Source organism: Hyla sarda, chromosome 4, assembly GCF_029499605.1.
Source record: "Hyla sarda isolate aHylSar1 chromosome 4, aHylSar1.hap1, whole genome shotgun sequence".
Taxonomy (NCBI): Eukaryota; Metazoa; Chordata; class Amphibia; order Anura; family Hylidae; genus Hyla; species Hyla sarda.
The window spans coordinates 254,211,652-254,355,830 of record NC_079192.1 but is presented as its reverse complement, the minus strand read 5'-3'; the positions used below and the strand labels follow the sequence as shown (position 1 = coordinate 254,355,830).

Below are 144,179 nucleotides of genomic sequence, written 5' to 3'. Positions count from 1 at the left end.
TTTGAAAAGTCTAAGCTTGGAAATTTGCCAGGAAAAGCCACTTCCAGAGGAAAAACCTGTTCACATGTCTGCCCTGAGAAGGTCAAAATCACAGACAAAACCACAAGTCAAATTTTCAGATGACGTAATTGATAATGGAGATTATGGCAGCATTGAAATCAGACAACCGCCAATGAGTGAGAGAAGTCGGAGAAGAGTTTATAATTTTGAGGAACGTAGTGAGAGACCACGACATCATCATCGGCGTAGGAAAAGCAGGAAATCTCGCTCTGAAAATGCACTTAATCTTGCAGCAGACCAAAAAGTATCTGGACGGGAGAAACCTAGATGTTACACGTCAGAGGATTATGACCGAGTCTTTCAGAACAAATCCCCTCAAGAGCTGCAGGCTTACATCCAAAACAGTGAACTTTTTGGACAGTATGCAAATGCTGCCTCAGACTATGGATTGCAAAGCCAAATTATGGATAAGTTTTTTGGTCTTTATGGTGAAGATGATGACTCTTGGTGTTCAACGTGCTCCTCATCGTCCTCTGACTCAGAAGAGGAGGGATATTTTCTTGGACAACCTATTCCTCAGCCACGGCCACAAAGATATCAGTATTTTGCAAATGACTTGCCTAGTCCCACATCTGCACTATCCAGTAGTCACTTTGGCCAAAGGACCACTAAATCCAAAAAGAAAGGCCAAAAAGGCAAAAATTGTATTATTTCCTAAGACTTTTAGGCATATTTAGTTTAATTCCTGTGAAGACAATGTACTGACATTCTTAATCCACAGAGACTGTTTCCTTTTTATAGCTCTGCTATTTCTAAAATGTCTTCTTTTTAATGCTTTGCCATTTGTACCAAAACAGGCCGGCTGGTGTTTGCAATGTGTAATTGCTATTGAAGATTTTGTGTGTAGCAGATTATTTACTTAGATGATCACAGGTTTACAGTTCAGGTTTGCTTTGTTTTATTGCTTTGCACACAATACTAAAGTTAGAATTTAGACAGTGCACCATATGCTTAGCATCCATTAGTATAGATGCATCAGACTTGCTAACACTATGCTCTGGAACCCACTTATAAAGGATTGCTTCCATCTGTAGTTTACAAGGGTCATTTACTTTTGAATATGATATATTTTCATATGAATAAGGCTTGTTTGCTCCTAACAGTTTGCATTTCGCACTCCTAAATCGTAGATGTGTGTATGTATAATTATGCAATGAGCTCTTTTGTTCCAGGGGATTCACACTGATCCATACAGGCAGAACCAGATTTTCTCATTTGCAAGCATTGTCTGAAACATTGTAAACCACGCTAAGTGTAGAATATTTAGCTGCAAGTTATTTATAATGATGTTTTTTTTAAACAAATTTAGCCCTAATTTAACTGTGCATATAATAAGTGTATATATTGTATATGTCAAATGTAGTACATGTTATTTTTTATATTAATTTTCTGCAAGGTTTTATTGAATTGAGGTCCAACAGAAGAGTTTTGGTTTGCGTTTGCTTTCTCTATATGTTCTTTCAATTACAAAAGGTTTAGAAAACAAACCCATCAGTATTTAGTAACAATGTTTCTTTATATTACCACCCCCAATCCTGAGGTATTTGGAATTATACATGGCACTGCAGTGGTGTACATTCTTTTACACCTACGTATCCGAAGTTTTATTTATATCAGACTAGCAGAGAAAAAAAAATTGTTGAAACAGCAATAGTTTGTCTCGGATGTGTGTTTTAGATACTATGAATCACTTGTTTGATATTTCTAAAAGACTGACACATTTTGTGAATAAAAAATAGAACATCCAGTATTGTTTCCTTTTTTTTTGTTTTTTATTTATTATATTGGCGCTCAGAAAATTCAAATTTCACTACAAATGATTCCTATCCCCAAACCCTGTTCCACACCAGCTTTTAGGAAATGCACATTTACCTTATATACTCGAGTATAAGCCGACCCGAATATAAGCCGAGGCCCCTAATTTTACCCCAAAAACCCAGGAAAAGTTATTAACTCAACTATAAGCCTAGGGTGGGAAATACATCATCCCCCCATGTCATCATCCAGACCCCCGTCATCATCCCCCCCCCCCCCTTCATCATCACCGCCTGTCAATCCCTTCATCAGTGGTCTTCAACCTGTGGACCTCCAGATGTTGCAAAACTACAACTCCCAGGATGCCCGGACAGCCTTCGGCTGTCCAGGCATGCTGGGGGTTTTAGTTTTGAAACCTCTGGAGGTCCGCAGTTTGAAGACCACTGCGGCCTTCGTCATCATCCGGCCCCCCTCTTTTGTACTCTCCTCCCCTCGGCGGGAAGTTAGAGTGAGCTGGTCCGGGCCATCTATGCTGCAGGGGCCGTCCAGTGGGGATGGTTAGTCATTGCGGGCTGTCCATTTTCACCGGGGTGCCCTCTTCTCTGCGCTTCGGGCTCGCACTAGTGACGTTGCCTTGACGACGACACACAGGGATGTTGCGCATGAACGTCCCTGTGCGTCGTCGTCAAGGCAACCCGTCACTACTCCGGGACCGGGCCCGAAGCGCGGAGAAGAGGCCCCCCCCCCCCCCGGTGAAAATGGACAGCCCGCAACGACTAACCATCCCCACCGGACGGTCCCTGCAGCATAGATGGCCCGGACCAGCTCACCCTAACTTCCCGCCGAGGGGAGATGAGAACAAACCAAAAGGGGGGGGGGCTGGATGATGACGAAGGCCGCAGTGGTCTTCAACCTGTGGACTTCCAGAGGTTTCAAAACTACAACACCCAGCATGCCCGGACAGCCAATTGCCAATAGAGCTTTATATAGCGGAGCCCAATATATTATGGCACACATTAAGACACATTTATTATGCATAGTATGCCAAAAAAAGTGTGGCCTATCAAAAAAAGGAGTGTGGCATGGGTAGGAAAGGGCATGGTGCAAATGTGATGCCATGCACTAAGATTTTGCCACACCACTTATAGTAATCCATCTAGTTGATGTAAACTTTTAAACTAGATAGAGCAAACTTTAATAAGTGGGCTACCAGTGTGCCAGATTTATCACAGTGGCTCAGGCTGTGAAATCTGGCACATCTGTAGACCGTATCGTCTAAAGTTGCATTGTCTGAGAATAAGAAAGTTTTGGTAACCCCCACCCCACCCTTCTCCCATAACCTGTATCATCCATTGCATGACAGCAGCCTGACAGGGTATCTGAGATGATCCAAATGTCAACAGAAATGTATACTGCACTACACTCGGGCCGATCAGCATTCCCAGATACTACTGTTGGAGAATCATCTATCTATGGCCTCTCCTGACATTTCTGTTCTAGTAAATGCTTGTATTCCCAATGTTATAACAACTCTAGAACATATTTTCTTCTAGCTCTGTTATGCCATTCCTCTGATATTTCTACTAGTGGCCAACTGGTTGTTACTATTTTGTGTTGTATCCCTACACTCTGACACTGTCATTAAGATGTTTCAGAACTGTTATTTTATAAGAAATACATTTATTAGAACAGATCAAACCGGCTAAGGATCCTCTTTAATAGGGAGACTTGGGAAATTATTTAAAAACAAAAAGCAGAAACATGGCACATCACTTCTCTAAGTCTCCCTATTAAAGAGGATCCTTAGCCGGTTTGATCTGTTCTAATAAATACTTGAATAGGGGATGAGATGTCTTAGGGCCGGAGTACCCCTTTAATGCTTGCCGCTATGCCAATAGCTATACAGGACTGTCTGCAAGCATATATAGTATCACAACTCAAATATATATTGAAACCCCTTTGAGAAGATAACCCATAATAACATTGAAAAGTGGTTTTAAATGGGGGGTGTCTTCTCAAAGAAAATGGCCACCATGCTGTATAGTGTACTGAAATTGTCACACAAAATCTGGGCTAGATAAGAGTGGTCTTATCCAAGAGGTGGTCTTTTGGAGAGGTTTCACTTATACATTCTGGGAGGGAATTTAAGACTAGCCTCACGCCAGTCTAAAACTCCGGCATCTGTAGGATTTGGCTAAATCAGACACTGCAGCGGCTGCCCCATGTTTTGTGCTTTTGGATTTACTAGGTCAGAACTAGAGTTGAGCGAACTTACAGTAAATTGGCTCGTAGCGAAACTCTCAGCTCTGCTGTTGATTACTTTAGTCTGTGTAAATTAGTTCAGCTTTCCAAGGGCTCTGGTTGCCTGGAAAAGTCTGGGATGACAGTCTTGGATGCAGACCTAGGAGACCTACTTTTTCCAGGCAACTGGAGCCCTTGGAAAGTTGAACTAATTTATGCAGACTAAAGTAATCAACAGCCGAGCTGCGAGGTTAGCTATGAGCCAATTTACTGTAAGTTTGCTCAACTCTAGTCGGAAATAGCATAGATTTCAGTGTGTGATTAGGCAATACCCGGTTAAGCTTAGCCATGTCTACTTAGTTCAGTGTGGTGCAGGTAGCATACAAATGGGGAAAAAGTTGTAACTTTTGTGCAAACCGGGGCCATGCACAGAAATAATTCTGTGCCAAATAATAGGCGTATGATTATGGCACACGGCAGCTGTATAGCTTTTTGCAATTTGAAAACATATACAACCATATTGCTTGCCGTATCCATTGACCACCCGTAAAAAAGTGTATCCAGTTGTGTAAGCTTTTGTATGCTTCCATTTTTCGACATGTTTTTTATGAAATTTTTTTTATTTTTATCTTTTTAGCAGTGTACAAAACCATTGTCTACACTTTTTTTAATTTCCTTTTTAAAAACCATATATCCACTGTATACATTTTTAAATTAAGAAGTCAATAAAAAGTGTTTATTGTATGCGTTTATTTATTTATTTTTTACTTGCACATGCGCAGTGAACTCTGAGGAACTTTCTCCAATTTTCTATAAATTGCAACAGGCATTTTTTTTTTTATATATTGAAAGGTATACTTTTTCTTTTTACAAAATAAGATTCAACCGGACATCAAAGCGCCCACCGCATAGGGTTTAAAACCGTATGCAGTGTAATTTAAGAAAACAGGATTTCATAAATTTTTCTCAGTTTTTGAGGCATGTGTTTTCAAAAGAAAAACTGATTAAAAATGCGAGGGAGGGTGATTCCAGCCAGAGGAGACAGAACTAGGTAAATATAGCTCCCTGTCAGGGGGCCGCCTAGGAAGACTTACTAACTTCATATCTTCACCATCCCAACGTCCTTGGGGATGGTAAGGAAGAAGATTTTGTACATAAAATGCCAATATGGTAAAATCTGACCGGCTTCCTTTATACAAATTTCTAGTCAAACCTTTTAACAAGTTGTTTAAAATAACAAAAAAAAAATAAAAATAGGCAGCATGTTTTCTCAGTTTGTTTTATTTATTTATTTATTTATTTTTTTTGCAAACCATGCCCCTACTGTGTGCTATGCAAGTTTATGAGATGAAGCCAGGAGTGGATTCAAGAGGCATATGAAATATATAGAGCAAGGATTAAAACTTTTTTTTTTCCCTGCTAGATCTACTTCTGCTTCTTGGCGCAAGAAATTGCATTAAAAATTCCGGAGAGTTTCCCCCCCAAAAATAGTGTTCTAATCGTAGCAAACAGAAGAACTTTTGTATTGAAATTCCAGAAGTGAGTTTAGCATTTATAGGAGATCTGTTTCCTGGTAAGAGTTCCAAGACAAAAGAGTAATAAACTGATGAAAGCCTGGACATACTCTACTGTCACTTTCCTACATTTCAGACATCCATGTTGGTTTCCTATTTGCTACATGTTTTCTAATTTGATTTCCTTTTTAAAGAAAATTGTAAGGGGAAAAATACGCAAGTTGAACTTTTTCCATTGCTTGGTGAAATGTGTCTAAATATAAAACTTTTGAAAGAACAGAACTGAAATTAAAGGAGTAGTCTACTGAAAAGTATCTTCAGTCCAAAAGAGAAAACCAACTTTAACTCACCTTCCTCCGTTCTCCCTTAGTGCCGCTACAGCTGTTCGGTCCTCCAGTCCGGTCGTCTTCCGTGTGCACGGATCGTCACTCTGCACTCAGCCTATCATCAGCCGAGGCGGGACCTGCTGTATTGCTTGCAAGCGTTGATTTCTTATGTAAATCTGTTTTCCCTTCAGACCTAAAAGCCCTGATGGGCTAAATGAAAGTTTCACCTTCACTGCGGTTTTTTTTTTTTTGTTTGTTTGTTTGACAGTCATATATCGTGGTATGGAATATCTAGTATGAAGATTATAAAATCATGGAACAATACACACAGCCGAAATATTATTGTGATACTAGGGAGTAGAACTCTCTAATGTAGACATGACAGGTGTGATTCAAGCAGTGCTTGTAATGTAAAGAAATACAACTAATGTACGATATGAGAGAATTGGTAGGGACATCATTAGGGTTATGAATTGAGTGGAGAATATCGACAATAAAAATGGCGCCATATTGAGGAATCACATTATTTTTAACTAGCTACGGAAAAAGAAATAAAAGCAGCCGAACTGAGGAAAAACATGATCTTTATTTAACTATATTCACAAATATACATTAATTGATCATAAACACGGGAATGTGTCTTGTATAATCAAGTGTTATAGATGTAAGGAGATGAAGCAGTCTTGTGAAGTAGACTTTATGATATTATATACGCACGGGACTGGGTGCATAATATTTTTAGCATGCTAGGAGGACAGCATGCAGGAATAGGGGCAGCATTAGCATGAATATAGATAATATCTATAGGAGTACATACTCAAAACCATGTTACGATGCTCATACATGCACCTTAACATCCTATGTATATAAATATAGGAAAATATGCTGACAACCTGGCAAGGCGTACCTCTATATAAGTATTCCCAATACTGATATATCTCAGTTCCTCATTCTGTCTATTCCTATATATCTCCCACTTCATATACATATATGTACATCTTGTAACGATTGAGATTAGAGAAGTTATAGTGATTTAATTTGTCACGAACCTAATGGTTTGGCAGTTGCTGACTTTAGACTGCATAAATTAGTTCAGCTTTCAGGTGCTCCGGTGGGCTGGAAAAGGTGGATACAGTCCTAGGAGAGAGTCTCCAGCCCACCGGAGTGCCTGAAAGCTGAACTAATTTATGCAGGCTAAAGTCAGCAACTGCTAAGCTGAGAAGTTCGTGAGGAATCGAATCACTGTAAGTTCACTCATCTCTAATTGAGATGTACCGTCCAGATCTATTGCCTGTTAAATCGTATATCTACCTGAATAGCACTTAGACTCTTCAGTAAATAACATCAGTGGTTCAAAGAGCTGGTGCAGATTTTTCTGCACAGGTGGACAGAACTGGATCAGTTATAGTAAGCTCTGGTGGCACTATGGAGTCTAAGTTCTAGCGCAGGTCTCTCTGCGCAGCTAAAGAAAGCCGGCACATGTGCATTAGCAGCTGAAGCAAATATGGAGAGAGACAAAGTTTTGGCGCATCTCTTAATGTGCAGCTTATCATCGGCACGCACATCCAATAAGTGGAGTGGCTTAGAATAATCGCTATTGGCTGATAAGGCTAAATCAGGGAATGGACTAGATGCTTGTCTGTAAAGTGAAGAATTAGGGTTATATAGGAACATTCTCATTGGCTAAATGAGTGACACCTCTATATGAAGTCATTATGGGAGGAATTAAAGCACCTGGTTCCGTGTTGTCGTGCTTAGTGCCCATCTGCCTCTTGACAAAGCCACTGATGTGCTTAAACATGTTCAGGGGGGCCGTGTTAAATTGATTTTAGACAGAAGGTGCATCTATCTTAACCAAAAATACCTGTGTACTGCAGGCACAGGTATTAAAGGGGTTCTCCGGTGCTTAAACATCTTATCCCCTATCCAAAGGATAGGGGATGAGATGCCTGATCGCGGGAGTCCCGCCGCTGGGGACCCCCGGGATCATGCACGCGGCACCCCGTTTGTAATCAGTCCCCGGAGCGTGTTCCTTTGGATAGGGGATAAGATGTTTAAGCACCGGAGAACCCCTTTAAAGGGGTATTCTGCTAGAAAACATCTTATCCCCTATCCAAAGGATCTCTGCTGCAGCACTCCAGTCATCTGGTGTGCGGAGCGAACTCCGCTCGAGTCGGATGACTGGTGACCACAGCCACCCTACCCTCCCTCTATTCATGTCTATGGGAGGAAGCATGACAGCTTCGCATTAGCCATAACGCCCCCTCTTATAGACCTGAATGGAGGGAGCATGGCGTGAAGCTCCAAGCTTCAGTGTTTTGGACGCCGCGGGGATCCCCAGCAGCGGGACCCCCGTGATCAGACATCTTATCCCCTATCCTATAGATAGGGCATAAGATGTTTTCCAGCAAAGTACACCTTTAATACTATACTGTGAGATATTAAGGCCAGAATGCTAAGTGCAACATATTACCATGTAGGACTATTTAGATAGAGCACTTGGGTTTAATTAATTTATGTGTGTGATTACTAATAAAGGAAATTTTTGTATATGGGAAATAAAGTTTTTTTTGGGTTGCTCCATGGTGACCAATTAGTTTTAAATATTGAATTTAAGGGGCCCAGCAGCATGACTTAGGACGCCGCAACTCCTCTCCGCTCCGGGCTCTCTCTCTACCCCCCCCCCACCCCCCCAGCGGGTCCTCTTCCAGAATAAATCGCCCCCTGGTTGGGGGGGGGGGGGATTAAAATAGTGGGTCTCAATGGCCTAAAGAGTTTTCCCCTGTCCCCTGCATGGGGGAGGAAGGCTGGATGAATGATTGGTGGGGTGCGCCCGGATTTTCCTCTGCTGCCCTCTTTGCCGTGTCTGAGACTACGCTCCTTACTTGGCTGACTCCCCCCTCAATGGCTAAACATATGGTACATTCCAGGTTTGCATGCGGACAGGTGACTGCAGCACTGCAGAAAGCGCTTGCGCGCTGAGGAGTTTGGAAAGGCGGCTGAGTGCGTCGGGAGCCTACACAACGTGGCGGAGAGCACACTAGAGAACGGGACTGAGTCGGCCGGCAAGGAGTGGTGAGACTTACTCTATTATATCTGTAGGAAAGTCCGTCCCCCCTGGCATCCGTCTGGGACTGTCTCTGCGGATATGTGGTTTTTTTCTGCTCCGGACGGCCGGGGTTTGCCCCAGGGGTTACCCTGGCCCAGCAAGCAGCTACAGGAAGCAAGACCAATACTAACTGACATTCCTTCCATTACATCTACGCAACCCAGGAGTTTTGGGTAACACCATATGATATGTCTGGGAAATATGCACTCGTATGTTGGCCCTCTGCTAGAGAGGACACTGTGGTAGAGAGCTATAAAGATGGGGTGTTGTGGGTCTGCGTCCCGCTGACTATGGGGCAAGGGACATGGGTCATTGAGTAATTCATGGGGAATGTACTTGCTGTCTTCCGCTTTGATATCCCTCTGGGTCACTTGGGCTTACTTTGACAACCCAGCTGAAAACAGTATGTTGCATTTCAGGTGTGGGTGACCAAAGCAACCCATCCCCCTCTGCAGTTGAGACCCTCTGGCCAAATGACCAAGAGGAGAATACAGACTTAAGCAAAAGGGAAGTACTTCTTCAACTTAAATATGCCCCCTAAAGCACAGAGGAAATCAGGTGGAACAACCAACTTAAGTGCTTCACCGAATACTTTATGCCTTGATACATTTCTTAAATCCCCTACTACTGCTAGTTAGACATGTGCAAATAAGACCCAAGGGGTCACAAACTGTGAAACCATTACAACTAGCTCAAGATTTGTTGTATTTGAGAGCTGCACCACAGCTATTAAAAGAAATACTGGCAGAGGTGCATAAATGCAATGTAGGGGTGCAGGACTTAGAGCTGCAAATAGGATCTATAACCACTGATCTGACATTTTTGAGAGATATGACCAGGGTGAGAGAGAGTTACTGGTTTGGAAGTTAACACATCTGAAATGCCAGAGAGGCGGTATCCCATACCCAGAAAATCCATCTCGAGACTATGCAGAAGATCACAGACTTGGAAGATCGCTCTCGCAGATCAAATATACAAATGATTAGGGTACCAGAAGGTGGAGAAAAGAACAACCCGGGGGCATTCTGCCATAAATGGATGATGGAGTACATAGGGGAAGCAAAACTATCACGGCTTTTCTGTATAGAGAGGGCACATAGGGTTCCAACAAAAACCCCACTACCTGGAGCCGCACCAAGAACCATTCTTATGAAGATCCTGTGCTCCAGAGACCTTCAAGGGAGAAAGGAGACCTTTCCTATAATGGCAGTACAATTGCATTATACCCAGACTACGCCAGGGAAACCCAGATGGCCCGGGCGACTTTTAAAAGTGTCAAGCAGAGACTGGCACAGGCAAAAATACCTTTCTCCTTATTGTTCCCTTAATAGGAATAGCCACTCTGGAAATACTTTTTTCTTTCATAACCTTCAGGAAGCCATGGCCTGGTTGGACTCAGAGGCACTCTGAATCCTGTGGGGGGTGGGAGGGAGAGGAGGATAAGAGTCACGGACAAGAGTTCTAATGGTGCCACGCTGGATCAAGAGGGGTTAGGAGGGAGGAATGAGGGGAGGGTGGGCTACCCAGGGTGGGCTACCCAGGGTACCCAGCGTACCCTTTTTTTTCTTTTAGGAACTAAATGCAGCTCAATCTATTAACATGGAATATTAGAGGTATGGGTGAGAGGTTGAAAAAGGTGTCTGTAATCGATTAGGTTAATAGACACCTACCAGCCATTGTTGGCCTGCTTGAGACACATTTTACACCAGACACAACAAAATTCGTAAACAAATCTTGGGCCAGTCAGATTTATCACTCCACCCACAGTTCCTATTCATCCGGTGTTTCTGTTTTTGTCCACCATAATGTGCCATTCACAGTCTTGAAATCTAGAGTGGACAAGAGGGGAAGATATGTTTTCTTTTTTTATATGGGAATTACAGATATAAAGAAGTAATTATTGCTTTTGTTTATGTACCACCCCCATTTGATCTAACTGTCCTCTCTGCGCGAACGGAATTCACAACACAAGACACTGATGCAATGTTGATTATCAAGGGTGATTTTAATGCTGTATTTGACCAAGTCAGTGACAGGCAACCCCCCCCCCCCACCCCATCAGTTTCCAATTTCAACAAGGGGCTGATGGGAGGAGGGGTATGCCCAGGATTAACCACTTCCGGCTTCCGATAATATACTAGGACAAATTCATTTCGGCGGAGATAAATTTCACTAAAATGCTGCTTTTTTCCCAAATTCATAATTTTTACAAGAGGTAATAGGAGAAAACGCCCCTCAAAATTTGTAACCCCATTTCTGGACGTAAAGTCCTCTGCGGGTGCACTACAATGCTCAGAAGAGAAGGAGCCACATTTGGCTTTTTGAAAGCAAATTTTGCAGAAATCGTTTTTAGGGGGCATGTCACATTTAGAAAGCCCCCATGGTGACAGAAAAGCAAAAAAGGCCCCACATGGCACACTATTTGGGAAACTACACCCCTCAAGGAACGTGACAAGGGGTACAGTGAGCCTTTACACGCCACAGGTGTTTGACAAATTTCTGCTAAAGTTGGACGTGGAAATGAAAAATTTTAATTTTTTCACTAAAATGCTGGTTTTACCCCACATTTTTTATTTTCGCAAGGGGTAATAGGAGAAAAAGGCTCCCAAAATGTTTAAGCCCCATTTCTTCTGAGTATGGAAATACCCCATATGTGGATGTAAAGTGCTCTGCGGGCCAGAACAGTAGAGCCCCCCCACATTTGACCCCATTTCGGAAACCTCACAGAATGTAATAAGGGGTGCAGTGAGCATTTACACCCCACTGGTGTTTGAAAGATCTTTGGAACAGTGGGCTGTGCAAATGAAAACTAAAATTTTTCATTTTCATGGACCACTGTTCAAAAAAACAGTGGGGTGTAAATGTTCACTGTACTACTTGTTACATTCCGTGGGGGGTGTAGTTTACAGAATGGGGTCACATGTGGGGGGTCCACCGTTCTGGCACCATGGGGGCTTTGTGCACATGACCTTCAATTCCAGCCTAATTCTCTCTCCAAAAGCCCAATGGCACTCCTTCTCTTCTGAGCCCTGTAGTGCGCCAGTAGAGCACTTTACATCCACATATGGGGTTACAAATGATGGGGGGCTTTTTTCCTATTACCCCTTGAGAAAATGAAAAATTTTTAATGAAAATTCTTCAAACACCTGTGGGGTGTTAAGGCTCACTATACCCCTTGTTAGTGTAGAGGGGTGTAGTTTCCAAAATGGGGTCACATGTGGTTGTTTTTTTTTTTTTTTGCGTTTATGTCAGAACCGCTGTAATGATCAGCCACCCCTGTGCAAATCACCTCAAATGTACATGGTGCCTTGTTCTGCGCCCGCAGAACAATTTACGTTCAAATATGGGGTATTTCTGTACTCAGTAGAAATTGCGTTACAAATTTTGGGGGTCTTTTTTTTTTTTTTTTTTTTACCTCTTGTGAAAATGAAAAGTATGGGGCAACACCAGCATGTTAGTGTACAAAAATAAAAAGAAATTACACTCACATGCTGGAGTAGACCCCAACTTTACCTTTTCATAAGGGGTGAAAGGAGAAAAAGCCCCCCAAAATTTGTTAGGCAACTTCTCCCGAGTATGGCGATACCCCATATGTGGCACTAAACTGTTGGCTTGAAATACGACAGGGCTCCGAAGAGAGAGAGCGCCATGCGCATTTGAGGCCTAAATTAGGGATTTGCATAGGGACGGACCGGGATGCAAGAATTATACTTGCCTCCGATACCAAAATTACCCTATGGCAGTGTTTTCCAAACAGGGTGCCTCCGTTTTTGAAACAATACTGTACCAGATGTTTTTCATTTTTATTGGGGAGGGGGGAGGAGGTGACTGTGTAGGGATATGTGTATATTGGGTACCTCCAGCTGTTGCAAAACTGCAACTCCCAGCATGCCCCTTGGCTGACCGTGCATGCTGGGGGTTGTAGTTATGCAACAGCTGGAGGCACAATGGTTGCAACTTAGCTCAGTGTTTTGCAACCAGTGTGCCTCCAGCTGTTGCAAAACTACAACTCCCAGCGTGCAGTGACAGCCGAAGGGCATGCTAGGACTTGTAGTTATACAACAGCTCCCAGCATGCCCTTTGGCTGTCCGTGCATGGTGGGAGTATTAGTTATGCAACAGCTGGAGGCACACTTTTTCATAACTACATAACTTCAACTCCCAGCATGCCTAGACAGCCAAAGGGCATGCTGGGAGTTGCAGTTGTGCCTCCAGCTGTTGCAAAACTACAACTCCCAGCATGCCCTTTGGCTGTGCATGCCGGGAGTTGTTGCTAAGCAACAGCAGGAGGCAAACAGCGCTTATCTGTTTGCCTCCTGCTGGAAGTGATTTGTACAGTGGTAGATATAATTCTACCCCTGTACAAATCACTAGTCAGACCACACATAGAATACTGTGTACAGTACTGGGCACCAGTGTACAAGAAAGATATAGTGGAGCTGGAGAGGTTTCAAAGACAGGCAACCAGAGTAATATGGGGAATGGGAGGACTACAGTACCCAGAAAGATTATCAGAATTAGGGTTATTTAGTTTAGAAAAATGAAGACTTAGGGGAGACCTAATAACTATGTATAAATATATCAGGGGCCAGTACAGAGATCTCTCCCATGATCTATTTATACCCAGGACTGTATCTATAACAAGGGGGCATCCTCTACGTTTAGAGAAAAGAAGGTTTCTACACCAGCACAGACGGGGGTTCTTTACTGTAAGAGCAGTGAGACTGTGGAACTCTGTAAAAAAGTTCAAAAGGGGTCTGGATGCATTTTTGGAGAATAAGGCTGGGTTCACACCACGTTTTTTTCAAACTGTTTTCAATCTGTTTTTCGAAAGAAAACCGTATGGCAAAAAAAACTGATGGAACAGTATGGGAAAAAGTAAACCATATGCGTTTTTAAACCGTATACCGTTTTTAAAATTGCATACGGTTCCGTCCGTTTTTAATTTTTAAAAAAACATACGTTTTTTAAAATTTTATTTAAAATAAATGAATTTTAAAAAATGTTAACTTTAGGATGAAAATGCGCATGTGTAAAAAGTATATGGTTTTCACATATGGAACCGTATACTTGTGCGTTTGCCATTGACGTCCATGTTAAAAAAAACGTATGCGGTTGCAGTACGGTTTTTAAACTGGGGACAAAACCGTGGTCAACCACGGTTTTGAGTACGGGAAAAAAACATATTGCAAGCAAACCGTCGGGGTTTACCCCCCAGGGGTTTACGAAGGGGTCCTGCTGAATGATTTCAGCAGGCATCCCGGTCCGGTCCGCGAGCGTTGGGGACCGGAATTCCCACGGGTGTACAGGTACGCCCTTGGTCCTGAAGTAACAGGATGTCAGGGCGTACCCGTGGTCCTTAAGGGGTTAAACTATCCTATAATCCCAACACTTTTTTTCTCTGATAATGTAAACTTAAAGAAAATGATAGCAGTCTGGAAAAATCTGCCTCTCTCAACGGGAGACAGGATTTCCATTATAAAAATGATTATCCTCCCTCAATTATTGTACCTTAATTCATTGCCTACCTGGATCACTTATTCTTGATTGAATAAACTTGATCGAATTTTGGGAAAATTTGTGTGGGATAGGAAAAGGGTCAGACTCAAATATACATTGCTATGTCTCTAAGAGAGAGACGGCAGGCTGAATCTATCCAATTTTAAGTTGTATTTTATGGCCAGAATTTTCGCACTAATCAGAAATCAGCAAGAGTCACTGATAATAGCAAACTGTTTAAAACGCACACAAAATAAATACTTCTTTACTAGATTCAGGCCACCCTAACATGATTAGGGGGCAGGGTTTCACATATATGGAGGTTTTCAGTAGAGCCTGGTTATGGCTAAAGCACTTAATTAGAATCGAAGGTTCATTTAGTTTTTCACCTATATGGCACAACTATAACTTTAAAGAATTTGATAAGATTGGGCAACAAGGATTTTGGGAAAAAAGGGGGTTGACTTGCATAAGTAATTTATATAACCACACGAGAATGAGGGAAAACGGGGAACTTACAGAGGGAATGAAAACTGGGGCAAGAGCACAATTTGTGATTAATGCAATTAGCACAAGCACATAGCGACACTCAATCGCATGCTCACTAAAAATACTTTTTTTTGACTGGTTGATTAGCGGGGGAGTTCAGAAAAAATGTTTGGTGTATATCTACAAACATCTCAAAGGAATAAAGGGAATGGCTGAGCGTAGCAAAGATAAAAGGAAATTGATTTAAGCCAATGTATTTAAAAATATCAACTCTGCTATAATTAATACTAATTTTATTTTATATGTGTGTTCATGATCTCTACCTTACGACTAGAAAATTATTTAAGTTCAATTGTAGGGCAGTTTCTAACTGTCCGCACTACAGTTTGGAAGATGCAAATTTTTATCATATGATTTGGGCATGTCAAGTAATTCAGAGATACTGGGAGAAAATATTTCGCCATTTAGAGGAGAAAGACATTGTCGTGTAGATGGGTTCGCTCACATTCCAAGAGGTTATTCTGGGTTCAGCAGAGACTAATTGAATGGTGGGAATTTTGCAGAATAAGCTTTTTCTATGTGCTAAAGTTACAGTCATGGCCGTAAATGTTGGCACCCCTGAAATTTTTCTAGAAAATGTATTTCTCTCAGAAAAGGATTGCAGTAACACATGTTTTGCTATACACACGTTTATTCCCTTTGTGTGTATTGGAACTAAACCAAAAAAGGGAGGAAAAAAAGCTAATTGGACATAATGTCACCCCAAACTCCAAATATGGGGTGGACAAAATTGACACCCTTTGGGAAAAATAACTGAAATCAGTCACTTCCCATAAGCATTAATAAGCTTCTTACACCTCTCAGCCGTAATGTTGGACCACTCTTCCTTTGCAAACTAGGTCTCTCTTATTGGAAGGGCGCCTTTTCCCAACAGCAATTTTAATATCTCTCCACAGGTTTTCAATGAGATTTAGATCTGGACTTGTTGCTGACCACTTCAGAACTCTCCAGTGCTTTATTGCCATCCATTTCTGGGTGCTTTTTGACGTATGTTTGGGGTTCAGAAGACCCAAGATCTAAGACGCAGAACCCAGCTTTCTGACACTGGGCTGTACAGTGCCAAAAATTGTTTGGTAATTCTCAGATTTATGATGCCTTGCACACATTCAAGGCACCCAGTGCCAGAGGCAGCAAAACTACCCCAAAACATCATTGAACCTTCACCATATTTCACTGTAGGTACTGTGTTCTTTTCTTTGTAGGCCTCATTCCATTTTTGGTAAACAGTAGAATGATGTGCTTTACCAAAAAGCTCTATCTTGGTCTCATCTGTCCACAAGACGTTTTCCCTAAAAGGATTTTGGCTTCCTCAAGTTCATTTTGGCAAAATGTAGTCTTGCTTTTTTATATCTCTGTGTCAGCAGTGGGGTCCTCCTGGGTCTCCTGCTATAGCATTTAATTTCATTTAAATGTCAATGGATAGTTTGCGCTGACAATGATGCTCCCTGAGCCTGCAAGACAGCTTGAATATCTTTGGAACTTGTTTGGGGCTGCTTATCCACCATCCGGACTATCCTGCATTTACACTTTTCATACATTTTTCTCTTCCATCTATGCCCAGGGAGATTAGCTACAGTGCCATTGGTTGCAAACCTCTTGATAATGTTGCGCACTATGGACAAAGGCAAATCTATATCTCTGGAGATGGACTTGTAACCTTGAGATTGTTGATATTTTTCCACAATTTTGGTTCTCAGACTGTTCTCTTCTCCTCTTTCTGTTGTCCATGCTTAAAGTGGCACACACAGACACACAATGCAAAGACTAAGCAAACTTCTCTCCTTTTTATCTGCTTTCTGGTGTGAGGTTTATATTGCCCAAACCTGTTACTTGCCCCAGGTGAGTTTAACCACTTAAGGACTCAGGGCATACCTCTAACAACGGCAGGGACCCGTGGCTAATAGCGCGCGGCACTGATCACGGTGCCGCACATTATGAACCCTTTAGATGCGGCGTTCAAAGTTGATCGCCGCTTCTAAAGTGAAAATGGGTCCGGTCAGAAAACCAAATACGGGTCAAAAATGAGCCGACTGGAGTAAAACGGGGACTCCGGTCTGCTCATTAAAGTAAATGGATTTCAGCGCCGGTCCGGCACCCGTACCGTGAAAACGTAGTGTGCATGCACCCTAACTTTCTGGAACCAGTGTTTTCCAGTGGAGTACCCCTTTAACTGACTCCACCACCTTAGGGAGTGATGAGTTTTCCATAACAGAGGACACTTTTTGTCTAGAGAGACCGATCCTATTTGGCCAGAATCTCCATTTGGAGGGGACAAAAGGTGCAAGAAATGGCATTGACGATTGCGGACATGAGGTCTACAAACTTCATGAGGGTTCGCTGAGGGACCCAGAGGAACCTGGTGGCAGCCAACACGTTGCCTCTTCTCTCATGTGGATTAGAAATGTGCAAAATTACCATCCCTAAGAAAAAAATATGACTAAGGCTGTGAAATAGCAGCCGAAACACATCACCTTGTCTGTACCTGTATTTTGATCTGTTTAATAAATCCTCAAATGCTACCGTTAAAAGCGCTGGACCATCGTGCTTTGTTCGAATTTACCTGGAAGTGGTCTGTTCCGGTCCGAGACACTTGGGGCTATAAGGGAGAGCTGGACATTGCTGCACATTGGAATCTGAAAAAAAATGTATGCAAGCGACAGGTTTGATCTGTGATTTATGCCAATTTACACTCCAAGCCAGCCAAGAGGAAATTTAGAGCCTAAGGTAGATGCACAGAAGAGTTTTGTTTGTGTCTGCCTTTATTAACCAGTTGTTTAGTTAAGGGACAATGGTCAGCTCCTGGAGTCTTAGAGCGGCTGTTGCTGCCAAAAACCACCTTTGTAAAAGTGCGGGGAGCCCAAAAATTGCGATATACTGGCTTGTACTGCTATTTTTAAATATCTTCTGCGCTGCTGGGCTATGGGTACATGGATGTAGGCATCTTTCAGATCCAGGGTAATCATGCAGGAGGATGTTGACTACAGAACAAATTGTCTCCATACAAAATGTATTTGATTTGATAAAATGGTAGAGGTAACACAAATTATCCCCCTTCAGAACCACATTTAAAAGGATAGCATATTTTCCAGCAGCAATACCTTTTAACTTGTAGAGTAGACTTCTGAGCAAGGTCGCTACCACAGTCGAGTAGAAAGCATGGTGGGGACATCAAAAGAGCCAAGCCTGCCGGACTGAGAGCAGTGCCGCACCACAGCTCCCAGCAGATAGAACCTGTCCTGTTTTAGCAAGGACAGATAAAAATTCAATGTGTGGACAAGATTTAAAGCGTACCTGTCATAGTGCAAAAAAAAAAAAAAAAAAAAAAAAAAAGTTATGTAGTTATGTTACTCAGTACCTAATCCTGAACATATTTTTATGTGTCTAGGACCTATATATCCCTTACAAATAGCCTTTATATGTTGCTCACTTGCTTTGTGGAGGGGGTGTGTCCATCTCTCTCCCTCACTGTGTTGACTCATCTGCTCTGAGTCTGGGAGCAGCCTGGCAGACTGCAAATCACTGCACAGTAGTTTGCATGCATACATTTTCTATCTGTCCCTAGTAAAGCAGGGTGCTAATCAACATCGCTGTCACTAGGTGTGTCATTCAGCTTTCATAGATTCCTGAATGTCTGATCAGCTTCTTTGTCATTCAGGAATCAGAAAGCTTTGGCTGTTCAAGCATGCTGGGAGTTGTAGGTTTGCATTGCAACAGCTGGAGCTGCAGTGTTAAAGCACTGTGTTAGAGCAATGTTGCCTTTAGCAGTTGCAAATCTACAACTCCCAGCATGCCCACACATCCTGTCTGTAGTTTTGCTTTGATAGGACTTATTGATGTAAAAAGTGACCAAAAATGCACTATTTTGAACGTTGGAATTTTTTTGCGCGTACGCCATTGACCGTGCGGTTTAATTAACAATATATTTTTATAATTCGGACATTTCTGCACGCGGCGATACCATATATGTTTATTTTTATTTACACTTTTTTTTATGGGAAAAGGGGGGTGATTCAAACTTTTATTAGGGAATGATCTTTATTCACTTATTTTTTTTCACTTTTTTTGCAGTGTTATAGCTCCCATAGGGGCTATAACACTGCACACACTGATCTTTTACATTGTTCAATGGTTTCTCATAGGAAACCATTGATCAATGATTCTGCCACTTGACTGCTCATGCCTGGATCTCAGGCACTGAGCAGTCATTTGACGATCGGACAGCATGGAGGCAGGTAGGAACCCTCTGGCTGTCCTGTAAGCTATTCGGGATGCCGCGATTTCATCTCAGCGATCCAGAACAGCTCCCTGAACTAACCGACATTAGTTTACTTTCACTTTAGACGCGGCGTGCAACTTTGAATTGCACTAACACATGTTTTGCTATACACATGTTTATTCCCTTTGTGTGTATTGGAACTAAACCAAAAAAGGGAGGAAAGAAAAAGCTAATTGGACATAAATGTCACACCAAACTCCACAAATGGGCTGGACAAAATGATTGGCACCCTTTCAAAATTGTGTAAAAATAATATTGTTTCAAGCATGTGATGCTCCTTTAAACTCACCTAGGGCAAACAACAGGTGTGGGCAATATAAAAATCACACCTGAAAGCAGATTTTTTTAAAAGAGAGAAGTTCACTTAGACTTTGCATTGTGTGTCTGTGTGCCACACTAAGCATGGACAACACAAAGAGGAGAAGAGAACTGTCTGAGGACTTAAGAACCAAAATTGTGGAAAAATATCAACAATCTCAAGGTTACAAGTCCATCTCCAGAGATATAGATTTGCCTTTGTCTACAGTGCGCAACATTATCAAGAAGTATATCTAGAAAAGAGTACCTGGCACTGCTAAGTGGTATATTATACGTGTGGATAACCTGGTATGACACTCTCTGGCAGTGAGTCTGTCCTGTGGATTGGTGGTGGTGCGGACTTGTATAAGCAGAGAATATTCCAGCAATTGCAGATAAGTAGAGGTATAAACAAGTGCATTCACCATGTTAGCAGCTTCAAACACGTCAGCTTTATTGAAGACATCCTGGTACAGACAGTATAGGTGCAGGGAGAGGACAGGAAAGGGAGGTATTCACGGGCTACGAGGCGGTTCCGTAGTCCGAGAATACCTCCCTTTCCTGTCATCTCCCTGCACCTATACTGTCTGTACCTGGATGTCTTCAATAAAGCTCACGTGTTTGAAGCTGCTAACATGGTGAGTGCACTTGTTCATACTAGTCACAAGAAAAAGTAAGTCGGCACCGCTACCCATCTCACCCCGTAGCGCTTAGCACAGTGCATGCGTATCGTATACTCAGGCAGTATCTTAGTAGCCGTTAACACATATGCCCCTCGGGTTCCAAGTCCTTAAGAAATAAAGTCTTTGGCATAGCAGTAAACGAGAATGAATGGGACGTCACTCACCGCGGTAAAGTGCCGTGTTTCTTTATTTTCTAAGGTGCATAAGCCGGGGGTGCAAGCGGACAACTTCAGGGACGCAGCTTGATAGGCATGGATGAGGTAACAGCCGTTGCACGTGCCTTGAGCACGCTTCATCAGACCCTACCTATTCCGCTCGTGCACCGGCAGATAAAGGTAACACCTATCAGTGACGCGAGCGCAACAGGTGTACAATAATTATCAGAAATATATAAAAAATGATTAAAAACATGAAAAACAAGTATGCAGCTTTTTCATGCAATACTTCCTGATGATCCTTATAGAAAAATGCTATAATCTTCTCTCTCGTTTAAACAGAGGTTACCTGCGGCATTTAATTTAATGATCCATTTAGCTTCTATTTGTAATAGCTTTTTCCTTCTTTCTTCACCTTCTTTTGCTGTCACTACTTCTAAACCTTGAAACGATAGGTCTTGGCAGAACCAGTTATGAACTGCATTCATGTGCTCTATGAAGCGCGGAGCTCCTTTTTTATATCTGACAGAGTACACATGTTCCCTGAATCTGGTGTTCAGGGCTCGCTTAGTGCTTCCGATATAGAAGCGGCCACAGGTACAGTACATGACGTACACCACCTATTGTGTCCTGCAGGTAGTTACATTTTTAACCAGAATTTCTTCTCCTCCTATGAAAACTCTTTTTCCTTGTTTCATATGAGGGCACCAAATACAGGAACCACATTTGTGATTCCCTATAGGGCCAGTTTGTGCCAGCCAATCGATTTGTTTTGTTTTGAACTAAAGTTACTACTAGTGATTACATCTTTTAAATTCTTACAGCATCTGAAGGCTATAAAAAGTTTTTTCGTTTACTAATTTTCCCAGCTCTGGGTCATTTTTTATTAAAGGACAGTTTCTATTAATGGCTGATCTGATGATTTTGTCTAAAGGGCCAAATTTAAAGGAGAAGGAAAACCGTGGTAATTCCCGCACTGTGTGTTCTATCTTCTTTCTTTTTTTGAACAGTAGATTCCTTCTGTCTTGAAGGAATGCTCTGTTCTGCGCTTTGTCCATGATTTTCTCTGGGTAACCCCGTGCCATCAAACGCTACTTCAGTTCTCCTGCTTGTTTTAAAAATATTTCATCAGAATTGTTAATCCGCCGTAGGCGTGAAAATTGTCCATACGGTAGGGACGTCTTCACATGTTCTGGATGGTAGCTGGAGAACTGAAGGAGAGAGTTCAAGGCCATTGGTTTTGTGAATCCTTTGTTGCAAGTTCACCGTTTATTATTACAACCTGTACATCTAGGAATTCTAAGGTTTTTGGGTCTGCTTTAGAGGTGAATTTTAAGTTCATATCGTTGTTTAGATTAAGATATTTTACAAAGTCATTGAAGTCTGTCAGTGTGCCATCCCAGGCAATGAACACCTCATCAACGAATCTTAGATAACATCTGACAGACTTTAAGAATGGGTTGCTATTAGTGAATACAAATTTGTTCTCGAATGCTGCCACATAAAGATTGGCGAAGGGGTGTCTTATGGACCTTTGGCAGGAAGTACCATCGCGGGCAAGACGGGGTTGAAGGTTCATTTCTCCGCTCTTTTTTTTTTAGACAACACACCGTTCTCTACACTTGCCCTTAAAAAGGTTTGTAATTTAGATTTTGTCTTTTGAATAGGGTTTTCCTGCAATCTCAAATAGGTACTATTGTCATTTAGTTGGCGTAAAGCCTCTTTTTTTTTTTTATAGAAGTCACTGGACATTAACACTACGTTTCCACCTTTATCTGATCTTTTAATTACTACATCATCCATCTTTTTTAGGCGTTCCAGTGCTGACTTTTCGCTTATACTGAGATTGCAGGGATCCTTTCGATACACGAGTGATTTTACCTTTTGTAATATTTTGTTATGGAAAATATCCAGGTTGCTACCTTTGAATTCCTCTACCATTATATATTCGCTTTCACTTTGTGTTTTTACCTCTTTTGTCTCTTGTAAATCTATAAGATTATCTAAACATTCTAGATCTATCTGATCTGCATCCTTAAGCATACTAAAACCTAGAGGGCCTATGGTTGCCGGAGATTCTCCTTCTGACTGACCACTGATTCTTTATTGGAAAATATTTTTTTCAAATTTAACTTTCTAATTGATTTAAATAGAGCACTTGTTTATACCTCTACTTATCTGCAACATTATCAAGAAGTTTGCAACCCATGGAACTGTAGCTAATCTCCCTGGCCGTGGACAGAAGAGAAAAATTGATGAAAGGTGTCAACGCAGGATAGTCCGGATGGGGGATAAGCAGCCCCAAACAACTTTGAAAGATATTCAAGCTGTCCTGCAGGCTCAGGGAGCATCAGTGTCAGCGCAAACTATCTGTCGACATTTCAATGAAATGAAACGCTATGGCAGGACCCAGGAGAACCCCAATGCTGACACAGAGACATAAGAGCAAGACTACATTTTGCCAAAATTAACTTGAGTAAGCCAAAATCCTTCTGGGAAAACATTTTGTGGACAGATGAGACAAAGATAAAGCTTTTTGGTTAAGCACATCAGTCTACTATTTACCGAAAACAGAATGAGGCCCACAAAGAAAAGAACACAGTACCTAGAGTGAAATATGTTGGAGGTTCAATGATGTTTTGGGGGTTGTTTTGCTGCCTCTGGCACTGGGTGTCTTGAATGTGCTCTAGGAATCATGAAATCTGAGGATTACCAACGAATTTTGGGTCATAATAAACACCCAGAAATGGATGGCAACAAAGTGCTGGAGAGTTCTGAAGTGGCCAGCAATGAGTCCAGATCTAAATCCCATTGCACACCTGTGGAGAGATCTTAAAATTGCTGTTGGGAAAAGGCGCCCTTCCAACAAGAGAGACCTGGAGCAGTTTACAAAGGAAGAGTGGTCCAACATTCCGGCTGAGAGGTGTAAGAAGCTTATTGATGGTTATAGGAAGCCACTGATTTCAGTAATTTTTTCCAAAGGGTGTGCAACCAAATATTAAGTTAACGGTGCCAATAATTTTGTCCAGGCCATTTTTTGGAGTTTGGTGCGACATTAGGTCCAATTTCCTTTTTTACTCCCTTTTTGGTTTAGTTCCAATACACACAAAGGGAATAAACATGTGTATAGCAAAACATGTGTTACTGCAATCCTTTTCTGTGAGAAATACTTCATTTTTTTGAACAATTTCAGGGGTGCCAACATTTATGGCCATGATTGTATAGGCATTAGGGCAATTGTTTAATGTATTATTTCAAATTATTTAAAATTCCCCGTGTCCTTACAGGACATAGGGGTAGAATTAACCCCATATCAGGCTGCTGGTAGGACAATAAGTAAAGGGTGATTAGAAGGATGGTCCCATATATTTTTTGCTTCAAAAGCAATCTGTACTCCTCAACATGCTATGGGTACAGACAAACACAACTTTTGTTTTGAAAAAAAAAAAAAAGTTCATAAATAAATAAAGGCAAAAAACTGCCTGCCTATCATTCTCCTCTAAGATGCCGCACTATCAAACATAGTGTATATTTGTATAGGATTTTTTCTTTTATTTATTTTTATTTTTTTTTCTTATTTCAAGTCATGTGATTATTTTATCAGGTGACTGAGATTTCTGTTAAAGAACTGGAGGAAAAAATGCATAGCATTTTTTTGCACCTAAAAAAGCCTATAGGAGGTAAAATGTCCTTAAAAAAAAAAAAAAAAAAAAACACTGCCATGCCCACAGCATATTGCGAGCCTAAAAATGCCACATGGTTATGACAATTTTATATCTTCCTATAGACTCTGAGCTAACATCTGGCTGCAGCGTTTTGGACCATAAAAAAGTCATGTGTTGAAAATCTAGTGTTGTTACGTCAGGTCTAAAAAATGCATAGTGCAATGTGTTCGATCCAGTACAGTGCAACTATGCCAGCTTATGGAACATATGTGAACCATCCCCTTTTTGGCATTCTAGTTAAAAAGATAGATAGACTTTTCTTTGTATACTCTGGACACTAGATATATACACACACACGGCGTTGGCATTTTGCCATTTATTAATAAGGCATGTACCCGTGCACTACTTTCTATAAATAAATGCCAAAACACGGTTATAATGTATTTGTACCACAGCCATTCAACACTGCTTTTCATTAAATACTTTATGTATTACTATAACATAGAACAATGACCAGGAACAGACCAAACTAACATGAGGTCCATATGATATTTATTTCTCCGATATTCTGGATGTACTTTTTAAATATACAATATCAAATTGATTTGAAAATCACAAAAATCAGCTTTTGCATGTAAAGTAACAAAATAGGTTAGGTATATATATTCAGAAATAGGAGATCTCAGATTGATTTATTAAATAGAAGTCTTGAAATATTCTACAGCTTTTAGTTGGTTTAAAAATGGACCAGACTCTCGAACTACAAAGTCACTTTACTGGAAACATAACAAATTAACATAAACCGATGCAGTAGAACAAGTTTAAAAAAAGTAAAATAAAAAATATAACCTTGATTAAAATAAAGGTGACCTAATAATTATTTACATTAAAGTGTTAAGATTATGTAACGTGATGGAAAAACATATCTGCTCTAGTAAACTCATTACCAATACCCATAACATTAGACATAAATCCTAAAGAGACAGTCTGAAAAATATGGCATATTGTTTGCTTCTACTTCCGAAGTTATGCCAGGTCTTGTTGTGCAGCGTCATATTCTGCAATATACAGTTTTAACTCGTCAATACATCTCTCTCCAATCTCACTTAAATTTTGCCGTAAAGCAAACTGGATCTGCTTTTCAAGTGTAGGGTCCTTTTCTATGAGCATCTTCACAACCATGCCAAAAGTCTCACAGTCCTGCCTGTAGACCTGTGCAAAATAGAAGCAAAGGGAAAGAGTAAGTAAGAGCATGAAGGTTCAGAATATTTAAACGATATATAAGAAACCTATTGGCTTCAACATACAGCAGCTACAGTCATGGCCAAAAGTTTTGTGTTTTTTATTTTATTTTCTACAAAGTTTGCTGCTTCAGTGTTAGCTCTATTAGTCAAATGTTTTTAGGCATATTGAAATATATTATAAGCATTTCGTAAGTTTTCAAACTTTTTATTGACAAATTCATAAAGTTTATGCAAAGACTCAATATTTAGTATTGACCCTTGTTTTTTTTTTAAGACTTCTGCAGTTCTCCTTGGCATGCTGGATGTCATATTCTGCGCTAAATTCTAACTGATGGTAACCATTCCCTTGTTTTTGTTTGTCCGGCGCTTTTTGAGGATTTGCCACATGTTCTCAACAGGCTTAAAGGGGTATTCCAGGAAAAAAGTTTTTTTTTTTTTATATATATCAACTGGCTCCATAAAGTTAAATTACTTCTATTAAAAAAATCTTAATCCTTTTAATAATTATCAGCTTCTAAAGTTGAGTTGTTGTTTTCTGTCTGGCAACAGTGCTCTCTGCTGACATCTCTGCTTGTCGCGGGAACTGCACAGAGTAGAAGAGGTTTTCTATGGGGATTTGCTTCTAAACTGGGCGGTTCCCAAGACACGTGTCATCAGAGAGCACTTAAACAGAAAAGAACAATTCAACTCCAGCAGCTCATAAGTACTGAAAGGATTAAGATTTTTTAATAGAAGTAATTTACAAATCTGTTTAACTTTCTGGAGCCAGTTGATATATATAAAAAAGTTTTTTCCTGGATAACCCCTTTAACCTGTTAAGGACCCATGACGTAACGTTACATCATGAGTCCGCTCCCGATCTATAATGTGGGCCCGGCCTCTAACAACGGCCAGGACCCGTGGCTGATTGATCGCGGTGCCGCGCTATTAACCCTTTAGACGCAGCGTTCAAAGTTGAACGCTGTGTCTAAAGTGAAAGTGAAAGCATGCCGGTTAGCTCAGGGAGCTGTTTGGGATAGCCGCAGCGAAATCGCGGCATCCCAAACAGCTTACAAGACAGCTGGAGGGTCCCTACCTGCCTCCATGCTGTCCGATCGCCGAATGACTGCTCAGTGCCTGAGATCCAGGCATGAGCAGTCAACCGGCAGAATCATTGATCACTGACTTCCTATGAGAACCAGTGATCAATGTAAAAGATCAGTGTGTGCAGTGTTATAGGTCCCTATGGGAGCTATAACACTGCAAAAAAAAGTGAATGAAGATCATTTAACAACTCCCCTATTAAAAGTTTGAATCACCCCCCTTTTCCCATAAAAAAAAAAACACACTGTAAAAAAAAATAAACATATGTGGTATCGCCACGTGCGAAAATGTCTGAATTATAAAAATATATCGTTAATTAAACCGCACGGTCAATGGGGTATGCGCAAAAAAATTCCAAAGTCCAAAATAGTGCATTTTTGGTCACTTTTTATATCATGAAAAAATCTCACAATGTCTCACAATGATTTTTTTTTCTGTTTTGCCGTAGATTTTTGGGCAAAATAACTGACGTCATCACAAAGTAGAATTGGTGGCACAAAAAATAAGCCATCATATGGATTTTTAGGTGCAAAATTTAAAGAGTTATGATTTTTTAAAGGCAAGGAGCAAAAAACGAAAATGGAAAAACTGAAAAACCCCCGGTCCTTAAGGGGTTAAGATCTAAGGCCATCTGGCCAAAGGACAGAAAATTTTAATGTTTTGTTTACCAATATACTTCGTTATCATTTTTGTCTTGTGACATGGTACCCCATCATGGTGGAAAAAAGCATTGTTCATCACCAAATTGCTCCTGAATCATTGGGACAATAAAAGAAAGAGGTAAAGAGTGGAGGTCTTTTGAACCAACGTGACAAGTAGGCCAAATTCACACTTTGCATTGTGACTTTTGTGATACCACGGTGTCAATTTAAAAAGATTAAGGCTAGGTTTCCACTTGTTTTTTTATCTGGCAGTTTTTGGAATGCTGCCACTGCAGTTTTTGAGCCAAAGCCAGAAGTGTATTCAAAAGGAATAGGACATATAAAGGAAGGACTTATACTTCTCCTCCCTTATGGATCCACTTCTGACTTTGGCTCAAAAACTGCCAGAAAAAAAGTGGAAACCTAGCCTTATGGTCCGATATCTGCGATTTATGACAGGCCTCGACTGCCCGGTAGAATTTTCATGTCTGTCTTGAACCGTAAGAAGCACACCGATCAGTCATAACAATTAAGGGGTTATCCCAAAGTAAATGGCCCATCTTTAGAATAGGCTACAATACCACATTAGTGGGGGTCCAATTTAAGAAATCAACACTGATCAGCAAATTTCTTTAAAAAAAACTGCACCATGTCTGTCCCCAGGTCGTGTGTGGTATTGCAGCTCAGTTCCATTGAAGTGAATAGAGCTAAGTTGTAATACCACACACAACCCGGGGATAGTGCTATTTTTTAAAGAAATTAGCTCTGTTTTTCTATTCCTGGATAACCCCTTTAAAGCGTGAGCTCCATGCTTAAGAAAAAGGCAGAGCCCCCTTCATTTAGTTTACCAGGCACAGATATGCACCATATATAGTACAGCCTACTCCAATTCCCTTGAAAGTGACAAAGCTGTAGTACCATACACAGTAACTACTGAAAGTAAAAAGCTGAGTGTCAGGTGATAAATAACACGGACTTGTTACATTGGGTGGGATATGTTAGGCACTAAGTGAACAGTTCGTTCCCAAAGTTAACATGTGGGAAGCAGGAAAATGGGAATCCATAAGGATCTAAGCAACTCTCACAAGGGCAAAATTTGATAGTTGGGTCAAAGGATCTACAAAACTGCAGATTTAATGGGATGTTCCTGGTATGCATTGGTTAGTGCCTAACTATAGTGGTTCAAGGAAAGCAAACTGGTGAAGTGGCAACAGAGTCATAGACGCCGAAGAGTTATTGGCCTATGTAGTGCAAACTGCTTAAAAAATGAATACGAGCTATGATAACTCAGTACATTGCACTATTCTGTGCATGAAGTCATGTAGCTTTAGACTGGCCAGTACCCCCATTCTGACCCCTGTTCAGCCATATACAGTGTGTTACAGGTTATCATTGATCTCTAAGAGTATACATTATACATCATGTTATAGATTAGTACTGATCTCTAAAAGTATATATTATACAGCTTGTTACCAGAGTAACAGTGTGTTAATGGTTACTGCAAATCTCTAGGAGTATACAGTATATTACTGGTCTCTAGGAATATTCAGCATGTTCCTGGTTATCCCTCATCTCTAGGAGTATACAGTGTATTACTGGTTATCCCTCATCTCTAGGAGTATACAGCGTATTACTGGTTATCCCTCATCTCTAGGAGTATACAGCGTATTACTGGTTATCCCTCATCTCTAGGAGTATACAGTCTATTACTGGTTATCCCTCATCTCTAGGAGTATACAGCGTATTACTGGTTATCCCTCATCTCTAGGAGTATACAGCGTATTACTGGTTATCCCTCATCTCTAGGAGTATACAGTGTATTACTGGTTATCCCTCATCTCTAGGAGTATACAGCGTATTACTGGTTATCCCTCATCTCTAGGAGTATACAGCGTATTACTGGTTATCCCTCATCTCTAGGAGTATACAGTGTATTACTGGTTATCCCTCATCTCTAGGAGTATACAGCGTATTACTGGTCATCCCTCATCTCTAGGAGTATACAGCGTATTACTGGTTATCCCTCATCTCTAGGAGTATACAGCGTATTACTGGTTATCCCTCATCTCTAGGAGTATACAGCGTATTACTGGTTATCCCTCATCTCTAGGAGTATACAGCGTATTACGGGTTATCACTCATCTCTAGGAGTATACAGTGTATTACTGGTTACCTCTTAACCATTAATACACTGTATACTCCTAGAGATAAGTGGTAACCAGTAATACACTGTATACTCCTAGAGATACCACTTATCTCTAGGAGTATACGATATACAGCATGTCCTCAGTTAATACTGATTTGTAGCATCTTTATTATACACTACCCATGTCAGATGCATTGAGTTTGACCGGTCAAATGTAGTGTAATGTTATGTCTGTAATGTGAAGTGTATGTATGTATGTTTTTGAGTGGGACTCCAAAGTGCAGCCCCCATTGGAAATGAACCACAAACAGTCCCTATTACACTACATTTGGTCCATTAATGCAGTGCTGGTACCATGGTAAAGGTCGACATAATGTTCTGCCAGTATACCATCATGGAAAGTATGTACAGGAGCAGCAACTCCCGTGAAAGGCTCTAGTCCCTGTTCCTGTACAGTCACTCTGTACCTATCCCAGCAAATGTGTATGGGTGCTCAGTGTATAGGATCAGGGACACCATATGCATCACAGCTCACACACTGCCTACTGTACATTGTGTATGGCGGCTCAGATTTTTGCATTTCATACCTATTTTTGCTACTGAGACTGGAATTAGAGAGGAGAAGGGAGGACAGGTCCCTGTAACTCATACAGATAGAGGGGAGTAGTGAAATCAGGGTATGAATGTGCTGAGGACAGTGACAGTGTGTTACAGTGGGAGAAAAATATGGGCACACTGTGAAACACATAAAAGATTGGAAAGAGGGTCATTTTATCATGTTTGGCTGTTTTATGAGGCAATGTGGATCAGGAGAACAGGAGCTGAAAGCAGAGGTAAGGGAAGGGCAGAGCCTGCACACACAAAGGTTCTGTTCACACACAGAAATTCTGCCCAGAATGTTATTTCAATGGGATAATGCTGCTTCGTTCATACATCGGAAGTTCCATATTGGAAATTCCACGAGGTATTTAGTCTCACAGGGAGGCTGAACATGTTCTGGTGGAATCCTCCAGAGAAGACCCTGGGCTGCGCTTATTGTCCGCTCCGATTCTGGAGGAGGCAGCAGCAAAGGGAATTTTCGTAGTGTGAACCTGGCCCTGCAGGGAGCTGCAGACTTAGCAAATACACATAGTTAGATGTAAGCAATACACATAGGGTTGGTACAGGGGCCTAGATGCCAAAAAAAAAATCAGATTTTTTTCACATAAATAAAAAGACTGTGCTATCCATATGGGTAGGTGTTTTGACGATATTTTTATTTGGGGTGGGGGAGGTTAACTTGGACTACCCCTTCAAGAAATATGATACGTATGGAATCAAATATAAATACCTCATCTCCAGATAGCTCCAAACGTGCTTATATAAGCACACAGACACGCATAAAGAACATTTCCAGCTGAAATCATTGCAAAGTGAAAGCTTTTTGAGGTCACATAACTCTGCATGAACCAATAGCCTCATAATTCTCTGTGTAATATCAAAGCTATGAAAGTTAATGATAAATTATAGTATGAACTGAATTCAATTCCCAAAGCTTCTTACACGGCGATGACATATATTAATAATATTCACAATCTATACAATGGTACAATATAATTTGCATTTTTTTTACTGTCTAGTACAAGAAATTAGCTGAAAACCAGACACCAAAGGGAACGCACTGCAACTCTATGGGAGAGATTTATTAAAACCTGTCCAGAGGAAAAGTTGCTGAGTTGCCCATAGCAACCAATCAGATCGCTTCTTTCATTTTTCAGAGGCCTTTTCAAAAATGAAAGAAGCGATCAGATTGGTTGCTATGGGCAAGTGAACAACTTTTCCTATGGACAGGTTTTGATAGATCTCCCCCTATGTCTATACACAAACGTGATAAGCTTGAAATGATAATACAATGGCAGTAGATTTCATTTCCACAACCCCACAAACATTATCCAACAGGCAACCAAAAGTCAATTGTCTCTGTAGTTTCCTTGGAGCAAGTGGAAAGTTTTTGTGTAATTATTGTTTACATCTACACATTCTGGAACAGAAGTGGCTTCTTTCACCTGTACTATAGTATTAGGAAGAAAGAACTGGTTGGGCACCGAAACGTGTAGTACTTACTGCACAAGACTCCAATTGCACCTCTTCATGATGATTCACTACTACTAGGAGAAGCACCAGCTAAATCTAATTTTCACTTTCCTCAAACCCTGATGACAATGTAGATTATTGTTACGCCGAGCGCTCCGGGTCCCTGCTCCTCCCCGGATCGCTCGCAGCGTTCTCCTCTCTGCAGCGCCCCGGTCAGACCCGCTGACCGGGAGCGCTGCACTGACACTGCCGACGGGGATGCGATACGCATAGCAGGACGCGCCCGCTCGCGAATCGCATCCCAAGCTACTTGCCTGTCCCGGTCCCCGGCTGTCACGTTCTGGCACGCGCGGCTACGCTCTCTAGGGCGCGCGCGCCAGCTCTCTAAGATTTAAAGGGCCAGTGCACCAATGATCGGTGCCTGGCCCAATCAATCTGTAATTAACTCCCACCTGCTCCACGCCTATATAACCTCACTTCCCCTTCCCAGTATTGCCGGATCTTGTTGCCTTGTGCCAGAGAAAGTGTTTTGTGTATGTCCCAAGCCTGTGTTCTAGACCTTCTGCTGTTGCCCCCGACTACGACCCTTGCTGCCTGCCCTGACCTTCTGCTACGTCCGACCTTGCTCTTGCCTTGTCCTTCTGTACCGCGCCTGTCTCAGCAGTCAGAGAGGTTGAGCCGTTACCGGTGGATACGACCTGGTTGCTACCGCCGCTGCAAGACCATCCCGCTTTGCGGCGGGCTCTGGTGAATACCAGTAGCAACTTAGAACTGGTCCACGCCAATCCCTCTCTGACACAGAGGATCCACCTCCAGCCTGCCGAATCATAACAATTCTATGTAGAGGATACTTAATTTATTGGCAAACAAACAAGAATGTGATATTTCAAGCAAAACAATCCAAGGCTATCCTAACCACGACTTTTTATGGTAGCCAATGGAATGCCTTATTACATTTTGTTATAGCCTGCTGTATGACGCAGCCACTGGTCCAAGCAGCAGTGACAATATCCCAAAAGTACTCTGGATGAAACTAGATATTTCTGTTTCATTGGTCTCATTTTAGGTGTAAAAGCAATTTTCTAATGGTTTACATGGGTCTTTAGCTTATTCCCCCCCCCCCCCCCAAAAAAATAAATAAAAAAAAATTATATATATATATATATATATATATATATATATATATATATATATATTGTCCTGTGCATCGTTCCAGGAAGCAGGAGCCCTCTATCTATTGCAAAGTATGTGACACTCACATGGTATGTGTTGAAACTCTGTAACATACACAAAGCTGATTGTGTTTAATATAACACCGAGTCAACAAAACTCTGTGGGACACCAAGGTTCACAGGTCTGTTTCTAAACAATGAAACCACAATTCCATGAGGTCAACAGGTTTCTTCTCTAACTGCTACAGGCTACGTAACATTAGAAAAAGCAAAAAATAAAACAAAACACAAGCAATAAAAAAACTCTTACTGTTAGCAGTATGTTTGTATTCATACTTGATAAATGTGTGTGCTACAAAAGGAAAGTATCTAGAAGTCTGTAAAAGCTTCCGTCATTACAGCTGTAGCCACAGTAGACGTCACACAGTTGGGACAAAGCCTATGTGGCTCTCATCTGCTGAATACAGCTGAAGGCAAAGGAAATGAACCAGTGAGAAAGTATCACTTTATGAGTCCAGAGGCATTTTCCTCTTATCAGCTCCATCTCCAACCACTTAAAAAGAGTGTCTGTAGGCAACTTGTCTGGAGCAGGTGAAACCACCTGACCATTAACATTTCAACACTCTATTACATTTCTGTGGGGTTGACACTAAATTTAGAGCACTTGTTACCCTCATTAACTACAAAGGGACAAGTGACATGTGTGTGCATAAAGGAAATTGTCCCGGGCACACTTAATTTAATCTCCATGACACCGACCTTCAATGGGAACCTCCCAGATTGTAGTTGGGTGCAGCTGGGGGCCCATGTCATGATGAAATGGTTGTTCTGCCCCATTTCACTGCAATTAAATGTCTAATATTTGTGAAGGAATATGAGTAATGTTATGTTCATGCTTGCTTGAGTCAAGGGACACAAATTTTTCATTTCAGTAAAATCTGCTCTTTACCAGCAAATAACAGATTGCGTCTCTCGCCCACAAACTCCTTTCATATTTTAAACCTTTCAAACTGAAACATTTTTGTCCTCAGAAGGAACCCACAAAGATCAACATCAGCGCCAAAGGAATGTTTAATAATTATTAACAGATGGCAGTAAGGCAAACACACTAAGCAGAACGATGTGGATGAAATGGTGTAAATGTGTCTTCATTTTTCTAAAGGATTAGAACACTGTGGCATTCAAAGCGAAGTAAATAAAACCATAGAGGTGTTTTATCCTGTATCTGTAGCCAGAAGATCCTGGGTGTACATTAAGTTAAAAAATGTTTTTTCCATTGAGCCAAAGTTAATGAAAGTTAATGTGGAACAGTAACCCCTATACCTTAAAAGCGGTCTCATGTTTCTGCACCACATCCATGAGAAGAAAACTTTTTTCTGTCCATTACCCATACACATTAGAATGTAAGAAAAGGATGATATCAAAACGATTGTTTGTTCAGTGAACCTTAAAGTACGATTATTTTAGCCAACCAATGGCAGACTGTCATCAGCTGAAATTTTTGGCCAATAGAACATCTGCCCATGATGGATCTTACAGGAAAGAATGTCCCCAGAAACATTGTTCATTGTCATTGATCACGTATGGCCAGTATGAACAACTGCAACAGACAATATGGACTAAAACATGTAGCTGTCTGCAACAAAAAAAACAACGCCGGACGTAAACATACGTCCTGGTGAGCTGGTACTTAATAGCAACCAGGGACCCGCCAGTAATGGCTGACATCCGCGATCGCGAGGATGTCTGCCATTAACCCCTCAGATGCCGTGATCAATACAGATCATGGCATCTGCAGCATCGCGGTCACTAAAATGGATGATCAGATCGCCCGCAGCGCTACCGCGGCGATCCGATCATCCAGAATGGCAGACGGAGGTCCCCTCACCTGCCTTCCACGGGTCTTCTGCTCTGGTCTGCGATCGAGCAGAAGATGACCGATAATACTGATCAGTGCTAAGTCCTATGCATAGCACTGAACAGTATAAGCAATCGAATAATTGCTGTCAATAGTCCCCTATGGGGACTATTAAAGTGTAAAAATAAAAGTAAAAAAAAAGTAATAAAAGAAAAATAAATTTAAAAAATATGAAAAAAAACCCTCCCCCAATAAAAATGTAAATTGTCCCATTTTCCCTATTTCACCCCTCAAAAAGTGTAAAAAAAATATTTTATATACATATTTGGTATCGCCGCATGCGTAAATATCCGCACTATTAAAATAAAATGTTAATGATACCACACGGTGAACGGCGTGAACGGGAAAAAAAAAAAAGTCCAAAATAGCTGCTTTTTTATAACATTTTATTCCAAAAATTTTTTATAAAAAATGTATTAAATGTTTTATATAAGCAAATATAGTATCAATAAAAAGTACAGGTCACGGCGCAAAAGATGAGCCCTCATACCGCCGCTTATGCGGAAAAATGAAAAAGTTATAGGTCTTCAAAATAGGGGGATTTTAAACTTACTAATTTGGTTAAAAAGTTTGTGATTTTTTTTTAAGCGCAACGGTAATAGAAAAGTATGTTATCATTAGACCTCATTTTTACGGTAAATTGTACGGCGTGAAAACAAAACCTTCCAAAAATTGCGGTTTTCTTTTTAAATTTCCCCATACATTTTGCGCCATACATTTTATGGTAAAGTGAGTGATGGCATTACAACGGACAACTGGTCACGCAAAAAAACAAGCCCTCATACTAGTTCGAGTCCTTAAGGTGTTGAAGTCCATTGAAAATGTGAGGAGAAAAAAAAAAAAGTGTAATTAATATCTCTGGAATAGGAATTACAGTAGTTTTTGAATATCTCCCCCAATGCCCCCGTGTCACGAGACAAATGCAAACAGCCATAAAGAGGTAATAGGTGCTTCCACAAAGCGGAGGTACATATGGCCTCTATTTTACCACTATATGGATCCACATCAGCAACAATATCGAGAACCTCATGAAACACTCCATTAAACCAATATTGGCCCTCATTTACTATTCTAAATCCGACTTCTTTTGTCGGGTTTTTTTGGCGCATCTTTGTCTGTGACATGTCGCAGATATGGTGCGCCAGTCTGCGACACGATGCGACATTTTTTCCCGACGGACCCAATGTGGATTCTCCCAAACCCGAAAAAGGGGCGTAACCCGACATTTCTGAGCTTTCCCATGTATTTATAAAGGTTTCCAACCCGAATTCGTTGAATTGTTGTGGATTTTTTCCCGACAGCTCAGAGGAGTTGGAAACCAAAACCAACAAAACCCATGTGCGACAAACAAGATGTGACATAATAATAAATACCAGGGGAAAAAAGCAGTCGGGTTAGAAAGCAAGATAGACTTACAACCCGATTTTCTAAGTAAATCAGGGCCATTGTGTATAGAGTTTAATCGCACTAACAAATGATGTAATGATATATTCCGTCTATGCTTAGACTGTTCAGTCTAACAGTAAAGATAATATGAAATATAATTTATATGAGAGATACGATAATTTATATATTCACACTGTATGTATCAAATTTGATCCACCAATCAGCTCGTTTCTCTCATTTTTAAAAGTCCTGAAAGATAAAAAGAAGTGATCCGATTGGTTGCTATAGGCAATTGGTCCATGTTTCCTCTACACAGGTTTTGATAAATCTCCCCCTAATGTTTGAGGAAATGTTACCAAGAGGCAGCAGATGGAGGATGTACTGCGCCATTCTAAGGAGCCACAGAACCTTTGTGTAATGCTGTACAGGTGTCATGACCATATTTCCCTCATCAATAAATCCTTAACATAGTACCAATACTTTAATACCAATACCAATACTTAGTCATATTTTTAAGCTACAGGTAAATGTTTTACAGGTGAGAGCAGCTGTAGAGAAGTCAGGTTCTCACTTTATAAAGAAGAAGGTTTGTGTTCTCTACTAAATGAAAACTACACAATAAAAAGCCACTATATCAACTAACAGAACCAAGAAGTATTATGTATTAACACTTAAACATCACAAGATGGAAACAAAGAAACAGCCACACCACCCAATAAAAAGCTATCTGACATGAGTCAATTTTGCCTAGTCTTCCGTTTCCCCAAAAAGTTTATAAACTGACAGGCTCACAAGAAGAAAGTTGTGTAAAATAAATGTACCGTATTTGCAAATTATCTCTTGCCACAAGCCATGCCAACTCTTGTTATAGTCAATTCCTAAGGTCTGATTCTTGCAATTGTTGGTTGTCATTTAAGAAGGACATCCACAAAGTCTCAGATAATGGTGCCTTAGTCTTAATGGCTCAACTCCAAACATCTCAAAGGCCTTCCTATAAACATCAGGAATGAAGTATTACAAATACTGGGATTAGTGAAAATAGATAGTACTGTGGATGAAGTAACTCTACCCTCATCCGTTACATCTGCTGGAGAGAAGCTTTGGGCCACACACAAACTGGCATCTAAGATACTATGGATTTCATTAGAATGTGTTGTTCATCATGTGGTCAGATTAGGCATGTTGAGGAGCATTCTCTGCAATAAGTAACTGGAACCTATTATGCTCTCTCTGTTTTTAACAGAAATAAGATGGTATCATTTGGACAATTTATGGTATCTGCTGGACAGTTGAAATGGGTCAGATATGCTCCTACTTGTGGGCAGAACAACTCCACATGCATCTACATACTGATTTGTACATAGATGCCAAAACTCCCATTGCATGCAGAAATTGGCAATGATCCCGCATCCAAATTAGCACAGATTTTAGCCTTGTGAACATGCTCTTTAGCACTACAAAAACTACACTACAAAAAAGTTACATAAAACTGATTGGGTTGTAAACACAACAAAATTATATGTTTGTTTTCCCAGTTCAATTTTGAAGAGCTGCGATTCTCTAATATGGTATACAGAATACCAGAAACTAGAGTTACATTGAACACTTCCCCCAATTTACAACATATCAGCCCTTTATCTGATAACCCAGGATGACCCATAAACTTTCAACTAAGCAAGTGCAGGAAATGGACCAATTTCACCATTACCTTTTTACTCCCTACTGAAAACCATTTCCTCCTATTCCCTTAGGTCACAAAAAAATACTACTAAGAATTCTCCTCTTTTATGCACTATTTAATACATAAAATAATGGCAACTTCAAATATCCTGTAGTGGTAGAATACACTTTTAAAAACTTTAGGAACTCTGTGGCCTGCTGCTAAAGCGAAAAGTATACAGATATGCCGAAAGTAGCATGCAAATCTATGGGACTGTTGACAATTCTCATAATCCCATAGATTTAAGCTTCTTTCACACTAGAATTCTCAGTTTATAGATCTGTTATAATGACCCCATAGCAAAACGATAAAAAAATGCCGCTACAAAATACCATTATAATCTATGGGATTTTTACATTACCCGTTTTAACCCGTCATAGCCCGTTCTTAATAACGGATGTTATTTTGTGACGGGAGAAATAGGGCAGGCACTATTTCTCCCGTTCCTTTTCCCGTCACAAAATAACATCCGTTATTAATAATGGGCTATGATGGGTTAAAACGTGTAATGTAAAAATCCCATTGACTATAATATGATTTTGTAATGGCCGTTTAACAGCCGTTTTTAATGGTTTTGTTAACGGGTCATTATAACCGATCTTTAAAAAGAAGAATTCTATATTGTGAATTCCAGCAAATCCGTAGAGCGCTCTCTGTAGCAGCAGGCTACGGAGCTGGAGTTATGTTTTAATATACAATATCTAAAAATATAAAAAAAATATATATAAATCATTAGATTACACTTCAATAGAGATAAAAGGTTTCCCACTCAACATAGTGCAAAACATTGTTTAGAACAGTTGTTTCCAAACTGTGGACCTCCAGATGTTGCAAAGCTACAATTCCAAGCATGCACGAAAAGCCACTGGTTTAGAAATGAAAGAGGTACTCCGGCCCTAAGACATCTTATGTCTGATCGCTGGGGTCCTGCCGCTGGGGACCCCAGCTATTTTTTATGTAGCACCCACCTGTGTGAGCTGCACGCAGAACTGCAGGCCATCACGCCACCTCCCGTCATGCCCCCTCCCATAGACTTGCATAGCATTGAGGGAGCGCGGCGTAATGTCACGATACTCCGACCCCGTGGTCATGAGGCTTCAAACTCTGAGCCTCCAACGCTGCGTGCAGCTTACACAGGTGGGTGCAGCATTAGAGATTGTGTGGGTCCCCAGCTGCGGGACCCCCGTGATCAGACATCTTATCCCCTATCCTTTGGATAGGGGATAAGATGTCTTAGGGCCGGAGTACTCCTTTAAAAGAGAACTCTGCTACTTTAAATTTTATCCCCTTGATCATTACAGATCTTCTGTACGGCGCCCTGAGTACATTGCTCATGTACGGATAGGGGATAAAATTTTAAGGTAATCGGACACCAGAATTTACCATATATAAAGTGCGGCACAGCCAGTGTCATCGTTCTGCTACATTGCCATAGGCAGTGATGCAGGCTGTCAATGACGCTGAGGGGGACAGATTACAGCCAGAGAAAACAGGACAAGAAAAGGATGGCTCTCCACTCAAGGGAATACTTACAGGCCATAGGGGACACTTTTTTTTTTTTAAATAAATATCCTTACTGTCGTTGCTAGAAGGAATGTCTCCCGAGCATGGTAAGGAAGACGATTTTGCCACGCATTATATATGGCAAAATCTGATGTCTGGTTCCTTTTAATAAGCTTTTTTATTACATTTTTTTAAATTGTTGCATGGCTATTCCTACAATTTTTCATGGCACATGCACTAAGCTGTATATAAGGTGAAAGGACAAGGAACAACCAGGGAAATTTACACACCTTCAATGAAATACAAAGCTGTCGGCGGGGCAGAAGTAAAGGAAGGAAAGAGATGACGACATAATGAAATTTCACACAGGTGAAAGTAGGGGAAAAAAACTGAAAATAGGGTTGGAGGTCTGTCAAATTTTTGGGATGTCGCAAGTACGATTTATTGTTTGAATATGTGAGTCTTTTAGAGACAGTGCGCGTGTATGTGCAGCAAGGTGTAGGCATTCACACATAAAATACATTTGGTTATGTACTCAGTACAAGGGAATGCATGAGTTAAAAAGGAGACCACTACATTTGAGATGGATTATCGTAAATACAGCTTATCTGTTTAGCACTAATTATTTCTATTCAAGCATGACCCTTGTCATTAATAAAACCACTGGCAATATTGCCCCAGGAAACAGCCAACAAAAAACATGGAAGAGACAGTAAGACTGCTGGAGGGTTATAAAAGGAATCAATCATCTGCATCACATTGTAAATAGACATAGCGGGGGAGATTTATCATTGCCTTCCTGACATTTTTCTGGCTGAAATTTGGCGTAAAATGTTTACGCAGTTAGTTTTTGCACAAAAATTTTGCGCAATTTCAAAATGGACAACTTTGGCAAAAGGGACTGAAATACAGCGGACGAGATTTATTAACTGCATTTTTTTTTTTTTTAAGGCGCAAAGATAATGTGCAAATGTTAAAAAAAAAAATAAAAAAAAAATACCCTAAACTGCCCTACCTCCCACCCGAAAAATATGGCTGTTATGAAATACAACTCTCCCTGGGAGGCCGCTCAGGCAAAGAAAAGTCTGTGTGAAGGTGTCCAGGTTCTGTATGGCTGTCCTTTTACTGTAGACTGACTTCAGCAGTCCATGAAACAGAAGCTGCATGCTGGCACCCTGCCAAAACCCAATTGGTACTTTCCTCAAGTATGTCAGTGTGACATTGTCAAGGAAGAGAAACTTGCACCCAATGCCATCCAGTATCTTCACTTGTTCTGAGAAAAAGTGAAAAAGCATCATCTCTACGCCGCTTAGTGCGGTGGTCAACACGCCCCCTTCCCGCGGGTTGCTGGGGCCCCGTACAGGAGATCGGGGGGCCCCAGCGGTCGATCCCCCTGCAATCTGAAACTTATCCCCTATCCTTAGGATAGGGGATACGTTTTTCACCACTGGATATCTCCTTGAAGGATCTTCAGCATAAAAGCCGGGGCCAGCCTGTGATTTTTCCTGCAACAAATTTAGAAGAAAAAATCTGTCTAAACAGATTGATAAATTCTCCTCAGAGTGTTTACAAATAGAGGGAACTGAAGATCATTATTACCCTCCTAGGAGTGGTAGACCAACAAAGATTATGTCAAGAGCAAGGTATAAAATAGTCCGGGAGGTCACAAAAGAAACCCAATGTAGCCCTCTATGCAACTAAAGGTCTTTCTCACATTAGATAATATTTCTGCTTATAAGTCCAATGAACAACAATATGACATGGCAGGATTGAAAAGAGAAAGTTGCGGCTCTCCAAAAAGAATATTGCTGCCCGTCTGTCAGAAGATATAGAACTTTTTGGTTTTAAGTTTGGAGGAATGAAAAACAACTGTATTTCAGCTGGAATATGGTGGAGGTAGTATCATGGTTTGGGCCTGTTATGATGCATCCTGGCCAGGACGGCTTGCAGCATTGATAGAACAATGAGAATTCTAAAGGAAAATATTAGGACATCTGAGAGCTGAATCTCAAGAGAATGCAGGTGATGCAGCAAGACAACCATCCTTAGTACACAAGTTGTTCTACCATAGAATTGTTAAAGAAGAATTGAGTTAAAGGGGTACTCCGGTGAAAAGCTTTTTTCTTTTAAATCAACTGGTGGCAGAAAGTTAAACATATTTGTAAATTACTTCTATAAAAAATTTTTTAATCCTTCCTGTACTTATTAGCTGCTGAATACTACAGAGGAAATTATTTTCTTTTTGGAATGCTCTCTGATGACATCACGAGCACAGTTCTCTCTGCTGACATTATAATAATAACGCTTTATTTATTGTTGTCCTTAGTGGGATTTGAACCCAAGTCCCCAGCACTGCAAGGCAGCAGTGCTAACCACTGAGCCACCATGCTGCCCTTAGCATACATCTGCTATGCATGGTTGCTAAAATGGACAGAGATGTCAGCAGAGGCACTGTGCTTGTGAGGTCATCAGTGTTCCAAAAAGAAAGGAATTTCCTCTGTAGCATTCAGCAGCTAATAAGTACTGGAAGGATTAAGATTTTTTAATAGAAGTAATTTACAAATATGTTTAACTTTCTGCCACCAGTTGATTTAAAAGAAAAAAAGGTTTTCACCGGAGTACCCCTTTAAAGTTCTGGAATGGCCAAGTCAAAATCCAGACCTATGTCCAATAGACATGCTGTGAAAAGACCTGAAACAAGCAGTTCATGGTGGGAAAGCACCAACATAAAGCTTATTATACGAAAGAATGGGTAAAAATTCCTCCATGCTGATGTGCAGGACTAGACAACAATTACCAAAAACATTTAGATGCAGTTATTGCTTTACAATACCACATACTGAAAGCAAAGGTTCACATACTTTTTTTTGTCACACACAGATATGTGATAGTGGATTATTTTACTTAATAAATAAACGGACAAGTCAATATTGTTTTGTGCATATGTTTGAACTGGTTCTATTTAACTAGTTGTAGAGCTTGTGTGAAAAATATAGAAAATAAATCTACATAAAATACAGCCCTTTGCTGCAAAATAGATGGAGGGGCAGATTTACTATTCAAATTTGAGAATTTATTTACCGTATATACTCGAGTATAAGCCGACCCGAATATAAGCCGAGGCCCCTAATTTCACCCAAAAAACCCAGGAAAACTTATTGACTCGACTATAAGCCTAGGGTGGGAAATACATCATCCCCCCCCGTCATCATCCCCCCCCTTCATCATCACTGCCTGTCATCATCCCCCCCTCTTCATCATCCCCCCTGTCATCATCCAGACCACTGTCATCATTCCCCCCCCCCCCCCCTATATCATCACCGCCGGTCAATCCCTTCATCAGTGGTCTTCAACCTGCGGACCTCCAGATGTTGCAAAACTACAACTCCCAGCATGCCCATGCCATCGGCTGTCTGGGCATGCTGGGAGTTGTAGTTTTGAAACACCTGGAGGTCCGCAGGTTTAAGACCACTGCGGCCTTCGTCATCATCCAGACCCCCCCCCCCCCTTTAGTTTTCTACTCACCTCCCCTCGGTGGGAAGGAAGGGTGAGCTGTTCTGGGCCATCTATGCTGCAGGGACCGTCCGGTGGGGAGGGTTAGTCGTTCCGGGCTGTCCATCTTCACCGGGAGGCCCTCTTCTCCGCTCCGGGGCCCGGACTAGTGACGTTGCCTTGACGACAACGCACAGGGACGTTCATGCGCAGGGATGGACGTCCCTGTGCGTCGTCGTCAAGGCAACGTCACTACATCGGGGCTGGGCCTGGAGCGGAGAAGAGGGCCTCCCGGTGAAGATGGACAGTCCGGAACGACTAACCCTCCCCACCAGATGGTCCCTGCAGCATAGATGGCTCGGAACAACTCACCCTTCCTTCCCACCGAGGGGAGGTGAGTAGAAAACTAAAGGGGGGGGGGGGGTCTGGATGATGACGAAGGCCGCAGTGGTCTTCAACCTGCAGACCTCCAGGTGTTTCAAAACTATAACTCCCAGCATGCCCGGACAGCCAATGGCTGTCCGGGCATGCTGGGAGTTGTAGTTTTGCAACATCTGGAGGTCCGCAGGTTGAAGACCACTGAAAAGGGATTGACAGGCGGAGAGTTCACTCAAGTATAAGCCGAGATGGGCGTTTTCAGTACGAAAAATCGCGCTGAAAAACTCTGCTTATACTCTATTATATACAGTATTATGTGTTTGACACTTTTTCTGACACGCCTGGCAAAGGGACTGTCAAGCCAGAAAAAAAAAATGCATGGCTTAACCCCTTATGGTCCAAGCCCATTTTAACCTTAACCCCTTAAGGACCCGGGCTTTTTCCGTTTTTTCATTTTCAATTTTTCCTCCTTAACTTTAAAAAATCATAACTCTTAAAAATTTTCACCTAAAATTATATATAATGGCTTAATTTTTGCGTCACTAATTCTACTTTGTAATGGCATTAGTCATTTTACCCAAAAAAATCTACGGTGAAACGGGAAAAAAATCAATGTGCGACAAAATTGATGAAAAAACACTATTTTGTAAGTTTTGGGGGCTTCTATTTTTACGCAGTACATTTTTTGTCAAAAATGATACCTTATCTTTATTCTGTAGGTCCATACGGTTAAAATGATACCCTACTTGTATAGGTTTGAATTTGTATCACTTCCGAAAAAAATCATGAATACATGCAGGAAAATTTATACGTTTAAAATGGTAATCTTTTGACCCCTATAACTTTTTAATTTTTCTGTGTTCAGGGCGCTTTGAGGACTCATTTTTTGCGCCGTCATCTGAAGTTTTTAGCGGTACCATTTTTGTTCTGATCAGACTTTTTGATCACTTTTTATTCACTTTTTTGTGGTATAAAAAGTGATCAAAAATGCGCTATTTTGGACTTTGGAATTTTTTTGCGCGTACGCCATTGAACGAGCGGTTTAAAAAGCGGTATATTTTTATAATTCGGACATTTCCGCAGGCGGCGATACCACATATGTTTATTTTTATTATTATTTACATAATGTTTTTTTTATTCTTGGAAATGCCGGGTGATTCAAACTTTTATTAGGGGAAGGGATAATTGAAAGGGTTAATGATTTTTTTTACACTTTTCTTATGCAATATTATAGCTCCTATAGGGGGCTATAACATTGCATGTACTGATCTTTTACACTGATTGATCCATCTCCATAGGAATGGATCAATCAGTGTTTTCGGCGATTGAATGCTCAAGCCTGGATCTCAGGCTTGAAGCATTCATTCGGCGATTGGACAGCGCAGGAGAAGGTAATAAGACCTCCTCCTATGCTACAGCTCCCTGAGCTAGCCGGGCACTTTTACTTTCGTTTTTAGCTGCGCGGCTCAGCTTTGAGCGCGCGGCTAAAGGGTTAATAGCGCGCGGCACAGCGATCAGTGCCGCGCGCTATTAGAGGCGGGTCCCGGCTTCACTATGACGCCGGGCCCGCCGCGATATAATGCGGGGTCACCGTGTGACCCCGCGTTATATCGCAGGACCGGGACTCATGATGTACGCATACGTCATGGGTCCTTAAGAGGTTAAGGACCAGGCCAATTTTTATTTTTGCATTTTTGTTTTTTCCTCCTTGCCTTCTAAAATCCTTAACTCTTTTATATTTCCATCTACAGACCAAAATAAGGGCTTGTTTTTTGCGTGACCAATTGTACTTTGTAATGAAACCTCTCATTTTACTATAAAATGTACGGCGAGCCAAAAATTTTTTTTTTTAGGGAGGACATTTAAATGAAAACCACAATTATGCACATTTTGGAGGTTTTCATTTTCACACTGTACACTTTATGGTAAAAAATACGTGTTCTTTATTCTGTGGGTCAACACGATTAAAATGATATCCATGGCTAGATATTTTTTTTACATTTTTGTACTGCTTTAAAAAAAATCTAAAATGTTTTGTACAAAATCAGTAATCTAAAATCGCCCTATTTTGACCACCTATAACTTTTTCATTTTTCCATATATAGGGCGGTATGAGGGCTAATTATTTTGCGCCGTCATCTGTACTTTTTATCAATACCACATTTGCATATATAAAACTTTTAGATTATTTTTTATACATTTTTTGGGGAATAAAATGTGACAAAAAAAGCAGCATTTTTGGACTTTTTATTTTATTTTTTACGCCGTTCATCGTACGGGATCATCAACATTATATTTTGATAGCTCGGACATTTACGCAAGCGGCGATACCAAATATGTTTAAAAAATATATTTTTTTATGCTATTTGGGGGTAAAATGGGAAAAACTGAATTTTCATTTGGTGAGGGGATTTTTCACTTTTTTGTTTACAACTTTTTTTCACACATTATTTATCAATTTTGCCTGTTGACAGTTTCTTTTTACCCTTTTTTTTTTTACTTTGGTATTCATGGACATGCACCAAATTTATCATTTGGTGCAAGTTGTTAGTAATTTTGGCTCAAATGTTGAAATCAGCTGTTCACAGCGCCTTTTACACAGAACTTACCACCACAGAGGATGCGTATTTTACCCTGTAGAGCAGCCATTTCGGAGTCCCTCCTGCAGTATATCAGCAAGCGACATGAGTTATTTTCTTTTGTGGGGTTTATAGCCACCATGTGAAATGGATATTATTTTCAACTTGGGTAGTTTTTTTTATTACTTTAGTGCAGTGGTCTTCAACCCCCGGACCTCCCGATGTTGCAAAACTACAATTCCCAGCATGCCCGGACAGCCGTTGGCTGTCCGGGCATGCTGGGAGTTGTAGTTTTGCAACATCAGGAGGTCCGCAGGTTGGAGACCACTGCTTTAGTGCTTACCTTTCCTGAACCTGTGTGGCCATGTCCAATGCTGGCTCAACGGAGGGTGAAGGTCCCTCAGAGACAACTATGTCGCAGGATAGTATTGAGCAGCCCTGAAGGAGTCGAAGTGTGTTTTCCATGTGCAAAATTTCTTGGCAGGGATTTCTTGGCAAATGATGAATTACTGACTAAAGTTAAAATCACACACAGGACCGTGTGATTTTGAGAAAGTTGTAAAAATGACAGCGAAGAAGATGCGCCAAACTTTGGCGCAAAAAGACACTGCGCCAAAGTATTGCGCCAAAGTTACGTGAAAAAAAACCACATCAATCCTTTGATAAATACCCCCCATAGGGAGATTATCAATAGCAATCATTTGATTGCTAATACTGTTCAGTGCTATGCATAGGGCATAGCACTGATTAGTATTATTGGTGATCTTCTGCTCTCGTCTGCTCAACCTCAGAGCAGGGGACGCCGGTAGACGGACGGAGGCAGGTGAGGGAACCTCCGGCCGCCATTACAGATGACCGGATCCCCGCGGCAGCGCTGCGGGCGATCCGATCATCTATTTTAACATGCACACTGCCGCACTGTACTGATCACGGCATCTGAGGGGTTAATGGCGGACATCTGCGCGATCGCGGATGTCTGTCATTACCGGTGGGTCACCCCCCCCCCCGGCTGCTGCTAGCAGCCAGGACCTGCCGCGCAAGACCCGAGCATCACTCTGATGCTCGCGGTCATACACAGGATGTAAATGTACGTCCTGGTGCGCCAAGTACCGCCTCACCAGGACGTACATTTACATCCGTGGTCGTTAAGGGGTACTCTGGCCCACTATCCAAAGGAAATGATTATGCGCTTTTCACAAACATCTTTACAGCTCAGGAATGTATGAAGAAAAAAAAGTGTGGCTAAGAAGGGTCATAAATTTTACACCAAATTTACATAAAAATTGCACAATTTTTTAGACCAAATTATTGGCATGAATGTATGTATGCATGTCAGCCATGAATTTCCATAAGAAGAACAAAGGCTTCAATAAACAGCACTTTTATTCGGAAAATGGATTCTCAGGGCAGGACATGTGAATTCCACTAGCTCTCGTAAAATGAGACATTATGACAACAAATATATTTTAGGGAATTGCTGCTAATGCAATCCCCTAACATTTAAAGAGTACCTATCATGAATTTATCTGTCCCTAATTGCCCCCCTCACCCCATCTGTCCCTGTCTCTACCTGACTCTAATCCTACTTTTTTTATTTAAAAAAATCCCTTATCAGTAAAAGTTTCTTGCTCAGACCCCTGCCGTCTGTGAGAGAGGGAGGTGGGAGTGGCCCGGCAGGCGTGACATGAGCTTAAGCCTGCCTGGGCTCACTTCTGCCCTTCTGTGGGTCAGCTTGTTATTCAGAAGGGGGGGTGGGGGGTCTGGGTCAGTGCGCTGCGGCAGCTTGTAATCACGGGGGAGATTTGTGGCGTCGGGAGCTGCGGGTCATCACGGGAAGGCAGAGTTCCATGTAGCAGGCACAGCTGCTGTCCGGCCTGCCATGCACAGTGCTCGCTCCCGCCTGTCTGACAGGCAGGGAGCTGCGCTGTGCTTTTCATTGTCCCAGCTGCCAGCATGAGTCCGAACTCAATGAGCCGGGACATGTAGGGAGACCCCTAGTGGTCAGTTTTTAAAAGTAAAAAAAACAAACATATAAAGATACATTTTTGTTATTCACATGTCATTTGATAGTTGTTGCTAATACATTGATTAACAAAATAAAAAAAGTTTTTATGGTGACAGCGATGAGGTATTACATTTATTACAGGTATTACAGGGGTTCAATGGCCCTGTAGACACTATGCTGGAACAACATCTTATAATATTCACATGCAGCTTCAAGGAGCAGCAACGATTTGTGTTTGTGGTGTTGTGTATGTCAACAATCCAGATACTCTCTCAGGGACCCATTTTAACCTTTTCTATATCACAAAGAGACTAAAACCCTATTAAATTAATGGTCCTTACAAATCACCAGGTTCTGTGTGAAACATTCACTGGTCATTGAGACTTCACAAGAGAAATAACAGGATTAGGCCAACATAACTGTCGACATAAAATAGTAATGTATCTCCTTAATGTAAGCTTTCAGACACAACACTGTAAGAGGCAGCTCTTATTATGACCAGCATGCAGTGCCCGCATTTACTGACTTATGTTCCAAACTGTTTACTTAAAGCAATAAGCAGAGGAACTGGAGCTGAGCACAGTGTATCTGGTGCTGACAGACACCTTCCAAATATTTACTGACTAATCATTACCTATTAAGGAGATCCCATTTTTGCCATGAACGCATTTTACAGTACATATGTGAAGGGCAGAGTTTTCCAACCCAGGTTCTTCCAGGCGTGGCAAAACTCCCAGCATGCCCAGAAAGCCTTTGTCTGTCCGGGCATGCTAGGAGTTGTAGTTTTGCAACAGCTGGAGGCACCTGGTTGGGAAGCACTGGTGTAACATTGTTCACAAAGCACTAGAACAATATTATCGGTCCCACTTACAGATAGTACACAATTTAACAGTGTTAACATTTTACACAATTTAAGTGCTACAAAATTTTACTTGGTGACGTTGGCCCATTCACACGCTCTGCAGATTGCACACAATTGTTGTATTTTTTATGTCATGTCAATAAAGTGACTGTCTTGTAAAATCTGCAACTGTGAATTCTACAACTGCGGATCTGCAGCATCAAAGTCAAAGTGGATCCAGTGTGTGTGAATGCACCCTCACACAGGTTTCCCAGTGGTTTAAAAAAAAAATGCTCTATAGGCTGAAAAGAAAACCCCAAACAAACAAACTTTACTCCTCCCTAAAATCAGTGCGGCTCCAATGTCTGCCACCAGAAGAGCAAAGGCTTTATGTTATCCTGGCTCCAAACTTTAGGATTTTGTTTTAAAACTACTGGAAAAACCCTTCATGTAGCAAGGTACTACAAGCTAAAAAGGATTCTTCTATTGAGGTTCACCGTAAATAAAATGAACACATAGCATATACTTTTTGACATACGGAATAGCAATGTAGTCTAAACAGACAATAAAATAACATCTATAGATGCGTACATTGTTGTGGAAAACATTACAGGATATGTTGAAATACTTTGTCTCATTTCCACTTCTGACAGACCATGAAAGGGACCTTCCTTGCTACAGAAAAATGACATTATGTGCATCCTGGTAATACATACACAGGGATAGTTTCCCAATTGAAGCATGTCTGTAGCCCAAAACAATAGAATATGTCGCACAATATGTATTGGCTTTTTCCATTCTTACTTTGTGCTTTGCCAGTTATTTTAATCTCTATGCCAAATTCTAATCCTATGGTCTGTACTATACTTTTTTTTATATATTTAGGGTGAGTGTGATGTGAAGTTGTGGTGTCATGATCTGTACAGTAACCTTAGTCCAAGTGTGCAATCTGACTGCAACCAGGAGGGCAATGTAAAGACTATTTATACAATGTGAATTGTGGTAAGACAATGAAAACGACGCAACAAAATCATTGTTTTACATGAATAGGGCAACCAATAAAAATATCGGTTCAAAACTAACTGTGCATATACAAAAATACCATTCTAGTTTGTATATTTGAACGATCGCACTGAAATGTAGCCTCTAGAAACAATGTCCAAACTAAAAACTGGATTACTATTATAGTGGAATGTGCAATGGAAATTGTAGCAAAGCTGTAAACGTCCATCGTGTAGTTGTAACAATTTCTGAAGGCCACTGCTAACTGCTTGTATAAAAAACTGCTATGTGTAAATAGCTTCGGGACAATGACTGAAGGATTTAGGCAATAGTAACATATACCTGACATCTCCTCCTCCAGGCAATTTACATATCAATATACGGTGCCATGTGCAGCCAGGTAGACAGTAAACAAAATTCTGTATTATAAAGCATGCCTTAAGATTTATTTATTTTTTTGCACTAATAAGAATCTAAAAGACCCAAAAAAGAGAGTCAATTATGAATAGCTTTGATCAGTGAATTATGACTTCTATGGACATAGGCCCAGATTTATCAAACTGTGTGAGAGGAAAATTGGAGAGATTTTCTCACAGCAACCAATCACAACTCAGCTTTCACTTTACCTCAGCTCGTTGGCTGAACTGTGATTGGTCGCTGTGTGAAAATCTCTTCACTTTTTCTCTCACACAGTTTGATAAATCTGGGCCTTCAGTACACAATAAATATAATAAAAGCTTATCAGTAGCTGGAGAACCACTTGAGAATAATGTGAAGACTGCTTTTCCAACTGTACTAAGTGGGCCATACCTACTAGGTCAGTGGTCTCCAAAGTGTGGACCTCCAGATGTGGCAAAACTACAAGTCCCAGCATGTCCAGACAGCCAACGCCTGTCTGGGCAAGCTGGGAATTGCAGTTTTGCCACATCTGGAGGTCCACACTTTGGAGACCAATGTACTAGGTGTTCATTTGGTACTCCTATTCGCTATAATGACGGGCATCTATCATTAGCAATTTTGGCACCATCGTCAAAGCTGTGCTGGTACCTTAGGTTTTACACTAGATTATTTGGGTAGAACAGATAACATTTCCAACAATACAGAGTAGGCCATATTTAGTAGGTCTCCAAACTGTGGATCCTCCATATGTTGCTAAACTACAACTGCCCAAACAGCCGTCATACCCATGCTGATACGTTGGCACAACCATCATACCCGTGCTGATACCTTAGGTTATGTGTTATTTTAATTTGGGTGAAAGAGATAACATTTCCAACAATATAAAGTGGGCCATACCTACTAGGCCAGTGGTCTCCAAACTGTCGATCCTTCAGATGTTACAAGACTAAAACTCCCAGCATTCCCTTGCTGACCCCTTAGCACCATCATAATACCCGTGCTGATAACTTATATACGGTATTATTTGGGTGAAACAAATACGATTTACAACAATATTGAGTAGGCCATACCTACTAGGTTAGTGGTCTCCAAAGTATGGACCCTCCAGATATTGCAAAACTACAACTCCCAGCATGCCCAGACAGCCGTTGGCTGTCTGGGCATGCTGGGAATTGTAGTTTTGCAACATCTGGAGGTCAATAGTATGTGGACCAATGTAGTAGGTGATCACTTGGTACTCCTACTCTCTATACAGAAGGTCATCTTTAATTACTAATTTTAGCACCACCATCATACCCGTGCTGGTAACTTAGGTTATACGCTGTATTATTGGGGTGAATCAGATAATAACTAATAAACTGAAACTATCTAAACTGTCCTATGTCCTTTTACATTCCTGCTCTTATACAGAGCCGTACTATTATCAGGCTGGTCTAGAAATGTGGATTTGGCATCAATCTTGTCGAAATCTTGTTTTAATTATGGCACAGAGACAGCCAGGGGAAGCTTTCTGTAACGGTAACTGAAAGACATTTGAAGCGGCCTCAATAAGGATGTCTGTGCATGAAAATGGGCCATGCTGTATGTGTAGATGGAGGTGTAAGTAAAAGAAATTCTTCACTGGAGCCCTTTCTTTAAGTATATTTTTCAAAAAAGCTGCAGAAACACGAAGGGAACAAATGACCCGCTCACATTTCCCAAAAGTAGGGAAACAAGAGAGTCCGTGCAAATGAGACTGAATGAATTACTGGGGGAAATAAGATCATGAAAAAAAAAAATAAAAATAAATAAAAAAAAGATACAATGTAAGAGCAGGAAGGCTAAATAAACAGACAGACGTCGCAACGGATTCCTGGCAGCTTAGTCGATGGACTTCGTGTTGGTATGAAATGTTTATCGCTGTCCGTGTCACAAGAAGAAGAATCTAGGTGTCACAGTGATAACTCCCGGCAGAGAAGCTGTTACTTAGTAAAAAATTGTCAGGAATATTATGTGCGTTTTCATTTAACTAATCCCACAGAGCTTTATTTCTAGGAAAATGTCACTAAGAGCAACACTACATAAAACGCTGAGAAAACTTTTCTACGATTTTATCTATAGAAATTAAAGAGGACCTGTCAACACTACTGACGTGTCTGGTTTAGTACTTACATTTCTCATCAAATAAAGATAGAACATCTTTTCTCAGGACTCCTTGGAACTGTATGAGTAAATGGCTTTAGCATTCGCCCTATCAAGAGGGTGTATCCTTACACAGTCTGACATGTACTGTAAAATATTACACTACACTTTCATTTAGGAATTTTTGCGCAGATCCCACATGGAAAATATGCAGCTGATCTGCTGAATGTGCACATGGCGTGCGCTAAGTGATTGGTTAAATATGTACGCAGTACAGCCCTTGTCCATATACCCTATTAGGACATGTCTCATGATCCCCCTCTATGTACCAGGACAGAGAACTGCTATGTTAGGCAAAGGTTGATAGTGAGATCTTTTGCGGCAATAAAGATTGATTTAGAACTATTGAGGTACAGCTGCGGTGCAAATCGAATAAACAAAGGACTCCCTAGCACAGGCTCTGACCATAAATGTCAAACATGATAAAACAACCTGGACTGCACCCCTTCTACCGGAGGGCCCCAACAGTCAGTGCATGGTACATGTGCCCCTGTATGCAGTACAACCTATTTTAAATGCATAACTACAAGGATATTATATCAAGTAGAAGGTAAATTGGTATTATCTTATGAATTAAGTACACATGCAAACAGTATGGCCACTGAGTCTATAAAACAGCCCAGCTCATAAATCTAATTAGTAGAGTATTTCCCCTGCAAGACTTTACCGAAATATGGTCACCGAAATACAAACAATACGTCGTAGAGATTCCACATTCTAGTTGTGAGCTAGCACAAGGATTATTCTGTTGAATGACTATCATTTATTCACAAAATGACAAAGATATGCTTTTAGCTGGACGGTGGAATCAGTGGAGGAGAAATGTGCAGTGTGGAGTTCAACCAAAATAAACAGTTCACAAGTCCCTGGGCCAAGAGGTTGAAAGCTTACCTTCCACACATTTATTTAATGCCTGTGTTTATGTAGACATTTATATCACACTCGCAACAGGAAAGAGAACCAAATATTTCAATACGCTGCTTCAACATACAGATGCTACCATGTAAATAACATACTGTATATGGGCACGTCAAGAAAACATACAAGAGGGTAGCATTTCTGTGTATAGAAAGGAGAACACTCTGAAGCTTCGATAAAAGGTTTATTTCCTTTAGACATAGCTACATTTCATCCAAAATACAGTTTAAAGAGCCATGCCTTTCATCTGCAGTTAGTGGAAATACAAACTTATGCAAACCTTAAAACGTCACCACACTTTCCACAAACTCTGCATAAATCAACAGTACAAGCAAATATAAGAAGCTTTGCAATATATCCTATTGAAGAAAATGCCCCTCTCCATTTATCGGGCTCCTTTAACTGCCCTTCCCTCTAAAGTTATCTGAAAACCGCTAAAAGTCCCTCGAGAAACAGATCACTGAAGGATCAGTTTACATGCTACCTAATTAACTTCTATGAAGGGGAGGGGTGGAGTTAGTTGAGGCAGAGAGAGAGACAGACAGAGAGAAAGGGTGCAGCAGCTTGTGGCAAGTGTAACATTTTACCCCTGGGCTTGATTCACATAAGTTCCCGGACTCTGTTATCATTATACATTGGTATATCATCAAAAGGAAATCCTAACATATACCACTGGGACGTAGACTTTCTTCAAGCAAATATAGTCTACTAGAGACTATGTTTCGTCTGATTCATAACATCAAAAAACTGTCAAAAAGGTATACTAAAGCATATAAACAGCAACACTTAAAGGGGTTATTCAGAAATAGAAATACACAGCTAATTTCTTTCAAAAACAGCTCCATGTGTCTCCAGGTTGAAATGGAACTGAGCAGCAGAACCACGCCCAACCTGGAGACAGACTGGGAGCGGTTTATGAAAGAAATTAGCTGTGTTTTTCTATTCCTGGATAACCCCTTTAAGTGTTGCTGTTTATATGCTTCAGTATACCATTTTGACAGTACACTGGCATATATTGACAAAATAGCACCAAAACGTTATGTGAACATGACCATTCACTGCTTTGGACTACTTTTTATGTCTGCTATGGTGCAGATATAAAAAAGTATGATCCTCTCATCGTAAAGCCTAGTCTCCACCCATTAGATCGGGGACAACTGAAAATTACATATGGCGCCAGCAGAAGGGAAAACTGCTTAAAAATGCTACATTTATATTAAGAAACGGCTGGAAATAGTGTACACACAGGACAGCCTATTCTGAACCAGTTGTTAAAAGCAGACCCTAAAATGTAGCTTCACATTGGGGTGTCTGTAACATGTTAGAAATTTTTTTACAATGGCCATTTTTTTAAAGGAGTATTTTGGTTTAAAGGAGATATACAGTGCTGAAAAACGACTGCTGGGGCCCTCTACGATCTCTTGTACGGGGCCCCGGCAGCCCGCGAGAAGGGGCGTGTTGACCACCACACGAAGTTGCGGCTGACATGCCCCCTCAATACAACTCTATGGCAGAGCCGGCACGCTGCCTTCGGCAATCTCTGGCTCTGCCATAGCAGTGTATTGAGGGGGCGTGTCAGCCGCCGCTTCGTGCGGTGGTCAACACCAGCTATCTGGCCAGTGAGCCAGGGCCCGGTACAGGAGCTCACGGTGGGGCCCCAGAGGTCGGACCCCCCGCTATCTGAAACTTATCCCCTATTCTTAGGATAGGGGATAAGTATTTCAGCACTGGACTACCCCTTTAAAGGAGAACTTTGTGATAGCAAAACCTCAGGCTCTTCTCCTGAATGCAGTATTTTAGGCCACCACACAAAGTGGAGTGCAGCTCTCCGGCTCTCTCATAGAGATGCATTGAGGGGGCGTGTCGGCCACCACTTCGTGCAGTGGCCGAAATGCCCCATTCTGGAGGAGAGCTGGGGCCTGGTAAAAAGAGATGCCGGGGGGGAGGGGGGATTGGGGTCCCAGCTGTCGGACCCCCATGTTTAAAACTCTCAAAAACTGTAATGGCTTTATCCACATTTCTGGCAGAACAAGTCATACCATTGCATTTCTTATGAAAATATTCATTTTATGTCATGGATATCACCATTATTTTTGTCAATGGTGATCATTTGCTTCCAGGTTACTCAAGATAGAACCTGTGCACACTTCAAGTGATTTGTTTTTAATTTTCTACCACATGTTTTTCAAATCCAGGTCAGGAGAAACTGTGCTCTGTAAACTACGGTGCAGATTACTATTGAAAATCCATTTGGATTTTATTGTGACATGTGAATATGGAAAAAAAAATAATAATTTAACGAGGCCCAGTTAATCCTACACCTAGGTGTCCATCACTTAACCAGGACTTATTTTTGTCCCCTTTAATTAACAAAGGTTAAAAAAAAAAAAGAAAGACTTATGGCACATTATATGGAATTGAAATATATTGTTTAAAGCTGGTTTTGTAAATGGTAGGTGAAAGGATCTCAAAATGGGAAGGAATCAGATATAAATGCCATATCGAGCAATATATTACATGGGAATACCCCTTTAGTTAACTGTCCCTACCTTATTTTAAAATCTAAGTTATATTAAAACAAGTAAAGTAGAAAACTGATCTGAGTGTTAAGTGTAAACTTGTGGTAAAAACAACAAAAATGATATTGTACAAGTGAAAATAAGAAAAAGTGCACCGTCCTTGTCCCAAAATGTAATTCAAGCAATATTTGCTCTGCTAATGCAGTGTAAGGAAGTGTATAAAGTAAGCTGAAGAGAAAGCTTACAGTGTTTATTTTACATCTAAACTAGATTCAACATTTGCTGGCTCTTAACCTGTAACTTGATTCATAAGGCCATTCCATGGAAAATGTTAGGCAGGGAACATTTCATCCAAAAAGCTGTGAAGTCACCACCAACCTAAATGCTGTAAAGTCCATTTGTGCTTACAGCCATTATCAAACCTTAACACCCAAAATTCTCTGTACAGCAGCATGTCCATGCTAAGCCTTGTTTTTAAAGCAAAAGTTTAAAAAGTGTACCCTCCAGAGTTTAGCTTCTGATTGATCTTCAAGCGAAGTGTAGAAAGACACAATAAACGTTTGGCGATAGAGTTGCCAAGGCAGCCGTACAACGCCCAGCAATTTCTGTGCACGGAACTTGCTTGGAACAGTATGAGCATGCATTGTAACTTCACTTTTTTCCCCCCCAGTGGAGCCCCTGGTAGTGCGCACACAGTTAATAAATGCAGCTTTCAATGTCGCACAAACCTGCCCCATTTTAAAGCTGCTGAAATTCATCTGGAAGCAACACTGAACTGCCTGTCAGGATCCTTGAACTGCTGCATCATATGATTGATAAAAACAGCTGTCTAGTCATACAAAATGCCACTACACTTCAGAAAAACACAAAACCATATTACCACGTTGGGCTGGAATTACACCAGGAAAGGGGTATACTCTGCCCATATAAGTTGTAAAAACAGCAATGTGCTCAGACATATACTGCTGCATGCCCTCAAAGATGAATAGACCAAACGCTGCCTATTTGTGACTACATTCAGTCTGCTTTACTGCAGTTTACGTTTTATTTGTGAGGTAGCTTGGTAGATTATGCTATTCAACCCACAAATAAAACATACTATTAATGGTTGTAAGTGTTAAGCCTGCAAGGCTGTGTTTGTGGGAGTGGTGTGGGGTATATAAACACCCCTCTCACATAGGTCGGGTGCGTATGGTGCGTTGGCAGGGTTTCCTGTTTTCAGAGCACTGTGTTAGCACATATGTCCCCCAGAGGTGAGGAGCGGCGTTTACTGTACCCTCCCAGGATTAAGCTTCAGCAGCGGTAAGCACCAGTTTCCGGCTCATTTCTCTCTCATGCACCAGGTGATATCATGTCACTTTATCTTCGTTATCTGTACTGATGGCCGGTGCTGGCTAGACAGCTGTATCGGCTCAGGGCCGATGCTCGGCACCTCTTCGCAGCGGGTGACGTCATTTGCCTGCGCCGCCTCGTGTCCCAGTGGCGTTCTTTCCTTGCAGCATTTGTTGCGGCAATGTTGTCTCTTGCGTCCATGGCCTGTCCGGGCCGCAGCGTTCCCCAGTCCAGGGTAGTGACTCGGGGATGTCGGCGTTTAGCCTGCCACTGCTCACGGCTCTGAGGTGGTCACGTGATCCAGGGTCACGTGATGCAGCAGCCGGGGTGTTATTGCATTGCTACACTCTGCTTAGGATAGACTGTCAGAGCTCACTGTAGGGCATCACTGTACTGCAGGGCATCCTCCTACTATACTATCACTATTGCAGAGTGTGACATGCAGTTGTACCTGCCTGCAGTTGTAGGTGCTTTCAAGGTATCAGGAGGCAGTTAAGCCACTTACCAGCGAATTATACAGTTGTTCCTTTAGCTGTTACTAAAGTTACTTATGCTTCCACAGTTGGTTGGGTCTAGAGGTTCCTGCAGACTGCGGATTTTTCAGTTACTGGGCTATTAGGTAACAGTTGACTGCTAATTTGGTCACTCTTTTAATAAACACTCCCTCTGTCACATAGGTTGTGTGCAGCATTGCAGACAGTCACGTTCAAACCTAACCTATTCTACTGCACACAATTTCTGCCCCAAGTGGCAGCATTTCTGCATTAGGTGCATTAGACCACCGCTATCTGACATGTTCTTCAGTTGGGGTCTCTTGCCAGTCATTGTTACTGACACGCCTTCAGAGCATTGACGATTATATAGTCAGTGGGTCACCAAGATACCTGACTTGTACTTCAGGCTGGGGCCCACTAAAATTGTTTTTACTGACTTCTTCAAAGCAATAAAGTCCTTACACATAGACAGTAGGTTACCGCTTATCTGACACATCCTTCAGATGGGACCCTCTGCATGTGCTTTTCTGACTCTACTTTAGCACAACAGCATACATATTGTAAGTCTGCCTTGTTACATCACATTCTCATGCCTTGTTCTTCGTCACCTGGTTATGGCTGGTACGGTTGCGGGTCAAATTCTTTTCTCTGATACGGTTTTCCATCCCACATACTTTGCACCACTCGGTAGCTCTGCTCCAATTTCAGTCACGTTTCCAGTTTCTCGGCCTGTTGTTTCTAGTTTCTCATTCGCCTCTTGGTCTTGTCTCTTGTCACTTGGTCATTGGTCTCGGAGCATCGTGTTCTGTTCTACCTAGGTGTCAGGTTGTGCAGCAGGTCAGAAGAGTTATTGAGAGTGAGGGCTATTTTCATTGTTAATGTGCTCATTATTGGCACCCTTCATTGGCCCGGACAGGTCCAGAAGCAGCATGTCTCAATCCTCTGATATTTAGGAGGCGCTCTCCATCCCAGAGACTCCCGCAAGGGCCTCTGATCGGGGCAGTATACCTTCTTACCGCTCTTGGACCATACCCAAGCTAATTGTGTAGTTGAGGAAGAGGGGTATCCCTTTCCCAGCATGTGCCAGGAAGGCGGAACTCTATAACCTTCTGACCTCTGAACCCGCTCCAGGCGGCAGCCAGGAGGTCATGTCTGCTCAAACTATGAGCACGTCTCTATCTCATTTACATGCGATGATGAACACAATGATGACTTCTATGTCTGGATTTCAGTCCAGATTGGAGCAACTGGAGCGAACCCGTGCTAGGGAGTGTGCTACAATCGCTTCCCCCGTGGCCTCCAGGTCTCAAGCCACCCCCTCCCAGGTACGCCGCAGCTTCCTCCAAATGTGACACCAGCTCACTTCATCCAGGCTGCCATTAAAAAAGACATTCTTGAGGGCAAGGACGTCAACCTGGCCTCATTGTTGATTGCAACCAATGATCTCAAGGAGACCAAGACTGTGGCATGCGGTGAATTAGCAGTCGTATTCAAAAGCAAAGATGCGAGGCTAAACAGGAAATTGAGTATATCAGTTTGTTATTGCCTTTGGTCTGTTCAGGGACGTGGTCTGCTCTGCAAAGCCCAAACACAGAGAAAAACTGGACCTGTACTTACACAAGGTTACTGAAATCTATACAGTGGTCCCTCAACATACGATGGTAATCCGTTCCAAATGGACCATCGTTTGTTGAAACCATGTTGAGGGATCCGTGCAATGTAAAGTATAGGACATTGGGCTACAACCTGCGGACCTCCAGATGTTGCCAACGGCTGTTCGGGCATGCTGGGAGTTGTAGTTTTGCAACATCTGGAGGTCCGCAGGTTGAAGACCACTGGTATAGGAAGTTGTACTCACCTGTCCCTGCCGCTCCGGACCGTCACCACTGACCTGGATGTCGCCTTCCATCGCTGTCGCCGCGTTCGAGGGTGTCCCCGACGCTCCCGCAATGCCTCTGCTTCCCCGACATCCTCGCTCTCTGTCGCCGCTCTCCGTCGCCACCATCACGTCGCTACGCACGCCGCTCCTATTGGATGACGGGACAGCGTGCGCAGCGACGTGATGACGATGATGGAGAGCGCCGACCATGCCGGGGATCCCGAAGAGGATGCGCCGGAGCCCCGAGGACAGGTAAGTGATCGTCAGCGGACCACACGGGGCACCGTAAACGGCTATCCAGTGGCAGCTGAAGCAGTCTGCGCTGCCGGATTGCTGTTTATGCGATGGCCCCGACATACAAAAGCATCGTACGTTGATGCTGCCTTCAACATGCGATGGCGTCTGAGAGGCCATAGTAAGTTGAAATGATCGTATGTCGGGGGTCACTGTATATTTAAAACTCAATGTGTGTGTATGTGTGTGTGTGTATGTTCCAGCATCACATCCAAAAGGCTAAAGATATTAACATGAAACTTGGCACACATGTTACTTATATGTCAACAACAAACATAGGATAGGTAAATTTAACCCTTACTCACCCCCGTTTGCCAGGTGTGGGGTTTTTGTTTAAAGTCCCATACAAGTCTATGGGAAGTATATGTTACTGTAGAACTTCCAAATGGCTGGATATATTTTGATAATATTTATTCACATGTTACTTATATGTCCACTTAAAATATAGGATAGCTAATTTAACCCTTAACTACCCCCATTTGTGAGGATCAGGGCTTTTGTTTTAAAGTCCCATGCAAATCAATGGGAAATGTATGTTCCCACATAACTTCCGTACGGCTGGCCATATTTCAATACCTGGTACACATATTACGGGTCGGGATAGGAGGTCGAGATAGGAGGTCGAGATAGGAGGTCGAGATAGGAGGTCGAGATAGGGGGTCGAGATAGGGGGTCGAGATAGGGGGTCGAGATAGGGGGTCGAGATAGGGGGTCGAGATAGGGGGTCGAGATAGGGGGTCGAGATAGGGGGTCGAGATAGGGGGTCGAGATAGGAGGTCGAGATAGGAGGTCGAGATAGGACAACAATATATGAGGACGGGATATGAAGTCAAAAGCTTCCTCCTTTGTTTATTTTCCTCCCCAACAAGGATTAGGAAGGAAAAACCACTGGGTACTCAGCTAGTTGCAATGCTGGGTACTCAGCTAGTGGCGTATAAATATGGCGGTACAGCTATAGACACTGAATTGTTTTGTAAGCATGGGTTTGAAAGCCCCATCCTGCAGCTCCATTTCTCATACCTCTGCATGGTGCTCCCAAGTGAATGACCAGTGCGAACCTAGCACCAGCAAAACCCCTGCTACTCCCGTCACTTCTGGTCAAAAAGGCACTGCCACAGTAGACCGGCTCGGCCGTCTGGTCAGATATCTCTTTAAGACTCAGATATGCAACAATTTCAATCTCGCCACCTGTAAATATAGCAATCGTCGCCTCCTTCATGTTTGCTTTAACTGTTTTAGAGTGCACCCCACCCCAGCACCATCTGTACCCAGAAGGGACCCCAGGCATGACTAGGCAAGGTACAGGCGCAGGTTTTGGCGCAAGTACTCGCCGGTCACCCTGATCCCGACTGGGTCGGATGGTTAGTATCAGGATTATGCAACGTTTTTCACACTGGCCTCGTCGCATTACCGTAGTTCAGTTACAAATGTCATAATCTGATGTCCGCCCTTAGGGAACCGGACATTGTATCTCGCCTGTTGATTGTTGGAGGGTTAGCCCACTGGGGCTAGCCACGGGAAAATTCAATAATAAAAAGAGATTAATATACGACCTGTCAGCTCCTTATTCCTCCTGGTCCCTAGCATCAATACATTGACACCATCCCATGAGTTCTCGATGAAATATGCCTCCATCGATCAGGCAATATAGGTAATTTTGCAGCTGGGTTGCGACACTTGGCTCTCAAAAGCAGACATAACAGACGCATTAAAATTGCTTCCCATCAGACAAGATCTTTGCCAATGGCATGGTGTAAAATGGTTGGGGAAATATTATTTTGCTGTCAGGTTAACCTTTGGGGCAAAGAGCAGCCATGGTTATTCGATCAGCAGGCCACTGCTCTTCATTGGTCCCTCCAGAATATGTCTGATTGTCAATTTACCATTCACTACTTAGATGACTTCCTCCTGTTAGAACATCCGGGTTCTGTTCCAAACTCTACTTTAGTTCTCTATTTGCATTATTTAACAAGTTTGGGGTTCTAGTGTCCCCTCACAAAACTGAGGGCCCTACCAAGTAACTCACGTTCTTGGGGATCATACTAGACACCGTTAATATGCAAGTCAGGCTCCCACATGAGAAACTTCTTAGGATCCGCAAAACTATTCACAAATTTGCTAGGTGTCATACAGAGTTGCAAAGTCTACTTGGCATGATGGCATTCGCCATGCGCTTCATCCCACAAGGAAGGTCGTTCATATCCAGACACCTTTCTAGGTTACCTTCCGTGTCAGGAGAGAGGGACACGTTGCACATGGATGAGGAAGCCGTGGCTGACCTGGTTATGTGGGATCATTTCCTCACGAACTGGAATGGCATATCCTTTTTTTGTGCCATCCGTATTCAATATGTCCCCCACAGTGGTGACGGATTCCTCTCCTCCATGGGCTTCGCAGCCATCTATGAATCCCACTGGTTGGCTATCTCCTGGCCTACAGACATTTTGCGCACACCCTGCTCGACACCAACCCTTTCGGCTACCAACACAGCCTCATGGTCAAAGCAGCCATCTATCTAGCTTTCTATGGGTTTCTTAGGCCAGGTGAGTTAACACGTTTTAAAAGCAGAGCACGGAGTCTTTCCTTGGGTCAACTATCACAGGACAATGTGCCAGCTCACGTTATTAAAAAGCTTGGCCGATGGAATTCTGCTTGATTTGACAGTTATATCCCTGATCCATCTTTCCAGATGGCTAATGTATTCCGTATTATGGTTTTGTGATTCTCAAATAAAATAGAGTTGTATCCTACACCTTGTCTCTTTGCCCTCTATAGGCGTGCCCACGTCCGCGGTTTTGGGCACACTTCAACCGCTTGCTATATTTTATAACGTGATTTTGTTCTAGGTCTTCCATGATGGACCTCAAGTCATCGGGTCGGTGAGTACGTTTTCCCTTACTTTCTTATCAGTGTAAGGTAGGTTAGCTATATTGCTTGTTCGAGCCATGACCACAAAGGAAAATAAGGATAGTCACAAAAATACAACTTTAAGTCCTGTCATTTCTTTAGGCACTCTACCTGTGGGACATTGTATATGTGTGAACATGTTTTGCTGCTTCTCTATATATATAAGTGATGTGTAGCATTTGGGTAAACCCAGGCTTTCACCTGGCCTCCTGTTGCCAGATAGCAAAAACTAGATGCACAGGGAATTGGTGGAGAATCGTAGATAGTTTATTATACTGTAATACTGAGGTGTCACATGACACAGGGCCACCCATTTCAGGTTTGCCATGGAAAAGACATATGGCAACTGCAGGGGTGAGAAAAGAGGAAGCAAGTTGTGGGATACACAGGCCAAACATTAAAACGACTGTGAGAATGTAGGAATTTCTTTCCTTGCTGAGAAAACAAACAATAAATGGGTGGTTTATTATGGTTTTAATAGAGATATATATATATATATATATATATATATATATATATATATATATTATATATATGTATTATTATTATTATTTTTTTTTGTAAGAAGGGTTCATGTTTTAATAGCAAATTTTCACAGTCTTTGATTCCATACTCAACAGTGTTTTTTTTTTTTAAATCGGTTAAATAAAAATTTTATAGTTTGTGTTACAATTGTGGCGATAACTATTACATATACTTTTTATTTTAGATTTCTCTGCATATTAATTGGCTGCTGCAGCTCAGGACCACAACGCTTATCAATATGACCTATTTGTAGAACAGGTACATTCATAAATTACAATGCAACACATTGATATAAATGGCTGCCATGTGATGCTACAATTCAGTAATAACTGCCGATTGTGAGGGGTCGGAGAAGCCAGAACCAGTGTCATTTTAAAAAGGGCTGGTTAATCCAAAACAAACCATGAGGTCATAAGAAAATACAATAGATACTTATGAAGACACAATGAAATACAATACAGATCAATTTTATATTAGATGCCGACATTGGCATAAACATTTTATTCTTTTCTTACCTCTTCTATTTCCTTTGTTTTAGCTGCTATTGCTTTTGAACGGTTGCCAAGTGGTGAAGGTTCATAGAGTTCTGGATTCACAGAAATGCTTGCTTCATTGTCTGCTGTATGATCAGCATATAATGCAGATGATGAGCCAGCCTTGGAAACAAAGGTACTTCTATCACTTACGGGCCTCTACACACAGTACTACAAACAATGTAATAAAGTGGGTGCTACTATAAAAGCTTTTAACCTACCATACATTACACAAGATATTTTTACAATATGGAAACTCTGCAGATATGGAAACTATTTTCAGAGCTTGCCTTATGGGGATAAAGATGCTGCCGCCACTATAGGCATGCCTAGGTAAAAGGGGGTTATTTAAACTTTTATAAGGGGAAGAGCTCATTCACAACTTTTTTTTTTTTACTATTTTTCTTTTTTTTTTTTAGAGAAACAGAGCGCCACCGGGACAGCACAGAGGCAGGTAGGGACACTTCGGCCGTCATGAAGGCTGATCAAGACCCAACAAACATGACATGGAGGTCCTGATCAGCCTCACCAAAAGGAATCCACTGAATTTTAACAATTTTAAACTTTGATAGCTGAAAGGTTAAAGGGGTACTCCGCTGGAATTTTATTTTATTTTTTTAAATCAACTGGTGCCAGAAAGTTAAAAAGATTTGTAAATTACTTCTATTAAAAAAATCTTAATCTTTCTAGTACTTAAAGGCTTCTGTATGCCACACAAAAAGTTCACAAAAAGTGAGAGGTGTGCTCTCTGCTGACACCACTGTCCATTTTAGGAACTGTCCAGAGTAGGAGCAAATCCCCATAGCAAACCTATCCTGCTCTGTACAGTTCCTGACATGGACAGAGGTGTCAGCAGAGCACTTTGGTCAGGCAGAAAGGAAATTCAAAAAGAAAAGAACTTCCTGCGGAGCATACAGAAGCTTATAAGTACTAGAAGGATTAAGATTTTTTAACAGAAGTAATTTACAAATCTGTTTAACTTTCTGTCATCAGTTGATTTAAAAAAAATAGAAATAAATTTTTTTCCAGTGTAGTACCCCTTTACTGCTGGACGTCGGTGATAGCAGCTGTGACTTACCGGAAATGAAGTGCACAAAGCTTGTGAGCGCACTTTATGCACTGTGACCAGAGCATAGCTGTACGCCCTGTGTTGTGTAAGGGTTAAAGCTCAAAACATTTAAAAATAAAATAACATTCTTAGCCTTACTCTTATTTTAGCCCTAAGCAACAATTGGACCATGTATAGCCAGCTACTGAGTGTCTATGATGATTACAACTCAGTGTTGTTAAGAAGACCTTACCTTCTTTAAAAGAAAAAAGGAAAGAAATATTTCCCAATATGCCAGGTATGGCACTGGCAGAGCAGGGGTCTTTAAATCAGGTGACATCTTACCAATCACAGGTGCTGATGTAACATTTTAGAGTCTAAATCCAATCAAGTTTTTTTTCCCCGAACATCTGTGTTGCATCGAAACTAGATATGTCATAGAAATGTAACTTGTTGGTGTTCAACCTCTGGGACCCAACAATCCCAAGCATAGAAGATACCAGTCCTTGATGCTGGAGAAGTGTTTATACATGTGTATTCACTTCACTTCAGTAAATGGGATACTTGGGATAATGGGAAAGAGGCTTTTTTTTGTCCCATCTCATAAAGTGATGGTATGTCACAAGTACATGTCAAAATTTTATGATGTGTGTGTGAGAGGGGTTCTTACATTTCTCAGAGTCCCACCAAGAGAGAATAAAGGTAATTTTAAGGAGATCTGTAGTGCAATAAAATCTTTCGGAGAGGGGATAAGTTATAGATCGCGGGGGTCCGACTGCTGGGGCCCCCCGGGATCTCCTGGACGGGGCCGCAGCAGTATGCTGGAAAGGGGGCGTTCCGTCCCCGCATGACGCGGCGGCTGACACGCCCCCTCCATGCACCCCATAGAGATACATGGAGGGGGCGTGTCTGCCGCAGCTTTCTGCTGGGGACTAAACTTCACTTCCTGCAGACTGCCGTGGCCCCGTCCAGGAGATCCCGGGGACCCCCCGCGATCTATAACTTATCCCCTATCCTTTGGATAGGGGATAAATTATTTTGCGCTAGAATACTCCTTTAACACTGTACTGAAGTTACTTAAATTATTAACTTAATAAACTTGTATAGAGACCCAATTATTATAATTCCCAAAAATGGCTCATGCCTGTAAATGTTCAAAACTTCAGTGAGAAAATAATTTAATGAAAGTGCATCTGCCACTTCATCTAAAGTTGTTAAACTGTGACACAGTTAAGTAGGGATTAACAAGCATATGCAATATCACGTGTGCTGTAATACCCATTGACAACACATGCACGGACAAAATGCACAGGCAAGAGTGTGATTTCAGTGGATAGAGCAGTGTTTCCCAACCAGGGGGCCTCCATCTGTTGCAAAACTACAACTTTCAGCATGCTTTGGGTGTCTGGGCATGCTGGAAGTTATAGCTTTGCAACAGATGGAGGCACCCCGGTTGGGAAACACTGGGATAGAGGCATTGGGGCCCAGGATCATAGTGGACTCTGGGCCAAGTCTCTGACACTCTGGGATGCTGTAAAAACTGTTTATTGGGAGGGGGGGGGGGGGGGGGAAGCTATTTCATTTACAAACATTGTTATCCCTTGCATATGCCCCTTCTAGACTGTGTCGCTGGTAACAACTATAGAGGGAGAGACAGATGCACTTTAAAATAAGAAATAATCTTACAAGTTCTTCTGTTGCATCTGGTAAGTTGATGTCAGACGCTTTCTCAGAAATCCATTTAGAAGCGGCTTCCATTAAAGCACTGTCCGCCAGACGACTCCCTTTATCTATTTCTATACTCTGTAAAAAAACAAATACTTTATGATGTGACTAAGAAAGGAGTTTTTTATTTGTAAGCAATCAACTGCTAACATCTGTCCAACAGATGCTGAAAGATGGAATGTTTGCATGCTTTTTACCTAGGTCCTGGAGAGGTAAAGGTGACATATCACAACTTACATAGTATAGGCAGCACAGTGTTACACATTACTGCCCATACAAATAGCCTGGAATCGCATCTGAATTCACTCATATTCCAAAGTCATTCAGCATGGCCTGAATCCCGACATTAACATCTAGAAGAGGTTTGAGAAACCTGGGGGGAATTGATCATTTTAAGTGTAAATCAAGTCATTTTTCACGCCTTTTACACGGGGGTAGGTCATGTGTTCTTGCACCATATTTTTTATATATATATATATATATATATATATATATATATATATATATATATATAAATAAAAAAAATAAATAAAAAGACACATTCTTCATAAATAGCTGGTCCAGATCTATGAAAGTTTGGCTGGAGTGAGATTGTGCTGGAGAAAGTTTGGCTGGAGTGAAATTGTGCAACTATCTTAAAGGGGTATTCCGGCCAAATACATCTCGTCCCCTATGCGAAGGATAGGGGATAAGATGTCTGATTGCTGGGGGCCCACTGCTGGGACCCCCGTGATCTCCGTGTAGCACCCGCCTTGTATGCGGGGCTGCGTCTCCAGTCTCGGAAACCTCTTTGTGATGTCAGGCCATGCCCCTCGTGACATCACGTCACACCCCCTCCATTCATGTCTATCTCACCCCCAATTAATGTCAGTCATGCCCCCCCTCCCATAGACATGAATGGATGGTGGCATGGTGTGACGTCCAGATTGCCCCTTTAAATCAGCTACCACAGCAGACGTCTTCAAATTTGACTCATCCTAAGAAGTTTTGATAAAATAAATTAAGCAGAGTGGAAGTGAAAAAGTAGCAAAATATTTCCACACTGACATTTGTGGAACAATTTGCAAAAAATGTATGCAAAAAAATAAAAAAAGTTTTAAATTCCTGATAAATCCCCTTTCCCCAATATCCTTATACTGTATATAACCAGTCAATATACAAATAAGCTAAATGTTATAAGTAGATGCCTTTTCTCTAGAGAATTTTCCCTAGAAGACTAAACTGTAAACTAACTGTAAACTGTAAAAACAACTCTACTAGCAAAACTATGCAGAAAACTGTACCTTTGCTGGAGGAATGCCTACTGAGCTTGATGGAGATGCATCTTTAGATGATCTTAGAGTATGTGTGCCAGGTCTTTCTTTACCTAGATATAACATGGAGAAAACAGAACTTTATAACAGCTGTGCTATATAACACCACAATTTTATTCACGGTAACATCTTCTGTTTTACCAACATACTGAAAAGTCTAGAGCGAAAGTATGTTATTTTATTAATTTTTTTAAACTAAATTACAAAAAGAAGTTACGACAAATCATCAATGACAGTTTTATTAAAGAGTACCTCTCATGATCTTGTTAAATTTTAAGTTCACTGCCCCCATCATGATAACACCTCCCCCCTGCCTTTATATTATTTTTTTTATTTTTAGTTTTCTACCTTGATATTGCCCTTTATTTTCTGCTCAGTCAGATACACAGACTGGGAAGGGGCGTTCCCCAGAAGGATTGACATAATCTGAAGCTGTACAGGGGGAGAACTTCCTCCCGCACTCTGCTACACACAGCCCAGAGGAGTTCAGTGTGAGATGAGCTATGATTGGCTAAGGCTGCACACACACCCCTCAGCATTTCCTGCTTTTGGACTTCTGCCAGGCCAGCAGGAGTCCAAAGTCTGTGCAAAATATGGGGGAAATATGTTCTGGACAAGTAGGGAGACACCTAGTGGCAGCTTTTTTAAACACAAAACAGAGAAAACATAATTTTTTTTTTTAAAACAAAGTACTTTAGAAATATTTTTTTATTTACCATAAAAGGAGCGCAATAGCAAAATTTTTTTTAATGAGAGTGCCCATTTAAGAATAAAATCAGAGACTGGATTATCAGTTATTCGTTAAAGTGGGAGTTACTAAACAAACATATGGGGATGATGAAATGATTGGCTGCAATGCACAGCACTATCACTAGGTGTCAGTACACTTTTCACGCACATACACGGTAATTGGCCAGTTATATGCACATAAATTTAACATATAATAAAAAGGAATCTTTCTAATTATATTTTCTGAATGTCAGATTCTTATAATATAAAACAGCTTTGCTTACTGCCAGTTAATGGAAACATTCTTGTTTGTACCAAAGGTTGAAAACTCATACAGGCCTAAGGGTTACTTAGGGAAAGATGGACCGCCTACTGGACTCCAAAGCAAAAGCAGGGATGTAGATTGAATATTATGGAATATTTTCCCACAAAACTATATAACTTTTTAGTTCATCCTGCTCTATACCATGATGTCTACAGATTGGCACATTGAAAATGCAGTCCTTAGTCCCTTTAGGAACAAGTCCCAGTGCTGCAAAATAAATAAATAAATGCATAAATGAATTCTAAAAACCTCCACTGTGAGTGTTTGCTCGATTCTAATTCTATACGGATATGATACATTGTTTTGTAATGTTCTTTTGGCCGCGTTTTGTTTTCTTTGGCCAACATTTGTTGTAAAAATTTTCTCAAAAACCAATAAAAATCATTTAAACCACTGTGTGAATAATTCTCTTTTTTGGTAACTAATAAATTCATGGATGCTTCATGATAGGTTGTTTAACCCGTTAGTGCATATGGACGTTTATGAACGTCCATATGCACATCCTCATATATAATGCACGCTCACGAGGTGAGCACGCATCATACCGGGTGGGTCCCGGTTGCTATAAGCAACCGGGACCCACGCTAATGCCGGACATCGCCGATCGGGCTGATGTCCGGCATTAACTCTTTAGACGCGGCGATCAAAGTTGATCGCCGCGTCTAAAAGTGAAAGCAAAAGCATTCCGGCTGCTCAGTCGGGCTGATCAGGACCATCGTGATAAAATCGGGATGTCCCGATCAGCTAGGACACAGCAGGAGGTCCCCTCACCTGTCTCCTGCGTGTCCTATTGTCGATTGATTGCTCCAAGCCTGATATCCAGGCTTGAGCAATCAACTGCCGATAACATTGATCCCTTGAATGCAAAGGCAGGGATCAGTGTATTGAATCAAAGTACTGCATGTTATAGCCCCCCATGGGAGCTATAACACTGCAAAAAAAGTAAAAAATTAATAAAAATTAATAAAGACCATTTAACCCTTTCCCTAATAAAAGTTTGAATCACCCCCTTTTCCCATAAAAAAAAACTGTGTAAATAAAAATATGTGGTATCGCCGCGTGCGTAAATATCCGAACTATAAAAATATATTGTTAATTAAACCGCACAGTCAATGGTGTACGCACAAGAAATTCTAAAGTCCAAAATAGAGTATTTTTAGTCACTTTTTATACAATAAAAAAAATGAATAAAAAGCGATCAAAAAGTCTGATCAAAACAAAAATGGTACTGCTAAAAACTTCAGATCATGGCACAAAAAATGAGCCCTCATACCACCCCGTACGTGGAAAAATAAAAAAGGTATAGGGTTCAGAAGAGGACAATTTTAAACGCATATATTTTCCAGCATGTAGTTATGATTTTTTTCAGAATTACGACAAAATCAAACCTATATAAGTAGGATATAATTTTAACCGTATGGACCTACAGAACAATGATAAGGTGTAATTTTTACCAAAAATTTACTGCGTAGAAACGGAATCCCCCAAAAGTTACAAAATGGCATTTTCTTCCATTTTGTTGCAAAATGTTTTTTTTTCCGTTTCGCTGTAGATTTTTAGGTAAAATGACTGATGTCATTACAAAGTAGAATTGGTGGCGCAAAAAATAAGCCAAATGGATTTTTAGGTGCAAAATTGAAAGGGTTATGATTTTTAAAAAGGAAGAAAAAACTAAAGTGCAAAAACAGAAAAACAATAATCCGTCCTTAAGGGGTTAAAGAAGCCTTTTATTATTTTTTTTTAAGTACAAGAATATTCTATTTGGTATCTACTGACCTAAGAGATCTGGAAATTTGCTCTTATCAGTGGTGTGCAAGCATGCAGCTTAAACAGATTACAAGGGTGATACTGTAGCACAGCCAAGGTCTTCCATTGTAATGAGAGAATAAATGTAAATTTTCTTTATATTCTCTACATATCTGAAGTTGTGAAAAATATGAGGTTTGAGCTTATTTTTTATTAAATAGGCACTGTCAGATACAACAACTTTTGATATGTTTTAAAGCATGCAAAACCAATAGGTTTTGCAATTGCTTTCATTAGAAATTTTTTTGTATTTCATACTGAAAAAGCCAGTCAAACAACTGCCCCCCTGCCTGCTTGGACACATACTAGTCCTGCTGTGTCCATGCGTCATCACCTATGTCATGGACACACTTCCTTGATTGACAGCTGTGAATGCAGGGCTCACAGCTGGAGGAAAAATCCTCCCACTGTCAGCTTGTGTCCCGCTACTGTCAGTGAGGACAAGCTGGGAGTTGTAGTATTGTTAATGCTAGGGGAGATGTGAGCAGACAGCATACTGAGGGAGGGGGCGGAGACCTGCACCGTGAGGCCACACCTCCTCCCTTTGAGAGGAATTCAGACTAGTGAGCTAAATTAAAAGTGTAAAAAAAATAAAGGGGCTAGACACATACCGTATATACTCGAGTATAAGGCGACCCGAGTATAAGCTGAGACCCCTAATTTCAACCCAAAATCCCAGGAAAAGTTATTGACTCGAGTATAAGCCTAGGGTGGGAAATACATCATCCCCCCCTGTCATCATCCAGACCCGTCATTAACATCCTCATCATCATCACCGCCTGTCATCATCCAGACCCTCATCATCATCACCTGTCATCATCCCCCACATCCCCCCCTTCATCATCCCCTTGTCATCATCCCCACCCCCCTTCATCATCCCCTTGTCATCATCCCCACCCCCCTTCATCATCCCCTTGTCATCATCCCACCACCCCCTTCATCATCCCCTTGTCATCATCCCCACCCCCCTTCATCATCCCACACCCCCCCTTCATCATCCTCTTGTCATCATTCCCCCCTCCCCCCTTCATCATCCTCTTATCATCCGCCCTCAGTGGTCTTCAACCTGCGGACCTCCAGAGGTTTCAAAACTACAACTCCCAGCAAGCCCGGGCAGCCATCGGCTGTCCGGGCTTGCTGGGAGTTGTAGTTTTGAAACCTCCGGAGGTCCGCAGGTTGAAGACCACTGCGGCCTTCGACATCAAGGCCACGGTCAGGGGTGCCTTTATAGCGGGTGTAGTGGGCCAACGGGTAATTAGGTAAGCTATGGAGCATAAGTTGCTGCAGGAGGTGAGTGTTTTGGAGGAAGCATATATTAGAGATGCCTCTCCTGATAATGAAAGGGCGTGGGCCAAAGCTCAGCGGTCCTTGTTGGTAGATCAGAAGGATAGAGTCCAGTTGAGGTTGGCGGATAGGGCTAGTCCTTTTTGAGTTTGTGGACAAGGGCTAGTCGTCCCGCTGCCTCTATCCCTTGTATTAGGGGTGGGGATGATTCTGTGGTGTCCGACCCCAGTTGATTAATGATGTCTTTAGGGACTTATACTCTTCCTTGTATTCTGCCCCTCCAAGGCCCTGTCACAGGGGGGAAATTGTCTATTTCTTACAGGAGCTGTCCCTTCCCAAGCTAAGTTGTGCTCAGGCGGAGGCTCTGGATGCCCCCTTATGAGTTAAGGAGGTAGAGCAGGCTATTCGTGAGCTTCCCCATGGGAAAACCCCAAGTCTCGATGGGATGATTGGCGATTGGTATAGGATGAATGAGGAGCGCCTGACCCCTGTACTCCTTAAAGTATTCCATTTGATGGCTGGTGAAGAGTCTCTCCCAGATTCTATGAGGGAGGCGTTGATCGTAGTACTTCCCAAGCCGGGAAAGAACCCGTTGCTGCCTGACTCTTACAGACCTATCTCCCTTTTAAATGTTGATATTAAAATTTTGGCTGGAGTACTGGCTACTAGCCTACGTGGGGTCATGTCCTCTATCATTCATCCTGACCATACAGGTTTTATGCCGGGGAGAGCTACTGATGTGAAGCACCTCCAATTCAACATTGCAACGGTAGGGGAGGGCTTTCCTACCAAAGTAGTAGTTAGTCTAGATGTCTATAAGGCCTTTGATTCGGTGGGTTGGCCCTTTTATATGGGAGGTTCTGGGTGTGTTTGGGTTTGATCCCCCGATTCTGTGCTTGGGTTAGGTTGTTATACGATAGCCCTAGGGCCTGCATTCGCACTAACTTAGATGTTTCTGCTCCCTTCCTACTGGGTCGTGGGACAAGTCAGGGGTGCCCTCTTTCTCCATTTCTTTTTGCACTTGCGGTGGAGCCTTTGGAGGCGGACATCCGTGAAGACCCCACTATCTGTGACATACCCAAGGGGTCTACTGTAGAGAAGGTTTCCCTTTATGCGGATGATACGCTAGTGTATTTGGTGGATGCAGAAGGCTCTCTACTGTCTTTAATTGACCTACTGGAGCGGTCAATTAGGCTTATGGGTAAACTGGGCTAAATCCTCTTTAATGGGGCTTCCGGCTGGGGTGCAACTGGTTTCCCATTTTAGATATCTGGGGGTGGAAGTTACTGCTTCCCTGACAGACTATCTTACCCTGAATTTGGATCTGCTCTTATGCTCCACTGTGGAGAGGTTAACTGTCTGTTCCTCGCTCCCTCTGTCCCTAGCTGGCAGGATAAATATCTTCAAAATGATTTACCTTCCTAAATTTCTGTACCTTTTTCATTTAGCTCCTCCGATTCCCCCCAATAAATATTTTAGTATTCTATGTGGTGCTCTGGGATCCTTCTATTGGCCAGGAAAGCCTCCCAGACTTGGTCGGGCTCTTCTCCAGGCTCTCAAGCGACATGGCGGCTTGCAGCCCCTGATGTAAATAACAATTTTCTTGCCTCCCAACAGGTCTATGCAGCATGGTGGATCGACCTCGATCTGTCGAACTCTGCTACTGCCCTGGCTGAAGCGCTTATGGGTTCCTATGAAACTCTTACTAAACTCTCTCTAAAGGTACCACTCTCACTCCTCTTTTTTTCTTCCCCTGCAAACTGTAGCTAAAGTGTGATCCATGGTGTTGAGCAAGTTTCCACTGCCTCTGGTATCTCCTAGGGCACTCTAGGTGGGGATACTGGGAAGAGTGCATGAGTGAGTGTGTGTTTGTTGTACGGGGCTTCTCGGCCTTGTGGCTAAGATCAAGTGTAGCATCTGTTCTTATCAGTTACATATCGGTGGCAGGCGACGCCGGTGTGGAGCTGGTAGGGATGGGTGCTGCATGGTAGGGGGAAGGTGTACCAGGGCGTTCCGGGGCTGGTTCAGAGGAATCAGCACGACAGCTGCCCCGATGTGACCCGTTTCCTCCGGATCTCGCCATGAGGCTGAAAGGGTCTAGAGCAGAGGTACTTTAGTGCCTCGGGTAGTGGTGACCCCGAGGTGCCAAAACTCACTGGGAGTACTGGCTCACTAAGTGGAAGCACAGGCACCATGATCTCTTCACCTTGTGACACTCACAATGTCCAGGCAGTATATCTGCACACATTCACTTATTTTTTGTCACTGTGTCACTTTTTACATATTGCGTGTTCACAGTTTGCGTTTTTACATATTGCGTGTTAGGATGAGTTAGCCCTTCTGAGTGTCCCTCCTAGCGGTCTAGGGGAGGTGTGTATGGCCATCAAGTTCCTCACCTCCCTGCAAAAACCCCGGGTACTCCAGCACGTGCAGGGTACCGACCGTTATCGGCTTTGCGGGCAGATACCTTGGCTAACGCCAAGGGGTTTGCCAGGAGCATTTATGGTCCCTTAGTAGCTTTGGCGAAAAGGGACATCGAACCTGGAACCTCGCGGGTACCTTTTGGTCCGGTGGTGAAGGGTAAGGTTTGATGGGGGGCCCCTCTCCTATCGGAGAAGGGCTTGCGATAGACCGCATCATTTGTGCACGTTTTTTTTTAGTGTAACACGTTTGCACTTTTTCATGCACTCTGGGTGATTCGAGAGCACGTTCCTCGGCTCTTAGATAAATTGTTTGTTGTACGGTGCTTTCTCCGGATAGGTCTCTGAGGTGCCCTCCTTATTGCTGATGACTGATTCTATGAGTATTGCTCCCTGTCATTATGGAGGAGTCGGCCTCTGGAAATACGGAGGTTGTTAATTTTGTTTATCTTGTTGATAATGTCTGTTTATTAAAATGCAAAATTAAAATACTTAAAAAAAAACATGTCTGTTTTAGTAAATGCTTCCCATGAAATAATTTGGAATAATCTTTTTTTTTTTTTCATTCTCTGTTGTGCCATTCCCATTAAAGTGTGTCTCTATACTATCACCACTGATTGGTAAGTGTCAGACAACATTGGGACACAGCATGCCAACTTCTAACACCCAGTTGTCAATTTACTCATCAATTTTTTGAACAAATCACAAAGAAACCACACAAAGCAGAACTAGAAGATATTTCAGATATGTTATCTTATAGGAAACTATTTAACCCCTTCCCGCTACAGGACATATGCCTACGTCCTTGCAGCTGACATGTTCCTTATGCATACGTCCTGCATTCTCACCTTCCTCCGGGACGCAGAGCAGGAGATTCACAGTGGGACACAGCTGTCAATCATTGATTCTGTAGCAACTGCAGAGACAGAAACCGCACTGGTCTCTGCAGTATTAACCCTATAGATACAGTGGTCAGTACTGACCTCATCTATAGGATCGACCGGAGAGGAGGTTCCCCTTGTCCCCATCGGCAACCTCCTCTGATTGCGGGCCCCATCTTAAGTCCAGCCATAAGTTGGATCTCAGAGGAGAACTGTAAATGTAATACTGACAGTTCTTCTATGCTGTAGCATATATATATATATATATATGTAAATAGCTAAATGCCACTTTCCAAATAAAGCCTTGTATTATCACAAAAAAATACATAATAGGTATTGCAACTACAAAAAAAACTTAGACTTTTGGTCCAGGTCCAAAATATGGAATATTAATTAATTAAAAGGTAGCATGTATCACAAAAATGGTACCAATAAAAAGTACAGCTTGTCCTGCCCCAAAAAAAAGCCCTCACACAATGGGGTCGGACAATGGAGTAAAACACAGCAACACACAAAAAGGGGGAGGGGGAGCGCTAAATAAATTGGGTATCACCATAATTGGACTGACCCACAGAATAAAGACAGTGAACATCATAACAAATATTTTAAAAAGTGCCAGAAATTTTCCAATTTTTCACAACATTTTTGAGTTTTTCACAAAAACGCTGTATGTGTCAACAAAAATTTTCAAATAATATAAAGTACAATAGGTCATGAAAAAACAATCTCAGAATCGCTTCGCTCAGTAAAAGCATTCTAAAGTTATTTTCACTTAAAAATGGGGCTTGGTAATTAAGGGTCTATTCACATGTACAGTATTCTGTGCAGATTTGATGCGCAGGATTTCAAGCTGTGTTCAGTCATTCAGTTTACATTGAAATCTGCAGCAGAAAATCCTGCGCATCAAATCTGCACAGAATACTGTACGTGTGAATAGACAAAGGGGAATTCCATGAAAAAAACTTTATTTTTATTTTTTTATATCAACTGGCTCCAGAAAGTAAAACTGATTTGTAAGTTACTTCGATTAAAAAATCTTAATCCTTTCAGTACTAATTAACTGCTGAAGTTGAGTTGTTCTTTTCTGTCTGACCACAGTGATCTCTGCTGACACCTCTGTCTGTTTCAGGAACTGTCCAGAGTAGCAGCAAAACCCCATAGCAAACCTCTCTTGCTCTGTACATTTCCTGAGACAGACAGAGGTGTCAGCAGAGAGCACTGTTGTCAGACAGAAAAGAACAACTCAACTTCAGCAGCTGATAAGTACTGGTAGTATTAAGATGTTTAATAGATTTCATTTACAAATCTGTTTAACTTTCTAGATCAAGTGGATATAAAAAAAAAAAAAGTTTTTTCATGTTACCCTAAGTACCCCTTAGGGTACTTTCACATGTACACAGATTTGATGCGCAGGATCCTGTACGTGTGATCGTACCCTTAAGGTAAAAACTGGCTGCATCCCTAAGGGTCTAATAAAACAGGCATGTCAACAGAGATAAGCAGTATAAAAACAAAAGTCATACTTCTGTGTTGATGGGAGGGAAATGTTTTTCTCCGTTCTGGAGAATAACTTCTGCTACTGACACTGGAGCCAGATCTGCTGTGTGGAGAATCTTTTCGAGTAATTGGAGATTCCCGGAAATATGGAGACTCTCTTCTGTGTGGTGAGCGATCCCGCATATAGACAGGGGGATAGATGGGTTTTCTTCTGAAGGTTTCTCTGCTTTCTCTATAGCAATAAAAAAAAAAAAGAAAACACAACAACTATAATAATAATAAATGTTTTGTATATGCAACAGGGACAAAGTTGTAAAAGAAAACATTTAGCAATTGTATTAATTTCATTTTAAATTCATATTAAAGTTTTCTTTCATTCTTAACATAAAACATAAACTAAGAATGAAGATATTGAGCCCATTTATGTAGATGGGTAAGTTATGCTTTCTAAGGAAAAGCGCGACTTCCCAGGTGCTAAGCATCACTGCAAGGAAACTGCCAGTAATAAATAAACAAAAACATCCTATCTGCCAGTACAAACCATGAAAGGACTAAAATGGCAGATGGTAAGGTTGCTTGTACAGGAAGTGTACAAAAAGTTTTCCTACCATTAATCACCAACCAAGTATGCAATTTAACTTATTTCTATGACATGAGAGTTTGTGCTTTTTTGTTGGATATCACAAAAATGTAAGGAGTATGTAGAGAAACACAAATAAATGCAAGCAGAAAAATGTTATTTGTTGAAAAGTATCAACCGACAGGTAAAACAACAAAAAAACAACAACCACCTGGCACCAATGGAATTTTGCTGTTACAAACAGCCATTAACAACAACAATCATTACACGCACAGTAAACATAAAAACATACTACCAAACATAAAGCCCGACCAAACAAGAGAAGCACTTCTCATATGAATTCTTCGGATTACATATAATGTGACAAGTAGTGTAAGAGTAGCAACTGGTAACTGAACATCCATTGTCTTATCATTTAAGACAAGGTATGTGGATAATTTCTACCAGGACGTGTGACCTTTATAGTGTTTAACAATTGCCGGGCTAATAATGAACAACATCTAAAAATAAACGCACCTGTTAATGGCTCCATGTAATATTCACAGTACAAAGGAGAAAGAAAACATTGGGCACTGAGCATGGGACAGGTGGTTCTCTCAGTGTGGTCATTGGATTCTGTACAGACAATGAGTATACTTTTAATGGAGGTCAAAAAAAAAACCACAAAACAAAAACACAGTAATGAATAAACGTCATCCTGAGCACCATACTTAAAGGGGTTGTGTCACAAAAGAAAGCCCTTTGTAAATGGGAGTCAGTCTGGTTATCTCCACAGGTGTGATTATCCTTCATTGCATTTGGCCATATATTTTCCATGTCACAAACGCTACAAAAGAAATGTAGTATCACATAGCCATAGATAGGCTAGGGCTGACAGAGCAAGAGAAACTCTTGTGCTCCCAACCGGGTATCTGTATACAGGTGTCAAGTGTAAAAGTAAGTATGTCCATCTAAGTGGTTTCATGTGTTTAAATAACTAAAGGTGAAGGTGTTCAAAAATATTTAGCAATAGTAATGTATTTGAGACACCATTATATCTACTTTACATACAGAAACCTCTTGAAAAGACTAGCTTTTGGGGAACACTACCCCTTAAGCCAAACTGGACAACTTTATGAGGATCGCATGTCTAGAAGACCATTTTTCAATGCAATTCTTGGTGGTATTTACATATGTGGTGCCCCATGCACAACACAAACAAGTGAGTGCATTTCTTCTCACCCCTGTATTTGGGACTTTTTCAGACTTCCTATACAACATTTAGATGTGTTGAGCCATTGTTTTTCCAGCACATCCCACAGATGCCTTATTGGATTGAGATGTGGGAAATGTAAAAGCTAAAGTCAACACCTTGAAGTCAACCTTCTTCCTCAAACTATTCTTGAACAATTTTTGCAATGTGGCAGTGCATATTATCCTGTTGAGAGAGTCCACTAAACATTAGGGAGTTCTGTTGCAATAAAGGGGCGTACTTGGTCTGTAACAATGTTGAGTTTTCTCAGAGCATCAAACTACCTGCACTGGCTTGCATTCTTCCTATAGTTCCGCACATCCACCATGCCTTCCACATAATATAACACATGATTTTTCAGACAATGTAAACTTTTTCCATTGCTTTTTGGCCCGGTTCTGATGCTCACGTGCACACTTAGAGTACTTTCGATGGTGGAAAAGAGTCAGCATAGGCGCTCTGATGGTCTGTAGTAGAGATGAGCGAACTTACAGTAAATTCGATTCGATGACTTTTCCTGCGTAATTTAGTTCAGCCTTCAGGTGCTCCGGTGGGCTGGAAAAGGTGGATACATTCCTAGGAAAGAGTCTCTTAGGACTGTATCCACCTTTTCCAGCCCACCGGAGCAACGGAAAGCTGAACTAATTTATGCAGGAAAAGTTATCAACTGCCGAGCCGAGAAGTTCGTGACGAATCAAATTTACTGTAAGTTCGCTCATCTCTAGTCTGTAACTAAGCAGCATTGTGTATTTTGACAATTTTCTATCAGACAGAATTAACTTTAACCCCTTACCGACCCATGGCATACATGTACGCCATGGGTCGGGTGGGCTGACATGACGGGGTGCCCACATCATGAACGGGAGATGTCCACTGCTATCAGCAGCTGACATCTGCCGGTAATGACGGATATCAGAGATCGCTCCGATGTCCGTCATTTAACTGTTTAAACTGTAAAACTGTTTAACCATTAAATGCCGCTAATCCCTGGTGTCTAGTGGTCCCATAGCCCACAGCGGGACGGGGGGATGGGCTATGGGTCGGTAGGGAAGCCCGAGGCCTTACCTGGTCCTCGGAGTCTTCCCTGGATCAGTGATTGCTTAGGGCTGCCAAAGGGAGCCTTAATCGAGCAATCGAGCACAGATTTCATGGATCAATGTAATGCAATAGCATTACATCGATCTATGTAAGCCAACTGATGATTGCTTATGATAGGCCCCTAGGGGAGCCAAAAAGAGTGTATAATTTTTTTTTTTTGTTTTTTTATATATAAATAAAATCCCTCCCCTAATAAAAATTCATATCCCCCCCTTTCCCATTTTTTAATAATCCCCCCCCCTGATCCTGCACGGTGAACGGCGTAAACGCAAATAAAATTCCAAACCCCAAAATTGTTGATTTTTTGTTAAAATACATCCCCCAAATTTTTTTTTTTATTAAAAGTGATCAAAAAGCCAGAACTACACAAAAGTGGTACCGTTAAACATACTTATTTTGTACAAAAAGTTTGAGATTTTTTAAGCGGTACAATAATAGAAAAGTATGTAACCATGAATAAAGAAAACATGTAATTTTTCCGTAAAGTGTACGGAGTGAAAATGAAACCCTCCAAAATTTGCAAAATTGTGGTTTTCATTTGAATTATCTCCCTAAAAAAATTTTGGGGGGGTTTGTCGTACATTTTATGGAAAAATGAGGTGTCATTACAAAGTACAAATGGTCATGCAAACAACAAGCACTTATATGGGTGAGTAGATGGAAATATTAAAAAGTTATGGATTTTAGAAGGAGAGGAGAAAAAAAATAAAAACGCAAAAATAAAATTGGCCTGGTCCTTAAGGTGAAAATGGGCTTGGTCCTTAAGGGGTTAAACCAGTTAGTGAAAATAAGAAAAATAACGCAATAATAAAAATCACAAGTATGTGTCTTTTTCACTCTCATTTAGGCTGGTGATAAGCCATTAGCACAACGGTGTCACTTCCACAAGTAGAATACAACCAAACATTAATAAATGGTGCAGTGTTAGTGGAGAAGTCCTCTCCATGGTATGTGGTCAGCAGCTGTGGGGTCTGTTCAATTCACACGTGCAAGAAACAGAAAAGAAAAACATCCAAGGATAAGATACCTTACCTAGGTATGGAGTCTGTTCTCTGTGATAAGGCTGCCTACAAGGAAGAGAGCCAGTGTTCTGCACCACAACATAATACTACTAATAGCCATTACTCAGTTACACTGAGATCCTAAGGAATAGATGACAATATTAAATGTCAGGGTCAGAATGACCTATGCAGTAATCTTACATGTTCTAGCAGGATGATATCCATTACTAGGGCTGCACGATATGGGAAAAATGTGCGATTTTGGGCCTAAATATTGCTATTGCGATGCGATATAATAATAAAAAAAAAAAAAAAAAATGGTGAAATCCCCCCATTTCATGTCCACTCGCCTCCATTTCACATCTACCTACCCATTTTATGGCCACAGCCTATTTCACATTCTCCTCCAGTCACATCCCCCCCCTCTGTCACATTCTCCTCCCCCTTGTCACACCCCCCCCCCCCTTCTGTCACATTCTTGTACTGCAGCAATACACTGGGATTCCTGGGCGGATTTCAAATCTTCCGCGGTATTCCTGCAGTACAAGACCTTTCCCCATCACCCAATCACTGGCTTGACACGTGACACCACTGCGGCCAGTGATTGGCTGAAAAGGGAAAGGTCCTACTGTACTAAGAGAGGAAACTCTGTAGCGCACATAGACGAATCTGCAGGGACCGGGATATGTGAGCATAAGGTTTTTTTTTTTTTTCATTTTTCTCCCTGCGCCCTTAGCTCAGTGTTTTTCTGGCACGGTGCCTCCAGCTGTTGTGAAACTACTACTCCCAGCATGCCCGGACAGCCTTTGCCGGTCCGGGCATGCTAAGAGTTGTAGTTTTGCAACAACTGGCGGCACACTGGTTGGGAAACACTGACTTTTAGTATTTAAATTAGTTTTTACCTGCTCTGGCCGCCCCCCCGCCACGGGAGCCAGCCAGAGCAGATAATCGCATGTTTTCCCGGGGGGACGTATTGCCATATCGCAAAATGGAAAAACCGCGATTCGATTGCTTTTGTGATATATCGTGCAGCCCTATTCATTACTACCGTATATACTCGAGTATAAGCCGAGTTTTTCAGCACGATTTTTCGTGCTGAAAACACCCCCCTCTGCTTATACTCGAGTGAACTCTCCACCCTCAGTGGTCTTCAACCTGCGGACCTCCAGATGTTTCAAAACTACAACTCCCAGCAAGCCCGGACAGCCGATGGCTGTCTGGGCTTGCTGGGAGTTGTAGTTTTGAAACATCTGGAGGTACACAGGCTGAAGACCACTGTGGCCTTCGACATGATCCAGGGGATAATGACAAAGGGGGGATGGGATAATGACAAGGGTATGATGAAGGGGGTGTGTGGGATGATAAGGGGATGATGAAGGGGGGGTGTGGGATAAGGGGATGATGAAGGGGGGGTGGGATAATGACAAGGGGATGATGAAGGGGGTGTGTGGGATGATAAGGGGATGATGAAGGGGGGGTGTGGGATAAGGGGATGATGAAGGGGGGGTGGGATAATGACAAGGGGATGATGAAGGGGGGGTGTGGGATGATAAGGGGATGATGACAGGCGGTGATGATGAAGGGGGTGGGATGATGACAGGGGGGGATGATGACAGGCGGTGATGATGAAGGGGGGATGATGACAGGGTGATGATGATGAGGGTGTTAATGACGGGGTTCTGGATGATGACAGGGGGGGGGGGAATGATGTATTTCCCACCCTAGGCTTATAGTCGAGTCAATAACTTTTCCTGGGTTCTTGGGGTGAAATTAGGGGCCTCGGCTTATACCCGAGTATATATGGTATTTTAAGAAAGAATTTTAAAAAAATTAAATATAATCATATGGCAAGCATCCATCATGTTTTAGACAGCCAATGGGACACAGGCTACATAGAGAATTTTCTTAAAGGAGTCCTCTGCTTTGAACGAACCATACTTGTAAGAAAGGTTTCTTGACAACAGACAGATCATAAAGGCTCTCTCTGCTAGGGCTCCAGCTTTAACCTGTAGGGAAACCTGACAATAAGTGTACAAATTCCTTCCAGTACAACCACGGGGAAAACTAAACTTTACATATTACCCATTCAAATTCAATAGGCTGCCTGTGTGAGGCAGGACAGGCGATGCTTTTTACAACTGCTCTTCACTCACTGGCACCACAGTTCATGGTATTCAGTCCGGCAACAAAAACTTATACTGTTCAAAAATGAGCCGACCGGAGTGACCAGCTGTCTGGCTCATTAACATGAATGGGGTAAGGCACGGGTCCAGTGAGGATACAGCCGCAGCCAGTTTTCAAATTCTCCCGCTGGACTAGATTTTTATACCCAAAAGTGTCCTAATGGTCATATCTGCAGGTAGGGAGGTAGCTTCAAATTCATCTGTGCCTTTGTCAAAATCTACCCAGGACAATCCAGTGCCTATTTCTTGCCTTTTCGATTATGAAGAGGTTCCTTTCCTGAGACTATAATGTGCAACTATATAAGGTCCTCTTGCTCACCCATATGTGCCTGTTGTGATATTTCTCCATTCATCTCCAACACTACTGCAGGATGACACACTTGGAGTATGACCAAGTGATATATAGGATCACTTTAAGTGGCAGCCTGCAGGGTCGCCCTCTTTAGGGCGAGTGCTTCCACTAAGGGTGAGCACAAGGGCCTTATAGGGACAGTATTGCAATTGCACTTCATAGTCAAACTTATGGGGGAGATTTTATCAAAACCTGTGTAGAGGAAGAGTGGTGTAGTTGCCCATAGCAACAAGATTACTTCTTCCATTTCTTAAAAAGGTCTCCGAAAAATGAAAGACGCAATCTGATGGCTTGCTATGGACAACTGCACTACTTTTCCTCAACATTGGTTTTCATAAATCTCCTTATGTCTTTAGTAATTGTTAAAGGTTACGTTTTTGAGATCCTTTCATTTGTCTGCGATAGTCTCAATATTACATATATTCCTGCCTGTGAGCAATAGTTTTGCGTTCTGAAATCCAATAAATGTTATCATACAGCGAGTGGAACTATAAGGCCCATTTTACCATACTAAGCACTTCATTTTTAATTGGGCCAATCAGATATATAAAAAGTAATGTAGGTATATAGGTGTAACACCACTGGGTTGTGCCATGCTACTAATTGCCCACACCTATTTTCTGGGTATACTATAGCTTACGAGTCATAAGAACTGCAGTAACGTAATAGGCAATCATTATCCAGTTAATTCGGTAAAGGCATATATAATATGCACCTGGTAAGGGTGACCCTCAGGCGAACTCTGAACAGGCTGCAAACAAAGCTCACTTCATGTCAATTGCCCTAACAAAGTTTTATTACCAAGAGAATGTTTATAGTATGTAAACTGGGGACACTGTGTGCTACGTGGATGGGGTCTCTTCCATTGTGCTGCCTTTATGATGCCAGCCATGAACAATGTTCAAGCAAACACAAGTCAATGTTTGAGGTAAAGTCTACAGTACCATATAGGAGTGGAAAAGAGAGGACATCGTTTATTGCCATATACCTCCAATTATGGGTCAGGAGTCTCCAGACGGATTGGTTAGTAAAATGTCCCCAAAGGACAGAACACAAAGCCAGCATAACTTACAAGAACATGATTTCTCATTAGTCCTAAATGTAGCCTAAACCGATGTTCTTGAGGGTGCTAGAATCTTACTTGATGCCAAGTCAGTATGGACTTTAGTCAGTGGAAGTAGTCAGTGTGGATCGTTCGCTGTTGCAAAACTACAACTCCCAGCATGCCCAGACAGCCAATGGCTGTCTGGGCATGCTGGGAGTTGTAGTTTTGCAACATCTAGAGATCCACACTTTGGAGACCACTGTTAGAGATAAAAATAGGTTGGATGGTTTAGACCAGGGGTCGGCAATTCCTGGCACGTTTGCCATGAGTGGCACGCGGGATGCTTTTAAGTGGCAAGTGGGGCTGGCTCCAGGCGACCTGTGACCTCTACCCGCACGCAGTGCAGGTACCGATTTTTTTAAAGTGATGATGGGGGTGTGTGCAAGTGATGGGGGTGCAAGTGATAGGGGGGTGCAAGTGACGGGGGAAGGGGGGTGCAGGTGATGGGGATTGGAGGGTGCAGGTGACTGAGGGGGAGTTCAGGTGACAGGGAGGGTTGGGGCAGGGGTGAGGGCGCAGGTGAAAGAGGGAGGGGGATGATGATTTGGATGTAAAGGAGCACTGGATACTTCCTTACCTGGCTTCCTACACAATTACCTGCCTGGCTACTTCCCTACCTGGCTACCTACATTATTAATTTCCTGGCTACATACCGACCTACTTAGTCACCAGGCTACCTACCTACATAGCAACCTTATTACCCAACTACCTACCCAGGTACCTACCTACATACATAGCTACCCATTTACGTACCTATGAACTTCCCTCCATATCTACTACATAGCTACCTACCTACCAACTTATATCCAAGGAAAATCGTAGGTCACCAAAGTATTAAGTGCAGAATTAATTGCAGTTTATTCCATTTCAAACAGTGTTACAGAGCAGGCTACGTTTCATCGCCTCTCATGCTTGACAAAGGGTAAGACAGGTCGCTGAAATGTAGCGTGCTCTGTAACACTCTTTGGAATGGAATAAACTTTACCGAATTCTGCACTTCTGGGGGGAGTGCACTGGAAAAATGCAGAAACTAAGAGGTTTGTCCTGCAGATGCTGCAGTGAAGAAGTCGTCATGGTGGTCTGAGCCAGACAGAGAACAGAAGGAAAGAGGGCGACACTGACTGTAAAAGACTGGGGTCTGTTTTATGTAGGGGGGGGGAGGGGGTCTGTAGCATGGTGCAGACTGATTCTGGGGTCTGTATTATGGTGAGGTCTGATTCTGGGGTCTATGTTATGGTGTGGACTGACTCTGGGGTCTGTATTATGGCGGGTGGTGATTCTGGGGTCTGTATTATGGTTCGGACTGATTCTGGGGTCTGTATTATGGTGTGGACTAATTCTGGGGTCTGTATTAGGTGCGGACTGATTCTGGGGTCTGTATTATGGTGGGTGGTGATTCTGGGGTCTGTACTGTGGTGGGGACTGATTCTGGGGTCTGTATTATGGTGGAGTCTGATTCTGGGGTCTGTGTTCTGGTAGGTGGTGATTCTGGGGTCTGTATTATGGTGGGGTCTGGTTCTGGGGTCTGTATTTTGGTGGGGACTGATTCTGGGGTCCGTATTATGGAGGGAACCGATTCTGGGGTCCGTATTATGGAGGGAACCGATTCTGGGGTCTGTATTATGGTGGGGTCTGGTTCTGGGGTCTGTATTGTGGTGGGTGGTGATTCTGGGGTCTGTATTATGGTGGGGTCCGATTCTAGGGTCTGTATTATGGTGGGGTCTGATTCTCGGGTTTGTATTATGGTAGGTGGTGATTCTGGGGTCTGTATTATGTAGGGGTCTAATTCTGCGGTCTGTATTATAGTGGGTGGTGATTCTGCGGTCTGTATTATGGTGGGTGGTGATTCTGGGGTCTGTATTATGATGGGTGGTGATTATGGGATCTGTATTATGGTGGGTGGTGATTCTGCGGTCTGTATTATAGTGGGGTGTGATTCTGCGGTCTGTATTATGGTGGGGTCTGATTCTGGGGTATGTATTATGTAGGGCAGTTATACTGGGGTCTGATTCTAGGGTCTGTATTATGGTGGGGTCTGATTCTTGGGTTTGTATTATGGTAGGTGGGGATTCTGGGGTCTTTATTATGTAGGGGTCCAATTCTGCGGTCTGTATTATAGTGGGTGGTGATTCTGCGGTCTGTATTATGGTGGGTGGTGATTCTGGGGTCTGTATTATGGTAGGTGGTGATTCTGAGGTCTGTATTATGGTGGGTGGTGATTCTGGGGTCTGTATTATGGTGGGTGGTGATTCTGGGGTCTGTATTATGGTGGGTGGTGATTCTGCAGTCTGTATTATGGTGGGGTCTGATTCTGCGGTCTGTATTATGGTGGGGTCTGATTCTGTGCTCTGTATTATGGTGGGGTCTGATCTTGGGGTCTGCATTATGTTGGGTGGTGATTCTGGGGTCTGCATTATGATGGGTGGTGATTCTGGAGTCTGTATTATGGTGGGTGGTGAATCTGGGGTCTGTATTATGGTGCAGACTGATTCTGGGGTCTGCATTGTTGTGGACTGATTCTGGGGTCTGTATTATACAGGTCTGAGTTAAAATGGTTGTTCTCACTGTAAGGTCCTTACAGTGAGAACAATATACTGTATAGGGACAATTCTGGAAAAAAAAAAACGCCATGTGACAAACCCCACCCACAGCAAGCCACACCGACAACAAGCCACACCCATATTGCCGGAACACCAAGCTACTTTGAAAAAATATGGGCACAGCACTACCAAAAGGTTGTCTACCCCTGGTTTAGACCGTAGCAGTGGTACTTGGCAGAGACTCATCTTCATTCCCATAGAAACAACATGCTAGTTCAGACGTGGGGGTATTTCACATGTGCCATATTGATACCGTTTTTGAAGCCAAAAAAGAAGTAGGTTCCTCTCTCTACTAACCACTCCTTGCTTTGACTTCAAAAACTGCATCCAGAAAATGTACATGTAAAAGCATTCTAAATGCTAGAATCAGACAGAAGTGTTTTGTCCAAAAACATCACAGTTAATGCATGGTGGTTTTTATGGGCCAAAAACACTGCAGCCAAATGTGAGCTGGGAGTTAATAGGTTAATATGAAGCATCATACCTACATGTTTTTTTTTTTTTTTTGCTTAGTAACAGTTTAAAATCTCAGCACACTGTTTTTTTCCAGGAAATTGTGGTGTTTTTCCTCCTATGGACCTTCAAAGAAATGATGAGATGACTTGTAATGAGAAAAATCCAAATAAAAGTTGAGTACCAAAGGGAACATAGCAAGTTAGTTGACATCGTTTTTTTTGAATGAATATCTGTTTGGGCTTGGACCCTAAAGAGCAGCAAACCAATCCAAGCCAAAAAATGCATAATGTTTGAAAAATGATCTGAACATAGTGAGCTGACTAAGCCTTAGGCATTTAAAGGGTTACTCCACCCCTAGACAGCTTATCCCCTATCCAAAGGATAGGGCATAAGAGGTCTGATCTCCCCGTTCTACCCAGAGTTCGTTTAGAACGTCTGGTGCAGTGCCGGAGGCTCATGAAGTCACGTCCACGGCCCCTCAATGCAAGTCTATTTAAAAATAAAAACATAACTCTCACGGACAAATCATCTTCTGACCATAGATGTAATGATGGTTAACAATTGGACACATATGTCTACTCTATTCTAATAATTCAATGAACATTGTCTTGGCCATTGTAGGTTAGCAAAAAAAATATCCTCTGAATGACAATCTAAGTTCTGTTTCCTACATCTCCCTAAGAATGAACATATTTGTCCTTCTTATGAAAGTGGGAGAGGTGATGTTGCAAGGATGAGTGGTTTTCCATTACTTCTCCCTGACTATGTGTTGCTGAAGATTACACTTTTAATTGACTTTATTCTTATCTAGAGAAGATCTTACAGAGCCGAATCCCTACTTAACTAATCAGTAGTTACATGGCTTTGTAAGATGCCTAGAGAGATAAGAAAGGTGACTGCTGGCTTTGATAATTTCTTGGTGTAGTGCTGACTCAGTATAAGCAGGGTCCTCTCTTCCAGGTCTTCCATGTTGCATAAGACTTTACAGACTTCAGGAGAACATGTGGAACAGCATTTCTAGCATGCTTGAAACTCTCACTTCATGGGTAAGAAAACTATGGCTTTTCTATGGTAGTTTACAGACAAGGGCCTGTCTGCAAATGATTTAAGAAGTTTTCATATAGAGCAGAATCCTTTACACTATCTACACTGCAGATAATATGAGCTTGACCACTTCCACATACATTGTGAACTGGATAAAGCTCAGATAAAGACGAACAGGAGACAGTGAGACATAGACTAGCCAGCCACAGACTGTAGACAGCTGGTAGAGGAATGACCAGTTAGCCAAAAGCAACAACTATGCACATAACAGGATAGTACTGGTGATATCCTGTCCCAATAGTTTGTCACTTTGGCAAAGGGTTTAAAGAGACAACACACATGTGTAAAGAACAAAATCCAGCACTCTAAATACTCCACAAATCCGGTAAAGTGTTAAATCTTTACTGTAATAGAGCTAAAAAAAAAAAAAAAAACACGCAAGGCTGGGTTCACACCACGTTTTTGCAAAACAGTTCCTGTATACGTTTTCAATGTGAAAACCGTATGGAACTCCATTGAAAACCGTATGCCAAACAATGCATCCAGTTGTGTCCGTTTTGCATCTTGCGCGGTTTTGGCCGTTTTTTTCCCCGTAACCCCAACCATGGTTTTTGATAAGGGTGAAAAACCGTATTGAAACCGAATACTTCTATTTCACATGGGATTCAATGGCAACCATACATAACTGTATGTGCATACGGTTTCATCCGGTTTGCACCATTCGTTTTTTTACTTGCACATGCGCAGTATACATTTTTTCCTAAAAACGGATGCAACCGGACATCATTTTTCAAACCGTATACGGGTTACGATTTGTACTCACGTTTTGATACAGTTTATTCCGGTTTTGAGGAATCCGTTTTTCATCAAAAACCTGATACAGAAACTGTATTGCTAAAACATGGTGTGAACCCAGCCTTAGCAATGCATGGTGTGTGAATTGCTATATTACTGAAGTTACTTTTATACAGAATTTAATACAGTAAAGATTTAAAACAACCTGATTTGTGATGTCCTAAAGGGCTGGACTTTGGTCTATATCTGTGGATGTCTAACGCCCTTAAGAAAGGAACCTACATAGAGGTAGAGTAAGCTGACTTTTCATTATGTAATGCATTTACACACAGTTATAGATACATCAAGCTGAGCTTTCTGTTTTGTTAACTCAGAAGTATTTTTAAGTGGAATCTAAGTTACAACGATAAGCACTAAACACACCCAAACTCTGTAGTGACCTTAGGGTTTAAAGGGTACCTGTAAAGTTGAACTTTCGTCTGTCATCATATCAGCATGGAGACACAGCTATGCTGAGCTGTTAGGTTGCCAAAGTAATAATTCAATGTCAAGTGGGGCTGCAAAAATTTGTTGATATCTATAAAAATTAATAATGGAAATCATTGTCGACAATTTCCATTATCAATTCATCGGTTGTTAGGGGGCGTGGCCTCTATCATTCAGGACGTGTGGCTTCCCTTCGCCTGGAGTACAGTCCAGGTGCTGGCACCTCCTCCTTGTCTTCGGCACCCCTACGGTCTTGACATCATGGGAGCTGAGCCCCCTTGTCTGGCCAGAAGCTCAGTTCTCCATTCTGTGCAGTGACAGATCTTTCTGGTGCAGGGAGGACAACTAAGGTCTGCAAACTGTTCCTTCTCCCCTGCAGCAAGGCTCATAGGCTAACCCTTAAGGTGCTGTTCCCTCTTTTTTGCCCCCGTTAACCCTTCAGTTGCTGTCCCTACACTCTTACCCTCTGTTAACACTTCAAGTGCTGTCCCATCTTCTCCCCGTTAACTCTTCACAATGCGGTCCTCGCTTCCTTCTGTCAATCCTTCCTTGGTTCTCTAATCCTGTTTTTTTATTCTGATTTATTGAACCAACAATCGCCCATCTAATCGATTTTACAAATAATCGTTTGTTGCAGCACTAATACTCAGAAAGTTTTGTTCACAGGCCCATTTCTTTTTAACCTCACGAAGAAAAAAAACAGTTCCCAGTGCTCAGGTTCTGTTGTCACAGTCTTAAAAGTAGTAGAGGTGCACAACCATACCCAGCAATTCAATCCAGTAAGTCCATCATTCATATCAAGAAGACAGATCTGCAGCACTCTGATATAGACATATCTGCTAGCCTAATAAAACAACAAAACCTTTAACTCGACTAATAGGGGTTATCCGCCACTAGACATCTTTTCCCCTATCCAAAGGAGAGGGAATAAGAAGGATAATGGGGGGGCGCCACAGTTGTGACGACCCCCCCCCCCCCCCTCCATTCATGTCTATCGAAGAGAGCTTGACAGCGGGGGCGTGAATGGGCTCAGACACCCCACACGATCAGAAATCTTATCCCCTATCCTTTAAGTCTTCATTGACAGTCTGCTTCCCAAACCGTGTCGGACAGCCAGACAGGAGGTCACATTCTTTAGCCAATTACTGCCTGCAGCAGTGTCCCGCCTCATTCACTAATTTGTGAATGGCACCAGCCATAGAAGGGGCATCCTGATACCGGAGGAGTAGCCCTTTAAAAAGTTCACGTAATAGTACACTGAGAATTATTGTTTAACCTGACCACCCTTCTTTTACCTGCATCTCTCCACTCCAATCTAAAGAATGGCCAGGAGTTCAACTTTACAGGTACCCTTTAACAGTGCCCACATAACATCATATGTAAAAAAAAAAACAAACAAACAAACAAAAAAAACACTAATCAAATCTCCCATTGAAATCCTTTTTTTTTAACAAGGAATCTTTAGTCTTTAGCCAGCATGTTCAGCGGCCATTGCTAATTATAAGGATCTCATGTCCTCTCCTCAAATGGGTTTATAATGTGGTTTATTTGTGTAAAACAGATACAAACAGCAGGAACAACTGATAAGATAATGGTTTTATTAAATCCCAGCTATCTGAATTTGTGTTGAGAAGGGGTTAAAATAACATTATCACATGCCACTAACCAGTCAGAGGGGCTGCAATTACAAGGCAAAATAGAAAAACATGTACACGATGCTCAATCACCGAGAAGATCCAGTGTCCCCCACTAAGTGCTAGGATGGCATTCCAGTGTATTGAGAACATGGCACCAATAACTGGCCTCTGCTATATGTCCTCAATGAATATTAGAGTACAGTATTTCTGTCCCCTGCATGTAAATATTTTTTTTTAAAGATGACCAAAAAAAATGAAATATTATTGTTTTTTGGGCACTACACATGTTATCTGTGCACTATAAATAACATACCGGTAACTATTACACTGTAGGTCATTACGAGTATGGCGATAACCTTTATTTACATAAGTATTTAATGTGTAGCTGCAATCACACAGCTTTAGCATAGATTTATTTACTGACTTTTTTTTTCTTAAATAATGGCATTCACCATGTGTTCAGTTAAACATAGCAAGATAGCAATAATGAATACATTTTCTTTCCATTTTTTACTATAACACAAGACTTTTCTTTATTTATCGCTAGGATTTTCTTTTTTAATTATTCTACAATCTTAATTGAAAAAAATAGGCATCCAGACCATGTCCTGTGGTATCAAGATGCCAGTGGCCGATCCTTTAAAGAGGTACTCCGCTGCTCAGCTTTTGGAACAAACAAGTCTACGGGTCTACAAGTCTACTTCTTCAGCAATGTGCTACAGTAACTCTTCGGTTGGACTGGGCCAGAGGGACTAACCTCTACTGTGCACCATTGCATACTGGGAACACCCCAAAAGACCTGCCATTTGGAGATACCCTGGCTGTCTTGTCATCACAATATGGCCATTGTATACGTATATCAGTTCCTTACATTTGCCCATTTTTGAAAATGTAGCAGCGTATGGTGAATGTTTTACTACTATCACATGTACTGTGAACAAACAGCTTTGCACATTTGCATACATCAATAGTAAATCAAAGTAAAGTCAAGTTGAGATGTAGCCAAGACAAAGATTAAAAACATCTATCCAAACTAATAGCATCAGAGGGATCTTTAATAATGTTACTATCCTAATAGGACCTGGAATAGAGGTCATGCTACATCCATCTGAATGAGGCTTTACACTGCTGGCTGTACTCACAGAACTAAAATAAACATGCACAATACAAACATTTGTTTTTATTTTTTGAATAAACAGGATTGACAAAAAAAAAAAAAAATAAAAAAAGCGTAAAATCCTAGTAACAAGTTAGGAATATCAGAACTCAAGACTGAATGAGTATGAAATGATAGTGACAGCAATTTAAATATTCCCACAACAACCGGCGCCAGTATGATCAAAATTGTACTTTTCAGGGACAGAAGGGTACATGAACCCGCTCGGAGCTATTGGATCCTCTATTTATTCAGTTGCAATTTGTGTAAACATAATAATATTCATCATGCTCTGATCTTTTTATTATCTGCATGCTTACCATAAGACAACAAGATAGCTGACTATACTTTACTAAAAGAAAGCAAACTTCTCTCTTGTTTTCCAAAACATTACAAACAAAGCCAAGTTTAGTTGGACATTGCTTTAGGGATCATGATCTTAAGCCATGAAATAAGAGGAATCTTTATTGCTAGATAAAGAGTAAACAAACTGGACAAATATATGATACTATTTCTCCTAAAAAACAGGACTATTTGTTTTACTATTATTTCTTACACTAATATGCACTGGTGTTGAATTGGAGCAGAATTTTGGAGCATATAAAAAGTTTCCCTTTCCTACAGGTATGGTGGGTCCATTTATGAGATTTGTCTCAGACAACCCCTTAGAGGTGTACTCTGCCCCTAGACATCTTATCCCCCTATCCAAAGCTGGATACCCCCTCGAGCTTGGCTGCGACACCCCAGACATCCAGTGCACAGAGCGAAATTTGCTCCGTGCCGGATGACTGGCAATACGCGGCAGCGGCTCGTGATGTGGCGGTCACTCTCCGCTCGTGACCTCACGGCCATGCCCCCTCAATGCAAATCTATGGGAGGCAGAGGAGGGGAGGAAAAGCAGAGCAGCGCCCGCGGGTCTCATATGATTAGTTCCCCAGCGCACTGTGGCTGATAATTCATTCGAGAGGGGGGGGGGGGATTAGGGAGAGATGAGTGAAAAATAAATACCGTCAAATACCGTGGAACCGCCATAAGTTAGAAAAATACTGTGATACACATTTTTGGTCATACCGCCCAGCACTAATCCCTTATACATGAAATCTGGTGGAAGGCTAGACATTTGTACTCCATATGGAATATTCCTTCGTTGACAATCTCCTTAGGGATGATACACGGCTACAGAAAAAGATTGGATGTGTGAAACTAATTTATCAACTTCAGCAGAAAATTGGTTTGCCCCATAAACATAACTACATGAGATGTACAGTGCAGTTTTTATTTTTACCAATGCATTATGCAACTCAAAGCTGTGAATATTGTAGTAGGCATGTTCAACAGTAAGCAGGAAATCCTTTCGCCCGACACCCAGGACGCAGGTGAATTTTTCCACCAGAATCCCGCCCCCTTCATACTCCCACGGATGCACGCAAACACGCCAGAACAAAAACTACAACTTCCAGCATGTTGCACCATAACCTAAACTGTAGAACTATAAAAGTGCAACATGCTGGAAGTTGTAGTTTTGGTTCGGGTCAGCTGCAGAGCCATAGGCTGTGTCAAAGAATACTGGGAATTGCAGCTAGTAACTATTTGACACAGCCTATGGCTCTGCAGCTGACACAAACCAAAACTACAACTCCCAGCATGTTACACAATAATCTTAACTGTATTACTATACAGTGTAACATGCTGCAACACCCACACAACCATAGGCTGTATCAGGGCATGCTGGGTGTTGTAGTTACCTAGTAACTAAATGCAACATTATGACACATAAATTAGAGTAAATAAAATGCACCACACAACTCCCCCCCCCCCCCCCCAGTAACACAGCATTGTTCAGTGGTTTCCAACCAAAAGACTCCATATATAAGTCCCTATGAAGACTGAAAAATAGTGATTAAAATATTTTAAGAAGTGCGTATATATATGAATAAGCCACTTTCCTAATAAAAGTTCCGATAATAAATGGTTCCAATCAAAACTACAGATCACGGCACATAAGATTACCCTCATACATCCCTGTATATGGAAAAATTGGAGTTATAGGGGTTAGATTGGGGGGGGGGGGGGCACAATTTTCTGGGCTTGCCTCGGGTGTAAAAGGAGCTGGCTACAGCTCTCCTGCCGCTAATAGCCCGGCATGTTGCGATCGCCTATTGAACCATTAGATCACCGCTGTCAAAGTTGACAGCAGTGTCCGGCTCTGCCATAGAGATGTATTGAGGGGGCGTGTCGAGCGCAGCTTCGTGCGGAGGTCGACACCCGCTATCTGGCCGGAGAGCCTGGCCCCCCGTACAGAGAGATCCCAGGGGGCCTCAGCGGTCGGAGCCCCCCCGCGATCTAAAACTTATCCCCTATCCTTAGGATAGGGGATAAGTTTTTCACCACTGGACTACCCCTTTAAGGCAAAAACTGTCTGATTTGTCCAGAGTAACCAATCACAGCTCTGCTTTCATATCTTAATAAACCCTAGTGAAATAAAAGCTGATTTACCCATAGCAACCAATCAGAGCTCAGACAGTTTTTGTCTCAGACAAACTGATAAATCTGGGCCATGTATTGTGTATAAAGACTCCAGTAGCCGCTGAATGCTGTCACATTTCCCTTCTCAACAAGCCACTGATCTGACCCTTAATAATATCTGCCTATAAATCATTTTGCATTAAGCTAACCCAATATTTTTACTGTATTTTGCAGATGTTGCTAGGAAGAGCGGGTGTGGGGCATCTGATTTGCACCCAACTGTCTCTGACCTATTGCTCCAGCTCAGGACCAATTTCAGTAATAAGATTATGCCACAAAAATGCCTTCACAAATGGTTTTGCAATTTCCTAATCTGTAGGTTAGGTTAACTGAAGGCGATCCTTAACTTTTTTTTTTTTAACAAAGAGTAAAAAAAAAAAGAATTTTGCAATATAGTTCCTAGCAGGAAACCCCATAACTACACACACATTTCAGAGGGTTTCACAACAGTTTGGCAGAGTGGAGAGATAATTGAAAACATGTTGTACACAATCTACAACCTCCAGTACTTCTATGGCCTAGGAGCTAGCATGCTGAAAGGAGTCAGTCATCAGGACCCCGGATCTAATCGCCATGGGTATTAATGTGTCATTTGGTAGAGATATACCCGACTTCCTCAGGAAGCCAAGTCTCAATACTTCCCCTTTGAGAAATAAATCATATTTCACTTAAAATTCTCAGATTTAAATGTATGTCTCCTCCTAATACTGCTCAAACGTGCTATTTTACACAAATGTCATTTATTTTAACCTCAGCAATACACATACTGGGGTTTATTTACTAAGAGTGGAGTGTAGGTTTCTTTGTGGGTTTTGATTTCCCACGGTATTTACTAAGGTTTCCCTACATTTTGCTTTTTTTACAACTGTTATGATCTGTCGGGTTTTCTTCTGCTCAAATACACCACTTTTTCGGTGGAAACCTTAGTAAATATGTTGGGATTTTCCAAAACTGTCGGGACCACGCCCATTTTATCCAGTGGTCAAGCCCCCTTTTCAGGGTTTTCTTGTAAAATGGAGGGGTTTTTTTTGGGTCGCAAATTGTGTCGCAAGGAACGTGCGACACAATTTGGGTGCAAAACCCGACAAAAAACAGTCGGGATCACGTTAGTAAATAAACCTCACTGGCCCTCATTTACTATTCTAGATCCCTACTTCTTTTGTGGGGTTTTTTGGCGCATCTTTGTCTGCGACATGTCGCAGACATCGTGCGCCAGTGTGCGACACGATGCAAAAAAATTTCCCGACGGACCCGATGTGGATTCTCCCAAACCCGAAATTTCTGAGCTATCCCACATATTTATAAAGGTTTCAGACCCGAATTTGTTGAATTGTTGTGGATTTTTTCCCGACAACTCAGAGGAGTTGGAAACCAAAACCAACAAAACCCAGTGCGACAAACAGGATGCAACATAATAATAAATACCAGGGGAAAAAAGCAATCGGGTAAGAAAGCAAGATAGACTTACAACCCAATTTTCTAAGTAAACGAGGGCCACTATGTCATTCCTTTCTCAAGTCAGTCCCCAAACTTAGCAGACTTCTGCTCACTTTACAGAGCAAGGAAAAACTCCAGAAATAACACACAATATTAAAGGAGTACTCCGGGATATGAAAACGTATCCCCTATCCTAAGGACGGAGGATAAGTTTCAGATCGTGGGGGGTCCAACGGCTGGCCTCATTACATCTCTATGGGAGAGTAAGAACGCTGCATTCGGCATTGAGGGGGCGTGTCGGTCGCTGCGTCACGCGGTAGTCGACACAAGCTATTTCGGCCAAGAGCCCCAGAGGTCGGATCCCCCCGCGATCTGAAACTTAGGATAGTTTAACACTAAAGGATAGGGGATAAGTTTTCAAATCCCTGAGTACTCCTTTAAAGTGGCAGGTGTTAAATTAATACATACATATATATATATTTATCTTGTGGATGGGGTTCCAATGGGTCTACAGTCCCCCAGTGTGTATAAAGAGTCCAACAAAAACGTGTGCGGTCACTGCATTCATTTGCTATGAAACTGCTGAAGATGCTGCAGATTTTATGCAGTGTTCAACTATATATATTGATTTACACATCATGGTTTACATCTATACCATAGTAGTACCCCGGGAGATAAGTTTAAATGGTACCTAAACGTATGCTGTGGTATACCCATAGACTTTCTATTATGTTAAAGTTGCCAAAAGTTTCCAAGAGCTTTGTTCTGTTTTTGTCCCCTATACATCTGTGTACGTTTTTATTTCTTTTGTGGGATTGAAAAGTTCTGCATACACTACTTTTCTGTATCACAAAAAATTTGTAGTATATTAGTGAAGTATGGTGCGGTATATGTTTCTTAGGTTTTTTTGGCCGCTTTACAGATTTCACATAGTAAAAAAAAAAAAAATAAAAAAAACACGTTTTAACTGTAGTATGCAAATAGATTCAAATGTATACCACAAACAAAAAACTTATGCAGCACTAATCCAAATTCTTCTTGTTTATTTACTTTTATTTGTGGTATCAGTCACAAACTGATCTGTGTGCAGCAAAAATGTGCGTCGTATAGATTACTTGTGAACACAACCTCCAAGTTGTTTTCTGGAAGAAATAAACTGAAAACTGAGTCATTTTGTAGTGTGAAAGGGGCCTGAGCAGACAGAATGCAGTCTGGACCAGAAGGGAGACCCCTAGTGGCCAGATTTATAAGGTCATGAAAGTAACTTTTTATTTTATTTTATTTTTTTGCTGGGAGTAAATTACAAATCCTATTTAACCTCTTCAGGACATAGGGCGTATGGATACGCCCTGCATCCCGAGTCCTTAAGGACCGAGGGCGTATCCATACGCCCGTGGGAATTCCGGCCCCCACCGCTAGCCGGTTGGGGACCGGAGCCGGATGCCTGCTGAAATCGTTCAGCAGGCATCCCGGCATATCGCCCAGGGGGGTCATTATGCCCCCCCATGTCAGCGATCGCCGCAGATCGCTGGACAATTCAGTCCAGCGATCTGCGGTGATTCCGGGTCAATCGGGTCTCCAGTGACCCGGAATTACTGGCTGTTCGGGGCCGTCTCTGACGGCCCCGAACAGCGTTAGCCTGCAGGGGTGAGGTGGCACTGGTGCCACCTCACGATCGCCCTGATTCGTTGGCCGGATTACCGGCCAACCAATCAGGGCGCCTGCTGTGGGTGTCACTCCCGCACCCGCTCCGCCCCTCTTCCGGAGGACGTGAGCGGGTGCGGGACGTGCACCCCGGGTGCTGGGGACCCCGATCCCAGGTGTCAATGTTGGGATCGGGGCCCCAGGAGCAGCGACGGTGACGACGAGGGACTGACTCTCCGGCGTGGATCGTTGGAGGTGAGTGACAGCCTCCTGCTGTTGCTTAGCAACAGCTCCCAGCATGCAAAAAGGGCATGCTGGGAGCTGTAGTTATGCAACAGCAGGAGGCAGACCACCACAACTCCCAGCATTCCCTTATGGGCATGCTGGGACTTATGGTTTTGCAACAGCTGTAGGCACATTTTTTCTATGGAAAAGTGTACCTTCAGCTGTTGTATAACTACAACTCCCAGCTTGCACAAACAGCTAATGTGCATGCTGGGAGTTGTAGTGGTGCATCTGCTGGTTGCATAACTACAACTCCCAGCATGCCCGTTGGCTGTCGGTGACTGCTGAGAGTTGTAGTTTTGCAACAGCTGAAGGCACACTGAGTTAGGTAAAAAAAAAAACTGAGTTTCACAACCAGTGTTTCACGACCGGTGTGCCTCCAGCTGTTGCAAACTACAACTCTCAGCAGTCACCGTACACCATGCACCGTACATGCTGGGAGGTGTAGTTTTGCAACAGCTGGAGGCACACTGGTTGTGAAACACTGAGTTAGGTCACAAACTCAGTGATACATAACCAGTGTGCCTACAGTTGTTGCAAAACTACAACTCTCAGCAGTCACCGACAGCCAACGGGCATGCTGGGAGTTGTAGTTATGCAACAGCTGGATGTCCCCCCCCAATGTGAACGTACAGGGTACACTCACATGGGCGGAGGATTACAGTAAGTATCTGGCTGCAAGTTTGAGCTGCTGCAAACTTTCTGCTGCAGCTCAAACTGCCAGCGAGAAACTACTGTGAACCCCCGCCCGTGCGACTGTACCCTAAAAACACTACACTACACTACCACAAAAATAAAATAAAAAGTAAAAAACACTACATATACACATACCCCCACACAGTCCCCCTCCCCAATAAAAAAGAAAAACGTCTGGTACGCCACTGTTTCCAGAACGGAGCCTCCAGCTGTTGCAAAACAACTCCCAGTATTGTCGGACAGCCGTTGACTGTCCAGGCATGCTGGGAGTTTTGCAACAGCTGGAGGCACCCTGTTTGGGAATCACTGGCGTAGAATTCCCCTATGGAAGTCCCTAATTTAGGCCTCAAATGCTCATGGCGGCCTCACTTTGGAGCCCTGTCGTATTTCAAGGCAACAGTTTAGGGCCACATATGGGGTATCGCCGTACTCGGGAGAAATTGTGTTACAAATTTTGGGGGGTCTTTTCTGCTTTTACCCTTTTTAAAAATGTAAAATTTTTGGGAAAACAAGCATTTTAGGTAAAAAAAAAAATTATTTTTTTTTACATATGCAAAAGTCGTGAAACACCTGTGGGGTATAAAGGTTCACTTAACCCCTTGTTACGTTCCCCGAGGGGTCTAGTTTCCAAAATGGTATGCCATGTGTTTTTTTTTTTTTGCTGTCCTGGCACCATAGGGGCTTCCTAAATGCGGCATGCCCCCAGAGCAAAATTTGCTTTCAAAAAGCCAAATGTGACTCCTTCTCTTCCGAGACCTGTAGTGCGCCAGCAGAGCACTTTTCACCCCCATATGGGGTGTTTTCTGAATCAGGAGAAATTGGGCTTCAAATTTTTAGGGGTATTTTCTGCTATTACCCTTTTTTAAAAAAAATAATTTGGGGGGAAAACAAGCATTTTAGGTAAAAATTTTTTTTTTTTTTTTTACATTTGCAAAAGTCGCGAAACACCTGTGGGGAATTAAGGTTCACTTTATCCCATGTTACATTCCCCGAGGGGTCTAGTTTCCAAAATGGTATGCCATGTGGTTTTTTTTTGCTGTTCTGGCACCATAAGGGCTTCCTAAAGGTAACATGCCCCCCAAAAACCATTTCAGAAAAACGTACTCTCCAAAATCCCCTTGTCGCTCCTTCCCTTCTGAGCACTCTACTGCACCTGCCGAACACTTTACATAGACACATGAGGTATGTGCTTACTCGAGAGAAATTGGGCTACAAATACAAGTAAAAATTTTGTCCTTTTACCCCTTGTAAAAATTCAAAAATTGGGTCTACAAGAACATGTAAGTGTAAAAAATGAAGATTGTGAATTTTCTTCTTCACTTTGCTGCTATTTGTGTGAAACACCTAAAGGGTTAAAACACTTACTGAATGTCATTTTGAATACTTTGGGGGGTGTAGTTTTTATAATGGGGTCATTTATGGGGTATTTCTAATATGAAGACCCTTTAAATCCACTTCAAACCTGAACTGGTCCCTGAAAAATACGGAGTTTGAAAATTTTGTGAAAAATCGGAAAAATTGCTGCTGACCGTTGAAGCTCTCTGGTGTCTTCCAAAAGTAAAAACTCATCAATTTTATGATGCAAACATAAAGTAGACATATTGTATATGTGAACCAAAAAAAATGTATTTGTAAGCAGAGAGCTTCAAAGTTAGAAAAATGCTAAATTCACCAAGAAAGGATGCAAGTATCGACAAAAATTTACCACTATGTTAAAGTAGAATATGTCACGAAAAAACGCTCCGGTCCTTAAGGCCAAAATGGGCTCCGTCCTGAAGGGGTTAATGTTACCTCCTCTATCATATGCAAAAAATAATAATTTTAATGACAGTGCCCATTTACCTCTACCAGCTAGTCCTGCACTCAGCTGAGAAGTGTACACAGATGTACACAGTCTAGAAAATGCCCTGTGAGATAAATACATCAGCTGTACAAATCACTCTGCTAGTTTGTTACAATTGTAGCAACTTCTCAGCTGAGACCAACATTAGGTATACACCTCTGAATGTAAAGCTCTGTTCACACCTATATGTCAGTATTTCCTGATGTTTACCACAATATAGCCATACAGAGGTATATGCCACCTATTGCCCACAAAGATAAAAAAAAAGTGTAAACAATTCAGTATAGTTAATTTTATGGTCGCACACATGAAAGTGAGGGTACCACCCCTCATTCACACAAGCCAATACCTTAAAAACAGTGAGAAGTTAAAATAGATAAAAAGTATACATATGCATACATTTGGCCCCTGTTCGATGTTGGAACAAAAATGTTTGTCCAAAATTGTGGTCATACATTATACACAGACAATGTAAAATTCATCATTTACGTATAACTTTTGAATACTGTTTGACCTTGTTGTGGCCTTTATTTGCAGCTAACAAGTAAGGCTGGTTCACATCACGTTTTCTCCCATACTGGAGGACATACAGCAGGGGGGAACTAAAACCTTGCACTCCCGTATGCGCTCCCATTTGTAATTCATTTCAATGAGACGGCCGGAGTGAAACGTTCGGTCCGGTCGGCTCATTTTTTCAATGTATGCGCTTTTCCCCCTTTTCCGGTTGTAAAAGCGCATACGGTGCAAAAATGAGCCGACCGGACCGAACGTTTCACTCCGGCTGGCTCATTGAAATGAATTACATATGGGAGCACATACGGGAGCGCAAGGTTTTAGCTCCCCCCTGCTGTATGTCCTCCAGTATGGGAGAAAACGTGATGTGCACCGAGCCTTATACGGTTTTATGTGTATTTTAATATTGTATTTTTTTTCCATTTAAATTACGAAATTATTAAATGACAAAGCATTAAGTATCTTCAGCAACATCAAGCTGCTTCTTACAGGTTCCTATAAAATTACCATGGGTTTCAAATTAAACATTTATTTTTAAATTATCAGAGGCTTAAACAAGTGCCAAAAGATGCTGAACATGCACCAAAAATACTATGGCAAATGCCTCATTCTGAAATTTGTCAATTATATGCATGGTATGACATATATAAAGCCCAACTAGGGAGGCAAAGGGCAAAGACTGAGATTTTAAGAAATGTGCTAACAGAAAAGTGTTACACACACAATGTCCACTAGATGTCACTAGAACATCAGGTAAACCTAGGGGATGTCTCTTGTTTGTGCACATACCAATAGATGTGTGCCTCTTATCATTACAGCCATTGTCTCCCTTCCTAAACATTCCCTAATGATTTTAAAATGAAAATGTGTCTATCGTGTGTTAATTTACTTGTCTGTAATAACTGAGAATGCACTAAGGATAAAGCCAGGCAGGACAATGACACAGAGGAAAGCCCTTTAAGTGTTAAAGGGCTAGTCCAGTGGTGAAAAACTTATCCCCTATCCTAAGGATAGGGGATAAGTTTGAGATCGCGGGGGGTCCGACCGCTGGGGTTCAGCACTGGGAGTCTCCAGCGCTGTTGAGCGCTGCAACTACGGCCAACACTGTGGATTTAATCTTTCAGCGCTATTTGCGCTAAATACCCTCACTGAGACTACAATTCACACCAATCATCACCTATAACAAATAGGACATTTGCAATTTCCAGACTGTCCCACTGTGCTTACTATAGCACAGACCCTGTGCCCCAGCCACCTCATTGGTGCAATTTTAGCTAGCAATTGTGTTTTTATGTATTTTACATTTTATATATCATTATATATCATTTGTATTATATTGTGTGTTGTCACCATTAAGTCATCAAGAGTATCATTGTTATTTTAAATAAATGTCCAATATTTGACACATACCTCTTTTTCTCTCCTATTATTTCAATTCTTCTGATTTCTATAACCTTTTTTCCCCTAGCCTAGTAGGACTTCTCCGTTTATTGTTAATTATAAGTCCCACATTGCAACACAAAATACCTCCCCATTAGCACTAAATACCCTGGTGCATCATAAAATACTTTCCTAATAGCACCAAACAAATACCACAATGCTGTCAGGAACGTCAAGGCTGAACGCAAGTATAGCATCATGTCAAAAAGTATTTTTTATTGTCACACGCTTCATGTAGCATTCCTAGAACTTGTGTACTGTATAAGTTATAAATAGAAATGATGTACATGGAACACACTGTGAGGACAAAGTCTATTCACTTATTAAAGGAGTACTGTGGTGTAGGGATCGACCGATTATCGGATTGGCAGATATTATCAGCCGATATTCACGATTTTCTAAGTTATCGGCATCGGCATCTAACCTTGCCGATAATGCGTCCAGCGCGTGTGCCCCAATGAATATATTTGCAGCCTGGACATCCCTGTGTCCCGAAATATGCTTTTGGGACAAAGGGATGCCCCTGTCAACTCTCTGCTGCCCCGCGTTAAGTTTAAAAATGCAGGGGCCGCCGGGAGATAGCGCACTTTCCGTGCATGCGCCCATAGCAACGGAGGTGCGGAGGAGCGGAACATGGAGGTGGAAGACGCTCGCTGGCCGGCATGGTGAGTGACCAGTGGCATGTCAGCTTCGATGCTCAGACCACCGCTCCTCCGGTCCCGGGACCTACTGATATGGCGGGACCGGAGGAGTGGTGGTCAGAGCACTGAAGTGGGGCAGTACACAGGCATACAGCCTCCAGTCATACAGTGTATATGGCTGGAGGCTGTATGTCTGTGGGGGAACATACTGCCCCTAATGTGGGGGGGGAACTATACTGCCAGCCTAATGTGGGGGGGGAACTATACTGCCAGCCTAATGTGGGGGGGGAACTATACTGCCAGCCTAATGTGGGGGGGAACTATACTGCCAGCCTAATGTGGGGGGGAACTATACTGCCAGCCTAATGTGGGGGGGAACTATACTGCCAGCCTAATGTGGGGGGGAACTATACTGCCAGCCTAATGTGGGGGGGAACTATACTGCCAGCCTAATGTGGGGGGGAACTATACTGCCAGCCTAATGTGGGGGGGAACTATACTGCCAGCCTAATGTGGGGGGGAAATATACTGCCAGCCTAATGTGGGGGGGAACTATACTGCCAGCCTAATGTGGGGGGGAACTATACTGCCAGCCTAATGTGGGGGGGGGAACTATACTGCCAGCCTAATGTGGGGGGGAACTATACTGCAAGCCTAATGTGGGGGGGAACTATACTGCCAGCCTAATGTGGGGGGAACTATACTGCCAGCCTAATGTGGGGGGGAACTATACTGCCAACCTAATGTGGGGGGGAACTATACTGCCAACCTAATGTGGGGGGGAACTATACTGCCAACCTAATGTGGGGGGAACTATACTGCCAACCTAATGTGGGGAACGATACTGCCAACAGAATATCGATATAAGTTATCGGCTATCGTCCTGAAAGATCATAGGTGATCGGTATCGGCTCTAAAAAAATCAATCAGTCGATCCCTATTGTGGTGCAAAACTTTTTTTTGACCAAAATGTTCCCCATGGCTGTACCTTTATGTACATGTCCTTCTTTCTTCAATCAGTCCAGCCTTTTTCCGCTGCAGCGCTGCAAAGTTGCCGATACTTCCAGGTTATGGTGGTGTGGAGGATGACAAAAAATAGTCATCCCCATGCTGCCTTGCTCCAGCTTTCTGTCCCTCAGTCCTCCTCACCCCTTCCCCACCCCTCCCTAGTAATTGTATTAAACCGGTCCCGTTGAAACGTTACACGTTGAAATCATGTGTAACTTGTTTGAAGAATATGCCTGTTAGTTACGGCAGCGTAACTAGTCGGGATATCATTGGCCAGGGGTGGTCACATGTTCGGTCCCGGGGAAATGCTGAGTGCGCAGGTGCACTCAGCTTGATGTGATAGGCGGGAGGCATTCAGTGTCATTTGCGCAGTCCAGTCAATGACGGCTGCCAATGAGGAATATATGAATATGTAAAATATGAGAGTGACCGACTCGCAGCTAGGGGGGCCGTGCGAGAGCGGGGAGGATCTTTACAGTGATGACGTTTCGTTACCAAGATGGCCGTGGCAGGCTAAATACAGGGGTACGAAATTCATAATTGTGAGATACTGGCTGCACTTCCGGTTGTGAGATAAGGGATTCACTTCCGGTTTTCCAAAAAGTCGTATAAGCGTGAAGTTAGCGCAACAAAGGTAATTTAGAATACTTTATAACTTTGGGCTAGCTTTACAATGGGCTATAAATATTTTGCTCCAGAGTACTCCTTTAAGAATTGGGCTTGTTCTACTCACTACACAAGGGAAGTGTAGCCAATATTACCAGAGCATTTACCACAAATTAGTACTGAGTGACCTCTGAAGCTATAAACAGCACTCACTGCTTCCCACTTTCACAAAATATCATATCCTCGTATTAAATAAGGCAAGAATCTATAACCACAAGACTGGTCCATGCGAATTGTACTATTTCTTAATTTGCCTTGTCAGGATAGAACCCTGAAGCTGCTTTCAGGCTGGTCAACATGTTATCACAATGCATGACTGTCTCTGCATAGAGATGACTGTGCCACTGTATCGGGTTCTTTCTGCCCAAACCACACTAACGAATGCTTGAGGGTAAGGGGGGTGTAGGGCGCTACAGAATAGGGAGAGATAGCTCATTTGGCCAACAGGTATGCAGTGTATGGCCAGCTCGACTCACAACTGCTTACCCTGGACTTCAAACAAGGCGTTTTCTCAGGAGTTACCTGTTTTTGATCTACACACAGCTCTGCCCTGTATGCTTTACACACACAGAATTTTTATTGAGCAAGGGCACAATGGGGCTGATGGAGGGAACTATTACTGTAAAGGGACACAAAGGAGTATATTACAAAGGAGAAATATTACAGTGGACACAAAGGAGGCAATAACATTTTGTGGCCCCAAAAAAGGGGGGATTATTACTTTGTAGAGCAGAAGACAGGTACTAATCCTGTTTGGGGTGTAGGGGTCTTCTTTGCTTCCGAGATGTGGGCTCTGTGCTGGACCTACCCACTTAGCTGATCACTAGCTGCTATTTGAACCCAATCCTGACAACAATGCCAGAATACCCTTTTAATAAGGGGTGTAGGAGGCCAAGCTGAACTTATGTACCACGGTCCATGACCCTTTAGCTACACCCCTGACTTGATGGGTGGAGTTACCTGTATTCTGGGTGTCGATTCACGTGTGGCTCTCCTCTTGCCCACCTATATACTGGTTCTTCCTATAGTAAAGAAGTAGAATGGATAAACCAGTATAAATGTATGCAACGGCTGATATTTGCAGCTATTGTGCAAAACCTTTATACAATACCAACAATAAAAAAAAGCATACCCCTCTATATGGCCCACTCCGTCTTTCATATGCATGGGCATCCTCATATTCTCTGTAATCTGGATCACTATACTCTTCATACCGATGATACCCTTCATCCTCTGGTCTTCTTACCACATTTACAACTCTGTGAAAATCTCCCTATACATAGGCAAGAAAAAGTATAATATCAGTCATTTCTACATTTGTATATGCACAATATACATACTGAAATGGCTATACCCAAAATGTATGAACTCCATGCAAGGACCCTGGACTTAGGCAGAAAGTATTCAGGATACATCATCAATATCAGATCGGTAGGATGCAGACACCCGGCATCCATGACTGTTTGCTGGAGCTAAGAACAAGAAGCAGGCGGCTCTGTACATCATGTAGTGGCCACGTTGTGTTACTGCAGCTTAAATCCCACTCAAGTGAATGGGAGCTGAGCTACAGTAACCTGGTGCCGTAACTACACAATGAACGGTGCATGGCTTCTGATGCCATTTACAGTGTAGTACCCTTCACCGACCGGGGCTTGATGGCCCATCTTAAGGACAGAAAACTCCTTTAATTATGTGAGATTACCCAACTGCTTTATTGATGTTAGAAAGGATTTTCCCCTTTTAAGGTTACATTGCCCACAATGGGAGATTTTGTATTGCTTTCCGCTAGATCAAACAGCATATTGTGATATTATTCCACACACAATAATATAAATGGCTGAGAGTATAATTGATGGTCCTTCAATAGAAGTGTACAGTTGTGAAAGAGATGGGGACCCTTGAGAATAGGAGAGGTTAAAAATTAAAAAAATTACAATTAAAAACATTTTAACTGCATTTACTGTCTTCAAAGCTCATATAAGAAACATTATGTGGATAAAAGTACAGGGGAGTTATGGACAAGGATATTTAAATATAATGAGAGCATCAAAAACTGTCGAATTGGAAAAGGAATGTTTATGTCCAAACAAACAATTCAGTTCAACTGTTTTTGCCAAATAGGGTAATGAAGACGGTCAAGTCTATCTGAATTTAGGAGAGGAGGTACAGGGTTTAGATGGCCAACTTCTCGAAATGGATTGCAAATGTAGTTTTCCTATAACTCACAAATAGAGAAACAGAACATGACTGCACAGCAACAACTTGTACTATGTTATTTCATCTCAGCATAATTTCACAAACTAATAGATTGTAAGTGTTCTTTTTAATCAAAACGTACAAGCCCACTCGCCATGTCAAGGCCACCTGATACGAGTGGGTCCCTAAACTAACACTGGCGTAGTGTTGGGCGGCAACCACCGCCGCCGCACCACCAAGCCCACAGGCAAACCGACCCAGTGGCTGGGCAGCCCCAGTGCTTCCCGACCAAGCCCAGCTCTGGACCACCCCACCACACAGACAAAGCATCACAGTAGCAATGGCCGATGCAGAGCACCACACCAATCCGAACACCTTCCATGTGCTTCCTGCCAGAGGGCTGGGAGAATGCTAGGAGAAAACCCATATACAGTCTCCTGCTGATGAAAAACACCTGGGCCAAGTGGGTGGAGTGCGGGCCATGGAAAAATTAAATAAATGAGGGGACAGATGATGAATGTAATTCACAGAGAAACTGAACATGACTGCACATCCACACCTTGTACTATGATCTCCTAGCTTCTCAGCATTATTTCAAAAACAAACAGGTTGTTCGTGTACCTTTTGATCAAAATGTGCAAGAATACTCACCACTTCAAGGCCACCTGATAAGAGTGGGTCCCTAAACTAACACTGGTGTAGCAATGGACAGCGACCACTGAGGTGGTGACACCAAGCCCAAAGGGGAAATGACCCAGTGGCCAGGCAGCCCCCCTGCTGCTCGATCAAGCCCCCGGCTCTGAGCCACACCACCCCACAGACAAAGCATCACAGCAACAATGACTGCCGAAGAGCACTACACCAGTGCTAACAAAGTTTAGGGACCCACTCTTGTCATGTGGCCTTGACATGGCGAGTGGGCTTACACGTTCTGATCAAAAAGTACACTAACAACCTGTTTGTGAGATTGTGCTGAAAAGCTATTAGATCATAATATAAGGCTGCTTTCACACTATGAAAAGTACCCGTTATATAACACCCGTTATAAAATAGCGGGCGATCGCGGGGTTAAACCGCCATTACAAAATCCCTAACATACATTAGAAAATCCCATAATAGTCTATGGGATTTTTCTAATAGCCGTTTTAACCCGTTATCGCCTGTTATTCATCATGGACGTTATTTTATGACGGGAGATAGTAACGGGAGAAATAGTGCATGCACTATTTCTTCCCTTCAATCTCCCGTCACAAAATAACGGGCGATAACGGGTTAAAACGGCTATTAGAAAAATCCCATAGACTATTATGGGATTTTCTAACGTATGTTAGGGATTTTCTAATGGCGGTTTAACCCCGCGATCGCCCGCTATTTTATAACGGGTGTTATATAACGGGTACTTTTCATAGTGTGAAAGCAGCCTAAGTTGTGGAAGTGCAGTCCAACGTAGGTGGATAATTCTCTTTATGGAATGTATCTCAAGGACAGCGAGGACAGTAACTATAATGTACTTACATCAGGTGGCGATTCACGAGGTGGGAGCCTATGTCTTGGTAACCGTTCATAATCATATCTATCATCATTCCACATTTCCTCTTTTCTGTAGTCCACTAAGTACAAAGAAAAAACACAGTGGGGAGAATTTAGTAATAAGGATGTCTTTCTGCCTGTGTGTCTGTTAGGAGACCATATACAGGAAGTGTGGGTGGACAAGCGGGGCTCCGTGCACCGAGGACAAGCGGGGCTCCGAGGACAAGCAGGGTTTCGTGCACCAAGGACAAGCAGGGTATCGTGCACCAAGGACAAGCAGGGTTTCGTGCACCAAGGACAAGCAGGGTTTCGTGCACCAAGGACAAGCAGGGTTTCGTGCACCAAGGACAAGCAGGGCTTCTTGCACTGAGGCTCTCTGACACGCTCCCAGCTCACACAGCAGGATGATTGACAAGCCAGGAGAATGTACAGATCCCTGCTTCTCCTGCCCTCACTTCCTGTATTTGGGCTCCTCACAGATACACACAGGCAATAGCTGCAGGGACAGCATTTTTTCCCCCAAAAATATTTGAATATTTTTTAACCAATGTATATTGTATATAGTTTTTGCTAACGGAAACATGAAGGCTTGTGTCATAACTCCAGGAACATACCAGAGGCAATATCAAGATTATATTTTTAAAGATTTCTGGAAACGAGGAGGGTGAACCTAGATGCTAGTGTCTCCAGCAACTAAGATGTGACACTGAGTTAAATCAATCACCAAATTTACCTATTGGTAAAGGGAAAGATATAGGAATTAGTTTACCAGTTCAGCAATATAAAGTTATGGATTTAAAAAAGCTTTTCATCCAGAGAAAGACAAACTGTTATTGAGGAAGTATGTTTGTAACTTCTGATGTCCCAACACATCCTTATCTATGAGCCCTATATTATGCATCTCTAAGCAATTACCGGTGAGCAAAATAAGCCAATAAGTCCAGACTGGGCAGTATGCAAAAGCGACTGGGATGCATAAATATGGAATGAAATAAACAGTTCCCATCACATGACGTCACCTTAGTGGTGATTTTTGAATAAAGTGGTCATCACCGAATACCATCTGGTGCTGTCAGTTACAGAGCTGTATAGGGGAGTGAGACACATGTTACTTAATAAGGGACATATAAAGTGCCTAAGTTCTCTACACACTAATATAGTAGTTAAGGAATAATATACTCCATCCAACTACATGGAGACAGCACTGTACTGATGTCTAATAAGACAGGTTATCAACAATATACTCATCAAAAGGTTGGTCGTTAGGGTTCTGTCTATCAGTGTTGCAAATGTGACATCAATATGATGTGATTGGGTCAGTGGTTTTGTATGTGTGGTATTGTTTCTCACCTTTTACTTAAAAGTTATGTTTTATTAGAACACATACCCATATAGAGGCTTCTTGCTAACCACCTTCGGGGTTAAATTGTTGTTTATTTTTGTTTTGATGGGACTTTTTGATCAGTTTTTATAATTTATTTTCTTATATATGATGTGATTAAAAATCAGTATTTTTGGTGTTTAGCATTTATTTTACTTTAACGCCGTTTAGAGTGTGGGGTCATAAACATTATATTTTAATAGTTTGGACACTTACACATGCAGAGATACCAAATATGTTAATTCTTATTATTTTTTTAAATTGTTTTATAGACTTTTTATTTTACACTTTGAGTCCCATAAGGGACTTTTATATGCAATCATTAAATTGCATTCACGGTACAGTGTGATCTAGCTAAGCCAGGCAACATCATTGGATCAGTGATTGCCAGCAGGTAAGGGGGCCCTCCTCTACCATCTTAGCTCACCAAAACCGTATGATCACGTTGTGGGGGTTTGTGAGCTCCACTGAGTTATCGGCAAATTTTTGGCATTGATCATGGCGACTAAAAGGTTAAATGACAGGCAGCTGACACTCACTGCTCAAAAGCGAGCACAGCTCCTGCGCTCGCTTCAAAGGCACTTCACACATCAGGGAGTACAGGTACACCCTGGTGCCGTAAGTACCAGGGGACAAGGGTGTACATGTACACCCTGTGGGGGAGATTGATTAAAACCTTTCCAGAGGAAAAGTTATTAAGTTGCCCATAGCATTAAATGAGATCCCTTCTTTAAATTTTTGAAAAGGCCTCTTAAAAATGAAAGAAGGGATTTGATTGGTTGCTATGGGCAACTCTGCAACTTTTGCTCTGGACAGGTTTTGATTAATCTCCCCCACAGGGTGTACATACGGCACCAGGGTGTACCTGTACTCCCTGACATGTTAAGTGCCTTTGAAGCGAGCGCAAAAAAATAATAGGTAATTTTCTGATACATTCCTTTTTAGGGTAGGATTACACAACAGATTAGCCGGTGACCCAACCCTATAGAGTGTCTCCAGCTGTTCCCCACCCTCAACCCTCCCCCTCGTGTTGCTCGCAGCAGTAATCCGCCGCTATGAGCAGCCACACAGGGACCTGTGAGTCGCTGCACACACTCGCAGTGTACTCAGACATCGCAGAGGGGGAACATCTGGCGGCACACTATAGGGTCGGATCACCGGCGGATCTGCAGTGTAAAATACACTGCGGATCCGTTATGTGTGACCTTACCTTTAGGCTGGGTTCATCTTAGCGTTGTGGAGCTTCATTACAACCGCTGAATAACAGGGCTGGGAAGAAGGGTGTCATAACTGATATCAACGGAACCTGACAGGTCCTATTCACTTTGAATGGGGTCAGTCAGGATTTCTGTTATATGTCCGTTTTTTTGCACGTTTTAGCAGAGAAAAAAAAAGTGCTAAAGTTCTGTAATTTCAGTGGAATCATAACGGTACTCTGCCCTCTGAATGTGACCATAGCCTTAGTGTATGCATATAGTTTTACCTTCCACAATCCCTAAAGATTAATTATTTCATGTGTATAGGGTGCAACCAAAACCTGTATTGCTTATGGCATATCAGCCAGGTAGTGCTAGGGAGTCACCCTAGGAATTGTATATACTCCTAACTGCCAACCAGCATTGACTACAGATAGGTATAGAAAAACAAACATTTTTGGAGTTAAAGGGGTACTCCGGTGCGAAGACATCTTATCCCCAATCCAAAGGATAGGGGATAAGATGCCTGATCACGGGGGTCCCGCCGCTGGGGACCCCCGTGATCTTCCACGCTGCACCCCGTTAGAATCAGCCCTCAAAGCGTGCGCGCTCCGGGTCTGATTACTGCCGATCACGGGGACGGAGCATAGTGATGTCACGGGTCCGCCCCCTGTGACGTCACGCTCCGTCCCCGAGATCGCCAGTAATCAGACCCGGAGAGAGGACGCTCCAGGGGCTGATTCTAACGGGGTGCGGCGTGGAAGATCACGGGGGTCCCCAGCGGCGGGACCCCCATGATCAGGCATCTTATCCCCTATCCTTTGTATAGGGGATAAGATGTCTTAGCGCCGGAGTACCCCTTTAAAAGGAGATGTCCGGTGCTCACTTTTCTTATTTTATCCGTTCCGGGCTGAAAAATAAAAGAAAACAGTACACGGAGCTTCAACCTATCACCGGCCGCAGGGATGTCCCGCCTCGGCCAGTGATAGGCTGAAGCTCCGTGTGACGTGCCGGGCTAACAGGCAGTAAGAAGAATACAGCCCGGGGACCAAACGCCTGTACCGGAGCACTGGGGGAGCGTAGACAGGCAAAAGAAAGCTTATTTTCTTTTTTTTTTGCAGCCCGGAACGGATACAATAAGAAAAGTGAGCACCGGACATGTCCTTTAAATATCCATCAGAAAATGCAGGCGATGTGATCTTAGGGGTAAATTCAGAGCAGAAGGGTTTGAAAGTGTTTGTGCAGGGCAAGTTAAGCTTTTCAGCTCATGGAATTATGTTCTTATACTTACTGTTATTCCTGTGATATACTATTCACTACACATTCAATTTCTGTTGTAAAAAAATAAGAAAACAAGTGTTACCAAATGAAAAATTTTTTGTTACCAGTTACCGCATATCTATGGCAATTGTAGAATAATGTCTGCATGTACACATGCTCCACTGTCACCATGATGGCCGTCAGATAGGAATAACCTGTTCTTCAAAATATAAGCACTGCCTGAGATGCTGGGATGTCTCTTTCATGGGAGTGTGGGGAGATAGCAGACTTAGGGTATGTTCACATTGATTAATATTTGCGCGCAATTCCCGCTGAAAAAATCCGCTCAGAAATGACCGTTTTTTCTGCACGGAATGTGCGCGGAATTCTGCACAGAAATCAGTGCGGAATTCACCGCGGCATAGGAGACATTATTAAAAAAAAAAATTGGAGCGAATTCCGCAGGAATTCCGCGAGAAAGTGTGGCGGACTGAATTTTTTTTTTTAACATTGAGTTCTATGGGGTTAGGACGCGAATTCCGCATGAAGAAAGAACATGTTCATTGTTCACGCGGAACGGAATTCAGTGACAGAATTCCGCTAGCGGAAATTCCTCAGTGTGAACTGAGAAGCAGAAATTTAATAACATACTATGGGGTTTTTCACTGCTGAATGAATTGGAGAGGAATAAGCGAGCAAAATTACTGACGGAAATTCCTCTCCAAACCTTCAGTGTGAACATACCCTAAGGCTTCTTTGACACTGTAAAATGTTCCCGCTACTGCCCGTCAATAGTGGGTCCGTCAGATAGCGGGAGAAAAAAAATTGTGCCTGTGCTGTCTTTTTCTCCTGTTATCTTCCAGCGGAATAACGGGTGTAATAATGGATGTTAAAGGAATCCCGTTCAAGTGAATGGGATCCTCTGTGCCCATTATTACACCCCTTAGGCTCCGTTTCAATAACGGACGTTAATGGCAGACAAAGTAGCAAAAAAGAGCCATTATCGTCTGTTTGTAATGGAGCCTAATATACAGTGTGAAATAAGCCTTATGTGAATATCCAGCTCTATGTTCCCACTGCATTATGGGAGCTTAAGTTGCTGAAGCCACTCTATACTGTAATACAGGCTGTTACTAGGTCACTAGGACATGTCAAAAGTTTTTTAAAGCGACAGGTACACTTTAACACCTTCGGGGTAAAGTAATGTTTAAGGCCAGACTATCACATCTCAGTCATACCTATTCATGTGAGCCATTCACTCCTCAAACAGGTACAGTGCGTTGTTGTTGGGCCCTAACTTCTGGAGCTGGCTCCCAGACCAGCCTAAGATGTGTCTGACTCTTGGTGCTAACAATGTTACAAATGTAAACTCACACATATATGGAAATGCTGTGGATATGACCCAATAAAAGTGGAATCGTGGCAGAGAGATCTTCCATGTTTGGGGCCCACTACTAGTGTATGTTCACACACTCTCGATTAGTTACAGCTTTATTGTGGAATTTAACTTTCCCACTGAAGCTAATTGTAAAAAAAATACAGCAAATTCCAAGCAAAATCCCAACATATCTACGGTGTGTGAACATACCCTCACCATATTATAAAGAATATCCCAGGAAAACAGGTGTTCATAAGCTAGGGACAGACAACATTCAGGAGCCATGGGGCCAATGCACCTATACATTTGGGGATTACTGTGTGTTTTATCTGTTAAGGTTTATGGAAGTCTATCAAAAAAGCTGGCTACCCGTGTGTTAAAGGCAATCTGTCACTAGCGTCACCTGCACTAACCTATTGGTATAGACCTATAAGGCTCAATCACATGAGTGGATTTACATTCGTGTTTCCCACTGTGAGTTTGAAGGGGGGGCGAGCTCTCTGTGGCTGTCCGCGCTAATTTTCCACTGCAGACCCTATTGACTTCAATAGGGTCTGCAGCTAATTTTCCGCATCAGAAATTCTGCAGTGGAAATTTTGCTGTGGACAGCCGCAGAGAGCCCGCCTACATTCAAACACACAGCAGGAAACACGCAAGTAAATCCGCTCGCATGAACAAGCCAGTGTGGCTGACACGGATTCCAACGCTGTTTATTTTCTGTGCTGGATCTAGAGATATCAAGACAAATGTATTTATGAAAAATAGTTGTCTGAAGCATTCTAGCTATGCTAGGCAACATCATCGGATCAGCGATTGGCGGCAGGTAAGGGGGCCCTCCTCTAACATCTTAGCTCACCAAAACACCTTGATAACGTTGCGGGGGTTTGGGAGCTCAACTGATTTATCAGCAAAGTTCACTTTCCGCATTGAACGTGGCACCCATAGCCAGTGATGTGGAATCGGAGTCTAACGAAATTTTGGGTACCTGGAGTCGGAGTCGGCAAACAATGCACCGACTCCGACTCCTACTAAATTTAGATTGGAATGGGAAAAAAAGCAAGTTTAAATGTCCCAATTCACAAAAAGTTACTGTAAGAATAAAGACCAATGCATGCAGTGCCTCACGTAACCGCAAAACACGTTAAGTGACCGTGAAGAAGCATGCTTTTCATGTGCTTCACTATATGGCACGCAACGCACAATTAGGAGCGGCAATACTTATACTTTCCATAGTGTTGTGTTCTGCTGTTACAGGGAACCCATGGGTAACCTAGCCTCTCACTGATAAGGGATTAAGGAAATATGTTTTTTGCAGGACTAGAGACACTTGTATAAGTGAAGGGTCAATAGTTCAAGACTGAAGCTGTAAACCACTGGAAAAACTGCTGTCATTCAGCTAAGGCTATAAAAACTTGTAAACTCCAATTGTTAGCTTAAACTTTAATACATTCGCATATTAAAGGGGTAGTCCAGAGGTGAAAAACTAAGGATAGGGGGATACGTTTGAGATCGCGGGGGGTCCGACCGCTGGGGCCTCCTGCAATCTCTCTGTACGGGGGCAAGGCTCTTTCCGGCCAGATAGCGGGTGTCGACCACCGCACAAAGCGGCGGCCAACAGGCCCCCTCAATACATCGCTATGGCAGAGCCGGAGATTGCCGGAGTCGGAACATTTATCTACCGACTCCACAGCCCTGCCCATAGCAACCAATCTGTTTTGAAAAAGCCTCTGAAAAATAAAGCGATCTGATTGGTTGCTCTGGAAAACTCAGCAACTTTTGCTCTGGATAGGTTTTGATAAATAAAATTTAAAAAAAAAAATTAAAACAATAGGTCATTTTCTGATACATTAATTTTTAGGGTAGGGTCACACAACAGATCCGCGAGTGACCCAACCCTATAGTGTGTCTCCAGCTGTTCCTTGGTAATCCGCTACTACAAGCAGCCACATAGGGACCTGCACAGTCCCTGTGTATTCGGACAAGCAGAGGGGGAACATCTGGAGGCACACTATAGGGTCGGTTCACCAGCAGATCCGCAGTTTAGCCTTGGACCCTACTGAACTCCTATACATTCACAATATGACTCACAGTCGATAGCTGAAAACCTGCAGGCCATTGAAACAACGGGCATGTGCACAGTTACCTTGACTTGTTGCCCATAAATCTGTGCTCTAGAAGGCATAAATGTGGTGTGAAGGTATCCTAACTGATGGGACCACTATACCAACAATAACAAAGGGCATAGAAAGAACCCTGGTAGTGTCACACATGCCATTCCTCATTTTGCTGAAAGGGCACAGCTCTCCTGGCATCTTGTTAGAGGTATGACGTGTATGGCACCACTGGGCAGCCACCTCTGCCATTACCACATACTGTGCCAAGTCATCAGTTACTATGGGACAACAGGGAGATAAGTAGCCGGGGTGAATGGAGCAGAGGAAGCCATGTTTATATCCCTTATGAGGTAGCCGCCTCTATCCACAGCCATGACGGACGTGATGGGTACGGTGGGGAAGCCGGAGACGGGTAGACCGCGGGTAGGTCCCCCACCACATAAGCAGGTGCACCCACCTATTCACTGAGCCTCTACTCTCCGTTCTTATCATCGCCACTTCCTGCGCACTCCACTTCTGGTCACGTGACTGAGGACGTCACCACTGGGCGCCGCCCGGGACATAATTGTGCTGCTTTTGTTATCGTTGTACAGCGGTGTTCTCCAAACTGAGGGCATTCTGGGATTTGTAGTTTGGAACAACTGGAGAACCACAAGTTGGGGCAGTGTTTCCCAACCAGAGTGCCTCTAACTGTTGCAAAACTACAACTCCCAGCATGCCCGGACAGCCTTTGGCTGTCCGGGCATGCTGGGAGTTGTAGTTTTGCAAAAGCTAGAGGCACCCCGGTTGGGAAACACTGAGTTGAAGAATACAGTACTCCCTTGCTGTACAGTGTAGTGTCTGCTTCCTCCATTGTTATTGACCATCTCTATAAAAGTGTTTCCTAACCAGTGTGCCTGAAGCTGTTGCAAAACTACAACTCCCAGCATGCCCGGACAGCTAAAAGCTTTCTGAACCTAGTGTCTCCCAACCTGGGTGCCGAAAGCTGTTTGGGCATGTTGGGAGTTGTAGTTTTGCAACAGCTGGTTGGGAAACACTGCGTGTGGTTCTCCAGCTGTTCCAAACTACAAATCCCAGAATGCCTTCAGTTTGGAGAACACCGCTGTACGATAGTAAAAAAGGCAACCCAAATATGTTGTAGATTAGCAACAGCTGGAGGCACACTAGTTAGGAAACACTGCTCTATAGTAAATACATAAGGGAAAAATCATGTCCTGCGTTGTAATATAGCTTTTATAAGGCTTCGTTCACACCAAGGAACGCAGATGTAGGGAAACTGTCAAAATAACCTGCCAATGTATCAGTGCTTAGACATAGTAGAAATAGACTCGGCACTCATACGCGACTAAGTAGGTGAAGGTTTATTCCGCAAATTCAGCAATCCAACAGACTATGACATGACGTTGGATCTTCATCAGATAGAGACCTGTACGCTCCACTTTCCGTCTCCTCAGCGTTTGATTCAGCCGCACTACGGCTTCCTACAAGGACCAAAACACTTCACTTCTGTGAAGGGTTTTGGTCCTTGTAGGAAGCTACAGAGCAGCTGAATGAAACGCAGAGGAGACGGAAAGTGGAGCGTACAGGTCTCTATCTGATGAAGATCCAACGTCATGTCATAGTCTGTTGGATTGCTGAATTTGCGGAATAAACCTTCACCTACTTAGTCGCGTATGAGTGCCGGGTCTATTTCTCTGATGAAGATCCAACGTCATGTCATAGTCTGTTGGATTGCTGAATTTGCGGAATAAGCCTTCACAAACTTAGTCGCATATGAGTGTCGAGTCTATTTCTCTGATGAAGATCCAACGTCATGTCATAGTCTGTTGGATTGCTGAATTTGCGGAATAAGCCTTCACCTACTTAGTCGCATATGAGTGCCGAGTCTATGTCTCTGATGAAGATCCAACGTCATGTCATAATCTGTTGGATTGCTGAATTTGTGGAATAAGCCTTCACATTTTAATTTAAATTTTTTTTTATCAGAAATTTTTGATTGAACATTTAGCATTTTACAAACAAACGACAAACAGAACTATAAACCCCCTAATCCCCCCACCTATACAGCACGACCACCCCCCAAGTCCCGTGCCTTACCCTCCCATAAAAATTGAAGTAGAATTTTCAAAATAGAAAAATAGTGCAATAGCGGTCCACAGGTTGCATAGATATAATACAATCACATCATAGATCAGGTAAACTACAATAGTAGAAGAAGGAGGGTCACCACCCCAGGGAGTCCGCATCTGTGGATGAGCACACCCCTAATAGGTTCTGGGAAAACTCACACAGAAAGAGTCATAGAACTTGAATACACAGTAGTGAAGCGGACGCACACAGGGCCACAAGACACGATTGACAAAAGTGACATAAGGAAGACAACAGAAAACAAAGGCAGGCAGATCATCTCGCATCCCCCAACAATACCTCCATAGGGGTCCTCCGTAGATATACGGAAGGCAGACCTGGGATATCAAGCCAGGGTCCCCAAATAAGCTCAAATTTATGCAAAGCTTTACGTTTAAGGTAGACACCCTTCTCCAACCTAATAAATGATTTCATTTCATGATTAGCTCGGAAATAGTAGGTGGATATGCTCTCAGCCAATGTTGTGCAATCAGCTTCCGAGCTTGATATAAAATTCTACTGGTACCAATGTATAAGCCGCCGTCCTCATCCAAACCATCTAGGTATCCCAAGATACACGACAAGGCAGACAAATTAAACGGACAACCAAATACTCTCCTTAGCAACTGTCCTACATCATCCCAAAACTGCATAAGAGAAGTACAGTCCCACATCATATGAAGCAAATGGGCATCAGACAGAGAACATCTGGGGCAACAGGAATCCGGGCGCACCCCAATTCTATGTAAAAATACAGGGTTGCGATACACCCGATGTAGCAGAGAAATTTGAGACACCCGGTGAGCCTCCGACACAGCAAGACGCGGGGTTATAGTCAAAATCTGTGTCCATTGTTCATCTGACAGGGGACCCACGTCCGCCTCCCGTGGGGATAAGCCTCATGGTAAGAAGATAACACTTCCCTATAGAACGGTGAAATCACTCCTTTAGTAAAGAAATCACCCGAGTAAAGAAATCATTCACGCTAATGAGGAACTGACAGTCAAGTCACCCGCCCGTGACAAACCTTCACATACTTAGTTGCATATGAGTGCCGAGTCTATTTCTACTATGAATTAAGGATTGGGATCCTACTTGAGCACCGGAATCAAAGGAGAGTGCCATATAATGACATCAGTGCTTGGACAGGCATGGGCCCCATTCATTTCAAAGGCCCGAGGATAGTCAGCTAGTGACGTTGCTCCAGTCATTTTCTGAACATATCCGAGTTTTGGATTGGACAGAGAAGAGCAGTTTACAGCACTTTTCAGTCTGAGACAAAATTCGGAAATATCTGGAAAATAACATGAATGTAGTCTCTAGCTGACTATACTTGTGCTATTGAAATGAATGGAGCCAGTGCCTGTCCAAGCATAGATACGTCAGCTGGCCATTTTGATATAGCTATACCTCGGAAGCCCAAATTGTGGGGTGGACCCTGTCCTGTTTCTTACCTACATGGAATAATGTATACTCCAGTACTGCAAGCAGTCAGTTCTACAGCATGAGGTGCCTTCACATGGTCCCAGCACTCCTTAGTGACATCTAAAGCATTTCTTAGAGGATGGCGCCAAGCTGTTATCACCAAGGGAAGTTGCATCTCCCATAAGGCTTTGTTCACACAGTCTCTTTCACTGCATTGTTGTGGAATTAGCCTTTATTTGTACAAAAAAAAAACACAAAAGTCCAATGGTTTACTACATTCTAGCAGCAATATTGTCCAGAAGGACAATCAGGACAACCTGATTACTACCACTTGTATCACATACAGTGGTCCCTCAAGTTACAATATTAATTGGTTCCAGGATGACCATTGTATGTTGAAACCATTGTATGTTGAGTCTAGAGATGAGCGAACTTACAGTAAATTCGATTCGTCACGAACTTCTCGGCTCGGCAGTTGATGACTTTTCCTGCTTAAATTAGTTCAGCTTTCCGATGCTCCGGTGGGCTGGAAAAGGTGGATACAGTCCTAGGAGACTCTTTCCTAGGACTGTATCCACCTTTTCCAGCCCACCGGAGCATCGGAAAGCTGAACTAATTTAAGCAGGAAAAGTCATCAACTGCCGAGCCGAGAAGTTTGTGACGAATCAAATTTACTGTAAGTTCGCTCATCTCTAGTTGAGTCCATAACTCTATGGAAACCTGGTAATTGGTTCTGAAGCCACCAAAATATCATCCAAAAACAGGGAAAAGTGAGGATTAAACAAAAACAAGTAGATAACTAATACAGATAAAGCAAATCCTTACATATAAAAGTAATAAAGATCTGCTGGGAGCTGTAAATCACTGTCTATTTCAGTGTTTCCTAAAGAGGGTGCCTTCAGGTGTTGCAAAACTACAACTCCCAGCATGCCCGGACAGCCGAAGGCTGTCCGGGCATGCTGGGAGTTGTAGTTTTGCAACAGCTGGAGGCACCCTCTATGGGAAACACTGGTCTATGTAGAGGACAGAAGATTATTCAGGGTCCTGTACAGTGCACGCAGTGTCCTAAAAAAAAGTCAAATGGAACCGCCCTCACCTGATGTCCAAAGGAGCAGCTAACCCTGGCACAAGTAAAGAGTACAGAACATGTAATACCTAACTGTACTGTAGGGGGCGCTACCAGACACCAGTCAGTGCATGCACTTTAGGAATACAGAGGTTTTACCAGTGAATGCCCATTCTAATTGGTCGGTTCTTCCAGCCATTGACACATTTTGCAGATTCCATAGTGTTGTATGTTGAGTCTGGTTTCAAGTTACAATGGTCCAGAAAAGATCATTGTATGTTGAAACTATTGTATGTTGAGGCCATTGTAAGTTGAGGGATCACTGTATTAGAAATCCCCCATACAGTGCCAGCTGTGATGCTTAGTACTGCAAGCTGCCTTTTCACATGTACCATTGTCTCCTTGTGTCAGAGGTCAGAGCAGGATGGGAACTAGATTTTAATGGGTAGATTTTAATTTGCGTGGATTCCGTGGGCACTGCATCGCCATCAATGGTGACGGCTCAGTGCCCTAGAGCCGAAGTACCCTGTCAGGAATTCCCGCGGAATTCAGCGACCGGAGATTCCGTAGTGTGAACGCACCCTAAGGGTGTTTTTTAGGCACCACATAGTGGACACTAGTGTCCTTTTGAGCCCTTCAGATCTTTCATAAATTGATTGGAGTCCCTAAAAATGAAATATTAAATTAAAACTGAAAATACTGCTGCTTCATTCTCAAAGGGGCACTTGGGACCCCCATTTTTAGGACCGGTTGTGGTCATCGTGATCAGATCTCCACCAATGACTTATGTATTCTGTTGATATGCCATAAATTGTAATAATTGTAATCCCTATATAAAAATCCTCATTGTGTCACTATATTCACATAGTCATAACCTTTTTATTTTTTTATTTTGAACAACAAAGTTGTTGTGTTTGTGTTTTGCAGGATGAGCTGCAGTGTTTATTGGTACCATTTGGGGGTCCATAAGAAATTGATCATTTTTTTTTTAACTTTTTGCAGATTTGAAATGAAAAAAATTGTAATTCTGTCTTTTTTTTATTTTATTTTTTTAAACCCCTTCACTGTATTGGACTTCTGCATACGCCCCAGCTGCTAACATTAGTGCAACTGGATGTATGCATATGTCCAACCGATCTCCTGCTCTGCATGACGTGCTGCAGATCAGTGGTGGGACCTGGCTGACAATCACAGCCGGCATCCCGCCACAGCTGCCAGAACCAAGATTGCACTGGTCTCTCCAGCATTAACTCCATAGATGCTGTGGTCAGTACCGACCATGACTTTCATGGGATTGACAGGGAGAGGGGGCTCCCCCTGTTCCCCATACCAAGCACGGCAGCCAGTGAAGTCCAGCCATAGGCTGGATCTCACAGGCTGCGTGTCAGTGTAACACTGACAGGTATGCGTTGCTGCAGTACAAAACCTGTGTTTAGCATCATGATAAACGTCCCCCATTGGCAGACTCAGCCAAAAGAATGAACACGTTCATTCTTTCGGCAGAAATTAGCATGTGATAGAGATTTGTAGCGTGAATGTAGTCTCATAATCCTGAAACCAGAAATGTCTTTTTCCTTGTATTCAATGGGAAAGTGGTTGTGCTATGTGGTAACTTTTTTATATTAGATACAGAAGATACTGCTTTTTTTATGTCCCGTGTAGTAAACTCCATACACATAAGGCCCCAGTCACACTACAGAGAATGAGCAGAAAATTTCCTCTGATACTTCCACTGCATGCCCATTGATTTCATTGGGTTTTGTGGTGCTCAGTGCACATGTCATAAGCTTCACAATGAGAACACTTTTTCTTGGAGAATCTCAGTGTGAACATACCCTAAGACTTAAGATCATTCGTACAAGTGATCCCATCAGAAACACGTCTGACTTTTGGTCAGGAAACATAAATAAAAGAGCATACAAAGGGGGAGATTTAGCAAAACCTGTCCAGAGGAAAAGTTGATGAGTAGCCCACAGCAACCAATCACATTGCTGCTTTCATTTTTCAGAAGCCTTTTTTTTTTAAATGAGAGAAGCAATCTGATTGGTTACTATGGGCAACTCAGACACTTTTCCTCTGGACAAGTTTAGATAAATCTCCCCCTAAGCGTAGGGCCACACGTAACGGATCCGCAGCGTATTTTACGTTGCAGATCTGCCGGTGACCCGAGCCATTTTGTGCCTTCAGCGGTTGCCACCCCCGTTCCCACGCCTCACTCCGCCCCTGGCCTGCTCGCAGTGGCAATCCGCTGCTACGAGCAGCCACACAGGGGGCCTACGAGTCGGCGAGTGTACTCTGGCATGACGGGGCAGTGTGCTCACACATTGCCACTGCTCTGGGATGTCAGAGTGCACTCGCCGACTCGCAGGCCCCCTGTGTGGCTGCTCGTAGCAGCGGATTGCCACTGCGAGCAGGCCAGGGGCGGAGTGAGGCGGGGGAACAGGGGTGGAAACAGCTGGAGGCATAAAATGGGTCGGGTCACCGGCAGATCTGCAGTGTAAAATACGATTTATCAAAACCTGTCCAGAGGGAAAGTTAGGCTTGTGCAAAGTGGCAAATGATCAACTGAATTGACCAACTGTTCCATACCTGACTGGATGACATAGTTGTTGGATAATAGTATGCAGTCAGACATAGTGAGCAATCATTCACATATCATTTCTATATTTAGGTCTCATGTGTATTAGGATCCACCCCTAGAAAAGAGCATATGAAATGGCCATACCGTCTATGTAGGCCATGTGTGCACACTACCTAAACCAAATCCTGTTACAGCTGGTCAGTGTAATCCGGTAAACAATTGCTGAGGCCTCCATGTTTTCACAGATCAAGATCTCATTTACGGTAGAAAAGTGACTCTGACAAAATGGCTCCTGCAGTGCAGACGGAAGTGTTTAGTGTTCTTACCCCCTGCGAACGCATCAGGAAGCTGCAGAGAGGAGAGTGATGGAGGGCTAGACTAGCAGAGGACTCCGGTGTGTCACCAGGCGGGTAAGGGATGGCGGGTTCTGTAGAGTTCGGCTAGTATTCGAGCAGTGTGCGGCTCCTCTGCTTCATAACCAGCTGCCCTGTAAGGTCGACGGGGGCCCGGGAGGGACATTTAGAGCTCTTCGCCCTCGCTGCTGACTCCACACTGGATGTTGCTTTCTGCTCTGTGTTACTGGTTATAGCTTAGCATAACTTGTTCCAGTGGTCCCTTAACCTGTCTTTGTCTCCCATGCTTTCCCATCATGATGAGGGTTGTAGTTTTGCAAGAGCTGGGCATTCACAATTTGGATAACATTGGCTTATTATACAATATATCAGTCCCTTAAAGGGGTTGTGCGCTGCCCTGCCTTTCGGAGCAATGCTCGCAGCGTCCGGAAGTTCATTACTCCGAACGCTGTGTGCGGGCTTCCGTGTTCGCGGCCGCCCCCCTCGTGACGTCACGCCCGCCCCCTCAACCAAAGTCTATGGGAAGGGGGCGTGACAGCGGTCGCGCCCCCTCCCCATAGACTTTCATTGAGGGGGCAGGTGTGACATCACGAGGGGGGCGGCCGCGAACACGGAAGCCCGCACACAGCGTTCGGAGTAATGAACTTCCGGATGCTGTGAGCTGAGCTCCGAAAGGCAGGGCAGCGCACAACCCCCTTAAGGGGTAGTCCAGTGGAAAACTTTTTTTCAACTGGTGCCAGAAAGTGAAACAGATTTATAAATTCCTTCTATTAAAAAAAGCTGCTGAATACTACAGAGGAAAGTCTTTTTTTTTTTTTTGGAACACAGAGCTCTCTGCTGACATCTCTGTCCATTTTAGGAACTGTCCAGAGTAGGAGAAATTCCCCATAGCAAACATATGCTGATATGGACAGAGATGTCAGCAGAGAGCACTGTGTTCCGCAAAGAAAATAATTTTCTCTGTAGTAGTCAGAAGCTATTAAGTACTTTTTTAATAGTAGTAATTTACAAATCTTTTTAACTTTCTGGCACTAGTTGATTAAAAAAAAAAAAAAAAGTTTTCCACCGGAGTACCCCTTAAAGGGGTTTGTGGTCTTTGAGGGGTATACCCAGATTGATGCTTCATTCCAGCGTGAGGCAGCGCCCCATGGGTCACATGACTTGTAGACAGGCAGCGCCACTTTGGCCTTGCCATCATTGGATAACTGAGGAAGTCTTCTAACTACAAGTATATCAATATGGTTCATGGCGGGGCAACAGGTTTTTAAAGGGGTTCTCCCCTTCAGTTATATGGCAAATGATGGAGGACCTTCATTGATGTGTAGATGCCGCCATTCCTACCACAACCACCGGGTTAGTTTAGGTGAGAGAAGCAATAATATGGGTATTTTAGGCTGGTGCTGGTCTTATCAATGACTTTTTTTCTTTTGATCACTTGAGGGTTTGGAGTAAATCCAGGATTTTCTATTTACGTCTTTTGGGGAGAAAGATTATGAGTAATTTCTAAGACCAGTTCTGGCCAAACATACATATATTTTTAAGAAGCCACCCTGAGTAAATAAGCTGTGGGCTGGGGCGCATCCATAATGGTAACTTATTAGCTATCCCTAGGATGGGTGATTAGTGTCTAATCCAGTGTTTCCAACTGTGATGCCTCCAGCTGTTGCAAAACTACAACTCCCAGCATGCTGGGAGTTGTAGTTTTGCAACAGTAGGAGGCACCCTGATTGTGAAACACTGGTCTGATCAGTGGGGGTCCAATTGGCCAACCATTCACAAAGCAGTAAAAAGAGGTTTATAATATCTGTAAAAATGTAATGTATAAACTAATATGTACCCTTTTTGTCTTCCATAGATACCATGAGTGGAGGTCTTGCACCTAGCAAGAGTACTGTCTATGTGTCCAATCTGCCGTTCTCCCTGACCAACAATGACCTCCACAGGGTATGTACATAGTCTGCATCTCTAAAGCACAATGCTCTGCATTTTTCATGCTTCTTTGGGATGTCTTGCTTCCAACTAAAGAGCCAAAATATTCCCCATCAGACGTGCCAGGTGGTCTCCATTGAGTTCTTCTTCATGCTTAGTTTGAAGTGCTGAGTGGACATTGTTCATTCTTTTGGACAGCCGAATGGAAGGACATTTAAAAGGGTACTCCGGGTACCTTTTTTCTTTTAAATCAACTGGTGGCAGAAAGTTAAACATATTTGTAAATTACTTCTATTAAAAAATCTTAATCCTTCCTGTACTTATTAGATGCTGAATACTACAGAGGAAATTCTTTTCTTTTTGGAATGCTCTCTGATGACATCATGAGCACAATTCTCTCTGCTGATGTTATTATTTTAATAATAACGCTTTTATTGTTGTCCTTAGTGGGATTTGAACCCAAGTCCCCAGCATTGCAGGGCAGCAGTGCTAACCACTGAGCCACCATGCTGCCCTTAGCATACATCTGCTATGCATCTGCTATAATGGACAGAGATGTCAGCAGAGAGAACTGTGCTCGTGATGTCATCAGTGTTCCAAAAAGAAAGGAATTTCCTCTGTAGCATTCAGCAGCTAATAAGTACTGGAAGGATTAAGATTTTTTTAATAGAAGTAATTTACAAATATGTTTAACTTTCTGCCACCAGTTGATTTAAAAGAAAAAAGGTTTTCACCGGAGTACCCCTTTAATAATGACAATGCACCCTTCTTCTTCCCTTTTAGTAGGGTATTTCTGTAGGCACCCTAAGAATAGAGCATTGTCATGTAATAGCTGTCCTTTAAAGTGTACCTGTCGTCAACAAAAACTTCTTATATAATGTAGGTAATACCATTATATGTATATTTGTAATATACATTGGTTAAACATTGTGTGTGTATTTTTGGGTGAAAAAATACTGTCCCTGCAGCTGTTGTCTGTTTGTCTCTATGAGGAGTCCAAAAACATGAAGTGAGGGCAGGACAAGCAGGGATCTGTGCAGACTCCTGGCTTGTCAATCATCCTGATGTATGATCCATGTTATAGAGCCTCAGTGCACACTGTCCTGCTTGTCCACCCTCACTTCCTGTGTTTGGACTCCTCATAGAGACACACATGCAATAGCTGAATACACCTTTTTTAACCAATGTATATTACAAATATACAAATAATGGTATTATCTAATTATATAAAAAAAAATTGTTGATGACAGGTACACTTTAATAAAGTATGTTTTCCTTTTAAAAATAAAATACTTACCTGTTGTTTTTATTTTTTATTTTTTCCTAGATTTTTTCAAAATATGGAAAAGTGGTCAAGTAAGTAAATTATTGGGAAAGATGAAGTCAGTGGTTTGTATTAGTCTAGTATCCTGATGTCAGGCTGGGTTCACATCACGTTTTGTCCCATACGGGACGGCATACGGCAGGGGGAGCTGAAAACTTGTGCTCTCGTATGCGGTCCCATATGTAATTAATTTCAATGAGCTGACCGGAGTGAAACGCTGACTCCGGTCGGCTCATTTTTGCCCCGTATGCGGTTTTCCACTGGACCTAAAACCGTAGTCGACCACGACTTTAGGTGCGGTGGGAAAACAGCATATGGCAAGTTTTCAGCTGCCCCTGCCGTATGCAGTCCCGTATGGGACAAAACGTGATGTGAACCCAGCCTAAGCTGTGGAAACTCTGTAGATCAGTTCCCTCTCTCTGTTATTGATGGCATGAGCCCTGGATATTGAATGATATAACTCTTCCTTGCCTACCTTACCTCATTTAGTAGAAATATCCCCAGGGAATTCATGACTATATTCATTTCCACCATGGGGGACCCATATCTAAGGTGGACAATAATTGTGATCATCCTTTCCACCAGTTCAATATTATCATTATCATTAGTGACCATTACTGCATAGCAGTTCATTGAAGAATTATTATTAGGCAGGAATCTAAATAATTAATATGTTAGCCCAAGACTTTTAAAGGGTCACTCTCATTAAAATGAATTTTTGCTATTGCACTCCTTATGGTAAATAAAAATATTTCTAATATACTTTGGTTAAAAGAAATGAAGTTTTCTATGTTTTATTTGTGCTAAAAAAAAAAAGCGCAAGAGCACATTTTCTCCCATCTCATACACAGACTTTGTACTGAAGTCCAAACAGGAAGTGCAGCCTGGAGTGCTGAGGGGGGGGGGGTGTCCAGCTTGTCAACTGGCTCCAGAAAGTTAAACAGATTTGTAAATTACTTCTATTAAAAAATCTTAATCCTTTCAGTACTTATGAGCTTCTGAAGTTAAGGTTGTTTGTTTCTGTCTAAGTGCTCTCTGATGACACGTGTCTCGGGAACTGCCCAGTTTAGAAGCAAATCCCCATAGCAAACCTCTTCTAAACTGGGCCGTTCCTGAGACACGTGTCAGCACTTAGACAGAAAAGAACAACCTTAACTTCAGAAGCTCATAACTACTGAAAGGATTAAGATTTTTTTCATAGAAGTAATTTACAAATCTGTTTAACTTTCTGGAGCCAGTTGAGATAGATAGAGATATATATATATAAGTTTTTTTTCCTGGATAACCCCCTTTAACTGCCATATGCTGTTGGTTGGACCCCCCCCCCCCTCAGCACTCCAGGCTGCACTTCCTGTGTTTGGGCTTCGGTCCGAGGTATGTGAATGAGATGGGGGAAAATGTGCTCTTGAGCTTTTTTAAGCTATCTATCTCTATCAATTTTATATATTTATACTTTTTTTTTTTTTAACCATAAGGAGTGCAATAGCAAAAATGAGTTTTAATGAGAATGCCCATTTAACACTTAAACACAAATAGAGGCCCTCAGGTGGTGGAGGCAATTGCCTAATCGGCTCTTCCTATAAGCTGGCCCTTCTGTTCAGATTGGCATTTATTAGGGCACGCCAGCATATGAACCAACATTTGTTTAGATGTATTGTGTATCTAAGATGCTGATTGTAACAATGTCTACCAGTCAGCATTTTTCTTTCTGTCTTGTAGAGTCACTATTTTAAAGGACAAAGATTCCCGGAGGAGTAAAGGAGTTGCATTTGTTCTATTTCTAGATAAGGAACCAGCACAAAGCTGTGTCCGAGCACTGAACAACAAACAAGTATGCCTTTTCATCCATTAGAGACGATTATTGCATAGAATACTACAGTTCTTCGGTGAATGCTTACTTGTCTTTCAGCTCTTTGGCAGAGTAATAAAAGCTAGCATTGCTATTGACAATGGCAGGGCAACTGAATTTATACGGAGGCGTAATTATACCGACAAGTCCAGATGCTATGAATGTGGGGTGAGTAAATACCAGACATCAGCAGTATTTTTTATTTTTTTTACCTATAGTCTCCAATAGTGACTAAATACATACATCAGTGGTCTCCAACCTGCGGACCTCCAGATGTTGCAAAACTACAACTCCCAGCATGCCCGGACAGCCAGCATGCTGGGAATTGTAGTTTTGCAACATCTGGAGGTCCGCAGGTTGGAGATCACTGACATACATTAAACTCATAAACTGCCCTTGGAGTTTTTATGAAAGTTTTAATAAAGCTTCTTTGATTAACAGAACTTATAAATATCAATCCCTACAGCCTGAGCATAGAAACACACTTTTTTATTTATTTATTTTTCCCCCCAAAGATCCCATTAAAGGGGTATTCCAGGAAAAAAAAAATTTTTTAAGATCAGCTGGCTCCAGAAAGTTACAGATTTTTAAATTACTTCTATTAAAAAATCTTAATCCTTCCAATAATTATCAGCTACTAAAGTTGAGTTGTTCTTTCCTGTCTGGCAACAGTGCTCTCTGCTGACATCTCTGCTTGTCTCGGGAACTGCGCAGAGTAGAAGAGGTTTGCTATGGGGATTTGCTTATACTCTGGACAGTTCCCGAGACAGGTGTCATCAGAGAACACTTAGACAGAAAAGAACAACTCAACTTCAGCAGCTCATAAGTACTGAAAGGTTTAAGATTTTTTAATAGACGTAATTTACAAATCTGTTTAACTATCTGGAGCCAGTTAATATATATAAAAAAAAAAAAGTTTTTTCCTGGATAACCCCTTTTAATGTTGGAGAGCAGACATTTTTATTTTGCTTCCTAGAAAAAGCTGAGCATATGCTGTTGGACACAATATAAGGAGACACATTTAAGTATTCATAGGACTCTTGGCGTATCTAGGTGGGAGAAACTAATGTAAAAAAAAAACTTCAAATAAACATAATTTTTCATCAGATTAAACTCTGTACAGTTTTTATATAACCTTTATCCATTTGAGAATCTTGGAGCAAAATGAGACAACCTGTTTAACCCTTAATGCAAGTAGGACAATTTTTAACACAAATCTAAACTGCAAATAGAAAAAAATCATGTTTCCTCTGTTATTAAAGGGTACCTCTCATCAAAAAAACTTTTGCTATATTATAGATTAATGTATGCAGAATAACTTCACAATTGCATGTTATTAAAAAATATGCTTCTTTCGATTTAATTTTCCACTTTGGAGAAATGACCACTAGGGGTCTCCCTACCAGTCCTGGCAGCAAGCATTTCAGACTCATGCTGGAGTCCTAAACACTACGAGCTGCCAGTCTGCTTTGTTCACAAAGGAGAATACTCAGAGCTGCCAGCCTGCTTTGTTCACAGCCTGTTTGGCTGTGAACAAAGCAGGCTGGCAGCTCTGAGTGTTTAGGACTCCAGCATGAGTCAGAAATGCTTGCTGACAGGACTGATCGGGAAAAATACAATAGAAAGAAGCATATTTTTCATTAACATGCTATTGGAAAGTTATTCAACATTCATTAATCTAAAATATATCAAAAGTTTATTTGATGAGAGGTACCCTTTAATATTACTGACTTACGGATGTGTAAAAGTCAGGCTCCAAACAAGTCACAAGTTTGTTTTTGTAAACCAGCAACAACGTAATCTAGTAAATGTTTATTTTATATCTGACTTTTATTTATTTTTTGGCACTAAAGGACACGGGTCACCTGAGTTATGCCTGCCCCAAAAATATGCTGGGAGATCGTGAACCTCCACAAAAGAAAGAGAAGAAAAGAAAGCGGATGATTGAAATGGAAGAAGTGTAAGGAATCTGACTTTCTTTTTAAGGATACGTTCACACGTGTTTATTTTGTGGCAGATTTTCTGCTGTTGATTATTTTACACATTGATTTCAATGTGTAGGTAAATCGGCAGCTGAAAATCTGCAGCAAAATACACACGTGTGAACATACCCTAAGGGGTAATCCAGGATTTATTTTTCTTAAGCCTTGGAGCCCATGGTGCCAAGATACAAAACAGTGTAATATGCGTTTATTAATTCTTGTCCTGTTTTCAGAACCCACAACCAGAAGTGCTGTTATGCAAGCCTTATTTTACAGTTGTGTCCCTAGCTATAGCAAAGTGAAAGGGGATTACTAAAGTAATGCTATCCCATCACCGCAGCATAGCCATACCCCCTGGAGATCATGTGACATATTGTCTCTGACCACCTGGAATGCTGGGAAAGGTCAGAGACAACTGTAATATAAAAAAGACTTGCTCTACAGCACTTCAGGGTGTGAGTCCTGTGAATTAAAACGGGACAAAGCAGCACACAGAGGTAATAAAAGCATATTTAAAATTAAGTTCACACCCATCTGACTGATTCCCTGAATTGTCAGACAAACTTTAGACCCTCATATCTCAGAAACTGTAAAGTTTTCATCAGAGCAGTCTGTGCTATTTAATAAAATTAAAATGTCAAGTTTTTTGGGTTGGCCACAGGTCCTCTTTAACTAGGACATAGCATGGTAATTGTCTACCGGGTCCTCATAAATGCACATATTTCATCTTGCAGTGTTGAAGAGGAACAGAGTGAAGATGAAGGTGAAGATCCTGCTCTTGACAGTCTGAGTCAAGCCATTGCATTCCAGGTACAATTGTTTAAACACTTACAGAAGATGCTCTGTACAAAGTCTTTAGGGTACAGTCCTGTGTTGAAGTTACCACATGGGGCCAACAGCAGCACAATTTTATTGGCAAAACTGTGGCCATTGACTACTGCATGTGGATATGGGGGATATGGTTTTACTGTCATGCCATAGCTGCAAAGTGGGACAGAACCACCACAGACCCTCCTATTAAACCATAATCTGGCCTCTGAAAATATCATAAAGGACTACCAGTAAAACAATACTGTACTTGACTATTTCCAGCATTGGGGTTTTGCCTTTTGTCCAGGTTCACAATAAGTCGACAGTATGAACACAGTTTCTTTTTTTTTTTTCTTTTTTTTCTTTCTTTTTTTATTCGTTTTATTGAAAATGGTTTTTACCATCAGCAGTACAAATAGGAAAGGCAGGCAAAGGCACAGATACATCAAAAATAAAAGCTGTATTGGCAAAAATAAAAGCTGTATAGGCTGACCTAAAAGGGCTAGCCAATTAAGAACCATGAACAAGAGAACAAGCACCAGTAGGTACTAAAGGAATATAGAAGTAGGTCCATTATCATTACATATCACTAATCAAGAATACACCCGTATAAAATTAAGATTACATAAAGGCTAAATAACCCTGCTGCTGAAAAACCCAGTAAACTTTTTTAGATTTTTTGTTGTGACAGGTAAACTTTAACCACTTAGGGACCAGGGGTGTACCGGTACACCTGTGGTAATTTCGGTCCCTGCCAGACGGGGACCGGACCGGGATGACACCAGCAGGCACCCAGTGCAAATGCCCAGGACCCCAATACAGGTCTCCAATGACCCAGTGACCCGAAAAATACGGGGGATCGGGGTTGTCCAATACACTCATGATCCCCCTGAAGGGTTAGGAATGAGGTGGCAGGGGTGCCACCCCTCCTATTGGTCGTTCAGAAGCGACGACCAATAGCAGGGGGGGGGGGGGGGTTAACATTCGGTTCCCCCGCTCTGCCCACCCACTGTTGTCCAGGCAGAATGGAGGAATCGACGGGGACTGACGCCGAAGGTCCACTTACCCATCTGCAGAGGGTGGCGATCGTCAACAGCAGAGAACGGCGATGCGGCTCCCTGGATCCTACGGAAGCCGGTGAGTTGCCTAGCAACATCTGGAGGGCTACAGTTTGGAGACCACTATACAGTGGTCTCTAAACTGTAGCCCTCCAGCTGTTGAAAAACTGCAAATCCCATCATGCCCAGACAGCTGTCTCGGCATGCTGGGAGTTGTAGTTGTGTACCTCCAGCTGTTGCATAACTACATCTCCCAGCATGCACAGTCTCTAAGTACATGCTGGGAGTTGTAGTTTTGAAACAGCTGGAGGTTTGCCTCCCCCCCCCCCCCCCCATGTGAATGTACAGGGTACATTCACACGGGCGGGTTTGCTGTGAGTTTCCTGCTTCAAGTTTGAGCTGCGTCAAATTTTTCTCCGCAGTGTAAACTCCTAGCAGGAAACTCATTGTAACCCTCCGCCAGTGTGAATGTACCCTAAAAACACTTCACTACACTAACACATAATAAAGGGTAAAACACTACATATACACCCCTTACACTGTACCCCCCCATAAAAATGAAAAATGTATCGTATGGCAGTGTTTCCAAAATGGAGCCTTCAGCTGTTGCAAAATAACAACTCCCAGCATTTCCGGACAGCCACTGACTGTCCAGGCATGATGGGAGTTTAGCAACAGCTGGAGGCACCCTGTTTGGGAATCACTGGCGTAGAATACTCCTATGTCCACCCCTATGCAATCCCTAATTTAGTCCTCAAATGGGCATGGCGCTCTCTCACTTCAGAGCCCTGTCGTATTTCAAGGAAACAGTTAAGGGCCACATATGGGGTATTTCCGTACTCGGGAGAAATTGCACTACAAATTTTGGGGGGGCTTTTTCTTCTTTTACCCCTTATGAAAAGGAAAAGTTGGGGTCTACACCAGCCTGTTAGTGTAAAAAAAAAAAAAAAAAAAAAAAAATTTTACACTAACATGCTGGTGTTACCCCAAACTTTTTATTTCCATAAGCGGTAAAAGAAAAAAAAGACCCCCAAAATTGAGGCCTAAATTGGGGATTTGCACAGGGGTGGCTGATTTTACAGCGGTTCTGACATAAACCCAAAAAAAATACCCACATGTGACCGCATTTTGGAAACTACACCCCTCAAAAAATTTAACAAGGGGTATAGTGAGCCTTAACACCCCACAGGTGTTTGACGAATTTTCATTAAAGTTGGATGGAAAAATTAAGAAAATATTTTCACTAAAATGCTAGTGTTACCCTAGATTTTTCATTTTCACAAGGGAAAATAGAAAAACAGCCCCCCAAAATTTGTAACCCCATTTCTTCTGAGTAAGAACATACCCCATATGTGGATGTAAAGTGCTCTGCTGGCGCACTACAATGCTCAGAAGAGAGGGAGCGCCATTGGGCTTTTGAAGAGAAAATTTGTCTGTAATTGAAGTCCACGTGTGTTTACAAAGCCCCCATAGTGCCAGAACAATGGACCCCCCCACATGTGACCCCATTTTGGAAACTACACCCCTCGGCGAATGTAATAAGGGGTACAGTGAGCATTTACGCCCCACAGGTGTCTGACAGATTTTTTGGAACAGTGGTCCGTGAAAATGAAAAATGTTATTTTTAATTAGCACAGCCCACTGTTCCAAAGATTTGTCAAATGCCAGTGGGGTGTAAATACTCACTGAACCCCTTATTAAATTCTGTGAGGGGTGTAGTTTCCAAAATGGGGCACATGTGGAGGGATGCACTGTTTTGCCACCACTGGGGGCTTTGTAAACGCACATGGCCCCTGACTTCCATTTCAAACAAACTCTCTCTCCAAAAGCTCAATGGCGCTCCTCCTCTTCTGAGCATTGTAGAGAAATTTACATCCACACATGGTGTATTTCCATATTCAGAAGAAATGGGATTACAAATTTTGGGGGTCATTTTCTCCTATTACCCCTTGTAAAATTTGGGGGGTAAAAACAGCATTTTAGTGAGTTTATTTTTATGTAATTTTTTTCATTTACACATCCAACTTAAACAAAAAGTCGTCAAACACCTGTGAGGTGTTAAGGCTCACTGTACCCCTTGTTAGGTTTATTGAGGGGTGTAGTTTCCAAAATAGCATGCCATGTGTTTTATTTTTTTTTTTTTTTTGATGTTCTGGCACCATAGGGGCTTCCTAAATGCGACATGCCCCCCAATGTGACTCCTTCTCTTCTGAGCAATGTAGTTCGACCGCAGAGCATTTTATGTCCTAACATGGGGTATTTCCATACTCAGAAGAGATGGGGGTTACAAATTTTGGGGGGCATTTTCTTCCATTACCCTTTGTAAAAATGGTAAATTGGGGGGAAAAACTGCACTTAAGTGAAAGATTTTTTTTTTTTTCTCATTTACTCATCCGAATTTAACGAAAAGTTGTCAAACACCTATGGGGTGTTAAAGCTCACTGGACCCCTTGTTACGTGCCTTGAGAGGTGTAGTTTCCAAAATAGTATGCCATGTGGGGGGGGGGGTTCTGCTGTTCTGGCACCATAGGGGCTTCCTAAATGTGACATGCCCCCCCCAAAAACCATTTCAGCAAAATTCACTCTCCAAAATCCCATTGTTGCTCCTTCCCTTCTGAGCCCTCTACTGCGCCCGCCAAACACTTGACATACACATATGAGGTATTTCATTACTCGAGAGAAATTGGGTTACAAATTTTGGGGGGCTCTTTCTCCTATTACCCCTTGTAAAAATTCAAAAACTGGGTCTACAATAACATGCGAGTGTAAAAAATGAAGATTTTGAATTTTCTCCTTCACTTTGCTGCTATTCCTGTGAAACACTTAAAAGGTTAACACACTTACTGAATGTCATTTTGAATACATTTGAGGGGTGCAGTTTTATAATGGGGTCATTTGTGGGGTATTTCTAATATGAAGGCCCTTCAAATCCACTTCAAAACGGAACTGGTCCCTAAAATATTCTGATTTTGAAAATGGTGTGAAAAATTGGAAAATTGCTGCTGAACTTTGAAGCCCTCTGATGTCTTCCAAAAGTAAAAACCTGTCAACTTTATGATGAAAATATAAAGTAGACATAATTGTATATGTGAATCAATATATAATTTATTTGGAATGTCTGTTTTCCTTACAACCAGAGAGCTTGAAAGTTAGAAAAATGCAAAACGTTCAATTTTTTTCATAAAATTTTTGAATTTTCCACCAAGAAATGATGCAAGTATCGATAAAAATTTACCACTAACATAAAGTAGAATATGTCACTAAAAAACAATCTCTGAATCAGAATGAAAAGTAAAGGCATTCCAGAGTTATTAATGCTTAAAGTGACAATGGTCAGATGTGCAAAAACGCTCTGGTCCTTAAAGCATAGTGTCATAGTGCAAAAAAAAAGAAAAAAAGTGATATGTTACTCAGGACCCAATCCTGATCATGTGCATATAATTTTTATATGTCTCGGACCTATGTATCCAGAGATACAAGCATTTATCTGCTGGTGAGTTACTTTTTCATTGTGCAGGCTGGAGGGGGCGTGTCAGTCTGTCTCCCTCACAGGAGCAACCTGTGCAGTCAGCCAATCAGTACTCTTTACTCTGTAACCCTTTCCTCTCTGGTTTCATGCTGTACATGTTACACAAAGGAAGATGCTTAGAGCTTGCCTGCAGTAATCAGAACACATTATGGTGAATTCATAACAGGATAAAATGTATAAATATAAGAATAGATCTTTATAAAATTAGTGCAAGGATTTTTTAGATAAAAGTACAGCATTTTTATGAATACATGTTCTATCTTTTATTATCTTCTCCTAGTAAAGCTGGATGCTAATCAGCATAGCTGTCACTATGTGTGTCATTCATCTTTCACAGACTCCTGAATGTCTGATCAACTTGTTCGTCATTCAGGAGTCCGAGAAAGCTTTGACTATTTCAGCATGCTGGGAGTTGTAGTTTAGTAACAACTGAAGTTGCAATGTTTGTAAATAACTGTGTTAGAGCAGTGTTGCCTCAAGCTGTTTTAAAACTACAGCTCCCAGCATGTCCACACATCCTTTTATCTGTAGTTTTGCATACACAATAGAAATCTCCTATACTGGATACCGGTATGCTTTACGGCCGGTATCCAGTATGCTGTAAAATCTAGACTAGTCTGTTTGGCTAAAAGACAGGCGACCCCTAGTGGCGGCTATTTTGAGCTTGAATTTCAGGTGAAAATTTTAATTTTTTTTTAACAGGTGTATATTGTGAAATGTCATATCATGAGTCCTACAATATATGAAAAGTTTTTAACAATGACAGTGCCTCTTTAAGGTGAAAATGGGCTTGGTCCTTAAGGGGTTAAACATGTTTATAAAACAAGTAAACTCTAGACATTGTGAAAAACTGTAAACTGGGGATACATATAGAAAGAACCATAATAGATAAGGCATATAAAGCTTGTAAAGATTTTTGAGGTCATGACTGGACAGCTGCTTTAAAGTGTACTTCCAGTGACTAAATGAATGCTTTACACTTATATTCTCATGTTCCTTTTTGAAAGCCTTTTCACACTTTGGATACATCTTTGGCTATATTACGTCATCTGCACCAACTGCACAGAAAGTTGTACTTACAGACACAGTAAAGCTGCAGCCCTAGTAACACACATTACACTAGCCCCCTTCCCATTTCGATAAACTATAGTAGAGTGCCTCCTTAAATTGGTGCCTGTGCTGCTGTAATCACAACTTCACCTAACTAGCAGTTCTATCTATAGAACTACCTGCTCACATAAAATGTCATTTCAGCTGTCTCTTCATCTACTTCTACAGTTGATGTACCGTAATTAAAATAAGAAACCTGTCTTTGCACACTATTGGAGTTTTAAGTGGATTACTGGGGTTACGCTTCAATGAAATATATATATTTATTTCCAGTGTTTATTATTGCTCTCATTCCAGCAAGCAAGAATTGATGAAGAGAAAAACAAATTAAGACATGGGGAAGCATCCACATCAGACAACTCAAGGAGACCTCGAATAAAAAAGAGTGCATATTTCAGTGATGAAGAAGAACTTAGTGATTGAGTATATGCATCACGATGTCCTGCAATTAATTAACTTAAAGGGGTAATCTGACCATAGAACCCACCAAAAAAAGTCATTGAAGATCTGTATTGCACTCACCAAGTAATCTGGCAATTTTTAATGTTAAAATTTGCAACCTGGACCCTCCCCCCACTTCAATATCCTTTTTGCAAACACTTCCAGACTACAACTCCCATTATGTATTGCGTACTTCGTCAGTGCAGCTGTCCTTCTGTCCTTGTTTAAACTCCTCTGAAGCAGCTCGATAGGACTGTCCCCTCTGATGTTCCGCCAGGGTGACAAGTTTCCAGCACTTGTACTGTATGCTCTGTAAAAGAGCAAGGCCGTGGCATATCGCAGTAGGCCTGCTTGGATGGGGACGGAGACCCAAGCCAAGCCCACACCTATTGTGAAACACAGCTACCGTATGTCACAAAAAATTTGAATGTGGGGAATCGGCAGAGATGTGACAGAACCTATTGATGCAAAACTACACAACTTTTGTCACTGGTGAGTGACAGCTGTATCCCAGAAACAGCACGGAAACCATAAGATTAGTTTTAAAATATATATACCTTTTTGTAAGGTGGATACATTTTCACAACAAAGTGTTTGCCCGGAGTACCTCTTTAAAGATGCAATGTTACTTTAAAGTATTCAGTAGAAAGTAGCAAGGAAAATATGATCGTACTCACCGTGTCACATGATAAAAGCCGGTTTATTGAATTCCTCAGGTCTGAGGACGCGTGCTCCAGCACACACGCAACAGCTCTCGCCCAATTTTCATTGCAAGAGCCATGTCCTTGTCTTTGCATAGCACCACGCACCTTATACTTTGGATTCAATAAACCGTCTATTTTCATGTGACCTATTTTCTTTTGCTTGAACTGTGTCTTTACCTTTTATAGTATGCACCCCGTATCGCTCAACATTTCTGTATCTGCCGTGCTTGTTGTGCATTGGATAGGAAGACCGCTATTGAGGCCTGGAGCGCCGACCACTGTGTCTGTTTGTTTTATTTAGTAGATTTCTTCCCCATATCCACTATTTTAACCAGTTGTTTTATTTCTTACATTGTGGTTCAAATAAGAACATTATAATCTTACTCAGACAGACTCTTTCTTTGCTGCTGAGAACACAGATATTCCGTCCATATTTGAGTTGTGTAGCATAAGTATCACCCATATGGCCCATTATCACCAGGCGTCTATATTATGTTTGTAAATAAAAGTATCTACTGTTGTTGCTAACTATTTTGAAAGAACATACAAACAATAAAAGATTAACATGAGACAATAAGAACTTAAAGGGGTACCCTGCTGGAAAACAACTGGTGCCAGAAAGTTAAACAGATTTGTAAATTACTTATTAAAAATTCTAAATAATCCTTCCAGTACTTATCTGCTGCTGTTTGCTCCACAGGAAGTTCTTTTCTTTTTGAATTTCCTTTGTCTGACCACAGTGCTCTCTCCTGACACCTCTGTCCATTTTAGGAACTGTGCAGAGTAGGAGCAAATCCCCATAGCAAACCTCTCCTGCTCTGTACAGATCTTGACATGGACAGAGGTGTCAGCAGAGAGCACTGTGGACAGACAGAAAGGATATGAACTTCCTCTGGAAGATACAGCAGCTAATAAGTACTGGAAGGATTAAGATTTTTAAATAGAAGTAATTTACAAATCTGTATAATTTTCTGTCATCAGTTGATAAAAAAAAAAAAATCCAGCGGAGTACCCCTTTAACCCCTTCCCGACCTATGACATACCTGTACGTCATGGGTGGCAAGGTGTTCCCGACCCATGACATACAGGTACGTCATGAACATTACTGCCGCTACTCGCGGCATCCCGCAGCGCCCAGAAAGATGGTGGCTATCACTGATAGCCAGCCATCTTACCATGCGACCACGGGGGGTTTCATCCCCCACCCCCCCCCCCAGCGATCGCTGCTATCAGCTGGTCAAATCTGACTAGCTGATAGCAGCGTTTCGCTATGAAAATACTTAGCAGCGCGGTGTGTGAGTCCCGATCACGGGGATCGGGACACACACCGCTCTGCTAAGTGTCCCTGACCCGTCCCCCGGCGTCACTTACCCGTCCGAGCGGTCCCGGCGTCCTCCATGCGGTCCCGGCTGCGCTGCGTCCCGGAGGTGAGTTTGCAGCAGCAGTGCGGCATCTTCATTGGCAGCAGTGAGATCGCCGTAAAGCGATCTCACTGCTGCCTCTGAGAGTTTCAAAACTGCAACTCCCAGCATGCCCAGACAGCCTTTGGCTTTCTGGGCATGCTGGGAGTTGTAGTTTTGCAACATCTGGAGGCCCACAGTTTGGAGACCACTGTATAATGGTCTCCAATCTGTGCTCTTCCATATGTTGCAAAACTACAAATCTCAGCATGCTCAGTCTGTCCAGGCATGCTGGGAGTTGTAGTTCTCTAACATCTGGAAGAGCACAGATTGGAGACCATTATACAGTGGTCTCCAAACTGTGGACCTCCAGATGTTGCAAAACTACAACTCCCAGACTGCCCAAGCATGCTGGAAGTTGCAGTTCGGCAACATCTGATCCTTCAGATATTGCCGAACTACAAATTCCAGCATGCCTGGGCATGCTGGGAGTTGTAGTTTTGCAACAGCTGGAGGCACACTGGTTTGGAAACACTAAGTTTGGTTGCAAAACACGTGAAAGTTTATTACTTAACTTAGTGTTTCCAAACCAGTGTTCCTCGAGCTGTTGCAAAACTACAACTCCCAGCATGCACGGACAGCCAAAGGGCATGCTCGGAGTTTGCAACAGCTGGATGTTTGCCCCCCCCCCCCCCAATGTGAATGTACAGGGTACACTCACATGGGCGGAGGTTTACAGTGAGTGCTGCAAGTTTGAGATGGCGCAAATTTTGCGCTGCAGCTCAAACTTCCAGCGGCAAACTTGCTGTGAACCTCTGCCCATGTGACTGTACCCTAAAAACACTACACTAACCTAAAATAAAAAGTAAAAAAGAATACACATACACAAACCCCTACACAGCCCCCCTCCCCCCAAAAAATGAAAAACGTCTGGTACGCTACTGTTTCCAAAACGGAGCCTCCAGCTGTTGCAAAATAATAACTCCCAGTATTGCCGGACAGCCATTGACTGTCCAGGCATGCTGGGAGTTTTGCAACAGCTGGAGGCACCCTGTTTGGGAATCATTGGCATAGAATACCCCTATGTCCACCCCTATGCAAATCCCTAATTCAGGCCTCAAATGCGCATGGCGCTCTCTCACTTTGGAGCCCTGTCGTATTTCAGGGCAACAGTTTTGGGACACATATGGGGTATCGCCGTACTCGGGAGAAATTGCCTTACAAATTTTGGGGGGCTTTTTCTTCTTTAACCCCTTATGAAAAGGTGAAGTTGGGGTCTATACCAGCATGTTAGTGTAAAAAAATAAATTTTTTACACTGACATGCTGGTGTTGCCCTATACTTTTCATTTTCACAAGAGGTAAAAGGGAAAAAAGACCCCCAAAATTTGTAACGCAATTTCTCCCGACTACGGAGATACCACATATGTGGGCGCAAAGTGCTCTGGGGGCGCACAACAAGGCCCAGAAGGGAGAGTGCGCCATGTACATTTGAGGCAATTTGCACAGGGGTGGCTGATTGTTACAGCAGTTCTGACAAACGCAAAACAATAAATATCCATATGTGACCCCATTTTGGAAACTACACCCCTTACGGAATTTAATAAGGGGTGCAGTGAGCATTTACACCCCACTGGTGTATGACAGATTTTTGGAACAGTGGTCTGTGAAAATGAAAAATAAAATTTTTGATTTGCACAGTCCACTGTTTCAAATATCTGTCAAACGCCAGTGGGGTGTAAATGCTCACTGCACCCCTTATTAAATTCCATGAGGGGTATAGTTTCCAAAATGGGGTCACATGTGGGGGGGGGGTCCACTGTTCTGGCACCATAGGGGCTTCCTAAATGGGACATGCCCCCCAAAAACCCTTTCAGAAAAACTCACTCTACAAAATCCCATTGTCGCTCCTTCCCTTCTGAGCCCTCTTCTGCGCCCGCCGAACACTTTACATACGCATATGAGGTATTTCCTTACTCGAGAGAAATTGGGTTACAAATTTTAGGGTGATTTCTCTCCTTTTACCCCTTGTAAAAATTCAAAAATTGGGTCTACAAGAAAATGCGAGTGTAAAAAATGAAGACTTAGAATTTTCTCCTTCACTTTGCTGCTATTCCTGTGAAACACCTAAAGGGTTAAAACACTTACTGAATGTCATTTTGAATACTTTGGGGGGTGCAGTTTTTATAATGGGGTCATTTATGGGGTATTTCTAATATGAAGACCCTTAAAATCCACTTCCAACCTGAACTGGGTCCTGAAAAATTACGATTTAGAAAATCTTGAGAAAAATTGGAAAATTGCTGTGGAACTTTGAAGCCCTCTGGTGTCTTCCAAAAGTAAAAACTTGTCAATTTTTTTATGCAAAAACAAAGTAGACATATTGTATATGTGAATCAATATGTAATTTATTTGGAATATCCATTTTCCTTTCAAGCAGAGACTTTCAAAGTTAGAAAAATGCTAAATTTTCAAAATTTTCATGAAATTTTTAGATTTTTTACCAAGAAAGGATACAAATATCAGTGAAATTTTACCAATAACATAAAGTAGAATATGTCACGAAAAAACAATCTCGGAATCAGAATGATAAGTAAAAGCATCCCAGAGTTATTAATGCTTAAAGTGACAGTGGTCAGATTTTCAAAAAATGCCCAGGTCATGAAGGTGAAAATGGGCTGGGTCATGAAGGGGTTAACCCCTTAACGACACAGGACGTATATTTACGTCCTGCGCCGGCTCCCGCGATATGAAGCGGGATCGCTTGAATCACCCCCCTTTTCCCATAAAAAAAATAAAACAGTGTAAAAAAAATAAATAAATAAACATATGTGGTAACGCCGCGTGCGTAAATGTCCGAACTATAAAAATATATCATTAATTAAGCCGTACGGTCAATGGCGTACGCGCAAAAAAATTCCAAAGTCCAAAAAAGCGTATTTTGGTCACTTTTTATACCATTAAAAAATGAATAAAAAGTGATCAAAAAGTCAGATCAAAACAAAAATCATACCGATAAAAACTTCAGATCACGGCTCAAAAAATGAGTCCTCATACCGCCCTGTATGTGGAAAAATAAAAAAGTTATAGTGGTCAGAAGATGACATTTTTAAACGTATAAATTTTCCTGCATGTAGTTATGATTTTTTCCAGAAGTGGGACAAAATCAAACCTATATAAGTAGGGTATCATTTTAACCGTATGGACCTACAGAATAATGATAAGGTGTAATTTTTACCGAAATATGCACTGCGTAGAAACGGAAGCCCCCAAAATTTACAAAATGGCATTTTTTTCTTCGATTTTGTCGCACAATGATTTTTTTTTCCGTTTCGCCGTGCATTTTTGGGTAAAATGACTAATGTCACTGCAAAGTAGAATTGGCGATGCAAAAAATAAGCCATAATATGGATTTTTAGGTGGAAAATTGAAAGGGTTATGATTTTTAAAAGGTAAGGAGGAAAAAACGAAAGTGCAAAAACGGAAAAACCCTGAGTCTTTAAGGGGTTAAAGGAGAGGATTTGACTGATCAGAATTCTGAATTGCCTGGAGTTGTAGTCTTATTACAGCTGGATAGCAAAAATTTCAGACAACTTTTTCAAAATGCAGTTGCAACTGAAGACCTGGGTAGAGATCAGAAGAAAAATGATAAAGGCAGGGAAGATGGTAATGACAGCATGTGCTGTATAACTATTTTAACCCCTTGGTGCATGTATGGCACAGAAGCCTGGTACTTGGTGCACCATGCCGTACATGTACTTGTGCTGTGCAGTCTGTAAAGCGAAACTATCAGCAGCTGCCATGCGCAGTCAGTGACCGACATCAGCAATCTCGAAGTGCCGTAAGTGCTGCATATAATAGTGTGACGACAGATGCCCGATTGGCACCTCTGCAATGTATTTGCATGGTGTCTGCCTGTTTCCATGGCAGCTGAAAACCTTTAATAGTCCTTTGTGCCTGCCACAGGGTGATCCACTTATAGAGTTGGCCTTGGGCAGACGTTATGTGTCTTAAAGGGATACTCCAGTAGTTTACAACTTATCCCCTATCCACAGCGCATGTGTATCTCTGGTGCTTATAGACCCCAGAGCTCCATGCAGGGGGGAAGCTTGGGCCTCATTCTAGACATCGTGGGGGTCTCAGCAGTCAGATGCCCTACAATCAGACACTTAAAAGTACTGGAGTACCGCTTTTAAGTGCAACATGTACTGTCTTCTGCTTGTGATGTTTCTGACTGCTTATCTGACTGATAACACAAAGCTTACCATACCAGTTTTGCCACCATGTTCCTGTTTTATTATTATGAGAACGTACCCTGCTCAGCCTTTCACCACTGACAGGTAAAAAGGAATACATTTTTTTAAAACAATAGCAGCCGTCAAGGGGTGAGATATATTGGACAGGAAGTGATCAGTCTGTATAGTTCAGGTGTTGTAAGCAGGAAAAATAGACACATTTAAGCATCTGAGTGAGAGCGTCCCCGAAAATAAGGTCTTGTAGGGGACCCTACGACCTCTATACAGTGGCTAGTACCCCAGTTAGGGTTCTGGGGAGCAAAGCCTAGTCCATCTCGACCCATCTCATAAAAGAGCCACTGCAGTGGAAATAAAGAATTGCTGAGGGTAGAACATTAATAAGAATCAGATAAATGTCCATTAAAGGGTTACTTAAATCAACTGGTGCCAGAAAGTTAA

At 42.2% G+C, this 144,179-nt stretch overlaps 3 protein-coding genes and 1 long non-coding RNA gene across 13 annotated transcripts in view; 2 read left to right on the top strand and 2 right to left on the bottom strand.

The window, feature by feature from the left end:
* The window catches only part of PRICKLE1 (prickle planar cell polarity protein 1), a 70,768-nt gene extending 68,774 nt beyond the window's left edge, over nt 1-1,994 (top strand). For 2 of the 3 annotated variants that reach the window (XM_056573959.1, XM_056573958.1), the window contains exon 8: nt 1-1,994. This exon is cut by the window's left edge and continues 142 nt beyond it. In XM_056573959.1, coding sequence (XP_056429934.1) covers nt 1-718 — 718 coding nt within the window. In that variant the 3' untranslated portion in view covers nt 719-1,994. The other variant, XM_056573957.1, reaches the window with a different exon arrangement.
* Nucleotides 1,995-24,663: 22,669 nt separating this feature from the next.
* On the bottom strand, nt 24,664-123,393 carry PPHLN1 (periphilin 1). Of its 5 annotated transcripts, XM_056573952.1 has the most exons (11): nt 115,828-116,203; nt 112,338-112,377; nt 109,084-109,202; nt 108,455-108,549; nt 105,876-106,016; nt 105,704-105,765; nt 76,347-76,552; nt 67,349-67,431; nt 66,027-66,143; nt 63,275-63,415; nt 24,664-25,340 (listed from the first exon to the last, which is right to left on the bottom strand). In XM_056573952.1, the coding sequence occupies exons 4-11, from the start codon at nt 108,527-108,529 to the stop codon at nt 25,155-25,157; spliced, it is 1,011 nt and encodes a 336-aa protein (XP_056429927.1). In that variant the 5' UTR covers nt 108,530-108,549; nt 109,084-109,202; nt 112,338-112,377; nt 115,828-116,203; the 3' UTR covers nt 24,664-25,154. The 5 variants fall into 5 exon arrangements, with proteins under 5 accessions (XP_056429927.1, XP_056429924.1, XP_056429926.1 ...); XM_056573949.1 differs by lacking the exons at nt 109,084-109,202; nt 115,828-116,203 and adding an exon at nt 123,324-123,393 and having other exon boundaries at nt 112,338-112,378; XM_056573951.1 differs by lacking the exons at nt 109,084-109,202; nt 115,828-116,203 and adding an exon at nt 123,006-123,098.
* LOC130369142 (uncharacterized) lies at nt 77,447-82,241 on the bottom strand. The gene is made up of 3 exons (XR_008892680.1): nt 82,169-82,241; nt 80,262-80,371; nt 77,447-77,515 (listed from the first exon to the last, which is right to left on the bottom strand). It is a non-coding gene; the product is annotated as an uncharacterized LOC130369142 (long non-coding RNA).
* On the top strand, nt 122,914-138,606 carry ZCRB1 (zinc finger CCHC-type and RNA binding motif containing 1). Of its 4 annotated transcripts, none has more exons than XM_056573956.1 (8): nt 122,914-123,052; nt 125,206-125,294; nt 126,607-126,635; nt 128,323-128,434; nt 128,513-128,620; nt 130,306-130,412; nt 131,169-131,244; nt 137,215-138,606. In XM_056573956.1, the coding sequence occupies exons 2-8, from the start codon at nt 125,211-125,213 to the stop codon at nt 137,362-137,364; spliced, it is 666 nt and encodes a 221-aa protein (XP_056429931.1). In that variant the 5' UTR covers nt 122,914-123,052; nt 125,206-125,210; the 3' UTR covers nt 137,365-138,606. The 4 variants fall into 4 exon arrangements, with proteins under 4 accessions (XP_056429931.1, XP_056429930.1, XP_056429928.1 ...); XM_056573955.1 differs by lacking the exon at nt 122,914-123,052 and adding an exon at nt 123,264-123,407; XM_056573953.1 differs by lacking the exon at nt 122,914-123,052 and adding an exon at nt 123,634-123,655.
* Nucleotides 138,607-144,179: the final 5,573 nt, after the last annotated feature.

Excerpts from the sequence above, each read along its gene's own strand:
- PPHLN1 (XM_056573949.1), bottom strand. Across the intron at positions 106,017-108,454 it reads CTCGTGAATCGCCACCTGAT|GGAGATTTTCACAGAGTTGT; the intron begins GTAAGTACATTA and ends GCCTATGTATAG. Across the intron at positions 63,416-66,026 it reads CAGATGCAACAGAAGAACTT|GCTGGCTCATCATCTGCATT; the intron begins GTAAGATTATTT and ends TTTGTTTCCAAG.
- ZCRB1 (XM_056573953.1), top strand. The coding sequence starts at position 123,634 with ATGCTTTCCCATCATGATGAGG. Across the intron at positions 130,413-131,168 it reads ATGATTGAAATGGAAGAAGT|TGTTGAAGAGGAACAGAGTG; the intron begins GTAAGGAATCTG and ends TTCATCTTGCAG. Across the intron at positions 131,245-137,214 it reads GTCAAGCCATTGCATTCCAG|TGTTTATTATTGCTCTCATT; the intron begins GTACAATTGTTT and ends ATTTATTTCCAG.